Genomic DNA, 144179 nt, shown 5'->3' on the forward strand with positions numbered 1-144179 from the left:
CACTACGGAGTTAACTTGTAGGAGGGTGGTTACAATTTTATCAACAGACACTGCCTTTAACAGGCAAATGTCCTTCAGTATTACGTGTACTCAATTTATGCAGCAAGATTTAATCCCAGAACCTTCTGATTCAGGGGCAAACAAGACAATCAACTAAACCAAGCAGATATTCAATAAAAGACACACCATGGGTATTTTCCTATTAAACTAATTGAGCACAACAAAATAATTCTATATATTTCATGTACTCCCAATGAATAATGGCTCAAGAGATAGATGAGCTTGCGTCTACTTGCAAAGTGACATAAACTGCAACTCTGTTGCTCTTGTATCATAGTGCAACAATGCATAATTCCAGGGCCTGATAGTTTAATAACAATATAATTCTGAATTTCTGCTGGCCCAAAAAGTTATTAACAATTGAGGAGTGTAAGATAGGCATGAACAACTATATTTCTTTCTCCACAGATGCTGCCTGATTTGCTGCAATTTTCCAGCATTTTCATTTTTTACATGTCATTTTTATTCACTTCTGGGACATGGTCATTACCGGTTTACCAGCATATATTGCCCGTCTCTAATTGCCCTTGTGAAGGTGTTAGTGCGTTCGCTTCTTAAGCACTGCAGTCCACGTGTGGATGGTTGACCCACAATGCCCTTATGGAGGGAATCCTAGGATTCTGACCATGAAGATAGTGACAGACATTTCCAAATCAGGATGATGAGTGGCTTGAAGGGGAACATGCAAGTGATGGTGTTCCCATGTGACTGCTACCCTTGTCGTTCCAGGTGGAAGTGGTCATGATTTTGGAAGGTGCTGTTTAAGGATCTTTGGTGAATTTTGTAGTGCATCTTGTAGCTAGTACACACTCCTGCTCCTGAATGTCAGTGTGGAGGGAATGGATGCTTCTGGATGTGGTGTCAACCCAGTGGTCTACTTTCTCCTGGATGATGTCAAGTTAATTGATTGTTGATGGAACTGCACCCATCCAGGCAATTGGGTACTGTTTCATTACGCTCCTTGTGCCTTTTAGGTGATAGACAGGCTTTGGGGAGTCAGCAGATGAGTTACTCACCAGAGTATTCCTAGCCTCTGACCTAATATTGCAGTTACTGTGTAATGTGATGAGTCCAGTTAAGTTTCTGGTCAATGGCAAGCCCTCAGGATTTTGATAATGGGGATTCAGTGATGGTTACACAATTGAATTGTGGACTGCAGCTGTTCACGAGGCAGCTCACCACCATCTTCTCAAGGGCATCTAGGGACAGGCAATAAATGGTGGCCCAGCCAGCAATTCCCACATCCCACAAGCAAATAGAATAAATATCAAGTGGGGTTGTTAGAGTGTCTCTTATTGGAGATGGTCATTGCTTGGCATTTCTGTGGTATGAATGTTAATTTCCACTTGTCAACTCAAGCCTGGATTTTGTTCAGCTCTTATTGCATTTGATCGTGTATTTGAAGAGTCATGAATAGTGCAGAATTTTATGCAATCATCAGCAAACATCCCCACTTCTGACCTAATGATGGTGGGAAGTTCATTGATGAAGCAGCTGAAGATGCTTGGATCTTGAACACTACCCGGAGAAAATCCTGCAAAGATGTCCTGGAGCTGAGAAGACTGATCTCCAACAAACACAGCCATCTTCCTATGGGCCAGGTATGATTCCAACCAGCAGAAAGCTTGTCCCCTGATATCCATTTATTCCAGTTTTGCTAGTGCTCGTTGATGCAGCCTTGTTGCCAAGAGCTTCACTCCCACCTCAACTTAACTCTAGAATTCAACTTTTTTGTCCATGTTGGAACCAAAGCTGTAATGAGGTCAAGAGCTGAGTGGCCCTGACAGAAACCAAACTGGATATCAACAAGCAGGTTATTGCTGAGCATGTGCTGCTTGATTACATTGTTGATGAGAACTTCCATTACTATTGGTCATTGAGTAGCTATTTAGTGCTGCCTTTCCTCTTTTGTTAGTAATCTACAGTAATTTAGACACTGGGTAGATATAATCAAATTAAGTTACTCTGAATGCAAAGTGGAATTCACTTAAACCAGTTCCACAAGCATTTCCAATAGTTAAAAAAAATGCAAATATTTTGTTACCTCTTTACTTTATCTTCATTAAGTCAACTATTGAGATTAACTCTGATTTTATGAAGAATCCAACTTTTCATATGCAGATCAATATGTTGTATTTAGTCTGTTCAACTCATTTACAACTGAAAATATCTAAAATATAGCTTTGCTTAATGCATTGGAGGAGCAATTGGCTGAATGACAAAAATGCTTGGCAATGCTTTTTGCAATTGGACTTGACACCCATTAGAATTATTTCTTATCAAATATGATAAGGAAACAAAAAAAATTATTCCCTGTCATGTAAACTAATCCTCCTTTTAATAAAAAGTATTCATAATAGAAATTGTTCCAATCTAAATATTGACGAGATACAATGGAAAAATTGTTGATTACAAAGTTTTGTAATTTGGAGCGTGAGGTAAAAGGTGAGTGATGATTCTAATGGCGAATCATACAGGGTTTTGTGGCTAAGTTGAAGCTCAGCTCAACATTAAACAGGACTCCAAAATTGCTTCCATAAAGCTCAGCCTAAATAAGCTGAGGTCTTGGATTTTGATGGGAGCTAAACAGGATGGTAGAAGGACTTTGTTACTCATCTCGAACTTGAAGTTAGATAAGCAAGAAATAGCATGCAGATAGTTGAAGAGTCAATGATGATGGTAGAAGACTTGATCTGGGTGTTCACAGTATATATTGAAATCTGACTATTTGAACATAAATGATGTCATCCAAAGACAGCTTCTTAATGATTCCTAGTCTGAGATGAGTTAGCTGATCTTGGCCAGTATAAAGATAGAGGGCTTAAGCCCTAAACATGGACACTCGTACTTCCCGGATGCTGCCTGACCTGCTGTGTTTTTCCAGTACCACACTTTTTGATTCTGACTCATCGGCATCTGCAGTTCTCACTTTCTCCCAGTATAGAGATGGAGGCAATTAGTTTAATGTTCAAATTACCACGAACAATGAGTGAAATTTGATGGGAGTCCAATCCTGAACAGCATTGGAAATTTAGGTAGACTTTGTCTTTGTTTATGTCCCATTTGGGCGTGATGCATGTAAAGAAAATCAGAACAATACACTGCTGTGAAGTAATCATTAACTTGATTTCATTCTATATTGACTGAGCACATTATTTGAACCCACAGAATATAATTTGTTCGCTATTAGTATATAACAAAAGGATTCTTTGAAAAATCTTTTAAGCAAATTTAGATTCTTACATTCTCAATTTGTACGATAAAAGCAAGGATAAAATTTCTATTTATTGACAAATGTGTTGGATTATGTGATAGGCATAACATTTCCAGGTCGAATATAAACTTGATAAAATCTTGCATAATTTACATAAATACAGGGAAGTTTTCAAGTATGTTTTGTTATAGTCATTGATGAGAAATAAGAGTTTCTAGCTAGACCAACACTAATTGCCTGGTGAAGTTGGTGATGAGCGACCACTATGTACTGCTGCAGTCCTTCGGGTGAAGAGATGCCCAGAGCGTTGCTAGCAAGTTCTAGAATTTAATCCAGCAACAGTGAAAGAGTAATGATATATTTCCAAGTTCAGAAGTTGTGTAGTTTATAGGGGAGTTTGAAAGTGATGACATTCCCATGTATCTGCTGCCCTTGAGCTTCTGGATGGTGCAAGTTATGGATTTGGAAGTTTCATAAATATTATTGACATTTTGCTTTGACTTCTGTTGAAAAATGCTACAATTTGACTATTTTCCAAAATCAAATTTATCATAGATTGTGAATTAAACTCCTTGATTAATCGGATTGATCCTATTCCTCATATTTCAAGCAGAACATTGACACTGTAGATTTGTCTGAGTCACTATGGAAATGCAAAATGTATTCACTGTATAACCAATATGAATGGTAGCTAGGATTTGAGCATAATGAAATGAGAAATAAAACACCTCAACAATGATCAAAGAAAAGACAATGGATACCGCACTTAGGACTTATTTTAGCATTACAAGGGAAAGCTTATTAACCTGCTGCAGCAATAATAAGACCTCCTCTATGAGGAGCAGTGGTATAGTGGCAATGTTGCTGAACCAATAATCCAAAACACCAGCTAATGTTTTGGTCACATGGGTTTGAATCCTACCATAGCAGATGGTGATGTTTGAATTCAAAACACAACTCTGGAATCAAAAGATAACTTAATGGCAATTATGTACCCACTATTAAAAAAAACTTTCTGTTTCTCTGATGTCCTTTGGGGGAGGAAATCTGCCAATCTTACCTAGTCTGGCCTACATGTGACCACAGACACACAGCAACGTGGTTGACTCTTAACTGACCTGTGTGTAATAGGGATGGCAATGAATGCTGGCTGATGCCCACATTCAGTGAATAATAAAAAAAAGTAACCTTGAAACAGCAATGTGTAAGGTGTAGAATTCCTAAAGTAATAAGTAACACATTGGCCTGACTCACAGTAAAACGCCAGTGTTCCTGATCCCTTATGCTGGGTTTGGAGGGATATGGGCCGGGTGCTGGCAGGTGGGACTAGGTTGGGTTGGGATATCTGGTCGGCATGGACGGGTTAGACCGAAGGGTCTGTTTCCACGCTGTACATCTCTATGACTCTATGACATTGTCTCCAACAGAAACATGAAGTAAAATATATTTGGAAAGGACTATGACAAATTATATAATGTCAAAATAAGCATAACATTCTATTAACCTTTAAAGCATAATGTTGGACTATTTCAGAAATGAATTCACTTTTTTGGGTGGACGCAGAAAGATCCCTTCCATTCACTCAGCAATGCCTTTGTTCTAACAGCTACCCGGGGCCATTTTGTGACCTTAAAGAGTGTGATTTGGATGTTCAGTTTCCACCAATTTATCCTCTACCTATGCGATAAAATCTCAACATTCCTGTTTCAAACTAAAGAAACTTTTTTATCCAATTAGGGCATGGATAGGGTAAATAGGCAAAGTCTTTTCCCTGGGGTCAGGGAGTTCAGAACTAGAGGCCATAGGTTTAGGGTGAGAGGGGAAAGATATAAAAGAGACCTAAGGGGCAACTTTTTCACACAGAGGGTGGTACGGGTATGGAATGAGCTGCCAGAGGAAGTGGTGGAGGCTGGTACAATTGCAACATTTAAGAGGCACTTGGATGGGTATATGAATAGGAAGGGTTTGGAGGGATATGGGCCGGGTGCTGGCAGGTGGGATTAGATTGGGTTGGGATATTTGGTCGGCATGGACGCGTTGGACAGAAGGGTCTGTTTCCATGCTGTACATCTCTTTGACTCTATAACTCTATAATTGAGATCTTCTCCCCTTTGTACTGCGTGTGTGTTTGTGTGTGTCTGCTTAAAACCTGCAGTAATCCTAATATATCATGTGGGAGCACCGTTTTAGCAATCTGTACGGCAGCCGGGCGCCAAATGGTGATGCTTTTTTCCCCTGAAGTCTGTGTTTCTTTATCAAATGAAGCACTGGGACTGGGGACTAATTCCACACATTTGCAAGAAGTATTACATGTCAATTCCTTTGTTTGTCCTGTAAAAGACTTTTCTAAAAGAAAATGTCAAACAGACACAGGCGGGCGCCCTAAATATATAGGTTTTTTTGGGTTTTAATTCTTCCCTCCACCCCAGGGTAAGTGCAAGTACTCTTTAGTAAAAGTAATCCAGGGGATTCACTTTTATTGGGCACCATTTGCAAGAAGATTCTTGCCTCAAAGACGGAAAGTTCTAGCCCTTCCTTGTCAGAAATTTTGAGATGAACATCTTCAAGTGGGGAACGAAAAAAGGGGCTGGGTTCTCCCTCTTCAGTTAACCTCCAGAAGCAAGGTCTAGGACATCTCTCTCTCTGGCTCCCCGCGCTGTTTAAGAAAAAATGTCACGTAGGCGAAGCCCAGACCACGTCAAAGCAGACTTCTCCCAGCATCTGAGCAAAACTGCGTCCTAGTGAGCGGGGAAGGTGGTGCAGCCTGCCCCATTAGACAGGTCCCATCATGGACGAAGACGACGAGAACGAGGAGGATACGCGCAGCAAGAGCATCAGAATGAAAGCGATCCCGTCCCCCCCAGGAGGGGGAGCCGGCCGTGGCTGCCACAACAAGGGGAAGCAGCCGGCGCTGGAATCCAACCCGGGCGAGCAGGAAACGGCGGTCAGCATGAAGTGCAACACCAACGGGGATTGCAGGGTGGCCCAGGGAAGCCAGTCGTCCATCAGCCGGGCGGCTGAGGGCGAGGAGCGGAAGGTCGCGATGGAGGGAGGCGGCTCCACCCGCAGCGAGGACAAGAGGGAGAGCAAGGTGGCTTTCTCGGCGGAGCCGCCCAGCAGAAAATCCTCGCAGTTCCAGCAGCGCGGCAGGAACTCCGTCAGCCTGCTCAAGTCCGAGGGGGCCGAGCAGATCTTCCCCGAGGATGCCGAGCAGAACGGCAGTCAGGCCAGCTTCATGCAGCGCCAGTTCGGGGCGATGCTCCAGCCGGGAGTTAACAAGTTTTCCCTGCGGATGTTCGGCAGCCAGAAGGCTGTGGAAAGGGAGCAGGAGAGAGTCAAATCGGCTGGCGCCTGGATTATCCACCCTTACAGTGATTTTCGGTGAGTACTCCACTAACCCTCCGGTAATAAACAGGGGAGAGAGAGAGAGAGGCACATATCTCTGACTGTAGCACTCAAAAGTGGACACCAATTGAGTCAGCTACAACTTGTAATCTTGAAGGTCGATTAACATTAACCCGCTACTGGTTCTTTGCCCCAATGCGGAAATTCATGAGGGTATTTAGGAAGCCACATTTAAGAAAAAGCACACAATAAAAAATCTGGGCAGACCCATCCATATAGCCAACTGAAGCCCGTCTCTAGGTTTGGAATCGGTGCTGGGTGTTAGAATGAATGTGGTTCTGATCTCGGAGAGACGCAGCAGAGCTGCAGCGAAGGGGATTTGTCCTCTATTCCAAATTACAGCGCTCACCTTCCTGCGGAGTTAACAGACCGTGCAGGTGGTCCCGGGGATAGGAACACTGCTGGGAGAGCTGCTTCTTAGACAGCCCATAATTGGTGCTATAAACCACACGTACACACACAGCGGTGCAGGCAATAATTGTAAACGTATTCCTTTTGCAGAGTGTGCATGATAATGGGTCTGCTTAGTGTGTGTTTTGGGGGGATTAACCTGCTCGGATAGGTGGGACTTGAACCCGGCCCTTTAGGTGAACAATCAAAATCGCGCTGAGCCAATACAGTGTTAGACATTTGGAGAAAGGGTGTTTTCCTTCATTCCTTTGATGTTAAACAGTGCCGGGTACCTTGGGTCACCGCTACAGATGTATCTTTCTATGGGTGTGGATCTGACCATTGGTTCTGTCTAATGTCCTTGGAAGGTGTAGGGCTGTTGAGGTTGTGTTCTCGACTCATTAGAAGGTGAGACCTTTTTGTCGCCACATTCTGGGGATTAGGAATGGGCAAAGCGTGTGTTTGTCGCTTGTTCCAGTGTTTTCTGGTACCACTGTGACCGGTTATTTCAGGAAAATTGCGGCAATCCATGCATCGTTTACCGACTTCCAGTCCAATGGGGACAGGAGACTGTCATCAGTTCCTGCACCAACGCTAGACTGCAACTCAAACCGGGGTGAGGTGACCTCCTGGAAGGTTCTACATCACGCCTCGGCGGTTCCCCAAAAGTATCATCGCGTCAAACAAAACATAAACCGGCCGAGTTGTGCTAGTTTTGGTTGAAATATTATAGGTTAAAAAAATATTTCTCTCAAAAGATAAACACATTTCCACACGTAAAAACTGCTTTTAAGTGTTCCTTCCCTGTGATCTTTACACCCTGGGTATAAACGTCAGACCGATATACCTTCATACCCATCTGAATAAACAGTTTTGTTCATCCCTTGTTGCGATTCTTAGTAGTTTAACATCCACTGATATTCTCATTTATTTGTCTAAGATCTTGTAACTGGAAAACATTGAATTGTTTATGGTTAGTTTCACAATTATTAATCTTTTCAAGCCATGCATCATTACTAACCCTCTCAAATATTTCAATTGCAAACGGTTTGATGATTTACTCTCGAAACACTGAAATTTTCTAAAGGCTAAGTCATTGATTCATGGGTGATACTTAGAAATGAATTGAAACATTTGTACAACCTGAGCCATTCATCTCAGATTTTTTTGTTTCCAAAAAAGCTTTGGAGATTTTCTGTAAACTATCTGTGACCTTTGCTTTCTTTGGGTCCAGTAATACATTTTAGAACATCCTTCCTACACCACTTCTTTCCATCTGTGAGCATTATTAAGATAATTCACACACCTGGAAACATTTGCACTGATGTAGGAATTTATCGGGTTGCATGTTTTCTTCCCTCTAACTCGTGATACTTCATATTAATAAATCATAACTCGTCCAATTTAGAACAAATTGTTCTCTGGGCTGCCATCCATTTTCCTTCTTTCGTTCAGAGAGTTCCCCTAGAGGACATCATGTGCAAATTATACTAACAACAAATACTGTATTCAATGAAGTACAGGTTCCAAACTGGTTATTAAGTTTGCTTTTATTGATTCATTAAACATTATTTTCAATTGTACTTTTGTACATGATTTGCATAGGTTTCAGTTGATCATCATTTTAAAGCTCAGACTTTTCACTGGTCAACCAATACACCTTGTTCTCACTTCAACCTTTCGGCACAAGTTAACAAATCAATCTGTGCATAGAACTGAAGAGGGGTGACTGAGCAACTGGTAATTATTCAGGGTGTGTTCAAGATAGCCTTTTTAAAAGTATGAATTTTAGCATACATTTAGAATATTTAATCTATCTGTTATACTTGTCTTAGTTGCTGCTCTTGGGCATTAGAACAAATTATGATTTGTTTGCTGCCATTTTGGTATCAATGAATGGAAGGAATTTTAAGATGTTGTGGGTTTTGTGCTGTGAAAGAGAGAGGGAGATAGACAGCATTGTTGCATTTTGAATGCAAGTTTAGGCCCTAGTTAAGTCTCAGTTGAGCCAGCATGTTTGAAATATTGCAGTGATGAAAATATTTTACCAAGGCCACTGAAGAGTTGCAGTTGTTAAATGTCCACTGTATGTGATGTGTGACAAATAGCTGTTTGGATGATATACATGGCAAGGTTAACTTATCATGGCTTTGCTTTTCATACATTTGCACTAAAAATCTCTAAGTCAAAATTTAAAGCTAACTGATTCACTCTGGAGTGAATCAGTTGGTGGGACAACTAAGGGTATTATTGAGCAAGAATAAAAATGTTCAATAAATGAATACTGTTAAAATTACATTTGCTCAAAAAAAGACATTGTAGGAACCCTTTGTAATGAAATTATATGTCACATAAAATGATGTTTTGAAATGCAAAGGGAGCCTGTCAGGCATGAAATGGAAATTCTGCATAAGAATCTGATAGAGGTAAACAAGATAACTGAAATAACTTTGAAGATAAGGACCTCAATCTTGATTTTCTTAAAGTCAAACATTTTCAAAGATATATTTAAGTTTGAAATGCACCTTTTGTATTTGGAGAATGCATTATGTTACACAAATGATGAACATTTCAGCATTGTTGTACTGGAATGGAGAGCTAGCAGATGATTAAACAATACAGTGTAACATGCAACCCCTTAATGTTGGAGAAATCACCCTTCATCTTTAACTACAGTTATCAATACACAAATGGCTAGTTATCAATTTAATACTCCCTGCAAATCCAAACAGGTAGCTGAGTTATCTCACTTAAACCATTAATGAGCTAGGTAGGATCTAGATTGGTTAAGGGTTAAACAATGAATATCTTGCATTAACTTTTGAGGGCATTAAATATGTTCCAGATATGATTAATTGGAATTGTTTTATACTATATCTATATTTGATACAGGGAAATTTATCAAAGTATGTAAAGCTTTGCTTAATTAAGAATAATAGTAGCTAACCATGGTAGACATAGATGTTATTCTTTGATATAATAATAAGATTTATTGCTTGAGATGTGGACCCCACACAGTTGAATTTCGAATTACAGGCATTTTGAACATGGAAATAAGTGTAGGAAGGATACTACAGCAAACTGAATGGCATAGGCTAAACATTCTCGGCTGACTAGATTTGTGATTCTCAACACAGCATAAGTAACCAATTACCTGCACAAAGCACAAACCACTGTGAAATTCACCAAAGATCCTCAGACAGCACCTTCCAAACCCATGATCACTTCCATCTAGAAGGACAAGGGCAGCAGATGCATGGGAACACCACAACTGTGAAGTTCTCCTCCAAGCCAATCATGATCCTGACTTGGAAATATATTGCCGTTCCTTCACAGTCACTGGCTCAAAATCCTGGAATTCCATCTCTAATAGCATTGTGTGTCAACACACATCAGATGGACAGATGGTTCAAGAAGGCATATCACCATACCTTCTCAAGAACAACTAGGGATGTGCAATAAATGTTGACCATTTAGCAATATCCACATCCCACAAATGAAGTTTTAAAAATTGAGAACAGTGATGAAACAAACTGATTATTTGTAAAGGTTAAGATGGATTTTCTCTCTACTATGCATGGCAAAGTAGTTACCTTTTTGTTATAAATAACAATATTTTGGTTGTAGTACACAGATGAAATTCACCCCAAATTTCTTAAAGAATTAATGTTCATGGGGCAGGATATTTTGAGATAATTAATGTAAAATATTTTTATACCTTGTCTAATTGTTTGTGCATGTATATAAACTTTCACACTATTCAAAATAAACTTTTAAACCAAATAATTTTACTTATTTATAATCTCTCAGATCATAAACACTCTAAAACCAAAATTACAGCTCAGTACTGTGTGACTGTTATCTTGTACTATGAGGTTAAATCTGATACTTAAAGTATAACAGTACCAAGATAATTTTGGGTACAATGGGCAATGCATAGTAAATATTTATACAAGGGCTTCATTAAATATCAAACTTAACTAGAGAAAAAACATTTTAATGCTTTAAAGTTATCATGTCTTTACATCACTCTGAAAATAACATATTTGGTTGGACAGGATGTGATACAGCTACAGATGTCTTTTGAAAAGCTAATAAAAAAATATTTTATTTTTAAATGACCATAATTTTGCATAGTTATAGTTCTGCAAGCTAATACAGCTAGTATGCAAATTACTCCATGGATATACATATCTTCAAGTCATGTGATCTTTCATCCTTTGTATATATTTGAATACAGATTTGATTTGCAGGATAAATATATCTTCTGTGGAATGAGTTTGAATGGTGTGAATAAAATTTCTGGTTGATATGGCAGTATCAAGTAATCCTGTAGTAAACAGCAATCTTGTAGTGAGAGGTTAAAGTGTAAATGACACAAAAGTGTAAGTAATAATCATGTAGGATCTGCTAACCTAGATTTGGTCCTCGTCTTGAGGGTCATTTTGCATCTAACCTTTTTTTCCTGACTCTGGAATATTTAATGGTGAGGCTTGGTGGCGAAAATTAAAAGTAAAATTGAAATAATCTGCAACAGTAACATTCTTAAACTTGATAAACAAGAAATTCATATATATATATATATATTCATATATAAGTCCACCCAGCTCCTCCCCCATTTTGCTTGTGAGCCTAAGTTTTTTTTGTCAGAGAATGTTCTGCTGAGTTTTATTTCGGAAATAAGTTTTTTTAAAAATCCCTCGTAAATAGTTTCTAACTGATAAAGTGTCTGTGGAAAAATAGGTCGCATGCATATATTTTGAAAGTGCTGCAAATTCAGAGAAATTTGAGATATTATTCGTGCTACTGACATTTTATCATTGTGGGTCATTGGTTTCCCTTTATAGCAGATACAGTGAGTCATGTGGGAATGAATTATAATCTTTCCCTTGTTGTTTTATTTGTTTCCTTTACATACTCTTCTCAGGATTTCCATTGGGAAAAGTCTAACCTAACTAGGGATCTTGGGTCTTTCCAACAGAAATTGACTCGAGCTGTCTTTCCAGTACCCGAGCTGCCAGATGGCGTCTGCTCCAGCACCTGGGAGGTTTGGGAGTCTGCAGCTGCAAGGAGCTGTTTGTGGTGCTGAAATTTGCAATGCCACCCATTGCAAAACTTTCTTTTAAAACTCAGTGGCATTTTCTTCTGCAGCGTTAACACTAACCCACTTAGTCACAAAAGCTACAGATGGGGCCCACAAAAGAGAACAGTTTTGCAAAACTCAATATTTTGACATTGAATTATTCTTTCCAGATATTTCCATTGCCTATTATGTACTTGCCTGACTTTTAAAGGTAGTTGCAACGCCAATAAGTAACCGGTGCAAAAATCGCAGAAAACCAATGGTGCAAATTTTAATGTCAGTCTCGCAGTTGACGCCGTGACTGTACTGTGAATGGATGTCCCCAATAATGTGGAAAATAATCGAACCCATGTTGTTCATCTTTTATTTTCTATTGCTCTGTGAACAGTGATTATTGCTCAAGCCTCTGACAATTTAATCAGTGATATTTTGTTTTGACGATTGGGCATCACGAGCAGAGGACATTCATCATGTAAGATTCAGCATCACTGCCTTGAAATGACAGCCTCTCATTCAAGGACCAGACTTATCATCTTTTACAGCTAATTCACACAGCGCCGTACACCACACGTGATACATTACCTCCTTCTGCCGCTAGTTAATTGTATTTTATATTCGGATAAAGCCCGCAGATGTCCTACCATTCTAACCCTTTGTGTGAGCTTTTCCCGCAGTCAGGCTCTCCTTGTGGCGACCTTGCGGACAAGGAGACACTGTCACCTGATTCACGTACAGGCTGAATGCATTGGTGACCTTTTATCGATGGTGTCTACCACGACCTTTTTAGACATTAATTGCTGTGCTAACGCTGTCGGAAACGGCAGCTCCTCTGTCATGCAGCGTCCGTTTCCTCAATGTGTGTGTCTTGTTATCATCATTAAGGTTATTTCCTTTGGAGTCTCATTACTGCGTTTCTGATTGTGGCTGATTTTAAAGGGCCCGAGAACTCTCTTAGTGGGTGTTATTGCAACTACTGTTTTTTTCACGAAATAATCGATTCATTCACCTATTTTTTCTTAACATCTTCCCCCTCCCTTTTGATCATTTACCTTTCATTTTATTCAGCTCCCTCCTGGCTTGTGTACTGATAACTAAAAAGTTGAATCATGCAACAAACTGAACTAAAAATATAAGTAACATTGGACAGTCAGAATGTGGAATCAAAGAAAAAGGATTATCAAATAATCTGAAATAATGGACTTTGAGTTAGGATGAACAACCATATATTTCATATTTTATCTTTTTACTATGCCTATCTCATTTCTTGTCCTTTTCACACTGATTAATTCTCACCAGCTATTTTCTATTTCCATGAGTCTCTTTTAATCTTTTTCCATTTCATTTTTATGCATAATTTATCTGTCATTTTCAATGTATTGACTTTTTCCCCCCATCATCACAACATTTTGTATCATAAAGTATTTTTGATTTTACACTAAGACTTAATGCACACCGTTCTGGACACAAAAATAATCCAGTCACCTTCCAGTGAAAAACTCACCAGACTTCAAACTGGTTGCGGTCTGACTGTACTGATAAAAAGCAAAGTATTAAAAATTCTCTGGCCCACACTTAAAATTAGTTTGGATTTTTTTTAATATCACCCAGAGTTTTCACAAAATAGTTGAGTTCTTGTCATATAAATCTAACCATCACTTGAAATTAATAGAATTGTGCATGATATTCAAACAGTGCTATGCAATGGACTCCCTTTTTTTGAGCCAAAGAGTTACCATGGGGCCATTAGTATATGTCTGGATTTCTTGTCTAACATTGGTATGGTAGCCTTAATGTAACCTTTCTAATTTTTGGATCCCTGAGCTTGACTTAAGAATTTGCCGGGCCTTTATTCATTTTTTTTTCTGAGCTGAAGCCCATAATATATAATAATCTTAGTTCAATGATTTATTCCTGTTCATTGTATTCTGCTACAGTTAAGGTCTTTCTGCCCATGTGTATTATTTTTCTTTCTTTGCTCCTTAGTTCCCTGTTCTGTTCACCAAACCCCCTACGACCCCATATTCTCCTCACTGTGTGTTTGTCTACACATAGTATAGACAATGTCTACATGCAGCACCTTTGTTCCTTCCAGAATAATATACTTAGTATAACTTTTGCATTAGGTTTTTACTTTTTTGTTCTGAGTGCCCTGCATTAATTCAGCAAACAGTCCCAGATGGTGCTGACACTATTGGAATGCATTGTTCTCTTCTAATGTGCATTGCACTGGTTCTCCATATTACTGTTAAAATCAAATGGCACTATCTCTCCTGTTGAAGTCATTTATTTAGCCAACTGAAACTCACTATTTACTTCCATCAGTCTTTAATCCTACTAGTAGTAACAAGATAAAAGTATAAAGTTGTAAGTAATGTTATTTCATATTTCTTATGCAGGATAACATTTTGCACTGTATTCAAAGCCAGTAATGCTTTTGTTATGTTTAACTTGTTAAATTTGCTTTCTCGGATTATGTTGTCATATTAAGGCTTTAGTTGCTGCTTTATTCTGCAGATAGTGTATATTATGTTTGTGGTAGATGTGTTCATATTTTGAATAAATTATTTTACATTTACTAGTTTGTATAGTTTAAACATGCATTTTAGTCTTCTACAAATTTATTGGAGATGCTAAATTGTTAGCAATGATTTGTCTAATATGCCATATAACTTTTATATGATATAACATTTTAAAGAAGTTTTAAATACACAAGTTGTGAAACATAATGATACACAACCCATGGGACAGAAACTGCTGGGTCTTCCATATCTTCTTTTGTTCTTCAAAAGAACTCTTGTTCTTGAAGAACAGCACCAGCATACCAAGTGGATGTGAAGCACATGAGGATTTGTATTAATTTATTATATTAATATTATGTCTATTCTCAACTTTGTTTTTTATTCATTGTGTTGTAAAGAACTTGCATGTATTTGAAACAAATGTCTAATGGCAAATTGACTACTTTCCATGGAAAACATTTCATGTTAAAATAAAATTATTGTAAATTGGTTGAAGAGTTTAAGAAGTATTCTCTATTTCATTAAGTTGATTTGACAACAATAACTATCCTTCAAGAAATGAACAATTAACAGGCTGAGAGCTGTGAGTGTTGACAATGCAAGAAAATTATCCAGATTAGGTGCACTTAGCAGAAGTAGTATTCCATAGAAGTCTGTGAATTTTAGTTTTCTATAAAATCATTAAAAGTGTTAACATTAAAGAGTGAATATTATTTAGAACTTTGTTTAAAATCAATCCACAGCCAAGCCATGAGTATATGATTTCTTTGAGAGTCTGGTGTGAATGTAATAATATGTATCATTGCAGATAATAATTCATTGACTGCATTGACTATTGAAGAGATTTGAAAATTGATAATTTGAGCAAAATATGTGTCATGAGAAAGGTTCTCTCTGCTACTCAGTGCATTTTTATTGAGCCAATAATGAACATCCTAAAACAGCAATATGTTTGGTTTCAAACTTAATATATAAATGTCTTACTGTACCAAACCTGAAGTTTTGTTCTGGTTTCATGCACAATGGTGAATGCAGAAATGTATTGAATCATACCATAAATCTAAACTTAATAACCTTTTTACTAACTGGTGTTCCTCAGTCTTCTTTGTCACCATGATTTAGAATTGCTGATGATTGTGATTATTGGCAGCCCTTATTCTTCATATCACAAACGCAATTTCTTTATCTCTGTGAGGATTTCTAAGCAAAATGGCTACCACCAGGAAACCTGTAAACAGCACTTCTAAAGTATAAGAGTAGACAACAGGGCGCCTGAGAGGTCCCAGTGGGGATACAGATCTCTTTTATTTAGGAGAATACTTAAATCAAAGACAATGATTATACTAGTTGTTTTTCATTTACATAAATTACTGGAATGCATTATCCTGTTGTGAACTTATTAAGTTTGTACTAAGACTGGAGGATGCCTCGATGATTTTGTGGAAAGTATTGCCCAATTGAGATATGAATAGGAAGTAAGGTTTAATATTAATAAGTGCAAAGAAGGACAAGCATCATATGGAGGTGGATATGAGCATAAGACCATAGTTAGCCATTCAGCCCATCAAGTTTGCTCCACCATTAAATCATGGCTGATAAGTTTCTCAATCCCATTCTTCCGCCTTCTACCTCTAACCCTTGATCCCCTTAGTACTGAAGCATCTATCTATCTCCATCTTAAATATACTCAATAATCTGGCCCCCACAACCTTCTATAGCAATGAATTCTATAGGTTCACCACTCTCTGGCTGAACAAGTTTCTCCTTATCTCCATTCTAAAAGGTTGTCCTTTTACTCTAACACTGTGCCCTAGTCTCTTCTACCAATGGAAACATCTTCCCAACATCTACATTATCCAGGCCATTTAGTATTTTGTAGGTTTTGTTTGTTTCAAGGTGATAAAGGTTTGAAATGATCTACCAGATAGGTCCATGGAATTAAAATGAAGATCAAAATGCAAATTAAAGCTAGGCTAAGTTTGAAATATTGAAGAAATGAGTCTGATTGATCAAATAGTTTTATTATATTAGTCTTTGTTAATATTTTAATGGATTAACTGTACACTAAGAAATCATTGCTAGTTATGTGGTGTGAAGTAATAATTTTGTTTAACTTGAAGTATTTCAATCTGTTTCAATGACTCTGAAAGGAATGCCAAAGACTTTTCATTCTTGGCACTCAAATATTGAAAGAATTTTTGAGGCTTATTAATTAATTATTATCTTTCTTTACAGGTTTTATTGGGATTTCACAATGTTGTTGTTTATGGTTGGAAATCTCATCATTATCCCAGTAGGAATCACCTTCTTCAAGGAAGAAACCACCACTCCATGGATTATCTTTAATGTTGTGTCCGACACTTTCTTCCTCATGGATTTAGTCCTAAACTTCAGAACTGGAATTGTTATAGAAGATAACACTGAGATCATACTGGATCCACAGAAAATTAAGAAGACATATTTAAAAAGCTGGTTTATTGTAGACTTTGTCTCCTCAATCCCCGTGGATTATATATTTTTGATAGTAGAAAAAGGAATCGATTCAGAAGTTTATAAAACTGCTAGAGCACTACGAATAGTGCGGTTTACAAAAATTCTCAGTCTTTTACGATTATTGAGACTCTCCAGGTTGATAAGGTACATTCATCAATGGGAGGAGGTAAGGCTATTTTTAAACACATTTCCTTTACACACATTTGATATAAATGTTATAGTCTTAGTAGTTTAAACATGAGACACTGTAAATTTTACAATATTGCATCAATTTTATGGTGTTCAATAGTTACAGCAACTTTCGTGTAGCGGTGAGAACGTCTTGTCTGTAATGAAACGTGACAGGACATTTTGTTAGGCAACAGCAACCAGAGATGAGTGCAGGCCTGTGGTGTGAACCCATTCACAGCATTGGTAATCAGTAACTGTAAATATTTGGTGTCTATGAATTAATCAGAATAGAATTTTCAATATATTTCTCTAATTATAAAATCCTGGTGCTGTTGGGACAACACGATCATTTTATCTAAGTCATGGGATGAGGGCATCACTTAGAGGACAGCATTTATTGCTCATTCCTAATTTGTCCAGAGGGCAGTTAAGAGTCAACCACATTGCTGTGGGTCTGGAGTCACATGTAGGCCAGACCAAATAAGGATGGCAGTTTCCTACTCTGAAGGACATTAATGAACCAGATGGGCTTTCCTGACAATTGACAGTGGTATCATGGTTATCATTTCACTCTTAAATCCATACTTTCATTGAAATCAATGTCCACCATCTGCTGTAGTGGGATTCGAACCTAAGTCCCCAGAACTTTACCTGAGTCTCTAGATTAACAGTCCAGCAACAATACAGTTGGATCATCGACTCCTCTCTAATGTTAATACCTTTAATATCTAGAAGAACTAAGGAATATGGAGAGTGTGGGAAAAGAGTATTGTAATGAAGATCAGCTAACTGAATGGGGGAGGAATGATGAGGGGCCAAATGAATTACTCCTCCTTTATTCCTTAAGGTTCCCTGGCTTTTGTTGAGGGATAGCAATGTTAGAAAAGAAATTTGGAATTAATAGAGTTATGATGTTCAGTAAATGGATGATTCTAAATTGAATGTAATCAAATTGAGATTAAACCATTATTGCATGACATGGAAGAGAGAACACGAAGCTCAAAACTGGCAGTAAAGAAAGAACTGGCATACATGATTCTGTGACCTTGGGATGTTGCAAAGTGGGTTATAGCCAAAGAAATATTTTTGTGTTGTAATGTAGAGAAACACAGCAGCCAATTGGCACAAAGCAAGGTCCCATAGGTATGAATGTGATAATGGCCATATTTTCTGTTTTAGTACTGTTAATGAATGGATAGCTATTTGAAAGGATAAAAATAGAAGCAATTCCTCTTTGAATAGTGACAGAAGGTGACAGGATTTTCAATGTTAGAAAGAGTCTGTGAGCCTTTATAAAGGGTTACTGGGACGCAGATGCAAAAGTGATTTTTTTTGCCAGCAGAGGGAAGGGAATGAGCTATGATTTCTTCAGGCCATATCTGACCTCATAGACGCCATTTGAACTTATGTCTGTTTGAACTCTGAACTAATTTATTTTGGCTATACTAACGGTGCTGCAATATGGGAGTCACAAATTCATGGAGTATCTGTAGACATTCTTGAATGTCTGTGTAAGTATCATGGTCTGAAAGTTTTTGAATATCCTGATCATTACGTGTGAAAATAATAACTGAGCAAAGCTGTCAGTGATAGTCCTTTTGTTTTGAAAAAGTCCGCTGGTCTGCTTTAATTGACAGACCACCTGGTGTAGATTAGAACAAAACATGTTCTATAATTTCAAAGGGGTGAATCTTTTGTCTGTTCCCATGGTGAGTGTAGGGATTGGGATTTGATCAGGTGGAAGGGTAGCAGGTGAGATGTCCAAATCTTCATCCACTGAGCCTAATTAAGACCTCAACATGAATGTCCATGGATTACCATTCTGGCCCTCCCCTTACTTGAGTGCCTGAGTAATATGAAATAAGCTGGGCTTTCTTGAAAAGAGGTGATAGAGAGGTCAAGGCCCACATTGACTCCACTGAATTGCATGCAGTAGATTCCTTTATTGATATTACATAAGTACAGTTGCTTTTTCAGTGTGAATTCCTATCTAACTTTCAAATACTACAGCTATCTTAGTTCACTTCAACAGTTTAAAGTGACTTTTAAAGGAATATCTGACTTTGATACAGATTATATATTAATGACATGATATTTAAAAGCTTTGAATAAGTTTCATGAATCATTTTCACTATAAACATGTGTGTGAGAGCTGTTTGAGTATTATCCTTTTCATCTCCACATGAGTCCCCTTGACTGCTCATTGTGAATTTTAGGTATGTGACTATGGTGATGATATGAGGAGTGTTGAAGTTCTAAATGTTTTAAATATCAATCCTGAAGAAGGGTCACTGGGCTCAGTGTTGACTCTGCTTTCATATGACACAGATGCTGCCAGACCTGCTGTGTTTCTCCAGCAATTTCTGTTTTTATCTTTGTTTAATGCCTCATCCAAAAATTAACTTCTTGAAAATGGTACCTTTTCCAGTCAGGCTGTCCAGTCAGATGCATTGAACAGTGTGAAGTTCCTGTACTTGCATAATTGACACAAAGCATACTGGTGAAAGAAAGTTAAGTCAAGCCATTTCAAATCATTGTATCCTTTTAGCAGCATGTTAAGTACTAATTTCTGCCAGTCAACCTCTCCGGGACTGAACATTAACTGTTGCACATGTGGAGTCACATTGTTTCTATTTTTAGTTATTGCAGATCTAAAAACAAATAAATGTAAAAGTTGTATTTTTCACTTTGTAACTCTTATTTCTCTGTTATTCCAATTTTAAAAAATTTATCTTTTCATCCACCTGACATGGAAATCATCCACTCTAATTTACACATAGTTTTTTAATCCTTGTTGCACATTTTATCAATCCAGCAATTTAATTGGCTAAGGAGATACATAATGGCTTGCATTATTCATTCTGATCCTAGGTTTCCTGTAGAGGGTACCATGCTATTTTAATTTAAGACCTTGAGCATGCTGCTGCTCAGAATATCATCAACATTAAACAAAGCTAATTGATACACAATTTTGAGCTGAAAGGCAATCTTTAAAGGTTAGATGTTTATATTCAGTTTTATTTCCTCAAGTGTAGATATCTGTGAGAATGTGAAAAGGGCTAGGTTTTCACAATTAAGAGGTAACATAGCTTAAATGGCATTCTGATCTTGCTGTGAAATTTGAAATCCTGCGATTTAGTGTTTTGTTTTATGTTATTAGGTTCATAGCTTGCTGTTAGTTGCTGAATTGTTACTGCAAGAGGACTGGAAAATTTTAAAGAGCAGAGACTAATTTAGTCTGTCATTAGAGGTCAAATGCTGGTGGGTGTTACAGTGGAGACTAGAATCTTAAACCATGAATGCACATCTAAATATCATTCACATAAATACTGGACATTCCTGACCATTTTTTAAAAATATTCTTCTACATTCAGAGATTGTATTAGAGTAGGCATATTAGTTCTGTTACAGTGGTGCATATTGTCAGAAATTGATATCTAATATTGTCCTGCTGAAGAGGGATCTGAGGAAGGAAAAAAAATCAGTCTGGTGAGCACAGAGTTGGCTAGGACTGGGTGTTTATGCTTGGAGTTGAAATCTTGAATAGTATTTGAGGATAGTGATGAGTAGGAATACTGATCGTAAGTTACAGTCTTTATCTTGAAAGTGCTTGGATCCAAGTGAGCCTATGCTATTGATGAAAGGGTTTCAAGCTGTTGAGTTTAGGGATGTGATCATGTAGAACTCAACAGGGTAGCCATCAGGTCGAAGATTTATCCTCGAGGTTAGTACGATAACAGACAAAAACTTCGCCAGGGAATTCTACTAATCTTCTTCTATATTGTTCATATCAAGATATGTCCCTTGGCTATAATCTTCCAAGGATCCTATACATTCTAGTTTTCAATAATAAATATTAATATCTCATCTAGACGGACACAGTCAATTAAAGTTAGATAGAATCCAGTACTGAATTTCTAAGAAGTTCTCTTTCTGCAAATGAACAGTATTCCAGAAAGAAAGCCACATCATTATTTCCCTGAAATATTGTGGCTCAATAAATAAAACATCATAATTCCTTGTCTGTCAAGAAATAAACAATGAAAATATGACACAGAACAATAATACTACTGCAATATAAATCATTTGTCACTGTCATCTTCTTTCTTCCCACACTTAGTGACAGATAGACAAGGTACATGCTTTATTTCTGTGTGTAGTTTTCTTTATCTTCAGGAGCTTGAGCAGTGTCACTTTACATTAAGGATGGCTGACCAACTGGTTTACCTGCACCTACTGTCTGCCATAGGTATAATTGTAGGATGTACAGCTTGAAAATCAACCTGTTTGCATGTTATTCATCCATCGCCATCAAGTCCTGGAGTGGATCTCAGTCCCAGAGCTTCTGACTCAAAGGCAAGGATGCTACCCAATGCCACATGATCTACCAATTGAATCTACTCAAGATTAAATCAGGCACAACAGATGATCATGAAGTAACAATCTATGTGTATCTTGCTGTCAAAGAAATGGAGATTTTATATTGTTTATTCAAATAAGTCTATATTCAATGAAATATTATTGTTCCATGCTAGAAGCTAGATAACTGGCATTTGTAACTGACAGCACCTTTTCAATAATGGATGTCTGATTTAATTTCATGTATTTTTTCACCCAAGGATAAATAAGTGATATAGCATTAACTTTAATTAGGAACAGGTAAAGGAACAACTGGAAGTTTATAAGGTATAGTTCATGACCTTGGGATACACTAAAGGACCTTTCAGCCAGTGAATTACTTTTAAATTGGAATCACAGTTGTTGTTTAGCCAACTTGCACACAAGAGAGAGTCTCAACTAGTCATGAGATGGACAATCAGTAAATCTATTTCTGATTCAGGGATAAATACTTGCGAGGAAGCCAGGTTTGGAATGTGCTGTCAAAGGTGCTGTGGAGCGTTACTGTAGTACACCTGTACATGATTCACGCTGATGGAGGGGGTGAATGTTTCTGGATGCATTGCTAATTTGGCCCACTATTTTGACTTGTGTGGTGTCGAGCTGCATTCATCCAGACAAAAGTAGAGTATTCCATCAGATTCCAACTTGAGTCTTGTAGATAGTAGCCAGTCTTTGTGAAGTTAGGAGGACAGTTACTCATATCAGTGTTCCTAGCTTGTGACTCACTCTTCCGGCCACTGTATTTATATAGCAAACCCATATAACCCCCTGGATATTGGTAGTAAAGTATTCAATGACATTATTGCCATTAAATGTCAAGAGGTGGTAGTTGGATTGTCTCTTATTGGACATGGTCATTGCCTGGGATTTATGGGAAGCAAATGTTATTATATGGTATCAAGCGTGAGTTTTGTAGGAGCTGCATTCATCCAGGCAAATGAAGAATATTCCATCATACTCCTGATTTGTGCCTTGTAGATGGTGGACAGGCTTTGAGGAGCCTCTGCTCTGCTCATATCCACAATAATATATGGCTATTCCAGTTCAGTTTCTGGTCAATGATAACCACCAGTATGCTGATAGTGGGCAATTCAGGGATGGTAATGCCATTGACTATCAAGGGACAATGTTTATAACTTCTGTTGTTGGAAATAGTCGTTGTATTTGTGTGGTTTAACTGTTACCTGTTTAGTTAACATCTAGCTTGTTTGGTGAGTTTGTTAAGATAGAAAGCTGAATATATAAAATCATGAGGGGCATAGATAGGGTAAATAGATATGGTCTTTTCCCTCAGTTGGAGGACTTCAGAACTAGAGAGCATAGGTTTAGGGTGAGAAGAGAAAGATTTAAAAGGGACCTAAGGGACAATTTTTTCACAGAGGGTGGTGCGAGTATGGAATGAGCTTCCAGAGGAAGTGGTGGAGGCCGGTACAATTACAAGATTTAAAATGCATCTGGATGGGTCCATGAATAGGAAGGGTTTGGAGTGATAAGGGCCAAGTGCTGGCAAATGGACTAGATTTATTTAGGATTTCTAGTTGGCATGTACAAGTTGGGCTGAAGGGTCTATTTCTGTGCTGTACACTTCTGTAACTTTATTAATGGATCAAAAATAACCCCTAGCATGTTTTCAGTGGGGAATTTTGTGATGGTATAACCATTGAATGCCAAAGGGGGGGTTGTTGATTCTCCCCTGTTGGCGATGGCTGTTCCCTGACACTGCATAATATGAATGTTAATTAACAGCCCAAGCCTGGATATGACCCAGGTCTTGCTTCATAAGGGTATGGCAGTACTAGAGGCATGAATGATGTTGAACATTATGCAATTGTCAGTGAACGTTACCCTTTGTGACCTAACGAAAAGTAATTGTTAAGGCAGCTGAAGATAGTTGAGGAACCTGGGTTCTTTTGACACAGTGATAATGTCCCTACAGCCTGGGTCAGAAGATCTGGGTTCTTAACCCACTTGCTCCACAGGTGTGTGATAACATCTCTGAACAGGTTCATTAAGAATAGCTAACATGAGGAATTGCTGTATTGATGGCCTAGGCTGAGATGACTGATGTCCAGCAACATTTTCCTTCTTGATGGGTATGACTGCAATCAAGAGAGCTTTTCCTTTGATTCCCAATTGACTCTAGTTGCGCCAGATTGTGTCAAATTCTGCTTTGATATCAAGCGCAATCACCCATGCCTCAACTCTGTTTTGACCATCTTTGTACCAAGGCTGTAATGAGGTCAGGAGTCAATTTGGGTTGATGGATCCAAAATTATGCAGCATTCAGGTTGCTCCTTTGCTGATTCTTCTGGGTAGCACAGTCGGCAATCCCTTCACTTACTTTGCTACTGATTGAAAATAGTCTGATAGGGCAGTGAATGAACAAGCTTTTTGTTCACTCTGCTCTCGACAATGCTTCACATTGCTGGGTTAATGCATGTATTGTAGCTGTACTGGAATAGCTTGGCTGGGGTGGGAGTTGCTGTGGTACTGTTTTAATGCAGGTGTGCAAGTCTTCAGTACTGTTGTCAGAACATTCTCCAGGTCCATAGCTTTTGCAATATCCAGTGCATCCAGCCATTTCTTGAAATCAAGTGGGGTGAATCAAATTGGCTGAAGTCTGGCATCTGTGATGCTGGGGACCTCAGAAGCAGGCCAAGATGGATTATTCACTCAGCACTTATAGCTGCCATTCAATGCAAATGCTTTACCCTTGCCTATGCACTCATGCACTAGACCCCACCATTATTAAGGTTGGAACTATTTGTGGAACCTATACTTCCATTAGTTTTTTAATTGCTCACCACCAAACATAATTGGATATAGCGGGACTACAGATCTTTGATCTGGTCTGTTGGTTGTCTGTCAGCCCTGTCAATTGTACGTTATTTCCACAAATAGTCCTGTGTTGTAGCTTAACCAGATTGAAACCTGGTGCTGCTCTTGGCATGCACTCTTCATTGAACAAAGATTGATGTCTCAACTTGATTTGGATGTGAACATAAGAGGTATAATTACATAAGAGGTACAGGAGGTACATAGGAGGTTTGCAGATTACACCAAAATTGCAGGTATAGTGAACAAGAAAGAACATCACTTCAGAGTACAACAGGATCTTGATCAGATGGGCCAATGGGCTAAGAAGTGGCAGATGAAGTTTAATTTAGATAAATGTGAGGTGCTGCATTTTGGAAAGGCAAATCAGAGCAGGAATTATACACTTAATGGTAAGGTCCTGGGGAGTGTTGGTGAACAAAGAGACCTTGGAGTGCGGGTTCATAGTTCCTTGAAAGTTGAGTGTCAGGTAGATAGGATAGTGAAGAAGGTGTTTGATATGCTTTCCTTTATTGGACCGAGCATTGAGTATAGGAGTTGTGAGGTCATGTTGTAGCTGTACAAGGCATTGGTTAGGCTACTTTTAGAATATTGTTCGCAATTCTGGTCTCCCTCCTATTGGAAGGATATTGTGAAACTTGAAAGGGTTCAGATAAGATTTACAAGAATGTTGCCAGAGTTGGATGATTTAAGCTATAGGGAGAGGTTGAATAAGCCGGGGCTGTTTTCCTTGGAGTGGAGGCTGAGGGGCGACCTTACAGAGGTTTATAAGATCATGAGAGGCATGGTCTTTTAATAGACAATGTCTTTTCCCTGTGGTGTGGGAGTTCAGAACTAGAGGGCATAGGTTTAGGGTGAGAGGGAAAAATTTAAAAGGGACCTAAGGGGCAACTCATTCTCACAGGGGGTGGTACATGTATGGAATGAGCTGTCAGAGGAAGTGGTGGAGGCTGGTACAATTACATTTAAAAGACACCTGGATGGGTATATAATAGGAAGGGTTTAGAGGGATATGGGCCAAGTACTGGCAAATAAGACGAGTTTAAGTTAGAATATTGGTTGGCATGGACGGGTTGGACCAAAGTGTTTCTGTGCTGTACATATCTATGACTCCATGACTTAACTTGATGATAATTCTGAAGTGGTGGATATGCTGAGCTGTGCAATTACAGATTGTGGTATAATATAATTCTGCTGTTAATGGCCTGTAGCATCTCATGGATGCACAATTTGAGTTCTCAGATACTTGACGTCTGCTCCATTTAATGCATTGATAGTACCATACGTGTTGGAGGGTATCCTCAATGTGAGCAGTATGTAAACCAATAGATTTCATTATGGTCCTCATCTTTTGCCATTCTGCACTATGTTCTTTATTTACCAGGACTTTGCTGCCGTAAATCCTGCCATCAAAGCCCAATGTGGTTGGCATTCACCCAGGTGGGCTGTGGGCCTGTGGCTGCAATCCCACTAAGGGGCCTCCACTGAGGTATGTCAGATAACAGGCTGCACCTCCATGTCGTCAGTCCAGTTGGACCAGTCTATAGCTTCAGCAGTGCCACCATTACAAGTGACTAGTAAGCACAGGAAAAGAGAAGGCATCTCCATATCAAGGTTTTCTTGCAGGCAAGCACCAAAAAAATAAATTTGCTGCTGAACCCCAGTAATAGGCTACCCAAATCACAATGTCTTCTTTTTTATATTTTCCCTTCAGCAACATTGTGGTTGATGGAGTGGACTTTGTTCCAATGCCCTTCCGATCCAAATATTTTGGGGCATGAAGCCTGAGGAAACCTTACCCCAGCAAGTCACAGAGAGGTGACTTTTCAATGTGACTGATGAGCCCTCCTAGTGGTGGAGATGGGGTGCAGCAGGCTCTTTGGCCAGCAAACCTAGAAGATTGCTTTCAATGGGTGTTTTTAACTATTCTTTGACAGCCCATTTCTATTCAACGCGCTACCAAGCCACTATTCTTGTCCCTGCTGTGACTATGATCTTTGGCTTGAACACAATGGGCTTCCCTCTTGCACTTTTAATTCCCATGTTCCTGCCCTTCATGTCTCCAGAACCCTATTCAAATCCCAGCCATTAACTCCATTTTGCTTCCCTCTTGAACAAAAATGTTTTGGAGTCAGATTTATTTGTATATTGCTGAGCAGAACATTTGTGAGATATCCAGATATTAAAAATAGTGTCAGCCGTATGGAACAAGGTCAGACTCCAATAGCCCAGGCCCACTTCATGGAAATTGATGTCTATTCAGAAACCATGAAAAAGTGACATTGGCAACTATCCTCCTGGAGCAATGCAGACTAAGCAAGATAAAAATGCTGTTATATAAAACACAACTGAGTAAAACAGTATTGAAAAAAAGGAGAAAGAAAGAACAAATGGATGAATACCTGAACCACAAACAAAATCAGTGTGGGAAGATTGGATTTTTTTTCTTTCATGGCATGTGGGCATTGTAAATGAGGCCAGCATTTTTTGCCTATCTTTAATTGCTCTGGAATTGTGTTGACTGTTTTAACATTTTGGAGAGCTGTTAAGAGTCACCCACGTTGCCATGGACTCTGGATTCATGTCTAAGCCAGGCTAGGCAAAGATCGCAGATTTCCTTCTGTAAAAAATAGATTTGTGAATCAGATAAGTTTTTTCAAACAGTCAATGATAATTTCAAGGCCGCCATTTTAGTGACTAACTTTATAATTCCCAGGTGTTACGTTATAATACATTATAAAGAATAAAGGATTAAGAATAAGATTGTCTAGAAAAAGGGGGTGGAAGTAATCTAAGTTTGCAATGTCAGTAGGCTCATGTCAACCTGGCAACTAATTTTTCACATCACTTTTTAAGTTTGCATTGAATTTGAAAGCATAGCAAGATTTTAACTTGTAAACCAAGTCAGAGTAACAATGAGAATAGGAAATGAGTCAGCCAAAGAAAAACTTTACACCGACATTCTGTTGAGGATTCTGGGTAATCCAAGATGGAGGATGGGAAAAATTTCTGGTTGTAACAGCTGCTCCTTTTTTGAGGTATTTTAGGTGCTGAAGGTGATTTCCTTGAATTCCAGGAGCAGCAAATACTGTTTCATGTGCTGTTGGATTGTTTTGGAACCTTAGGAAAAAAAGTCAAAACAACAGCAGGTGAGAGGGAGAGAGCGAGCGAGAGAGAGACTGTCTTTGCTGTTTGAATTCATGTATCATTGGACATTGGAGTGCATCTGGGAAAATTAACAAACAGTGAAATTCACAACTGATCTTGGAGAAACTATTGGGTAAAGTTCACACCACATAATCAGATAAGTTCAATGTTGTTTTAGGTGTGTCCTACAGATAATCTGCAGTAGTGAGTAAAGTGGGTTCTTTCTTGATTAAGTTTTTGGAGATAAGTCTCTTGATTAAACTTAAAATATAAGCCACAACTATTAATTTAACCTTGGTGTTATTTTCTGAGTCTGTAGATTGTGAAGAAGCAAAAATGGCTCTTGTCAGATGTGGGAGTTTAAAGAGAGGTTAAGGGTTACTGTGGGTTATATCTGCCATAAATGCTGTTGTCTGAGAATCTTATCAGATTGAATGGATCTGTTGGAGAGACAGTTAGAAGCAATGAGGAATTTGCAACAGCAACTGTATGTGATGGATGGCAGTTATAGAAGGGGGAAAAGTCTCAGATACAGTCTCATAGATGGGTTAACTCCAGGAAAGGTAAGAGAGGTAGGCACCTAGGGCAGGAGTCTTTTGTGGATATACCCATTTCAAACAGGTATGCTGTTTTGAAAAATGTAGAGGGGGATGGATTCTCAGGGAAACATAGCACGAACAGCAATGTTTCTGGTATTGGGACTAGCTCTAATGTAATGAAGGGTGCGTCGGGTTCCAAGAGATCAATTGTGTTAGGGGATTCTCTAGTCCAAGGTACAAACAGACGTTTCTGTGGCCAGCAGCGAAAAAGCAGAATGATGTGTTGCTTCCCAGGTGCCAGGATCAAGGATGTCTCAGAGAGGGTGCAGAATGTTCTCATGGGGGAGAGGGGTCAGCAAAAGGTCATTGTCCACATTGGAACAAATGACATGGAAAGGGTAAAAGGTTGAGATTCTGAAGGAAGATTACAGAGAGTTAGGCAGAAATTTAAAAAGGAGGCCCTTGAGAGTAGTAATATCTGGATTACTCCCAGTGCTACGAGCTAGTGAGGGCAGGAATAGGAGGATAGAACAGATGAATGCATGGTGGAGGAGCTGGTGTATGGGAGAAGGATTCACATTTTTGGATCATTGGAATCTCTTTTGGAGTAGAAGGATGGATTGCATCTAAATTGGAAGGGGACTAATATTTGCTAGAGCTGCTCAGGAGGATTTAAACTAATAAGCTGGGGGGAGTGGGACCGAGGTAGGTAGTGAGGAAGGAGATCAATCTGAGACTGGTCCAGATGAAAACAAAAGCAAGTCAAACAGTCAGGGCAGGCAGGGACAAGGGAGGACTAATAAATTAAATAGCATTTATTTCAATGCAAAGGGCCAAACAGGGAAGGCAGAAGAACTCAGGGCATGGTTAGGAACATGGGACTGGGATATCATAGCAATTACAGAAACATCGCTCAGCAATGGGCAGGACTGGTAGCTTAATGTTCCAGGATACAAATGCTACATGAAAGATAGAGAGGGAGGCAAGAGAGAAGGGGGGCGGGGGTGGCATTTTTGATAAGGGATAGCAATACAACTGTGCAGAGGGAGGATATTCCCAGAAATACATCCAGGGAAGTTATTTGGGTGGAACTAAGAAATAAGAAAGGGATGATCACCTTATTGGGATTGTATTATAGACCCCCTAATAGTCAGAGGGAAACTGAGAAATAAACTAGTAAGGAGATGGCAGCTATCTGTAAGAATAATGGGATAGTTATGGTAGGGGATTTTAATTTTCCAAACATAGACTGGGACTGCCATAGTGTTAAGGGTTTAGATGGAGAGGAATTTGTTAAGTGTGTACAAGACAATTTTCTGATTCTGTATGTGGATGTACCTGTTAGAGAAGCTGCAAAACTTGACCTACTCTTGGGAAATAAGGCAGGGCAGGTGACTGAGGTGTCAGTGGGGGAGCACTTTGGGGCCAGTGACCATACTTCTATTAGATATAAAATAATGATGGAAAAGGATAGACCAGATCTAAAAGTTGAAGTTCTAAATTAGAGAAAGGCCAATTTTGATGGTATTAGGCAAGAACTTTCGAAAGCTGATTGGGGGCATATGTTCACAGGTAAAGGGACGGCTGGAAAATGGGAAGCCTTCAGAAATGAGATAATGAGAATCCAGAGAAAGTATATTCCTGTCAGGGTGAAAGGAAAGGCTGGTAGGTATAAGGAATGCTGGATGACTAAAGAAATTGAGGGTTTGGTTAAGAAAAAGAAGGAAGCATATGTAAGGTATAGACAGGATAGATCAAGTGAATCCTTAGGAGAGTATAAAGTAAGTGGGTGTATACTTAAGAGGCAAATCAGGATGGCGAAAAGGGGACATGAGATAGCTTTGGCAAATAGAGTTAGTGAAAATCCAAAGGGTTTTTACAAATACATTAAAGACAAAAGGATAACTAGGGAGAGAATAGGACCCTTCAAAGGTCAACAAGGCAGCCTTTGTGTGGAGCCGCAGAAACTGGGAGAGATACTAAATGAGTATTTTGCATCAGTATTTACTATGGAAAAGGATATGGAAGATATAGAATGCAGAGAAATAGATGGTGACATCTTGCAAAATGTCCAGATTACAGAGGAGGAAGTGCTCGGTGTCTTGAAACGGGTAAAGGTGGATAAATCCCCAGGACCTGATCTCGGGTGTACCCAAGAACTCTGTGGGAAGCTAGAGAAGTGATTGCTGGGCCTCTTGCCTAGCATCGATAGTCACAGGTGAGGTGCCGGAAGACTGTAGGTTGGCTAATGTGGGGTGCCACTGTTTAAGAAGGGTGGTAAGGACAAGCCAGGGAACTATAGACCAGTGAGCCTGACATTGGTGGTGGGCAAGATGTTGGAGGGAATCCTGAGGGACAGGATGTACCTGTATTTGGAAAGGTAAGGACTGATTAGGGATAGTCACCATGGCTTTGTGTGTGGGAAATCATGTCTCACAAACTTGGTTGAGTTTTTTGAGGAAGTAACAAAGAGAATTGATGAGGGCAGAGTGGTAGATGTGATCTATATGGACTTCAGTAAGGTGTTTGACAAGGTTCCCCATGGGAGACTGATTAGCAAGGTTAGATCTCGTGGAATACAGGGAGAAGTAGCCATTTGGATACAGAACTGGCTCAAAGGTAGAAGACGGAGGGTGGTGGTGGAGGGCTGTTTTTCAGACTGGAGGCCTGTGACCAGTGGAGTGCCACAAAGATCTGTGCTGGTTACTCTACCTTTTGTCGTTTACATAAATGATTTGGATGCGCACATAAGAGGTACAGTTAGCAGATATCACCAAAATTGGAGGTGTAGTGGACAATGAAGAGGGTTACCTCAGATTACAACAGGATCTTGACCAGATGGGCTAATGGGTTGAGACGTGGCAGATGGAGTTTAATTCAGATATACGTGAGGTGCTGCATTTTGGGAAAGCAAATCTTAGTAGGTCTTATACATTAGTGGTAAGGGCCTAGGGAGTGTTGCTGAACAAAGAGACCTTGGAGTGCAGGTTCATAGCTCCTTAAAAGTGGATCGCAGGTAGATAGGATAGTGAAGAAGGCATTTGATATGCTTTCCTTTATTGGTCAGAGTATTGAGTACAGGAGTTGGGAGGTCATGTTGCGGCTGCACGAGACATTGGCTAGGCCACTGTTGGAATATTATGTGCAGTTCTGGTCTCCTTCCTGTCGGAAAAATGTTGTGAAACTTGAAAGGGTTCAGAAAAGATTTACAAGGATGTTGCCAGGGTTGGAGAATTTGAGCTATAGGGAGAGGCTAAACAGGCTGGGGCTGTTTTCCCTGGAGCATCGGAGGCTGAGGGGTGACCTTATGGAGGTTTACAAAATTATGAGGGGCATGGATAGGATAAATAGGCAAAGTCTTTTCCCTGGATTCAGGGAGTCCAGAACTAAAGGGCATAGGTTTAGGGTGAGAGGGAAAAGATATAAAAGAAACTTACGGGGCAACTTTTTCACACAGAGAGTGGTACGTCTATGGAATGAGCTGCCAGAGGAAGTGGTGGAGGCTGGTACAATTGCAACATTTCAGATGGGTATATGAATAGGAAGGGTTTGGAGGGATATGGGCCAGGTGCTGACAGATGGGACTAGATTGGGTTGGGATATCTGGTCGGCATGGACGGGTTGGACCGAAGGGTCTGTTTCCATGCTATATATCTCTGTGACTCTATTACATTGCTGGAAAAGAAACATAGGAGTTGTGATAAAGTAACTGAAGTAACTAAAGTAACAAGTCCATTTCATTTTCCTGGCATAGGTCAACTTCACCACCATAGTTATTGCACATTAAGTAAATTTTGTGAAGTGAACAATATTACTGATATGCCTTTGAAGATAGTTTATTTTGCAATCAGTGGCATATGCCATTTTGTGCATGTAAGTTGATATGTCCCTTCTATACATTTCTTTCATCATAATGCAGAGATTGACAAATTATTGCCGTGATTAGGTTGGTATGAAACCGTCAGAAACTACATTTCATAGATCTGAGACGATCTCTGAATCGAGACATGAGAGATCTATTTGTTACATAATGTATTTCTGTTTAAAACTTAAAACTGCCCATAAGCAATTGTTTTTCTGGTTCATCCTAAAATTATTTTCCCATCTGCAAAATCCTTTTGACCAAAGCAAGAAGCTTTCCTTTGTGTCATGGACCAATATTGTTAATTTGTTCTTTATAAAAGGATTTACAAACTCATTCAAAGTGGCTCACTGAGGAACTCTTCCTCTCATCTGTCTAATTTTGAATAACATTGATTGAAAATCACAGATACCAAAATATCCCACTGAGGTGTGTTCTGGTTGGATATGGAAAAAAAAATCTAACCTTTTCAGCATATACATTAGCCCTGATTTTGTGATTCTGAGTCAAAGAACCATGCTTTCCATTTTGCACACAGTGAATTTTCATGTTCCAGAGCAAATTTCTTATTCCAATACTAATGTGAGTTTGGAAATATCGGTGGAATAAATGAAAACAAGAGGCATGTTGGTCAGTAATTTTAATTTAAGAAATCTCATAGCCAGCAAAGCTGGAAGTAAAAGTCATATTTACGCAACAAGAATTAATGATTTTATAGAAAGAAAATTTATAGTGTCATGTCTTTCAGTTTTTATTGTGAAATGTTGTACTTAGTGTTATTCAGCTAGGGTTGAGTTAGAGTCAGAAGATTTTACAATATCCAAGACTTGAGTGCAAAGATTAAGGCTAAATTAGGTGCAATGTGGGTGTGTGTTGCACTTTTGGAGGTGCTACCTTTTCAGATGGATGTAAAAAATCCCATTATTGTTCTTCAAAATGGTGTAATCCTTGATATCCTGGACAATATTTCTTCACGTTACTCAAAAAAACAAATTATTTTGTCATCAATACATTGCTATTTTGTAGGAGCTCATTGGGCATAAGTTGGCTGCGACATTTCTGACTTTACGGTGGCGATTAAACTTCAAAGACATTTTGTTTGCTTTGAAGGGGTATATGACATTGGATTTGTAAAAGGTCTTAAATAAATGTTTTATTTTATTTATATTGTTGCAAAGAACTGTGGATGCTGGAATTCGGAAACAAACAAAAACACAGTGTTGGAGAAGCTCAGAAACACAGTGAAGGACAGACAGTATGTGTGGAGAGAAAACAGTTAACATTTCAATTTGGATGTTATTTCTTATGAATTTTTCTGAAGAATGGTCACTAAATGAATGCAAGTCTTCTTCAGTTTAACATTTTTACAATCACTTTCTTCACGCTAGCATAAGTAATGCTAGTATCCTCATGTTATGTTTTGTATTTCTAAGGTGCACACTTTTAAAATTGTTTCAGTTGAAGTGGAAACTGTGATGTGATGGGACAGGAGGATGTTGCATTGAGCACTGATGTTTCTTAGCTGTACAATCTCATCAAACCCACCAGAAATGTTCCTGTGTGTTCCTAAGACCTGGGAAGCTGGCCTTGAGCTGTGCTCACCCATAATTCATAGAGCATCATTCTTCAACCCACCTACAGTTTAGCAGCTGTATCAATTTAGATGCTGAAGAAACTTGTGAGAGATAATTGGAAGGCGTGTGCTGATTGGAAGTCCATTGAGCCATTTAGATAAACCAACCAACGTAGAAGCTATTGTGAGCTGTATAATTGTATTGCTGCATTCAGTGTATTCAACACTTCTTGTAATCTATGTCTCACATTGACATCAACTCTGTTTCCCATTAATGATTTGTAGGCAGCCATAATTAAGTCCAACCAAAGTTATCCAAGTTAGTAATTCACATGCATGGTGATCTTTGAGAATGAAGCAAATGATCTGAGGCAGCTGACTGCAGAGCTGATTTACAGCCAGGATGGTTTTGCCAAAACCGTCCATGTCTGCAGACAAAGCCTAAACTCAAGTTGTCCAAGGGTAACCTGCTTCACTGCTTATAGTACTAGGAAGCAATTGCAGAAATCTATCTGCTTTTACCAAAGTGCAGACAAGTCCCATTACAGGGCCAACTCTAACATTCATACATTAAACAATTGACAGTTGTCTTGTCTGCTAGGATAAACATTTTCTTAGCTATTTTCCACATTGAAAGCTGGCAACCACACAAGAAATTAAAGTAATGGTGAAGGGTCACTGGACCCAATATGTTGATTCTGCTTTCTGTCCACAGATGCTGCCAGACGTGCTGAGTTTCTACAACAATTTCTGTTTTTGTGAAACAAGTCACTACATGTTTCCTTGAATTGCAGGCAGCTATTCATGGTTACATATCTAGCCCATTCTTGAATATTGTGTTGTACATGTGTGTTCATAGATTCTTATAGGAGAAAGTGAGGACTGCAGATGCTGGAGATCAGAGCTGAAAATTTGTTGCTGAAAGAACGCAGCAGGTCAGGCAGCATCCAAGGAGCAGGCGAATCGACTTTTCAGGCATGAGCCCTTCTTCAGGATTCCTGAAGAAGGGCTCATGCCCGAAACGTCGATTCTCCTGCTCCTTGGATGATGCCTGACCTGCTGCGCTTTTCCAGCAACACATTTTCAGCGCTGTTCAGAGATTCTTACCCTATGCTTGACCATTGCCATGTTATGAGTATCCAGAAGTTACTTTTCCATTTGTATCCATGACCTATGATCTCTGAGGGCGCAGTGACTTCCACACTCTCATTTCCAGTGAACTTTGATCTAAGTGTGAAAGGGCTCAACTTTTCTTCTGCAGCATGTGCTGAAGTAGCCCATACTGCTGATGATGCTTGGAACTATACAATCACCTTTACTTTCATTCAATAGTCTTCAGCACTTGTTGTGGTTTCACGTTGCATCCTGTGCAACAACCAATTTGTGCTGGGATAATGTATAAATGAATGGAATGAGTGAAACTTATTATATAGCATGATATTGGCCATGATTTCCATCAATCATGCTTATAATGTGCAATTCTTCTAACCAATACTATGATGAACACACACACCTATGACAGTCAAGATTTATTGTGTGAAGATGTTTTGCATGTTGCTATTGTTCAGAATTTGTTCTCATCATAGCCCGGATTTACTGATGACCAGATAGTCATTTTTGCAGCATAGTTGGGAGTCGCACATCGGAATCCTTCAGACGCTATGGGAATTGCCTGAGGAATTGAAGATTCTGATTAGCAATTGCTGTGTGCCTCAAACTCCCTGAAAGTGTCAATGGAAAATAGACAATAGGTGCTGGAGTAGGCCATTCTGCCCTTCATGGCTGATCATCCTCAATCGGTATCCTGTTCCTGCCTTATCCCCATAACCCTTGATTCCACTATCTTTAAGAGCTCTATCCAACTCTTTCTTGAAAGTATCCAGAGCCTCCACACCCTTCTGGGGCAGAGCATTCCATACACCCAGCATTCTCTGGGTGAAGAAGTTTCTCCTCAACTCTGTTCTAAGTGGCCTACCCCTTATTTTTAAACTGTGTCCTTTGGTTCAGGACTCACCCATCAGCAGAAACATACTTCCTGCCTCCAGAGTGTCCAATCCTTTAATAATCTTATATATCTCAATCAAATCCCCTCTCAGCCTTCTAAACACAAGCATTTACAAGCCCAGTCGCTCCAATCTTTCAGCGTAAGATAGTCCCGCCATTCCGGGAATTGACTGCGTGAACCTACGCTGTACTCCCTCAATAGCCTGAATGTCTTTCCTCAAATTTGAAGACCAAACCTGCGCACAATATTCCAGGTGCTGTCTCACCAGGGCCCTGTACAGCTGCAGAAGGACCTCTTTGCTTCTATACTCAATTCCTCTTGATATGAAGGCCAGCATGCTATTAGCTTTCTTCACTGCCTGCTGTAACTGCATGCTTGTTTTCATTGACTGATGTTCAAGAACACTTAGATTTCATTGTACTGCCCCTTTACCTAACTTGACTCGATTTAGGTAGTAATCTGCCTTTCTGTTCTTGCCACCAAAGTGGATAACCACACATTTATCCACATTAAACTGCATCTGCCATGCATCCATCCACTCACCTAGCCTGTCCAGCCTGTATTCTCCTAACATCCTCCTCACATTTCACCCTGTCACCCAGCTTTGTGTCATCAGCAAATTTGCTAATATTATTTTTAATACCTTCATCTACATCATTAATGTACATTGTAAAAAGCTGCAGTCCCAGCACGGATCCCTGCGGCACACCACTGGCCACCGCCTGCCATTCCGAAATGGAGCCGTTTATCACTTCTCTTTGTTTCCTGTCAGCCAACCAATTTTCAATCCATGTCAGTATTTTGCCCCTAATACCATGTGCCCTAATGTTTGCTCACTAACCTCCTATGTGGGACTTTATCAAAGGCTTTCTGAAAGTCCAGGTATACTACATACACTGGATCTCCCTTGTCCACCTTCAGAGTTACATCCTCAAAAAATTCCAGAAGATTAGAAAGCATGATTTCCCCTTCATAAATCCATGCTGACTCTGACCTATCCTGTTACTGCTATCCAGATTTGTCATAATTTTGTCCTTTATAATTGACTCCAGCACTTTTCCCACCACTGAGGTCAGACTAACTGGTCTATAATTCTCTGTTTTCTCTCTCCCTCCTTTCTTAAAAAGTGGGACAACATTAGCCACCCTCCAATCCACAGGAACTAATCCTGAATCTATAGAACATTGGAAAATGATCACCAAGGCATCCATGATTCCTTCAATACCCACTCTCCAACACCGTTTTCTGCCTAATATAAATTCCCTTCAGTTCAGGTCCTTCAGACACTATTACATCTGGGAGATTACTAATGTATTCCCCAGTGAGGAGAGATCTAAAGTACCAATTCAACTCTTCTGCCATTTCTTTGTTTCCCATAATAAATTCACCCGTTTCTGTCTTCAAGGACCCAATTTTAGTCTTAACCATTTTTTTTCTTTTCACATACCTAAAAAAGCCTTTACTATCCTCCTTTATATTTTTGGCCAGTTTACCTTCGTACGTTATTTTTTCTTTGCGTATTTCCTTTGTAGTTATCCACTGTTGTTCTTTAAAAGCTTCCCAACCCTCTGATTTCCCACTCATCCTAGTTATGTTATACTTTTTCCCTTTTGTCTTTATATGGTTTTTGACTTCCCTTGTCAGCCATTTATATTTGAAAATTCAGAGAATTCTGCTGCAATTAATAATATCTAGAAATGGTAGACAATTTAACCTAGTTTAACTCCTGGGGTAACTATACTAAACTGAACTCCAAACTCATGATTGCACCTACTCTTCATCCTTATGGAATAGACCCCTATCCTCATCTTCCAGGATCTGACATTTCTCCGTCTCTCTCCCTGGCTTTTCCATCTCAACCACCCCCATCTCCACTACCTCAAAACTGGGACCCAATAACAGTCCCATCTCTTCTCCGACCACCATTCTTTCTCAACACTAGACCTAGTGCCCCATCCATTCTGGGACATTTCAAGTGTACAAAACTTTAGTTAAGTCACATTTGGAATATTGCGTGCAGTTTGGGGGCGGCACAGTGGCTCAGTGGTTAGCACTGCTCCCTCATAGCACCAGGGTCCCAGGTTCAATTCCAGCCTCGGGCGACTGTGGGGTTTGCACATTCTCCCCATGTCTGTGTGGGTTTCCTCTGGGTGCTCTGGTTTCCTCCCACAGTCCAAAGATGTGCAAGTCAGGTGAATTGGCCATGTTAAATTGCAGATAATGTTAGGTGCATCATTCAGAAGGAAATGGGTCTGGGTGGGTTACTGTTCGGGGGCTCGGTGCAGACTTGTTGGGCCGAAGGGCCTGTTTCCACACTGTAGGGATTCTAATCTAATCTTCTGGTTGCCACACTACCAGAAGGTTGTGGAGCTTTAAAGACTGTGCACAAATGGTTTACCAGATGTTGCCTGGTTTGCAGGGTATTAGCTATGAGGAGAGATTGGACAAACCTGGTTTGTTTTTCACTTGAACTCTGAAGGATGTGGGGGGTGACCTGATAGAAGTTTACAAAATTGGATGAAATGGAAATTCAGAAACTTTTTTTTCCCAAGGTAGAAATGTCACTTACCCCCTTTTACATTAAATCTATGTCCTTTGGTAAGTTTAAAGGAGATGAGAGGCAGGTTTTCTACACAGAGCAGGTGGTGGAGGTGGATACAGTAGCAACATTTAAGATTTATGAGTGGGCAGGGAATAGTGAGACATAGACAGTGTAGAGGAAAATAAATTTTAGTTTAGAAGGGTGTCAGTGTAGTCAAAATGGGCTGAGGTTCTTGTTCTCTACTGTTCTTTATGACCTTGCTGGACATGACACCCACAAGCCCAGGCATACCCTATACACTCATTCATTTACTTGGCACCCTTTCTTCCCACCTCACCCACTTGTCCTTTCACAGGTGTTGTCTGCATTCCTGGAATGCGCTATTTATTATGAAAACGGAGGCATGGTTTTATTTTTGCAGGAACAGTGATTAGCTCCATATTTCTGGCTGGAGATTCTTTTACTTAATGTTAAAAAAGTAGGAGCAGACAGTAAATCTGGTGATGTTTGCAACTCCTTGGAAAATCTGGCCTAATATTCTAAAACGTTGCAATATTTGAAATGTAGTATTGAGAAAATATCACACGGATGATATTTGTCTAACATAGGCAGCTATCATTTGTTCAATTAACTTTCTGATTTTCTCAATTCCGATTTGGCACCAGCCAAGTAGGAAAACATTCTATTACCAGCTTCTGTCACTCTACAAACATGCCTTGTTGGGCCGAAGGGCCTGTTTACACACAGTAGGGATTCTACGATTCTCCTTCAGTTACATAGAAACATAAAACTCAAGAGCTGGAGCTGGCCATTGAGTCCATTCTTTCATTTAACATGATCATGGCTGAACCTCTATTTCAACATTAAAACCTATGCCCTTCCCATAATGCATGAAACCGTCAGCCTCTAGAAATCTATTTCCTTCTTATATTCTATTCAGTGTCTTGGCCTCCACTGCCTTCTCTGGTAGAGAATATCACAAGCTAACCATCCTCTAAGTGAAAATATCTAACCTCATCTCAGTCTGAAATAACCTACCACATATCCTGAGAACATGACGTCTTGTTTTGGACAGCAGCCAAGAGAAGACATCATCCCTGCAGCAGGTCTGTCTAGCCTTATCCTTGATGGCTGCCATTGGTTGCAGCAGGAATGTTGTCAGGGTGCAGGAGGGATTGTATGCATGACCACAACAGTTCATACATTTTGTCAATTCCAAAACACTGTTAGCTTCTATCTATTTCACAGCTCAAGCTACGTTCCTGATGTTAGACTGTGATGTGCTCTGACTCACAATTTGCAGGAGTTTCATCACCAAGTTCAATTTTTTATTTATTCACGTGATGAGGGCATTACTGGCTAGGTAGCATTTATTGCCCATCGTAATTGCCCAGAGGGCAGTTAAGAGCCAACCTCGTTGTCATGGGTCACATGTAGGCCAAACCAGATAAGGATAGCAGTTTCCTTTCCTAAAGGGCATTAATGACCAGATGCGTTTTTCCTGACAATTGATTCATGGTCATCAATTAATTCTTAATTCCAGATATTTTATTGAGTTTAAATTCACCATCTGCCATGGTAGAGATTTGAACCTGGGTCCCCAGAAAGTTGTCTGGGTCTCTGAACTAACAGTCCAGCAATAATACCACTAGGCCATCGTCTCTCCCAGGGGGCTAGTGACTAATTGAGGGACTAATGAGTCCCCTGCATATTGTTTACTCATTTGGTGAAAATACCTTCTTATACTTAAAATCTATGTGGCCAATCACAGATTTGAGTCTAATAGGATAACAAATAGGTAGCAGAACCGGACATTGTCTTGGACACATTGCTTTGAGCCATTTTGATTTAAAAGTTAAAAACATAAATGTCATATTTAAACTAGTTGTCCTAGGAGGACAATTAATACTACAGCATTTACATTTAAAGCATCCCATCATAGGCTCCAATTTGCATTGAACACGTCAAATAGCCATGATATTGTAGTACAACATTCATTCATTCACGTCAATATAACTGGAATAGTAGCACCATTTTGATTGGCACAGTTTAAATACAGCTTTGGTATGAGAGCAGTGCTTAATTTCTATCTATAACATGTGACTGGAAACGAGCAGAATCCAACTCTATACCTGACAGCTGGATATCATACAAGGTATTTGGTGGGACAAATGCAGCACATTTTGGACTATTGCCAGACAAAGGAGAAGAATAGATATATTTTCTCCTGTCATTAGAATGAAATTGCTTGGGTTCTGTATCCATTTATAACAGTTAATAACTGTCAGCGAGAAGTGACCTTCTTCTTAGCCAGTGTATTGGATTTATAGTAGTAGTGTAGAAATTCCAGTCAGTCAAGAAGTATTTAATAGAGTCATAGAGATCAACAGCATGGAAACTGACCCTTTGGTCCAACTCATCCATGCCAATCAGATATCCTAAATTAATCTAGTCCCATTTTCCAGCATTTGGCCCATATCCTTTTAAACCCTTCCTAATCATATACCCATCCAGATGCCTTTTAAAAATTGTAATTATAATTGTACCTGCTTCCACCACCTCCTCTAGTGGCTCATTCCATACGTGCACCATCCTTTGGGTGAAAATGTTGACCCTTAGATCCTTTTAAATCTTTCCCCTCTCACTTTAAACTTATGCCATCTAGGTCTGGACTCATCTACCCCGGGGAAAAGACCTTGATTATTTGCCCTATCCATGCCCATCATGATTTTATAAACTTCTGTATGGTTATCCCACAGTTTCCAACGCTGCAGGGAAAATATCCCCAGCCTATTCAGCTTCTCTCCCTGTAGCTCAAATCCTCCAATCCTGGCAACATCCTTATAAATCTTTCCTTTCAAGTTTCACAATATCTTTCCTATAGCAGCAGGGAGGTGTGTGTGTGTGTGTTCATGCATTTGTCAATACCAAACTGCTATTAGTTTCCCATCTACCTCACACCTCAGGCTATCTTCCTGATGTTACCCTGTCATATCCTCTGACACACACAATGTGCAAGCATTTCATTACCAAACTAAATGAGGCAAATAATGGGTCCTCACAATTCCTGTTTACTTGCCTTGTGCTCTTGTTAAAGGCGAACAAGCAAGGTTAATAACTGTTGCGATGGAGTATTTCACAGCTGCAATGCTAACTTACTTCATCATTGAGAAGCTGGCTCAATCTGGATCATTAGCCAAATGTTTATTCACACCTGCAAATTAGCAAAGGAAGGTAATATGTAAAAATGCTTCCTTCAAGATACCCCATTAATCCTGTTTGCATGTGATATGTGATGGATTTGGGCTTGAGCTCATATCCCTTTCTTATAAAGAGAAATTCTTGAACTTGCATCCATTTTGTATATAAGACTAATGAGGCTCTGATGGAAGTATATAAGTTATTATGTAAATGTAAAGATACTGTTGTCCCAGAGGGCCATAAGGTTGCATTCCCATTAAAGAGAGATGACTCCTGGTGGTTTAGCCTGAGGGCCATCACTCCTCAGGCCTGGGGCAAGGTTGAGAAGGCAGGACTTTCATGGGAACCTCCGCCAGTGTGGGAATTGACATTAGTTAGGCCGCAGCTAGAATACTGTGTGCAGATATCATGGCCACTCTATAGGAAGGATGTCCTGTAGCTCCAGAAAGTATGTAGAGGAGATTCGCTGGAATGTTGCCTTGGCCAGAGCAATTCAACCATGAAGAGAGATTAGATATGCTGGGCTGTTTTTCCTTAAAGCAGACAAGGCTAAGAGGGGATCAAATTGAGGTGTACCAAATTATGAGGGGCATACATAGGAAGAAACCATTCCCTTTAATAGAGGGATCAGTAACATGGGTACATTGACTTAAGGTAAAGGACAATAGATTTAGAGCGGATTTAAGTTTTCTTTTCCTCCAAAAGGTGGTGAGTATCTGGAACTCACTGACTGAAAGGACCATAGAGGCAGGAGCATCATGACAGTTTAGTAGAATTTACTGTTCTTGTATTAATCAAAGATCAGAAAATTGCATTTCCAATTTCACAGGCCTCAAACCTGCTATTTATGACGGTTAATGGGTTGTTAATTGGCACTGCGAGGATTGGTCGATTCCTCTACCCATCACAGGGTTAGCAAAATTCCACATTGTCCCAGAGGTGTTGGAACTCTGAAACTAAATTTGGGTGCCTATCTTGTGGGCCAATTGCAAATCTGGCCTAGTCAGACTTTTCAACATGTTGTGTTTTTTTCATATTAAAAGCTATTTTAGGCAACTGTCAACTTAGAAAATGTAATATCATTTCCATCCATTCTGAAGCTGCCATCATTATATCAAGTGTTTAGAAAAAGTGTTTTTTAAAAGAAAATTATAGCAATTTAAAATTACCTTTCAACAAAGCATAATACATCATTTCAGATAAATAAGTTGGTGAGACAGAAACCAAAGTGCCTTTCTTTGTGGATAGAGTTTTTATTAACTCTATTTTCCTGTAACTATGTTCATCCCCAGGTCAATGTTTAGAATTTATTTTCTGGCCTTCGCCATCATTACCTCATTTTAGTGATCCGTGAATCTTGACTCCTATCCTTCACCTTACCTATTTAGCCAATATTTGCTTTCTTCTGGCATTTTCTGCTCTCCCTATAATGGTTGCATTCTTCCATAAACTGGCTGTTTCTGACATTTATGTTATTTTGGTGCCAACCTTTGGTTGTCCTGTGGGGCAAATCGCCTTGTTTCTCATTCTTGAACCACACTATCTATAATTCATTCATCCCTTTGTCCATCAATCCAATGCTCATAATTGTCCAATATATGTATAAGCATGACGTATGGTGGCTTATTACTTTCTAGGATGTGTTGGGATTCAATAAATGTGTAAATTGTGCCAATTATGCTTGAGGAATGCACCCTGCATTGTTATTATGCTGAATAATTACTGTTTTCTATCATTAACCTTACTCAGATTTTTCCACTCTTTCTGAACTTGTCTTTTGCAATATACAACGTCTCCGGGAATAAAATTTATTTCTGATGAGCTGCACAACATCCAGAGAATTTTCTCTGGAATTTCAGTTTGAATAATCAATGCCCATCTTCCTGCTTTTAAGAATTTAAGAATTCAGAAAAAAGTGCAGCTAATTTTAGTCCCTTCCTAAGTTGAGTGATGATCATTTATTACTGAAAGAATTCCTAGATTTCTTCCAAATGACAATTGATATGAATTGTAGTCTCCAGCCATTTACAATGAGTCCTTCACATGCACTGTCTATGCTAAGGCAGATGTTAATTTACAATTTTAATTTCTTAGGATTTTATAAAGCAGCTGTATTATCAGGTGATTTATTTCACACAGTCCATTGCTAAAGGCACTTGCTGCTCCCATTTTCATGACTACAATATTAATACTTTCATCACTTGCCAATTTTCTATCCCCTACCTCGTGTCAGTTGTGAATTTGGCCAGTGTGGCCTGTACAGTCCCTGTCCATTTCTCCAGTATCTTGTCCACTATTGCTCTCTTTTTCTCTTTACCATATTGACAACTGAATTGATCTAGTTGCCATACTTATGAATTGCAAGGTGACTTTTTTCCCTCTCTCCCATCCATTTACTTTCAGTTACTAGTGGTGTACCGCAAAGATTTGTTTTAGGTCCACTGCTGTTTGTCATTTTTGTAAATGACCTGGGTGAGGGCGTAGAAGGATGGGTTAGTAAATTTGCAGAAAACACTAAGGTCAGTACAATTGTGGATAATGCCAAAAGATGTTGTAGATCACAGAGGAACATAGATAAGCTGCAGAGCTGTGAGGTGGCAAATGGAGTTTATTGCAGAAAAGTGTGAGGTGATTTACTTTGGAAGGAGTAACAGGAATGCAGAGTACTGGACGAATGGTAAGATTCTTGGTAGTGTAGATGAGCAGAGAGATCTCAAGTGTCCATGTACATAAATCCCTCAAAGTTGCCACCTAGGTTGCTAGGGCTGTAAGAAGGCATACGGTATGTAGAGGGATCGGGTTTTGAAACCGTGAGATCATGTTGTAGCTGAACAAAACTCTGGTGGGGCCTGAATATTGTGTGTAGTTCTGGTCACCGCATTATAGGAAGGACGTGGAAACTTTGGAAAGGAGATTTTCTAGGATGTTGCCTGATATGGAGGGAAGGTCTTATGCGGAAAGGTTGAGGGACTTGAGGCTGTTTTTTTTTAGAGAAGAAGATTGAGAGGTGACTTAATTGAGACATATAAGATAATGAGAGGGCTAGATCGGGTGAACAGTGAGAGCCGTTTTTCTGAGGATGGTGATGGATAGCACAAGGGGGGCTTAGCTTTAAATTAAGGGGTGATAGATATAGGACTGATGTCAGTTGTGGGAGCGTGGAACGCACTGCCTGCAACAGTTGTAGACTCACCAACTTCACAGGCATTTAAATGGTTATTGGATAGGCATATGGATGCGAATGGAATAGTGTAGGTTAGATGGGCTTCAGATTGGTTCCACAAGGCGGCGAAACATCGAGGGCCGAAAGGGCTGTACTGCACTATGTTTTATGTTCTGTTGAAGTCTATTGTTACAACACTGCTCCAGTCTCCTTTTTAATAGGAGACATGTTACATTTCACACCAAGTTATTTTAAACGTTTAGTGTGTGCATTGTCCCTTATTTCTGAATCCCTTAGTAGGATTTTTAACCTGTGAGAAGGTGGTAGATAAACTGATGATATAGTTTTAAGATAATTGGCACCTTTTCCCTCAAACGTTTGTTTCCTGATGTCAGCAACACCCTAAAATTTTCAGTAGAGTAATTAGGTCTTAATACAATCATGTATGGATTATGCAAATTCTAGAGCCACTGACTTCCTGAAAATAAGTTGTCTTGTCATGTTCCCTATTCAGTTTCATTTGAGTCTTTTTAATAGACAGCTCAACAGATGATAGATTTTGCTTAACACTGCCTGTCTGTGGTGATCAATTAGTTAACTCCAGGTATCTTCCAGGGTATTGCCACTTTTTTTTTGTTTTAGTGATTGCAGCACATTGTCATCACAAAACCTGAAGCAGGTAGAAATTTCAAATTCATTAACTTTACTTCCTTTTGTTCACTAGATTCTCTAAATAATATTCAACTAATCCAAATCATACATTGGCCATGCATCAACTATCCAACTCAGCACAATTGAATGACTCTCTGACTAAAACATTCATTACTAGGCTGAAGCTTCTTGTAAGTAATAGAATTCCCCCTGCCTGATCAATATCAGATTAGATTAAATTCCCTACAGTGTGGAAACAGGCCCTTTGGCCCAATCAGTCCATACCGACCATCTGAAGAGTAACCCACCCAGACCCATTTCCCTCTGACTAATGCACCTAACACTATGGGCAATTTAGCATGGCCAATTCACCTGACCTGCACATCGTTGGACTATGGGAGGAAACCCACATGGACACTGGGAAAATGTGCAAACTCCACACAGGCAGTCACCCGATGCTGGAATGGAACCTGGTACCGTGAGACAGCAGTGCTAACCACTGAGCCACCGTGTCACCCCATGCCAGAATCTCCTTTTGAACCTTTTATCTCCTGCATAATTTTCATTTCATTGTTATTTCATTTTGGACTATCCATTGCAAAGTATTTGCCATTTTCTTTGTAGTGGCTCCTCGTGGCTCCATATTGACCTTTAATCATATTCCTGTTGATGGTGCTTATTAGAGTTTGAATGTCCTAACTCCTGTATTTGGTGTCCAGTTGAAAATCATTCAGCAAGTAGCCATATGATTGATACAAATCAAGGTGAGACTTTACTTTTAAAACTATTGTGTTCTGCATACATTTGACCTCCTGTAATTTGGCAAAGGCCCAGTTCTGTAACATGCCCATCACCAATTGCTTGCTAAACTATGAGTAACTATATGACTTGGGATAGAGGCAGGCCATTCAGCCCATTGAGTTTGCCCCGCCATTCAGTGAGATCAAGACTGATCTGATAATCTTCAACTCCACTTTCCTGTCTTTTCTGCATACCTTTTGATTGATTCCCTTATTGAGTAAACATCTGCCAATCTGCTATTTGCTATATTAACATAATAGGCTGATATCTCAGAGCCAGTGCTAAATTATAGAAAAAGTAATTACATTTCTTAAGTTGCACTTAGAAATGTTATTTATTGACGGAATAATGTATTTTCACTCTATTGCTTCTAATATGATCAGCAAACTATACACAGCATCTTGAGATTTGATCTTTTGTATAACATAAGGACATATGACTTTAGACTTAGTAAATGTTGATGATTGTTTTAAAGAATAATGGAGTTTAGAGTACCCATTAATTAAAAATAGGAACACAATTGTTGGCCTCCATTAATAACAATTAGATAATGTTAGTTATCCTATTGTTACAAATTGCATAATTTTTTACACTTGTATTGTATGTTCTGATTATCCATATTTATTTAAATTGTTTGAAACATGAAAGCAAAGTCTAATTATAATCACATTTTATTCCCTCCTACCAAAAGATCTTTCATATGACCTATGACCTTGCCAGTGCAGTGATGCGAATATTTAACCTTATTGGAATGATGCTTCTCTTATGCCACTGGGATGGATGCCTACAATTTCTTGTGCCATTGCTTCAAGATTTTCCAAATGATTGCTGGGTTTCTTTAAATAATATGGTGGTAAGTACTGAATTCTATAGTATGAGGCATTATTTCTTAATCATTGTAATTAAACATTTTTGTTTCTCTTATTTCTTTCATATAATGCAATTTCCAGCATGACAATGTGAAATAATTTGTCTTGGGTGATATAAGCAAAGAAACAGAGGTCTTGTGGTGCATTGGATGAGTTAAAGTCACATCTCAAGACTTAATAGCCATGGAAGATGCGTTCAACACATACAGGTGATAGTAATGGGAATAATTCCTAGTCAGCCATGTTGCAAAGAAATTGGCTTCTATACCATCACTACCCATAGCTCTAGGCTACAATATGTACAAGTGCATGCTGCCAAAGCAACTGGGATTTCCCAAGTGATCTGTACACACCGTGCAATGTGAAGTCATATAAAATCTTAGCTAAAACATTTCCATTCCTGAAGGATTTTAGCATGATCCTCATCAATTAAAGTTCCCAAGTACACAAATGCCAATTCAACCATTGTCTGAAATGATGACATTGTGCTGCATTAGAATACCCTGATAAAAGAATAATTTGAAGTTGGTATTTAATACTTCTACAAGTGCTAACATGTTGGTGTTCTCTACATCATGGAATGATCTGTACCTGCATCAAAATGATAAGTTATGTTTTAACTTCCATATTAATTATTGAGAATAATTTTTTCATTCAAATTTAGTACAAGTAATTTCTTTAAAACAATGTGCATTAGGTGTTTCCATGGTCACTACGCGTGACATCTCCCTGACCACTCCAAGCACGCAACTGGGCTCATAAACCTACCAATGTCAGAATATCAGCATGAATGTTTATGTGTAGGCTAAGATGACAGTTTTTCTGATAGTAATTAAAAAAAGCATTCTTTCCTCAATGACCTAGTTCAGAAATTGGACAGGGTTTCTCTATTACTGTACTGTCTATTGGTCACTGACCTACACTGGTCAGTGCCCACCTTCTTTTATCTTATCACTTATAGCTGAGTAGAGAGACATGTTCTATGAATGTACCTAGTCTCCATTAATCCTCAGGGGTGCCAGAGACCAAAAGAGTGTGTTCTTTTCATTGGCCATGTATACTCTTCAGTGATGTGTTCACTGGATTGTGTCTTGAGTCTGTTCTGATGAATGTACCTCCAAGGTGTGCATTTGGAGGGTATATGTGAATACATTGCTGGTGCATCCAATGAGGGTTCTCCTCAGAGGTGGTGTTGTCACAGAGAAGATCGGACTGTAGCCTTTTCCCTATTGAGCATTCCTGAGTACGGTAGAACCTGTAGAAGAACAGGGAGAGATTTAGTTGGTGAAGTTGGGATCTCATAGAAACCTATAAAATTCTAACAGGACTAGACAGAGTAAATGCAGGAAAGATGTTCCTGATAACTAGGGAGTCTATAATCAGGGGTCACAATCTATCTCATTTAGGACTGAGTGGTGAGCCTGTAGAAAATGATTGAGGCCAAAATTTGAATATTTTCAAAAAGGAGTTAGTTATGGTCCTTAGGGCTATAGGGATCAAAGGATATGGGCAGTAGGCAGAAACCGGTTATTGAGATGGATGGTGGAGCAGGATCGAAATGCCAAATGGTCTACTCCGTTCCTATCTTTGTGTTTCTGAATTGGAGAGAAATGTATGCAGGGCAATGTGTTAGCGTTTGTGCTCGTTTGAAAAGAGCACAACACAACATTGCTCACTGGGTTGCTGATCTGTTGGCATTGCTTTGTCATCACAAGAATAATCCTGGTCTTCTCTGGACAGTGCAATGGCCCTTTCCTCAAAGGAACTTGATGTCACCACATCACTGGCCAGTCTTGGCCTGGTTATGGGCCAGTTTTATTCCTGCAGTGAGTTGAGGGAGGAATTGAGTTTAATGGGAATGGGTGCAACAGCAGTTTATGAGCAAACAGTAGCACTGCCAGGTGGTGAGATATCCCCAGCAAATGCACAGGAAGTACAGAGACCAAGCAGAGCTCGTAGCTTGAGAGGATGAAGTGGTTGGGAGCCATTGAGTGGACAGTATGTGATGCTGAGGCATGCAGACTTTAACTGTTTTTGGGATGTCTGTGCAGTGGCAGAGTGAGACAGAGATGGTCCTGTGAGTGTGAGGTAGCAGAAAGAAGATGATACCACTTCTAGATCAAGTGATAATTGACTTGATTTTCAGCACTATTTGTTTTCCCTTTTCAACAACACTTACCTGTGTTGCCATCTGTGCCCAGGGTGGACAGGTCTGATGCCAAGAATTAGTGGGCGGCACGGTGGCACAGTGATTAGCACTGCTGCCTCACAGCGCCTGAAGACCCGGGTTCAATTCCCGACTCAGGCGACTGACTGTGTGGAGTTTGCACGTTCTCCCCGTGTCTGCGTGGGTTTCCTCCGGGTGCTCCGGTTTCCTCCCACAGTCCAAAGATGTGCGGGTCAGGTGAATTAGCCATGCTAAATTGCCCGTAGTGTTAGGTAAGGGGTAATGTAGGGGTATGGGTGGGTTTCGCTTCGGCGGGTCGGTGTGGACTTGTTGGGCCGAAGGGCCTGTTTCCACACTGTAAGTCTAATCTAATCTAATCTTTATTCTGCTGGCTGGAAAGAGGATAATCCCATTTTTCTCTGATCCTGACCAACATGCACAAGGCATGTTCTGTGCAGTGGGAAGCAACTATTGTTTTTTCTTTGTTGGAGTATCTTGTAGAAGTTACCAGCAAGGCTATGTGGATGGTCCTGGCTTGCAGAACCTGAAGTGGTGTCCAGTTGGCCAGTAAATATGGCATCACACTTTTTGAACCCAGAAGGTTCAATTTCGTAGGCCGAAGAGCCTGTGCTTTTCTATGTTCTATGTTTTATGACTAATGCCAAGAACTTTGAGTCCTCTTGCCATACAATTCACCAAGTAACTCGAGCGATGTGTCACTTGCATAGATGTGAAACATGTGATCGGGTGTGATTATACACACAGAATTTGGTCGATGGGAGGCCATCCAATGCACTAATACCATACTTGAGTTTCAAAAGGGAAAACTCCACTCATAAAGCCAAGCATGTGTGCTGTCCAGTTCTGTAATCAATGATCAATGAACCATATTTTGTTCTGTGTTAATCTAGTGTGCTTTTTGTGGTACAGTCTCTTTTGGCTATCTCATCACTATATCATGTCTCATTTCTATTGAAATGAGTTCCTTATTCTCAAAATAAAAAATTAATGAGTTGTTCATGTTTCATCATTTTTTCAAGAATAGAAAGTGATGTTAGGAGACAGTTGATGTTTCATATATTACAAATAGCTATAGGAATGTAATAATGTATTTTATAACCACTCTCTGTCCAATACTTCTGTCAAATGTAATTATAGACAAGTGTATTCTTGTTATATTTCTTGCAACAGAAAGCTGTTGGACAATCTTTAGCTTTAATTTCATTGTGTTCCCTTCTATCAGAATACATTCTTTCATCAAATTAAAAGTCAGAATGGTTGTGTGTTGTAACTTAAAATACCTCTATCAGCCAGGCTGAAACTATTTTTAGCATTTTCTTTAGGGTATGTTTTGAAGAGACCAATTTTGTTTTAAAATCCTTCGCCCACACAGAAAATGCTGTGAATTTTGTTAATTCTCCATAATTAAAGTAATTTGAAAATGATCACCTGCAGAGATTGTTCAACCCTACAGCTCAGGTTGTATTTAACATCAGATTATTTTATGAAAAACAAATTTCTTCTGGCATGGTACATAGATTGTAAGGATTCCCCTTCTGCTGTACTTTGACTTCTTAAAGTTAAGTATAACCATAAGAACCTATGAAATAGGAGCAGAATTAGTCATTCCAGCCTTTAAGTCTGCCCCATTATTCAATAAAATGATGGTTAATCTGTCCCAGGTCTCACTCCTCTCTTGTGGCAGTTCCTCCACTCCCCCCAGCATTTCAAAAATCTATCTACCTTCTCTTCAAATACTTGCCCCTGCTGTGGGGATTCCAAATATTTGTTATCCTTTGACAGAAGAAATCACATCACATCTCAGCTTTAAGGGTCTGTTCCCTGTTTCTGTAACAATGTCCTTTGTTTCAAGACCACCCTCCCTGCAACTAGTGGAAACATCATCTCAACATTTATCTTGTCAAGTGCCGTCAGAATTCTGTATGTTTCAGTAAGATAATTTCTCATTCTTCCTAAATTCTAAGGAGTGGATGCCTACCTGTTTAGCTGTGGCATGCATGTCCTCTAGTTTAGGATTATCGACATGGTGTTTAATCAAGAGAAAGTGAAAATAAAAATGACTATTCTGTGAGCACATGATGGATCACCAATTGTGAAATATTTGATCTCTTCTAGATAGATGAATTGATTTAGAAACATATGCCATTTTATCCATTTATTTCTAAATACATATTAATTCTTCTCTTCAACATCTTCCTTATCTCCTATTCATTTCCCTTCCCCTTTGTCCTTCCACTTCATTTCCTATCCTGTTCCCCAACACTCTCAAAACTGAAAATGGTACAGTAATCTTCCAAATTAAATGATCGGTTGTTAATTTTCGAACATTGAAGAGTTCAATTAAAAAGTGAGGTGTGGCAGATAAAAGGATATAATATTTAAGCAATGTTTTTAATTTATTTTTGATTTTCCATTTTCTTTTTCCTTTGTTCAACAGAATGATTCCTGGAGTGAGCTCTATTCTTTTGCACTGTTTAAGGCAATGAGCCACATGCTCTGTATAGGCTATGGCCGCCAAGCTCCAGAAAGCATGTCTGACATCTGGCTAACAATGCTAAGCATGATAGTTGGTGCCACTTGTTATGCCATGTTTATTGGTCATGCGACTGCCCTAATCCAATCTTTGGATTCATCGCGCCGTCAGTACCAAGAAAAGGTAGGATGCTTATATGAACATTTTCAATGTGTAATAACATCACAGTGATTTAACATTGTCCATAAAATGTGCAATTCTCAATGAATCAACATTAACCAGATCACACATTTCATCAAGGCTTCTATGTGAGTAATGTACATAATAAGATCATATCCATGAGCTCATATTGCACATAAGTTGTCTCTGAAACCATTGGCTTTGTGTATATTGGTAAAATAGCGCGCACCTACAAACAGCTACTCAGAATATTACATTTTATAATAGATTAATGATCTACAACCAACATGGATACAGAGGGAAAAGATTCTGAATGACGTTCAGGAAACGGTATCCAAAATAAACATACTACAATGTATCCAGGCTCTGAAAATTGTGGTCAGTTAATGCAAGAAAGCCTTTTACTTGAGATTAAATGGTTTGAGTTTCAGGGTAAATCTTGGGAAATGACATGAGAGTGACTAGAAGGTCAGGTACTTGTGGGTATTATTTTGAAGTATTATATATATATTGGAGGAAATACTGGAAGTATTGATATTATGGTCTTAGTGTTTTTTTTTAAATTATATTAGTGCCTTAACTTTAACTCAATGTAAAATTACAAATTCACAAACAATACTAAACTGCTGGTGGGTAAATAAATTAAGAAGAGGCAAGCAAACTGCAGAACAAGTTAGGTAAGGTGGTAATTGATCAAATGAAATTGAGAGAAGTGTGAAATATTGTTGCCAATTTTTTCCTAAGTGCTTCATGAATTGGATCAGAAGAGATGATGGTGAGCACGAAAGAGTTATAGGGGTAACTATGGTCAGCACATCAGAGAAAAAATATTTAATTATACAATAAAAATATCAGAGAGTGCATCAGAGGGAATTGTTTATTGGTTGTTTCACATTATTGCTTCCAATTCTGGCTATCGAGACTCTAGAAAGACATTCCAAAGTGTAACAAAAAATGAACACATGACTGACCATTCATGTCAGAAGGAACCAAGGCATTTCAAGGAGACAAGTATGGAGACACTTGTTAAAATGTAAAATGACACTTTAACATAACACTATAAGCATAGTTGCCGAATGATTCGTACTGACACCAGAGTTGTAGTGAGAATCTGGAACCTGATCTGACCCTGGAAAGATATCAGTGGGAGCTTATGGAGGGGATGGTCTAACAGCAAAGTTTTTGATATTATGTAAAGTGTATGCAGATTCATTGTAATATGAAGTCAGGTTCCAAATATGCTCAATGATTCCTTTGGAGACTTTTAAAAATAACTGGAATAGTAGCTCGAGAAAAGGTGCATAAAAGTTTCACAGTAATATTTCCAGGGATGGAGAACACCAGTTGGGCAGATAAATTGGAGAAATTAGAGAAGAGAAGATTAGCAGGATATTTGATAGAAATGTTCAAGTTTAGTGGGGTGTTATGGACAGAGCTATGGAGAAATTGTGGAAGGATTGAAACCAGAGGAGACGAGTGAGGATAATTGCCAAAAGAAGCAATAGTAATGCGAAGGAAAACCTTTTTAAGAAATGAGTGGTTGGCATCTTGAACGTACCTGCCTGTGGGTGTATCCAATACAACCCGGGCATTCTGAGTATAAAACAAAAATCTACTAGAGTCGTGAAAAATACTTGAAGTTGTGATGGCTCCAAAGTCTCAGACAAGGCATTAAGTAAAGTTGGCAACGAATGTTTAAGCAGATTTAGGCAAAGCAAACATGGGAATTGGAAATTATTTGTGGATTCATGAAGAAAAGGTAAGTAATGGGACTAAATGAGTTCCTCCTGAAAACCAGCAGAGTCACAGTGGGCTGGACACTTCCTCTGTGTTCTGACCATTTTATGAATGTTCTGTGATAAATAATTTGAATTTTGACATAAAGTTAAAAATCAAAATTAAGTTAAAATTGCTTGTGGGGATCTCTTGCATATTTGTAACCAAACAATTTCACAGGAGATATTTGATGATATTTTATGGTTCAAACCTATTCTGCAGCCACTGGTTTAAGACTGCTCACGTTTTTAACAAAATCGTTCATGGGATGTAGACATCGCTGCCTGGCCAGCATTTATTATCCATCCCTGTTGTCCTTGAGAAGGTGGTGATGAGCGACCTTCTTGAACTGCTGCAATCTGTAAGCTATGCTCAAAATACCACTTCAGATGGAGATTCACAAGTTTGACCCAGTGACACTAAAGGACCAGTGATATATTTTCAAGTCAGGATGATGAGTAGCTTGGAGGAAACTTGGGGCGATGGTGTTCTTATGTATATGCTACTTTCCATCTTTCTAGGTAGTAGTGATCGTGGATTTGGATGGTGCTGTTCAAGGTGTCTTGGTGAATTTCTGCAGTACAACTTGTAGACGTTGCACGTTACTATTGCTGAGCATTGGTGGGGGTGGAGGAAGTGAATGTTTGTGGCTGTGGTGCTAATCAAATGGATTACTTTGTCCTGGATTGTGTCAAGCCTCCTGAGTGTTACTGGAACTGTGTTCACCTAGGCAGTTTTCCATCACACTTGTGGCTTGTGTCTTGTAGATGGTGGACAGGCTTTGGGCAGTCTGGAGATGCCAAGCCTCTCATTTGCTCTTGTGTATATTTTTAATCAACTTGCTCAGGGCAGGTGGTGTTTAAAGCTGGACCTTCTAGTTCAGAGGTAGGGACACTACCACTGCACCACAAGAGCCCTTAAATTATTATGGCTAGTCCTATTTAGTTTCTGAAGGGCTTATGCCTGAAACATCGACCGTCCTGCTCCTCGAATGCTGCATGAACTGTTGTGTTTTCCCAGCACCGCACTCTCGGGTCTGAACACCAGCATCTGCAGTCCTCACTTTCTCCCAGTTTAGCTTCTGGTCAATGTTGATAAATTATGCATTGTATAAATTTGGTTTTCATAGAAGATGTAAATAAGACCATAACAAGAAATAAAAGCAGGACTAGTTCTGATACAGGATCCCATTTACTGTGTTGCTGTCAATGGACAGGTGACATGGTCCACCAAGGACCATTTTGCAAATTTTGTTGAAGCTGCCAATCATTCTGATGACGAGTCATCGGACTCAAAGCATTAACTTTGCTTTCCCCCCACAGAGGCTGCCAGTCCTGCTGTGTTTCTCCAGCACTTCCTATTTTTGCTTCAGATTGAGTTATAGAGTCATAGAGATGTACAGCATGGAAACAAACCCTTCGGTCCAACTCATCCATGCTGACCAGATATCCCAACCCAATCTAGTCCCGCCTGCCAGCACCTGGCCCATATTCCTACCAATCCTTTCCGATTCATATACCCATCCAGATGCCTTTTAAATGTTGCATTTGTACTAGCCTCCACCATTTCCTCTGGCAGCTCATTCCTCTGCAACGAAAAAGTTGCTCCGTAGGTCTCTTTTATATCTTTCCCCTCTCACCCTAAAGCTATGTCCTCTAGTTCTGGACTCCCCGACCCCAGGGAAAAGACTTTACCTATTTGCCCTATCCATGCCCCTCATGATTTTATAAACCTCTATGAGGTCACCTGACAGCCTCCGACACTCCAGGGAAAACAGTCCCAGCCTGTTCAGCCTCTCCCTATAGCTCAAATCCTTCAACCCTGGCAACATCCTTGTAAATCTTTTCTGAATCCTTTCAAGTTTCACAACATCTTTCCGATAGGAAGGAGACCAGAATTGCACGCAATATTCCAACAGTGGCCTAACCAATGTCCTGTACAGCTCACCAGCTTCTGCTGCTCTTTGTTTTATTTTAGTTGCCCCCATAGCCTTGTTGCAATTAACATTGCCCAGTGAGATCATAGACTTAGAAAAATGATACCAAGAGCACAGGCAATATTGGTAGCAAGTGTATCCAGGAGTTGTGCCTTCAGGACAGGAAGGTGATAAACGAAGACAAAGGAAATGAAGAGAAATGCAACTATTATAAACTTTGAAACTGCTGAATCACAGTCGAAAGTGAAACCATTATGTAACATACGTTTTTAGAATTTGCTCAATTGATTCACTGTATATTGTTTTATCTGTCCTTCACTGAAGCCAAAATGAAAGTTCAAATCTCTTACAAGCTTCAGTGATTCAATTGTGCTGTGATGGTATGAATGGCTGCCAAATTGTACAGCAAACAGCTAAACCTAAGTCGTGACCACATTTTGTCAGTCAGTAAATTAAGTCAGTAAACTACACAAGAACTGAACTCTCAAAAATAACTCAATTTCAGTGCCAAGGTTTCTCAATGGAAAATATAACTGATTAAAAATGAAATGGGAAATTGAGAGTCTTTCAAATGGCTGTTTAATATTGATTTTCTTCTCAGCAGAGACTTATTACAGGCTTCTCTAATAGAAAGAAAGAGTATTTACTAATTGTGGAAACAACTCAAGCAGTTTTGTAGCAACCAAATAAAAGCTTTTCTGATTGTAGTCCCTGATATTTTGGAAGTTCTCAAAGATATTTCATTGAAATCCCTGTGGTTATTAAATGGGTGAAATTTTTTTGAGACTAATTGTGAAAGTGGAGGCCCAGTCATTGAGCCCCTTTAAGGCAGAGTTAGCTAGGTTCTTGATCAATAAGGGGATCAAAGGTTATGGGGAGAAGACATGAAAATGGGTTTTAAAAAATCAACTATTATTATATGGCAGAGCAGACTCAATGTGCCAAAAGCCCTAATTCTGCTCCTATATCTGGAAGTGTGAACCTTGAAAGGGTTGAGAAAAGATTTCGAGTAAAAAATGAGGTCTGCAGATGCTGAAGATCACAGCTGAAAATGTGTTGCTGGTCAAAGCACAGCAGGCCAGGCAGCATCTCAGGAATAGGGAATTCGACGTTTCGAGCATAAGCCCTTCATTTACAAGGATGTTGCCAGGTTTGGAGGGTTTGAGCTATAGGGAGAGGCTGAATAGGCTGGGGCTGTTTTCCCTGGGGTGTCGGAGGCTCAGGGGTGACCTTCTAGAGGTTTATTAAATCATGAGGGGCATGGATAGGGTAAATAGGCGAGGTCTTTTTCCCGGAGTGAAGGAGTCCAAAACTAGAGGGCATAGGTTTAAGTTGAGAGAGGAAACATTTAAAAAGGACCTCTGAGGCAAATATTTCATGCAGAGGGTGGTGCGTATATGGAATGAGCTGCCAGAGGAAGTGGTGTAGGCTGGTACAATTACAGTTAGTGTTAAAAGGCATCAAGAGGGGAACATGAATAGGCAGGGTTTAGAGGGGTATGGACCAAATGCTGGCAAATGGGATTAGATTAATTTAGGATATTTGGTCAGCATGGACAAGTTAGACCAAAGGCCCTGTTTCCATGCTGTGCATCTCTATGACTCTAAGTGGGCCAAAAACTGGGAGGTACGACCATTGAAGGTGGGCTGGGTTTCATTGCGCGATTATGTTTTGAGCTCATTGTATTGTCATGCATGAGTGCAACACCAAATTTTATGGGCAAGCATGCAGAGGATTTTGCTCCTGCCTGCAATATCCAGATGCTATATTTAAAATATATTTGGATACCACCATACCTTCTACCACCCAGGAGGACCACTCAACCTCTGTTCATCAAAACTACCCACCCTGAAGATGTCACCCTGATAATTTATTGGTGCCTGCCCATGGTTCAGGAGGCTATCCAGGAGAGAAAGAAGGTGCTTTTCTGTGGGGATGGCAGCAAAAGACTGTTATGACTGATGAAGTCATGATTTGGAGATGCCGGTGTTAGACTGGGGTGTACAAAGTTAAAAATCACACAACACCAGGTTATAGTCCAACAGGTTTAATTGGAAGCACACTAGCTTTTGGAGCGGCCACCTCCACTACCACCTGATGAAGGAACGCCGCTCCGAAAGCTAGTGTGCTTCCAATTAAACTTATGACTGATGAAGACTGGCTGAAAGAAGTGGCAGCAGAGGTTGGCATGTGTGGATGGCTCAAGACTACCTGGCAGTACTGTCATAAGAGGGCAAATTGACCCTGTGCTTTGCCAGGGTATGCACCAATGCAAAATATTCATGTGTACATGCTGATGTTCCTTAATGTGAGGTGGGGGCGGGATACTTGATGTAAATTTCCTCATCTTCTAAGAGTTTACTGAGCTGACAGGAGAGCAAGGGGAATGTGCCTGTTTTGAAGCCGAGATCAGCTATTTCCAGTCATCCAAGCAGTTACTCCCGGTTGCACATCAAGCAGCAAATTCTTCATAAAATCATTGGTAAAGGAGGTACCTTGTTAGGCTAACAAGTCTTACTTTTCCGATGTGGCCTCCATACACCACTCTCAAGCCAAGGCCAAAGAAGAAGAGACTCAGGCCCTAAGGCCCGGTACCTCTCAGCACAGCTCTGAGGAAGGGAAATCATTAACCTCTGTAGATGCACTGTGATTGTATGGGTAGAAAGCTGGAGCAGGATTGAAAGGTCTGATTTTGGACCACACAGGAAGGCATGCAGAGAGATCTCAGGTCATTTGCATTTGTCCTGTGCATCCTCTGAGAGGACTTATTTTGAAAACTGATTTAAAAAAAGATTGCTACAAATGTTTCCTTCACCCTTTACCCTCTCCCTAGAGAATACATTTTCTCTCCATCATTAGAAATGGCCTTCTCCTTGCCTGTGGCATTCATTGTCTTTTTTCAAAATTGCCTCCAGAGGGTTTTCATTTGACTACTTTCCTCAATACTCCTGCTCTTTCATCTGACACCACTCCCAAACAGATTCCTAAAATGACACTGCCCTTATTCAGTTGTTATGCTTATCCCATTGTGTTGCCCATCCTTAATATGCAACTACCACACTCATGATCAAGTAGTTAAGTATATTTATGGCTGAAATAGATTTTTAATCAGTAAGGGAATTGTAGATTAAGGGGAAAAAGCAAGAAAGTGAAGTTGAGATCAGCCATGGTTTTGTTGAATGACCTAAAGTGGTTCCTGTGTTTTATGGTTACCCTTTCTTGTCTTGTTATCCCTCTCCCTTTGATTGTCCCACCATATCCCAGTTTGTTCCCTTCATTCCTCAGGAGGAAGAAGCGTACCTCACCAGTTATGTGCAATATTGCACGCATGAGCATAATTTTAGTGAGTTGAGATTTGATGAGTAATCAGAACTTACTAATGAATGTAAAAGCTGCCCTGTCTGTCAGTTTCTGAGAACATATTAACCTTACTTTAACTTGCTGCCAGGAAAATGAGGTTTTGCCTTCTGCCATCATATGCACTATGTGTACTCCTTTAGAGACAGTGAATAGCAAAGTTAATTAGATGCAACTATAATACATGCCAGACTTGCATTCGTTCTGTTAAAACTATCTACTGGAGAATAAAAAAAATGTAATCCTTTAGATGCCTATCCTGCCTGTGAACAAACAAAAGACATATTAGATTAAATTCCCTATAGTATGGAAACAGGCCCTTCGACCCAACAAGTCCACACTGACCCACTGAAGAGTAACCCACCCACACCCATTCCTCTACACTATATTTGCCTCCAACTAATGCACCTAACACTATGGGCAATTTAGCATGGCCAATTCAACTGACCTGCACATCTTTAGATTGTGGGAGGAAACCAGAGCACCCGGAGGAAACCCACGCAGACTTGGAGAATGTGCAAACTCCACGCATACAGTCACTGAGCCACTCTGCCGCCCCTAATATTCTCGTCTAATAGATTGCCAGAAGTTTCAATTGTTCTTGAATCAGTAGACAGCTTGCTGATCTGAAGCCATTATTACATTTTGAAACCTAGTTAGACATTCATAATGGCTACAGCTATCTTTACACAAGCATCAAGATGTATTTCCTGAAACTGACAGAATAAAGTAGTGTCCCATTTCCTTTTCAAGGGAAACAGGTGCAAAAAACATTAAAAGGCAGATTTCTTTCAATTCAAATCACTGTGCAAAACATAATATCAGGCTAACTAGACATTTCATGATATCATTGATGTATTTTGGCACTTTCTCCAATGGAAAAAAACACGGCAGTCCATGACAAGACTTACACATTGGTGTTGAATTCATGGATCACCCTACCTTGGCCTGATAGATCTGTATAGTTGAATCACTGCATTGACGACACATGTAGATAAATTTCCTGGTCCTGCACAGATATATCCAAGAACACTGCAAGACGCTAGAGAAGAAATTGCGGGGGCCCCAGCTGATATTTTTTGCAGCATCATTAGCCACGGGTGAGGTCCCGGAATACTGGAGGGTGGCAAAGTTGTGCCCTTATTCAAGAAGGGCTGCAAAGAAAAACCTGGAAACTATAGGCCAGTAAGCCTAGCATCTGGGGTAGGTAAGTTATTTGATAAGATTCTGAAAGATAAGGTATATATGCATTTGGAAAGACAGAATTTGAATAGGAATGGTCAGAATGGCTATGTGCGTGGGAGATCATGCCTCACAAATTTGTTAGCGTTCTTTGATGAAGTGACCAGAAAGGTTGAAGAGCGCAGGGCGGTAGACGTAGTCTGTATGGATTTCAGTAAGATCTTTGATAAGATTCCACTTTGTATGCTACTCTGGAAAGTTAGATAGTATGGAATCCAGGGGAGCTGGCAAATTGGATGCACAATTGGCTTGATGGTAGGAAGCAGAGGGTAATAGTGGAAGGATGCTTGTCAGACTGGAGGCCTGTGACAAGTGCAGTGCCTCAGGGGTTGGTGCTGGGCCCATTATTGTTTGTTATCTATATCAATGACTTGGATGAGAATGTATAAGGCATGATTAGTGAGTTTGCAGATGACATTAAAATATGAAATATCATGGACAGTGAGGAAGGTTATCAGAAATTGCAGCAGGACCTTGATCAGCTGGGGAAGTGGACCGAGAAATGGCAAATGGAGTTTAATATAGATAAGTGTGAGGACCTGCATTTTGGAAAATCAAATCAAGGTGGGAATTTCATGGTGAATGGTAGGGCCTTAAGGAGTATAGTGGAACAGAGGGACCTTGGAGTTCAGGTTTCAATGATTCTTTGAAAGTGGAGTCACACATAGACAGGGCAGTGAAGAAAGCTTTTGGCACACTGGCCTTCATCAGTCAGGGCATAAGTAAAGAAGTTGGGAAGTTCTGTTGCAGTTATACAGGATCTTGGTAAGGCCACATTTGGAGTATTGTGTTCAGTTTTGGTCACCTTGCTATTGGAAGGATGTTAATAAACTAGAAGGAGTGCAGAAGAAATTTACAAGAATGTTGCTAGGACTCAATGTTATAGGGAGAGATTGGACAGGCTAAGACTTTTTTCTTTAGAGTGTAGGAGACTGAGTGGGGGAGAGGGGGGATCTTATAGAAGTGTATGAAAAGTCGGGGAATCAAGGACTAGAGGGCATCAGTTTAAAGGTAGAGGGGAAAAAATAAAAGGGAACCTGAGGGGCAACATTTTTACACAGTGGGTGGTATGCACATGGAATGAGCTATTTAAAAGGCATTTGGACCAATACATGAATAGGAAAGGATTAGAAGGATAAGAGCCAAGTGCAGGGAAATGGGGTCAGCGTTGGTGGACATTTTGGTCGGCATGGACCAGTTTGGTCAAAGGGCCTGTCTCCGTGCTGTCGGACTGCATCACTCAATGATATATCACAGTACAGCATCTAGTAGTGATATTTTAAGATGTCCAAATATTTTACACTTCAGCATGTTCATGATTCCCCAGCACATAATCCAATAGTGAGAGTGTTGCACTGTCAAGCTGTCCTCTCAACTGAAAATAAAAAATCCCATTTGAAGAATAGTGGCTCAGTGGTTAGCACTGGTGTCTCACAGCACCAGGGACCTGGGTTCAATTCCAGCCTTTGGTGACTGTCTGAATGGAGTTTGCGCATTCTTCCCATGTCTTTGTGAGTTTCTGCTGGGTGGTTTGGTTTCCTTCTACAGTCTCCTTGTATCTGCGTGGATTTGCTCCAGTTTCCTCCCTCAGTCCAGCAGTGTGCAGGTTAGCTGGGTTGACCATGCTAAATTGCCCATAGTGTCCAGGGATGTGGGGGAAAGGAGTGTTTAGGAACACTGCTATTTGAGAGGTTTGTGCACAAGCAGAATTTATGAACAATTTAGTGTTATACACAAAAGCCCTTAAAAAAATCCACAATATTTCCTGGGCTAGAATCCCTATTTATTCAGTAGTGAGGGGTTAATCCTATTCAGAGAAATGTAAACATTAAGGTTCAGAAAATGTCACTCAGGTTTGCTACATCTTAAGAGAAATTATATGTTTCTATTCATGTGAATTTCCAGTCACGATTGATTAGATTCACAAAAGCCATCCTTTCGTGCCTGGATTACATTAATAATTTTGTGTAATTTTAACAGAACAGCTGTAGAATTATGCTGGCTCTCTGAATAGTGTTTTTTTTTTCCTTTATGAGAGAAATTCAATATGGTAGTAATTGTGCCTTAGAGTTGCATTGTTTTATGTCCTTGATTATGATTTCCGCTCCTTGGAAAATCTAACCCAATATTTCTATTCTATTTGTTTCTTTGTACATGTTATCAGAAAGGGTTCCTGTTCTTTAAAAGGAAAACATAGAGATGTTGTATAATAGCATAATTCTAGATCTGATGCGCCACTCCATTTAAAGATAGTTATATTACATTGCAACATGTATTATTCCAGTACAAAGGCACCTGACTTACCTTCAGCCACTTTGTCTATGTCATCGAATCAGTGTCGTCAATCAGTTAGCTATAATGTACAGGAACATCAGTAAACACAGAACCCAGACTCTGTGTCTAAACTTTTCATATTTTGTCCTTTTCCAATATTGTAAATAAACTTCAAGACATCTCTCTCTCAAAACCCCAACTCTTTGTCATAGACATTATACAGGATACAGGATTAGAGTGATGCTTGAAAAGCACAGCAGGTCAGGCAGAATCTGAAGAGCAGGAAAATCGATGTTTCGGGAAAAAAGCCCTTCATCAAGAATGATGTACTGCACCCTTATTCCTGATGATGGGCTTTTGCCCGAAACGTTGATTTTCCTGCTCCTTGGATGCTGACTGACCTGCTGTGCTTTTCTAGCGCCACTCTGATCTTGACTCAAATCTCCAGCATCTGCAGCACCCTCTTCTGCTTATTATACAGGATACCATATAATAAACTCCAAACTGCATCAATCATGTTCCAAGACATACAATTATGAGGGAACTAAATGAAGTAGATGCTAAGTTTTGGTCATGGGGGAATCAGAAACTAGAAGGTACAGTTTCAGAATAAGAGACCTTGCAATTAAGACAGATGAGAAAGTTCTTCTGTAGGTTCCTAATCCCTGGAATTTTCTACTCTGAGATCAGTGAAGGCTGGGTCATTGAATAACTTCAAGACTGATTTTCACAGAGTTTTGAACGACTCTGTCACGGGTTATGAGGAGCCAGCAGGTAAGTGGAGTTGAGGGCCATGATCCTCTTGAATCACAGAGCCGGCTCGAGAGATTGAATGGCCCATTCTTGCTCCATCTTTTCTTATCTTCTTATGTTCTTAGGTGGAGTAGGCTGTCCATGTACTGTTGGCATCAAAGATTTGGCTGCAATGAGAATTTCAGGTGATATGAAAATTACTTAAATTTGAAGTTCCTGAAAAACAATTTATGTTTGTAATTATTTCTATAAATGGGATTGATAGAATTTATTCAGTATATTATATTAATATGATTAATTTACTGATTTTTATAGAAGCTGAGAATGCAGTTTTTGATTGATAAGAGACAATGGCATGAAAATGGAGATCGAGGATTAATTTGGACTTACATTGTATGGTCTGACTAACGTTGGAGGAGAATGCCAGTCAGTGAAATTTCTGTCAAAAGATGTGTTTGTCTAAATGGCCTGTTTCTGTACAGTAACTTGCATTGGAAAGTAATTCCAATAATGATCTAATCTGACCTCTCCCTTCATCAAAAAGGCCTAGAGTACCAATGTGAAAGTCCCTTAAAGGTAGGGCTGACTCAAAAACATCTAATTGAGTTGGGGGTGGGGTGAGGGCGGGGGGGCGGTGTGGGGTGGCAGGGGGAGAGAGAGAGAGAGAGAGAGAGAAAGAGAAAAAACTGTTCAATACTTGTGTACTGTGTGGTAAACACTAGATCAGTTAAGCAACATAGAATGATCTCTTTATGATATTAAGATGCTTGTTAGGTATTTGATATACAGCAAATAATTCGGCGTTATTTATTCTTCTGATTTTGTCAATTTCAAAGACTAGGCTAATTGACAGTGAACTTTATGCCATCAGGCTATTGTGTAATTAAGTACGCTAAATCAACATTTACAAAACTGTATTAAAAATGACTGATTGTCCCAATGCTTAGCAGTTAGGGGGTCAGATATGTAATTACAGAGTGCAAGCTTATCAAGTGTGCAAAATATGCCGCAGGACAATATATAATGTACAGATTGCAGACATCCAATTAGATGGACCACATGCCATTCGGTTAATCTTCTGTTTTGTCACCTCACAGGACATGTGTGTAAACAAGAAATATAAATATCCATGGGACTAAGTTCCCTGGACTTCAAGGATTAAAATGCCATTGCTGAGAAACCACATCTGGCCTTGAGCTATAGTTTGGATACCTGCTTAACTCAAATCATGCTGGTCATGGAATTACTTTGAAGCTGGAAAGAACTTACAATATTCAATTTCATTAGATAAATGTGAAGTGTTGCATTTTGGTAAGGCAAATCAGGGCAGGACGATTACACTTAATGGTAGGGTCCTGGGAGGTGTTGCCAAACAACGAGTACTTGGAGAACAGGTTCATAGTTCCTTGAAAGTGGGGTCAAAGGTAGTAGGAGAGTGAAGAAGGCATTTGGTACACTTGTCTTTATTGGTCAATGCATTGAGTACAGGAGTTGAGATGTCATGTTGCGGTTGTACGGGATATTGATTTGGCCGCTTTTGGGATACTGCATTCATTCTGATCTCCCTCCTATAGGAAAGATGTTGTTAAACTTGAAAGGGTTCAGAGAAGATTTACAAGCATCTTGCCAGGGTTAGATTAGATTAGATTAGATTAGATTAGACTAACAGTGTGGAAACAGGCCCTTCGGCCCAACAAGTCCACACCGATCCGCCGAAGCGCAACCCACCCGTACCCCTACATTTACCCCTACCTAACACTACGGGTAATTTAGCATGGCCAATTCACCTGACCCGCACATCTTTGGACTGTGGGAGGAAACTGGAGCACCCGGAGGAAACCCACGCAGACACGGGGAGAACGTGCAAACTCCACACAGTCAGTCGCCTGAGTCGGGAATTGAACCCGGGTCTCAGGCGCTGTGAGGCAGCAGTGCTAACCACTGTGCCACCGTGCCGCCCACTGAAGGATTTGAGCTAGAGAGATAGGCTGGATTTATTTTCCCTGAAACTTCAGAGGCTGAGGGGTCACCTTTATAAATGTTTATAAAATCATGAGGGGCATGATAAGGTAAATAGACAAGGTCTTTTTCCCAGGGTAGAAGAGTCCAAAGCTAGAGGGCACAGGTTTAAAGTGAGAGAAGAAAGATGTAAGAGGGACCTAAAGGGCAACTTTTTCCCCAGAGGGTAGTGTGTGTGTGGAACAAGCTGCCAGAGGAAGTGGTAGAGGCTGATATAATTACAACATTTAAAAGGCATCTGGATGAGTACATGAATAGGATGGGTTTAGAGGGATAAAGGCTAAATACTGGAAAATGGAACTAGATGAATTTAGGATATCTGGTTGGCATGGATGAGTTGGACTGAAAGCTCTGTTTCCATGCTCTCTGACTCTGTAACTCACCAGGAACCTAGCACAGTGATGACCCTCAAACTGGCTCTCAAAGAAAAGACAAATTGCTGCTTATTACTTGTCACTCCATTTCTGTTTGTGGCAACAGCCATCACTTTATTTTGCTTTGGTTTCCAAACACAAATCCAATTCAAGTGCAGAAAATAGACATTGAATGTACACAAATCTATGAAATATCATTTCAGTTTAACATGAAGAAACATTATCTATAAAATAAGAAAAATTTAGCACATTCGATTAGTATTTGTTTCAGAATATGTGTTGCATTCAATGGTACCATTACCTCAACTGGAAGGTAGAAATTAACTAATTGGAAGAAGCACAATATAGACTCAATGAAACAAACTTACTTTGAGAATCTTGTCACTCGTAGTTTTAAATAATAAGCATATGCACATTGGCACTCTGCATTTTCAAGGGAACAGGAGTTGGCCAGTGTATTACAGAGCCTGTATTTGATAATCCCTTGCACTGTGCCAAGTGGGGAGCAGAATGAAAATGATCCCTTAGTGCAGTGTACTAAATTAGCCTTGTTGGCTGACATTTAACTGTCATTCTTAAAGGTTGCTTATCTGAAAAGTTCAGTATTCTATTCACAGTGAAGTACATTAACATTGCCTTGAGCTGAATGCTGTAAATCTTGCTGATCCATTGACTTTCAGCCATCACCATGCAGGGCATAATTTAATCTCAGCAATTTGTTTGAGCACACGACATGCTCAGAGTTTGCTTCAATTATGTGGCACACACATCTGTTACAATGTCTGTGTGCAAAGTGGGAGTAGTTTATTCAACCATCAGAACTCTAGAATTGTATCGAAATAATCCTTTTTGGACTGGCATCCTTTGGCATAGTTTAGGTGCAGAAATCCCTGTGAAAAATTGTCAGTTGTTTCATAGTAACATTGGCATAATACCCTTGAGTGAATATCATTGCCTGCCAGTGGTATCATGCTGACACAAAGTGGCAGCACAGCAGAAAAAAAGGTCCAAAGTTATATAAAAAAACGACAGCAGGGCTTATCAAAGATGCCCATCTTCAAAGTGCCACAAATGCCCTTGAAAGTCCAGCAGCTACGACACTGAAACATTTGTGTGGTCATGCTTGTCATGGTACTGTTATACTCAGTAAATGTCATCTAGGGGTATGCAACCCACTTAGTTAATCTCTCTGACATCTGCATTGGGGTATGGCTACAGTCACGTTACCTGAGTCTGTGAAGGTGTCATTATCAATTAAGTGTTACATTTGTGTCTCTTTTCAGATTGCAGTTTGAGGTATCTACAACATACCATAGTTGGTATCTATTGTTGTATAAGGGAGTTCACTGATCAGGACTGTATGCCAAATTCTGAGGCTTAAGAGCTCTTTAAAAAAATGTTGGCCATATCATTTCCAAAGCTATTACATTTGTTCTCTTAAGTTTCATCATTTGAGTCCCTAAGACAAGTGACAATTGAAATCTTTCTTTAAAAAAAGCTTAAAGTGCCTTATTCTAAAGGTAAAATGCAAATCTTTAACTCTCATTCATTCACCCTGTCACACTCACAATCGAGGAACCACTAAGGTCAGTTGGAGATATGGGAACATAAGGCTTAGACAAATACATTTGGAACCAAAGTTAGCATGACCTACAGAGGAAGTAAATCCTAAACGTATCTTGGAGGAAGAAGTTGCTGAAGACCTTTTGATAAAATACCAGTCCTACACCTGCTGATCCTAGGTGTCAATAGCAAGTAAGGACCTGTTTGTTCATGATGTTGTCAAATTCCAGTGGAGACAATACCTGTTCCAGGTCCCAATAATGCAGCCCAAACTGGTGAGTGAACCAGAAATACATGTCCTACCCACAAGACTCTACAATCAGGGAGGGGCAGGGAGTACCTCCATGGGGTTCTAAGCCAGTGTTCTGTGAAAATGGAGTAGGGTTTGGAGAAATACAGTACACAAAGCTTTTAACTGTACTTGTATACACGTGACAACAAGTCACATCAAATCAAATCATATAAATTCAATATCCAGACAGTCCTTTGGTTATTTTTCAGAAGCTTGCCTCTTAAAATCAATGAAAGTGAACTGAAAGAATTTTTCACAGGATGCAGCAATGTGGTAGAGCTGCATATTGACAAGAATTGTGGCTGAAAGGGATTGTGAAACAACCCAAGACAAGAGTCTGAGCTCGCACACCAATGGGAGAAGGAGAGTTGGAAGGGCAGTAAGATCAGGCACCAAGCATTTTACCTCGTAGAATCACTTGTCTTTCTTTGCTCTTTGACACGTTCCTTGCCATTTTCATCTTGAGAACAATCATCCATGTCATACAAAGATTTTTCACAGCTTCTTTGAATTTTGCTATGTCACTGTCAGTGTATTTTAACAACGGCCTCACTCACCATGTGCCCTGGCATACTTCCATATTTTGCTTTTACTATTTCACAATCTCCTCCTGGATTGCTTTATTTTGAAGTTTACCACAGTTTCCTCATAGCTACATCTACAGTACTGAGCTTCCAGAGTGTTCTCTTGCAAGTAGAATATCTGTGGTGGATTCTGAGACAAATTAAATGGTTGAAGGGGTGCTGCCTCATCTTGCACACCAGGGTGATATCCTGAGGTAGTGAAAGATTTGCAGTTGAAGTTCGCCTGGTATACTATCAATCAAGGCTCGAGTTCCTTTTTTTATTCTGTGAGCTCTTTGTGAGACATTCTTGAGGGCAACTTCTTGATTTTTTTTGGATCTTACATCATTCTTATTCTTTTATTTAGTTGATGCAATAATAGGTGACATTACTTTGGATAGATATGATAGAACAAATATCAAAGATTGCGTACAAACATACACATGAAATATTTTAACTTGGAATCTATAAATAGTATGTTTTGTTAATTTATCATATCATGGAAGTATCCATACTGATGCAGCTAATGATGAATGATTCAAATTTTAATATAATGGACTAAGAGTTACCAATTGAAAATCTAACTATGAGTGGAATTCATTCCAAGGATTTGATGGGTTGGTTGGAGAAAAAAACTAGTTTCTCTGGTAAGTTGATAAAAAAAAACAACGGGACATGATTTGAACATTTGCATTAGGTCATTTAGAAGAGAAAGCAGGAAGCATTTTTTGACACAGGATGGTGCGGATCTATAATTCTTTTCCCCATGAGGCTGCAAATGTTAGATCGATTTCAGCTTTTAAGACATAGAGATTTTATATGTATTAAAGGACAGGAAGCTGAGTGATGTAAATGGAGCAGAGGTACAGATCACCAATGGATAAACAAGCTCAAGGTGTTGAATTCTTTACCTCATTTTTCTTTCTGCCTTGCTTACTTCAACATTTCTGTCAATTCATGTCTTTCAGCATAAGTTTCGATTTTGTTATTACTTGCATTGTTTAATTCAATTTTATTAACACAAACACAATGATCAGAAGATTCTCAAGCATCTCAAAATGCTTCACAGTCAATGAATTACCTCTGAATTGGGGTTACTGATGTTACATAGATAAATGCTAAAGGTTTTTTGCACACAGCAAGATCTCACATGTAGCAAACAAAGTAGGTATTACACAATGGATCAGATCCAAACTCTTGTGATCCTGCCATAATCAGAAGTGAATGATGGATAGTTAAACAATTCACTGGAGGAGGTTGCTCCTCAAATATCCCCATGATAGGGAGCCCAGCAGATTAGCACAACAGTCTTCAACCAGAAATGGTAAGTGGATGATTCATCTCAGCCTCCTCAAGAGGTTCACCCAATTCAATTCACTCCATGTAGCACCAGGAAAAAGTAGGAGGCGCTGGATGTTGCAATAGTACTGAAGAATCGTGAATGAGAAATTGATGCACCCCAGCCAAGCTGTTTCAGTACAGCTATAACACTAGCTTCTACGTGACGATGTGGAAAATTGCCCAGGTGGTGTTCTTGACACAAAAGTAGAACAAATCCAGTCAGCCAGTTACTGCCCATCAATCTCCTCTCAATCATCAGTAAAATAATGAAAAGTGTAGTAAACACTGCTATCAAACAGTAATAACCTGCTGTATGACACCCCGTTTGATTCTGCTAGAAGTGCTCCACTTCTGACCTCATTCCATTCCTGGTTCAAACATGGACAAAAATGCCAAATTCCCGAGGTGAAGAGAGAGTGATTGCCTTTGGCATCAAGCCCACAGTTGGCAGAGTGTGGAATCAAGGAGCCCGAACAAAACCAGAAACAACGGGAATCAGGGGGAAACCTCTCTGATAGTTGGAATCATTTCTGGCACATTGGAAGATGCTTGTGGTTGTTGTAGGTCATTCATCTCAGCCCCAGGACTTTCTGCAGGAGTTCTTCAGGGTAGTGTACTAGGCCCAACCATCTTCAATTGCTTCAACAATGGCCTTCCCTCATCAAGAAGTCAGAGTTGGGATGTACACTGCTAATTATGCCTAGTGTTGCACATTTGTGACTCCTCCTGGAAGCAGTACATATCCAAATGCAGTAGACCTGAACAATATCCTGCTTTGATCTGACAAGTGGCATGTATTATTTGTGCCACACAAATGCCAGGCATTGGCCATTTCTAACAAGAGAAAATCGAACAAACTCCTCTTGACATTCAGTGGCATTACCATTTCTGAATCCATCACTGTCAACATCCTGGGGTTACCACTCATCAGAAAGTGAACTGTCTACCCATTAAATACCATGGCTACAAAAATAGGTCAGAGGTTAGGAATACCACAGCAAGTAACTCACCATTCAATCAAGTATCTCAAAAAAGGTTAAGTCATAAGAGAAGAGCCCACAGTGTTGGAGGTAGTATTATTGATATGGATAGAGAACTGGTGCGGAGACAGGAAGCAATGAGTGCAGGTAAGGGATTATTTTTCAGGCTGGTGACCTGTGATTGGTGGGGTTCCTTGAATGGAGGAAGTGAATGTACTATAGCCAATATTGCAGATGACAAAAGTGAATGGATACATACAGTTTACAGACAGATATTGATGGGTCAAATGAGTGAGCAAAACTGCAAATGGCATACAATATAGTTGTTCATGTTGTACGGGAGAACAAAAGGCCACTTTTGGAATATTGCATGCAGTTCTGATCTCCTTCCTATGGAAGGATGTTGTGAAACTTGAAAGGGTTCAGAAAAGATTTACGTGGATGTTGCAGGGTTGGAGGGTTTGAGCTATAGGGAGAGGTTAAATAGGCTAGGGCTGTTTTCCCTGGGGTGTTGGAGGCTGAGGGGTGACCTTCTAGAAGTTTATGAAATCATGAGGGGCATGGACAAGATAAAGAGACAAAGTCTTTTTCCTGGGGTGAGGGAGTCCAGAACTGGAGGGCATAGGTTTAGGGTGAGAGGGGAATAATTTAAAAAGGGACCTAAAGGGCAATTTTTTCACACAGAAGGTGGTACATGTAAGGAATGAGCTGCCAGAGGAAGTGGTGGAGGCTAGTACAATTGTAACATTTAAAAGGCACCTGGATTGGTATATGAATAGGAAGGATTTAGAGGGATATGGGCTGGGTGCTGGCAAGTGGGACTAGATTGGGTTGGGATATCTGGTCAGGATGGAAGAGTTGGAAGGAAGGGTCTGTTTCCGTGCTGTAATCTCTCTGTCTCTATGACTCTATAACCATATTATTTAATTGGAAAAAAATTGCAGAAAGTTGCAATGCAGAGGGATTTGAGGATATTTGTGCACAAAATCCAGGAATCTAGCAGAATGATGCAGCAGGTAATCAGGAAGGCTAACAGAATGTTGGTCCATAGTTCAAGGGGGTTGGAGTATAAGAATAGGGAAGTCTTACTGCAACTGTAGAAGTTTGGACACCTTATTGAAGGAATGATATCATTTCAATATAGGCAGTTCAAAGAAGATTCACTTGGATGATCCTTGGTATGGAGGAATTGTCTCATGAGCAAAAGGCTAATTGGGGTCCTAGCCACTGGAGTATACAGGAATAAAAAGTGATCTTGTTGAGACATATAGGATTTTTAAAAGGCTTGACAAGGTAAATTATGAGAAGATGTTTCCTCTCATGCAAAAGTCTGGGATCAAGTGTAGGAACACTTGAGAATGTAACTTTAAGACAGTTACATATGAAAGGACTGAAACCAAAATGCCCATTCTAAAAGATGAGAGACTTAACAAACAATCCAGATCTGAGTCCTGTGATCTTATACTCCACAACTACCCAATGAAGGAGCAAGGCTCCAAAAGCTAGAGCTTCCAAATAAGCTTGTTGGACTGTAACTTGGTGTTGTGTGATTTTTAACCTTGTTACACCCCAGTCCAACACTGGCACCTTCAAATCATGTCAGAATAAAGGGGTGTCAACTTAAAACTGAAGTAAGGAGCAGTTTCTTCTCTCAGGGTGTTGTGAAGCTTTGGAACTCCTTGCCACAGAAAGCTGTGGGAGCAGAGTCCTTGTGTATATATAAGAAGGTTGAGGTAGATGGACTCTTGATGAGTCAGGTCACGGGGAAAGGGCAAAAAAGCAAGCATGAAGAATGTCGGATCAGCCATGATCTTTATAGTATAGAACGGTGGAGCAGGCCTAAGGGACTGCAGGACCTACTGCTGTTCCTGTTTCCTATGGCCTTGTGTCTTTTTTTTAATCATTTATGGGATGTGGGTGTCAGGGCTAGATCACCATTTATTGGCTATCTCTATTTGCTCAGACAGCAGATAAGAGTCAACCACATTTTGTGGGTCTGGTGTCACATGTAGGCTATGGTTATGCACGAAAGGGAGGCAGTGACATAATTGTTATGTGACTGGACTTGTAATCTATAGCAGCTGGTTGAACATGCTTCCATTTCCATTAATAATAGTGTCAGAATGGTGATTGTGATACTATTATTGATTATTGGGAACCTATCTGGTTCCTTGTTGTTCTGCAGGGGAGGAAATCTGCCATCCCTACGTGGTCATGACCATATGCAACTCCAAACCCACAAAATGTGGTTGATACTGAAATGGCCTTAGCAAGCCACTCATTTCAAGAGCTACCAGGGATGAGCAGTAAATTCTAACCTTGCAATGATGCGCACATTCCATGAAAGAATAAATGAAGGAACACAATCAAGCTGATTACTGATATCATGCCAACATAAATATTGTATGCTGTGGAGTCACCTGATATTTAATTCTGCCACCAGGCAGCTGGGCAGCCCTCCTCTTCCCCCCATTTGTAATAGGAAAGCATACTGATACTTGACCTGATGTTCAGTGCTCCTCTCAAGTTGACAGTTATAAAATAGAGGTGGACCCACCTCTGGTTCACTAGGTGAAAGTGAGGACTGCAGATGCTGGAGATCAGAGTCTAGATTAGAATGGTGCTGGAAAAGCACAGCAGGTCAGACTGCACCTGAGGAGCAGGAAAATTGACGTTTCAGGCAAAAGAAGGACCAATGAAAGGCTTTTGCCCGAAACGTCAATTTTTCTGCTCCTCGGATGCTGCCTGACCTGCTGTGCTTTTCCAGCACCACTCTAACCTAGACTTCTGGTTCACTGCCTTCTGTAGTTTTGTGTACTATACTCTGCTTTCCTGCAAGAAGAGAAAGAAAGAACTTGTGATCGAGTGTAGTGTCATTTGTTGAACAGATGGATGGAGAAAGTTTGTTTGTGGATGACTGATGGAGAGACATAAAAATGCTTGAGGATTAATTGTTTATTGTGAATGAGCAGATGGGGAATGTGAGGAAGTGTAGAGTCAGAGAAATAAGGTGTATTTTCAGTGTACATTGGTGTGAGAAATGAGGAGCTAAAATAAACCTGGCAAGGCAAAACACTTAAGGCGCGGAGCACATCAGGATGTGGGGCAATTTGTAATCGTAATCATGTTTTTGCCCTGCTTAGTTCATTCAAGCTGCTTTCAACATTGAGTCTGTTCTCCTGCTACTCAGCTGGTGAGAAAATGCCAGTCTTCATTATTTCACCCTTCCTCCTATCAATGAGTATCTGCCTGTTGGCGCACACAGCCCCAGAAACACTTCCCAGGAGGTGTCTCAAAAAAATAATGCGCAGCCTTTGAACTTTTTCCATTCTGCCAATTCATTTTATTCTGCCCTCAACAGCAGAATACATTAAATTGCAAGATTGAAATGTTAATGGAGTTGAAATCGCCCTACTCCTGTCAGCCTACTCTCTTTGGTTGTGAGGTCAGTAAATTATTTAGCAGTATAGTGGCTGTCTTTAAAAGGCACTGATGGGCACACATTGCTGAATTATCTAGAGTGCTCCTGAACTCCTCCGCCTGCTTTCTTTTTGGTCGCTATGACTCTGTGCCAAATCACCACCTGTCTTTACTCACTTAGCCATTTGGAAAGCTCGCATTTAAATTAATTTAAGCTGATTTTTCCTTCAGTTTACCTTGGTGTTTATACAGTGCATAGCACATTAATGATGTGTAACATCAAGCATACTGCAAACAGAATTGATTCGTATGTAAGGCACCCAAGGTGAATTTGTTTATATTTGGCTCCAGTGAACTTTAATGCTGGCCAAGGTGCTGTACTGCATTGTCCAAAATGTTCTATGCTTTAAAATAGTTGCAGTATAACTGGAAACAGCATTGTGTGTTAAGTGCACTCGAAATGCACGAACTCTTATGATAGAGATACCAAAAATAGGTGCTGTTCTTGCAGCGTAAGTGCAAATCATCATTTTCCTCAGTATTCCCTAGAACCATATAATTCCTGTGGAAGCAGGCCATTCAGTCCACACCGCCCCTCCGAAGAGCATCCCAATTAGATCAACGCCCTTTATCCTATCTCTATAAACCTGCATTTCCCATGGCCAATTCATCTAATGTGAATGTCTTTGGACTGTGGGAGGAAATCAGAGCACTCAGAGGAAACCCATGCAGACACAGGGAGAAGTACAAACTCTGCACAGACAGTAGTTGGAAGATGGAACTAAATCTGGGTTCCTAGTACTGTGAGGCTAACCACTGAACCACCATGCTGCTCATAAAATAGAATAATTTTTTTAAAAAGCAGGTATTTATCCACTTTTCACTAGAGGTGCTTATGGTGATCCATCATTGTTCAGTAAATCCTTGCTGCATGTGATGCATGTGACATGCGTGTAAAACAGTCGGGTGTGCAATCCTTTTTACTTGTATCATTTGCAAAACACAAATTACAAGTTGATACAACTGTGTTTAACTCTATCTATTTCTGCTCAGATTGGACATTAAATCCAACTGGAACTGAAGGTGTAAAAAGTCTTTTAAAATCTTGTATTCTATTTCTTTGGCATTTTATAGAACGCAAGGTACATTTTTAAGCTGATTTAGTTACAGTCTCAATTGAGGCTGTAAATTTCTTTAATTCAAACCTTCAGTTCATAGCTGAAAGAATGGCATACCAAAATTCAATGCTTCATGACTTATACCATGAACTGTAACAAATGACTAAAGTTTTGTTTTGTTTTTGCAAATATTTTGACGTTAAATTATACAAATCTTACACTTATTACAGATTGCACTCTTTGTGGAACTATGGCCCCAATTGCAAGTAGTTCATTGTTGCTTAGTTTCTACTAGTTTGCATTTCCCCATTTTGCTGAGTAGTGACATAAATTGACCACTGCACACATTTTTTTTGCTTTTGGAGTAAATGTCCTAATTTACTGTCTGTGCAGAGTTTGTACTTCTCCCTGTGTCTGCGTGGGTTTCCTCTGAGTGCTCTGATTTCCTCCCACAGTCCAAAGACATTCACATGAGATGAATTGGCCATGGGAAATGCAGGTTTATAGAGAGAGGATAAAGGGCGTTGATCTAATTGGGATGCTCTTCGGAGGGGCAGTGTGGACTGAATGGCCTGCTTCCCCAGGAATTCTATGGTTCTAGGGAATATTGAGGAAAATGAAGATGTGCACTTACGCTGCAAGAACAGCACCTATTTTTGGTATCTCTATCATAAGAGTTCGTGCATATCGAGTGCACTTAACCCACAATGCTGTTTCCAGTTATTCTGCAACTATTTTAAAGCATAGAACATTTTGGACAATGCAGTACAGCACCTTGTCCACAATAAAAATTGTTTGGATGATTTTTTTCCTGATCATACCAGAGTGAATCTCCTGAATTCTTAGGTAACCATGGAATATGTCTTTTGTACAAGAGAATACCTTCCTCCTGCATTTGGCTATGGTAGTTTACGAAGTTAACCTGCCCTTTTCCCTGTTGAGTACATTTCTGGTTTATCACTGATCATGAATGGGGGTAGGGCATGGATTGCACGTGAGGGGAAGCCTGTCTGTTTGTACTCATTGCTGAATTGAATTAGACCTCACTTTCACTGCAGTGAGAACTTTATCCCAAAATTTAAGAGAAATGATAACTGGCAGGTATTGTCTGAGGAGCTATCAAGCTGTCATTAAAATTTTCTGTGCCTAAACCTTTGAAACACAAAAGTCTGCCTGTCCGAGTTCAAAAGAAAGCTGCTTGGAGTTCCGATACCTGTTTATTCACCAGGATAATATTGTCTTCATAGCATTATTACTACTTGATTGCTTCCACAACCTATTATTATCACAGTGGGTGCTACAACTTCGCAGTTTGGTTAACAGCTCAAATTGATTATCAAAGGATGAACTGTCTTTAACATGGGGTTATGATTACAAATGGATCAACAATTTCATCATTCGGGGTACTATTTCCTATTCAGGTGAGGTGAGCCAGAACATTTTCTGAAAGTGCCCATATATCTCGCGAGTAAAAATCCAGACCTTAAAATTTTCTGTAACAAAATCAAAATACTGCTGATGCTGAATACCTGAAACAAAAACAGAAAGTGTTAGAGAAACTCAGTAAGTCTGGTAGCATCTATATATGGAGAGAAACAGAATTAATATTGTGATTCTAACATGACTCTTCTTCGGAACTCAATCATTTTACTACATTATCCCAGCAACCAGTGTAGACCACCCAAATGCGGTGTCAGAATAAATAACATGATGTCTTCCATCTCACCTTACATCAAACAGTTTCAAAACATCATAGCCTTATAAACCTTGTAATTGTAACAGTATCAACAAAATGATTTGAAAACAGCTTTATTTTTGCATATAGTTTCAGTGCATGAATTAAATCTAGTAACAACAGGTTTTGAATTGTTTGATCATTTTCTCACAGTGTTCTTTCTTCCTCTTCCATTTTATTTGAGGTCACCACAATGCTGTTTGATCACCCATCTCCATCTCTTTCTGTTACCCACCCTATCCTCTTCTAATCCCGGTATATTTAAGTCTCTTGGTCCAACCCCCTTCCATCTGGTTTAATACTTTTTATTACAAACCTATCTGATGTTATTATTGGACAAATCAGATCCCAGACTGAAATCTGGCTTGATAGATCATGTTTGGTTTGTTTAATTTAAACAAGGTGGTCTCCCATTGAAACATTAGTATGCAATGTTGCAGATTCAGTTTTAAAAATTAGATGCAGAAGATTAAAATACAATTAAATAAACCATTTACATAAATACAAGTTTAAGGATTTCAAAATTTATGGTAAATATATAATTCCACTAATCCTAAAAGTCTTGTGCAGTACTCGCACCAGCGATAATTATTATGGGGCTCAAATTAAGTGGTACCTTGAGAATCTGACTGCCTCTTCCTGTAGTCATCATACAACTGGACTTCAACTTTCTCAGTTTCAAATAATCCCTTCAGAGTTTTAACCAAACACTTCAGATCTGGAACTTTTCCCAAACACCTGACATTGAAGTAACTATTTTTCACTTTCCCAGGAGCTACTGCTTTATAGTTACAGTCAAGAACCCTGGCAAAGTCCTCAAATTTAAATTAAGCAAAACTTTTGTTTTAGGAAGATTTGAAATGATTTGCAGCTCGGGTTGAGGCTCTGAATGTAGGTTTGCTTGCTGAGCTGGAAGGTTCATTTCCAGATGTTTTGTCACCCTAATAGGTAACACCTTTAATGGGCCTCTGGGTGAAGCATTGTTTATAATTCCTGCTTTCTATTTATATGTTTGGGATTCTTTGGGTTGGTGATGTCATTTCCTGTGGTGATATCACTTCCTGTTTGTTTTCTCAGGGGGTGGTAAATGACCCTCTCTCACTAGTATCCTTACATGCAGATAAGGAAGGACACCACTTTGACTGGGATAACACATCTATCCTAGGACAAGCCAAACAAAGACATGCACGAGAATTCCTCGAAGCATGGCATTCCAACTGGAACTCTATCAACAAACATATCGAGTTAGACCACATCTACCACCCCTGAGAAAAAGAACAGGAAATGATATCACTGCAGGAAATGACACCACCAACCCAAAGAAACCCAAACATATAAATAGAAAGCAGGCATTATCAACAGTGCTTCGCCCAGAGGCCCACTGAAGATGTTACTTAGGGTGATGAAATGTCTGGAAATGAACCTTTCAGCTACATCCAAAACTCTTGTTTCTTCACCAAAGACGGTTTTTGCTTAATCAGAAGAAAAACAAAATTTGTCTTCTAAACTGGAGTCAAATGCATAACTGTTTACTTTGCTGGTAAAATTCTCCCAATGTAAACAAAAACCCATTATTCTCCAGGAAGTCTTTACCTTACACTGTTTTAAAAGAAATCACCATGGCTACAGAAATGCAAGCTAATTAGCAAATTTGTTCTAATGCACAGAAAACTCATTTGCTATTAGTTCAAAGTGAAACTCCAAACTCAAAAATAAAATGTATTAAAATATATATTGCACATATTTCAAGACAGATCTTCAACTAATTGAGAGTAGTCCCCCGCTAACATTCATCTCACTCCATAATCTTTTTCTCTCTTTCTCTGCAACTCATTAACAAATGACTTCAATTTTGCATCATCCCCTTTTGTCAGTGGCCCCACAATCTTCACTGACTCTGATGTGTTTGTTCCTGATATTGTTCTTTCCTTACTTGATACATCTGTCTCAGCATTTGTATCTCATAACTATCCTCTCTTCCTGTTGTTGTTCCAATTTCTGCCTATCACAAAACTGATCTTTCAAATAACTTGTAGAATCTTCCATTCATTTTCAATATTTTTCCATCATTGAACTGCTGCCCTTCAGATGACTCCACTCAAAGCTAATTAGTTACTGAATTTCCATTCCATGCTTCATCTTCTGCCACTACTGGCAAAGAGATACTTGAAATGCAACACAATGATGCCACAGTATTTAAGTTCATAAATGGAGTCAAATCTAGCGTGTTAACAATGCACTAGCTTTTAATGTACACATTGTTTAAAAAATACAGAAGATTAACAATCCGCAATGAGATAAGATTCTCCAGCACTTCCTGGTTAGTTTATGTGCTTGCCTGTTGCTTTGTATAAAGGGCATCTCCTCCTTTGCTTTCTCATTAGTTGTAAGTACTTGCTGTATTTGCTCATTAAATGTACATTAAATTCATTGCAGAGAGTTAGGTTCATAATTAATGGCACAAGGTACTCTTTTAACAGCATGGTAATTATTAATACAATGCCAATCAATCTCGTGAAAGGAAAGGAAACAACTTAATCCATAGTATCAAGGACCCTTGTGGTACAATGATGCCCCTACTTCTAGGCCAGGAGACCTGGGTTCAAGTCTCACTTGCACCTGGTTTGTAATAACATCTCGGAGAAAAATGATTGTAAAATATTAAACTGGTGGAGTTGTATTGCTGTGTGTAGTAAGTTAATATTAGAATTTTAATAACTTGGATTTGAAAGCTATTTACTTTTTGTCCTTCTCCTCTCTTAATTTCATCCTCTCTTTCCTTCTCTTTTGGTATATGAATTGATTCTATTTCAACAGCCTTCTTTGTCCATCCTGTTTTTTAAATTCATAAAATCATGTCAATTTGGGGCAGCACAGTGTCTCAGTGTTTAGTACTGCTGCCTCACAACACCAAGGACCCAAGTTTGATTCTAGCCTCAGGGGACTGTCTGTGTAGAGTTTGCATATTCTGCTTGTGTTTGCATCAGTTTCCTCCAGGTACTCTAGTTTCCTCCCACGGTCCAAAGATGTGCAAGTTAGATAGATTAGTTATGCTAAATTGTCTGTAGTGTTCAATGATGTGCAGGCTAGGTGGATAAGCCATGGGGAAATGTAGGGTTACGGGGATAGAGTAGTGGGGTGAGTCTGGGTGGGATGTTCTTTGGAGGGTCAGTTGAGCCAAATGGCCTGCTTCCACACAGTTGGGATTCTGTGGTTCTAAGGAGATATATTACTGGTGCCCCCATTTACTAGTCTCTGAAATATGCCATTACCCTCACTATGCTGTTAGTAGGTCACATTTCCAGCAAGTAAAAGTGCAAAATATTTATAACTAGAAGTTCAACTAATAGTATCATGAAATCTCCCACTTGAGCAAACTCTGTCCCTTTGTAAATAGACAAAGTGAAGAAAATACCCTGAATATAACCATTAAATCAGAGTGGATTGAAGAATTAAGTAACCTGATTGACAAGAGTTTTGGATCTTCTAACTTTGTCATAGTGCTGGGAGGCTCCAAAAAATACATGAGTCACTCCAGCCATCTGTATGTCTGTAATTACTAGATATTACTTGGATTTAGTCAACTAAATTGAAATTATTAAAGAACAGACATCGATGTTTTCAAAATATAACTTGTAAACTGTGAGAAATCTTATTTCATAATATTCTTTGTTCCTACCTCTACTTTTTATAATTTATTACTAGTCACAGCATGCGTTTGACGATTAAGAATGGATCTATGTGCATTAAAATAATGTAACAATATAACAAAGGAATAAGACATTGGTATTGATTTAATTCTTTGAAATTTATATTTGTATTTTAAATATCGACTTCAGTGCTGCTGGGCAAGTTCTATCAAAAAACTAATTTATATTTATGTAGTTCATTTTATGACCTCAGGATCCTCCAGCATGCATCTCATCCAATTAACTATTATTTTGTCAGTAAATGCAGCAACTAATTTGTGCAAGGTGAGATTGTATTAACAGCAGCAAAATAAATGACCATGATAATACAAAACAAAGAACTGTGGATGCTGGCAATTTGACACAAAGCCAGAAACTGTTGGAGAAACTCAGCAGGTCTGGCAAAAATCTGTGGGTTCGAAATAGAATGGATGATGAAGAATCACTGATCTCGAAACGTTAACTCTGCTTTCCCCTCTCTGCCTGACAAAGACTCTTTTTTTAAATTGTCTGTAGGATGTAGATGCCACTGGCTAGGCCAGCATTAATCACCCATCCGTAATTGCCTAGCAGGCTGTAAAAAGTGAACCACATTGCTGTGGCTCTGGAGTCGCATGCAGGCCCAATCAGGACAAGATTCCTGTTCCCAAAAGAATGTTATTGAACCAGATGGGATTTTCATGACAAACAACAACAGGTTCATGATTCTTATTGTACACTTCACTCCAGACTTCTATTGGATTCAAATTCCACCCTCTACCATAGTGGGATTTGAACCTGGGTTTCTAGATTATTAGATTAGTACTAATCAATTGGTGATAATCGCCAACTCATAGAATCCCTACTGTGCGGAAAGAGGCCATTCTGCCCATCCAGTCTGCACCGACTCTCTGAAGAGCATCTCACCCTATCCCCGTAACCTTGCATTTCCATGGCTGATCCACCTAGCCTGCACATACCTGGAAAATACAGGGCAATTTACCATGGCCAATCCACCTAACATGCACGTCTTTGGATTGTGAGAGGAAGTCAAACCACCTGGTGGAAACCCACACAGTCACAGGGAGAATATGCAAGTTCCACACAGGCAGTCACACAAGGCTGATATCAAACCTGAGTGCTTGGTTATGTGAGGCAGCAGTGCTAACAATGATCCAAGGTAGTGTCCACACATATTCTTCTATTGTTATTTGAGGAATAATTGTTGTCCAGGTTAAATCTGACAATTGGATCTGATTTTAATATTTGTTTGAAACAGAGGAATTTACAGAACTCTTGGAACAACAGAAGGAAATGGATTAACTCTAGATTACTCTGGGAAAGAGAAGATATGATCCTAATTGACCATTGGGTTCTCGTACTGCAACACTCCATGTTAGTGATTATTTATGTTCAAGAGATTAGGGATGCCACTTGTTTATTTAGTCAATCTGGGCTGGATTCTAAGACAGGCACCACAGATTCCAATAAATAGTACTAACAGTCCATAAAAGAATGGATATTTTACCCTTGATTTAGATGTAAGGCTGGGGTTTGAGTTTCTGTGCCTATTAGTCTGGCACTTCCTGTATTTGAAATAATTTGAAATGACTGCAGCATTGTCGAGAAAATAGCTACCAATTTGTGCATAGCAAGTCCCTACAGCAACAACACAATAATGAGCAGATAATCTATTTTAATGAGGGCACTGTAAAAAGTTCCTTTGCTTTGAACTGTAATTGAGTAGACAATATTTCCTTTCCTCTAGACTGGACAGAATGCTTAGTAATGATACCAACTTCAGACAATTCCTGAACGCACCATGTGATTCAACACCATCTAAGTGACACTTTTAAAATTTTTAATTTTTTAAAATTCACTACTTGAAACAATCAAGACTCAAGATCCCAATCTTGTACATTGTCAGTTTCAGAAGTAGATGACACAACAATATTTACAGATGATAATTTGGAATACCTGATCACTTGGAGCAGGATGTGGCTGCTTTATTACATACAGCAAATTAGCCAAATACTATTAGGGAAACTGTGAAAATATTGATTTGTTTAATTCAATGTATTTATGGAACTTCTACCAACATTCTTTGTTTCTCTTCTGATCATGTCAGCAAAAAGGCCTGTTTTTTTTTCTCTCAGAGGAATAAATAGTTCAAATAACATGTATTTTGTGTGAATCTCATCCTGTAAGTTAATGTTATCACATTTATTCAAATCTAGGGTGGTTATTACTACAGGAAAGCAGGAAAATGGAGCCAGACACGTGATGTGCCAGAAATGAGGCTTCTAAACATGACTGAAATCATTACGCCCAGAAAATATCAAGGAATTGAGTACTTCACTTGTCACTAATTAAAGGGAATTGCAATAAAGAGAGATAAACATGTACATAGAGCCTTTTGCAAACACAAGATTCCTTAAAGCTCTTCACAACTAATGACACACCTTTTGAAGTATAGTCGCTGTTGTAATGTGAAAACATGGCAGCCAGTTTGGACACAGCAAGCTCCCAAGAGCAACAATGTGATAATGACCAGATAGAGAAAAAGACAATATAGAAAATTGAAGGTCATTCAGCCCTTCAAGCCTGGCCCACCATTCATAAGATCATGGCTGATCATTCAATTCAATTATCTGTTTCTACTTATCCCCTGTATCCTTTGTTCCTTTTAGTCCAAATACTATATATAAGTCCTTCTTGGAATCATAGAATGTTTTGGATGCAACTACTTTCTATGTTAGTGAATTCCACAGGCTTGCCACTCTCTGAGTGGAGAAATTTCTCTTCATTGCAGTCCTAAATGGTTTACCCTGTAACTTTATACTGTGACTCCTGGTTCTTGTCTTCCCCATCATCAAGAACATCCTTCCTGCATCTATCATGTCTCATCCTGTTTGCATTTTATGTTTCTTTGAGATTCCTCCTGCCCCTGCCCTCGTTTTTCTGAAGTCCAACATACATGTACCTAATCAATTAGACCTCTCCTCATTTGCCATTCCTGCCATCCCAGGAATCAGTCTTGTCAACCTCTGCTGTATTCCCTCTATAACAAGAACATACTTCCTCAGAGAAGGAGGCCACACTGCGCACAGCAGTGTGATGTTTGTCCCTTAATTAACATTGTACAGAGTGCTAGGATAATTTCCTTGCATTTCAAAGTAGCGTCATAGGATCTTTTATATCCACCTGAAAAAGCAGACAGGGCCTCATCTAAATAATACCCAACAGACAGCACCTTCCTCAGTGCACCATTTTCTCAGTATGACAGTATGAGATTCTTTTGCTCACATTCTTGGAATGGATCCCAGACTTCTTAGCCAGAAGCAGGAGTGCCAACTGAGACATGATAGATACTTTTGCCAAACAAACTGTAATGCCAGTTCAAAGTAATTTCTCATAGAGTTATCAACAAAATAATGAATGCTAAAAAAAAATTATTCACATGAAGTAATCGGGCAATCTATAAAGCTTGTAAAAGATGTTATATGGGAAAAATGACTGATCAAAAAAGGACAGCATGCAGGTATTGATGCAATGACTATATCCATTCAGCATAACTCAGCTGAAGTCCTCTGTGTGATATTCAATACATAGAAGAATAAATAATTGTTTTTCAAGTTTTTCTGAAAGTTGAAAACCTCTTCAGTAAGGAAAAACTTTGAACTCCACAGCTTGTGACGATTATGGAAACAGAGTTACAGTACGAGGGACTGAGTAATGGGTTTGAAAGTGGATCCTGAAGGAATTAATTGTTTGATTAATTATCATTATTTCTTAGTGTATTTAGAAATAGTCAATGCTGTAAAATCATTTATTTGATGTCTTAATGGGGACATGTTATAGCACATCCAACGTGATTACTTAGGCCCATCAATGTCTATTTGGCAGAAAACATTCAAGGGTTAACTTTAAAAAGGGAAATTTTAGCATGAGCTTCCCTCATGCAAGTTAAGATTAAAAAAAAGGTTTGAGTCAGATTTAGGAACAATATAAAAACTTGCATACCAATGTAAGCATGCAAAAATATTGCAAAGAAAGAAAACCATTTGGTTAATTTTAATTTTAGTTATTGACTTTAGGGTGGAAAGTCATGCTGTAGTCTAGTTTTTCTTAGTTGGATTTTCATAAATATATTCCATTTTATTCATGGCGTTAGATTGTATTAGTTTTTGTGCTGCTAAGAGAAGTTTTGTTGAAGCTTTTTGTCTTGTATTCGTCAGAATAAAATGACAAAATATGAAACCTCAGTCAATAATTTGAACTGGAAGTTGACTCAGGATGATCTGTGAATTCACAAGGGAATGCTTTTCAGTTTGCTGAGAACACCCTTATGCATTGCACTTTATTCAACTACAGAAAAGCTGAGGTACAGCCACTCTCTGCTGTATTCCACATGGCAATCCCTTAGCCAATCAAATTCCACTTGCTTGGTTTGAATTTAAATGAAAGCTCCACAGTTAACTGTGTCCCGGTTTATTTTCCACTCCCCAGAGGCTGGTATCCCATCACCAAGTTACCCTTTATTTACATGTGGAGAATCCTTTGTGTCCTGGTTTATTCATCATTGCAGTGTTAGTGACAATCAGTGTTCACTGCTCAACCAATCACACCCTCTTATAATTGTTGTTTGAGATTTGCAATTCTGTCTTGATGAGTGCAAGATGAAACACTTTATTTCAACAATACTCAAGCAAGTATTTGCTTGAGTAAAATACTCATTTTTTTCCAATTATTTGTTACATTTTCGTCTCTCTAAAATACGTTGGAATTATGCACTTAATTTTGGTTGTCATATTTTTGGTTTTGGTGTTTTTTTGGAGATAGGTGGATGGAAAGGGAGCTTTAAATGACCAATATTGTTTTAGCATAATATCTAGTAAATCATCAGAACATTTCCTTTTCCTGTCTGGAATGCAGATAGATTTGCTGTACTCAGGACCATGGAAATGGAAATTAATTTGCTGAGAGCACATTTATGGTCATTGTATTCTTCACAATAATTCACTGTTTATAATAGTGTGTAGAACATTTCTACATAGCCTGCTCACCTCAGCACACTCAGTCTTCAACTTGCTTGATTTGATGCATGCAGCACTGTGCCAAGAATGTGGATTTATTAAATCTATTTATCAAGATATGATATGCCAAGTGGCTCAATATTGATAGTCCCAGTCAGACATGATCTCTTACAAGGATCAAGTGGTTTCACAGATTGTTTGATAAATACTGCTGTTTTATTATTGCTGCTTTTTATTTCACTAGCCTGAATTCTGTGATAAAGGGCCAGGATGAGGTAATGGCATTGTATACAAGTAATCTGCAGGCCCAGACTAATAATCTGGAGACATGGGTTGAAATCCTGTGATGTAGATGGTGAAATGTTACTTCAATAAAATCTACAATTAAAAGCTAATCTAATGGTGACCACGTAATTATTGCCAATTGTCGTAAAATCTCATCTGGTCCACTGATGCCTTTCCTTAAGAAAGAATTTCTCCTGTCCTTACCTGGTCTGGCCTCAATATAACGCCAGACCCGTAGCAATGTGGTTGACTCTTAATTTGCTTCTGAAATCGCCTAGCAAGCTACTCAGATCAAGGGCAATTAGGGATGGGCAACAAATGCCATTGATGCCCATATCTAGTGAAAAAGTATATTCTCTGGAATTTGGAAGAATGGGAGATGATTCCATTGAAACATATGAGATCCTGAATGGGAGAAGATAGCATAGCAAAACCGAAGGTAAACATCTGGATGCAAAATCTAGAACACAAGCACTGTTTAAGAATAAGGGACCAGTCATGTAGGACTGGTTTAGGATAATTATTTAGGAGAACTTTCTTCACTTGGAGGGTTGTAAATTTCTGGAATACTGTATCACAGAGGATTGTGGAAGCTCTGTTGTTGAGGATATTAAAGAGTAAGGTCAACAACTATTTAATCTCTCAAGGGATGTGGGGAATATTTGGGAGAGTGGAATTAAGTCAGAAAAATCGACCAGATTGGTCAAGTTGCCCTACTCCTGTTTCTTATGTTCGCAATGTTATTGTTATATTAGCTTGGCACACATGACCAAAAAATAAATAGTGCCACCTTTATTAATGTCAGCCTGTTTGTTCTGGTTGTACACAGCAGTGTGCCATCTCCCCAGACAGGTACTGAGCAGAGATATTGGGACTGTATTTGTATTCATTGTGCTCCCAGCATTTCACAATGAACACATTTCTAACATGAGAATGCAAAGTAACCAATCTACACACATTAAATGTATTCATGTGCAGCGGTCTGCAGGGTTTAGATCAATGCAACATGCAGTATGAACCCTGAGTCATTCTGTTGCTCTTGCTACTCCATGAAACTGATAACAATGCTCCACGTCCAGGCCAATTGGCTTAATATTATGATGACTCCACAGGCAGAATGAGTGATTGAGTGCTCTCACAAATAATAATGGAAAATCAGGTTTAGCAGTTTCTGTAGAGTGAGAAAAGACAATATTTTAAGTCCAGTATGCCATCATTGCCATTTCAGAATTAGAATCATCACAGAAGTTTTTTTCAGCAAACATGCCACATTTCAAAGTTTCTGAACCAGTTTCTTAGAGGCTATTTCAAGACCAAAATACTGTTACTGATAGAAATGTGAAATAAAGGTAGAGGATGTCGGAGGTATGCAGTAGGTCTAAGTGAAAGTTTCGCAACAATAACCTTTCATCTGCATGACTTGGAGGTGCTGGTGTTGGACAGGGGTGGACAAAGTTAAAAATCACACAACACCAGGTTATAGTTCAACAACTTTATTTGGAAGCACTGGCTTTCTGAGTGATGCTCTTTCATCAGATGGTTGTGGAGAATACGATCATGATCACAGAACTTATAGCCAAAGGAGTCTAGTGTCATGGAGATGTCATATATTAAGCAATTTTTAGATTAAATCTTTCATCCTTTAGAATGGGGTATGCTGGTTTCTGTTCTTTGATATGTAAATCCTAGAAATTCTTTTAAATTACATTCTCAAGATAGCTCAGCTTTTCTAACAGTAGGTGTGAAGTCTAAAAGCTAATGCTTCCAAATAAACCTTTTGGACTGTAACCTGGTGTTGTGATTTTTAACTTTCATCTGCAGTTTCTTTTCAAAAGCTCATGAATCTAAGACAATGGGCTGGGTTTTGCCTCAGGCTTTGAGACCTCAGTGTTAATCAGTTAAAAATCACACAACACCAGGTTATAGTCCAACAGGTTTAATTGGAAGCACACCAGCTTTCGGAGCGACGCTCCTTCATCAGGTGATTGTGGAGGGCTTGATCGTAACACAGAATTTATAGCAAAAATTTGCTATAAATGTGATGTAACTGAAATTATACATTGAAAAATTGATTGTCTGTTAAGCCTTTCATCTGTGATAGTTTCACTGTATTCTAACAGTGTTTGTGTTAATCAGTCCTGAGCCCAACCTTGTCAGCAGCAAGATTTAAATCACCAATTTGTCAGGGGCTCCCTCCCCAAGTTGACTCCCTCCAAGCACCCATCCAACTATAAATGATGGGGGAAGGATAGGGACTAGGGAAGGTGGTGCAGCTGAGGGGGACATGGATCATGACGGCACCCCAATATAGTGGCGTAGAAGTGCATGAATAATTAAAAGGGGCAAAATCCTAGGGCCATCAGAAGGAAGGGTAATACATCCAGCAAGATAGTATGAGCTGGTGGCACAATCTTTCCTGACCATTGCTCCATCATTAGAACATGGAGTGTCCAACTCCAATGAACCCTGCTCCTCCCCCACCTTCCATTGCACCTGCATCATTTGAGTGGTAGAAGCTGTTCCATCGTTGACAAAATGCTGGTGAGTGCACTAAGTTGGGATGTTGACCAGGTTTATTTAGCAACCCATTTCTGTGCATTGGGTGGTAAATCCAGTTCCGTGACCACTCCTGGGAAAGTTCCCTGACTGGGGGAATGCATTGGCACGCTGTTCAGAAGTGGATTCTCACTGCAACACCGAATCTGCTGCCTTGGGGCTAGAAACATTCAGTCTATTCAATCTCTTTCTGTGCAGATGCTGCCTGGCCTTGTTGACTTTTTCCACATTTTGTTTGTTTTATTCCCATGGAGCAAAGCATCTTGAATTCAGACCAGCTTTTTAAAAAGTATTCTGGTGCAGATGATAATTTATAGGTTAATGATATTTCTTTGATGTTGTTTCCTCCGACAGTAATAAGCAATTTGTTAGCTTGGTTAATGTTAGCTCACTTATTGATAAACATTTCGCACGCACTGAATTAAAAAAAGGCTTTGATCTCTAATTGTGGCTAAGGGTAGTGAGTGATATAAAACAGAGATATGCACAAGCAGGGACTGATGCTTTTCAATAAAGGACGCTGATATGACTCTTGGTATCTTAAAGAGAAAGCTCCAAAGACCTTTGCCGAGATGAAGAAGTCAGAAATTACTGGGGACTAGCTAGTGGACATAATGTTTGGCAAATAAGTTTATTTAACAATGTTAGGAAGTCTGGAAAATTGTCTATTTTCTATTATTTTGAAAGTAAGTTAAGCTTTAATGTTTGAATTAAGTGAGTCTGGTTATAGTAGCTGTTCTGCATATTACTGTGAAAGTAAAAATAGTTGTATATTCATATCAAACTGTCTCTTATCAGATGCTTCCTTGATTCATCTTCAGAGATGTTGAAAACACATTTAGCTGGCAGTCACGATTACTCAGGTCAGATCACAAGGTGATGATATTGTTACACCCATGGTTTACACTCTTGTAAAAATAGCTTCAAGGCAGGGAGTCAAGCATAAATGTACGATGCTCATAATATGATATTTTTAAACCCTAAGCAGTACATATGGCAATAGAATTGATAATTAAACTGTTTCTATTACAAGTAACCAATCTACAACAGCAGTTTTGCAGTGGATGGCCCATGTAATATCTATACTGTGATCTGCACTGTTATAGCTCTCATCATGGTGAAGGATTTTAATGTTAGGAATGGATCACTTTCCATTTTAAGCTGCCAGTGCCAGCATTAAACATTCCCCCATGTCAGATATAAACAATTAGATATAAAGGCCCATTTAATCTCCCCTAACTGTGTTCTTCAGCCACATCCTGAGGTGAGCTAACAATGCATGACCGTTGATGTTTATTTTTCCTCCACCTCCCATTGTGGTTGCACCCTATCTCCAAGGATCCAGTTATATATCTTGCTGCTCCTCAAAATTAAACAAAAGTCAGTTACCATACCTGCTGATTTGTAATCTTTTTTCTTCTGGTATATCAGTGGAAGAATATTCCTTCCTATTTTAATACACATAGGATTATTGATAAATACACACATGGTTGTAAAACTGTAATTAGCAATGCTTTGTACTGAAAAAAAAGTAATTTGTGAAAGTTTTGCCTGCTGCAGTTACCTTTGAAGCACGGACAGGATCATGAGTGAGCAACCACTGTTTCTGTGACCTCCCTTAACACTGCAGTCGAAAATTATTTTCTGGTCTCATTGAAATTGCCTCTTTCTCCTGACTGCTTCTGCTGCTTGTCTCACCCTGTTTGCTATTCTCGTGAAAATTGCATTCAGCTGCAAGCTTTCATTATTGTTATCTAAAGTCCAGGTCCCAGTAATTCTGATACAGACACCTTTCAAACCCAAGTTTCAAATGGCAGACAGGCAGGTAACAGAGAAAAATACGTGACAGAGAATAGTCATGTACATGATTACAATGAGGAAAGAAAAGTCTGCAATGTTATAATGCCTTTCGTAAACTTAGGACATCCTAAAGAACTTTACAGCCAATGTTAACTCTGCTTGAAGTATAGTTGCTCTGTAAATGAAACTCAAGGCAGTCAGTTGGTATACAATATGGCCCCACAAGCAGCAATGAAAGTCATAACCAAATTGTGTTAAGCTATTGTCTATCAGGCAAATTCCCCTGCTCTACTTTGAACAGTTTAATAAGATCTTTGTTGTCCAAAATGAGAGCAGATGAGATCTGCTCTCATCCTCATTTACTGAGAATTTAATGTTTGATGGGCAAGTTAGCAACTCTATGACAATCCAGCTTTCTCTCGATACTGCATTGTAATTCCAACCTAGGTTCTGTGCTCACGTTCTCAAGAGGGCTTGAACCCAGAGCCAGCAAATGTAGGAGCAAAGTCTTTCTCTGAGTCATGAGTGACACCATCTGAAATAAATGTTTACCAAACTAAGTCTGAGAGGTTGTCCTCCATTGTACAGGTGAAATTCATCTATCAAAGAAGATTGAACAGCCTCATTGAGAATCTGGGGTGCGGTGGTAATGTTGCTATCTTTGAGCTAAGATACCTGGGTTCAAGTCCCACTTGCTCCAGAGATGTATCTAACATCTCCAAACTGATTGAATGGAAAATATCTGAACATGCCCATTCCTTCATAATTAACAATTGACTAAAAAACTGACAAGTTTGAAAACTGAATGTTCCCATGATTACCTATGCAGTCATTAATTATTGAGGGAAAAAAATCCTCATTTTTGTTACAATTGGAATTTCAACTTTATTAATGTGCTGTATTGAATAGCTATGGAAGAATAGCAATAACATCTAATTTACTGGCTTGATGTTCAGTTCACTGGTGGGATAATGTCAACATCAGTTGGCTAATCATAACTACAACAGAAGGGACACCAGCAATAGAATTGCACAGTAATTACAACATAGAAGAAGACTGTTTGGTCTAGTATTGGCATTTTGTGTGTTTTTGGTGTTCCTTTGTGCCAGGCATGACTCCAACCAGGAGAGGGTTTTCTCCCTGAGTCATATTGACTCCAGTTTTGCTCAGGTTCCTCAATGCCATATGTGGTCAAATGTTTCTTGATGTTACTCTCACCTCATCTCTGGAGTTCAGCTCTTTAGACAACATTTGGACTGAAACTGTAATAAGACCAGGAGACAAATTTCCCTGGCAGAACCCAAACTGAACATTAGTTTTATTCCTTTGCTAGTGCTGCTTGATAGCATTGTTGTTGACCCTTTCCAACACTTTGCTGATGGTTGAGAGTAGACTGATTTGGTGGTAACTGGACAATTTGGATATGTCCTTTTCACACAGAGGACATATCAGGGCAATATTTCACATTTCTGAGAAAGGGTCACTGGATCCAAAATGTTAATTCTGATTTTTCTCTATAGATGCTGCCAGACCTGCTGAGGTTTTCCAGTTATTTCTGCTTTTGTTTCAGCAATTCGCAAAGCAGGGAAGATGTCAATGTTGTGGATGTAGTGGTTTGCCTTGACATGCACTGGATACTGCATGTCTTCAGTACTAATACTGGAATAGTGACAGAGGCCACGGCCTTTACAGTATCCAGTGCCTTGCTTGATGTCATGTGGAGTGAATCAAATTGCCTGAAGATTGGTCAAGATGGATTATTTACTTGCCACACTTCTGGCTGAAGATGAATGGTATTGACAGTGGTGAAACTATTCTCAGCTATTGTGAAATCCCTCCTAGATCACTGTTACCCTTTTAGAGATTGAAAACTGACATCCTTATAAGTCTGGCCTACCTGTGACTCCAGAATCAATTTAGTTGTCTCTTAAAAACCCTTGAAATGGTCTAACAAACTAATCAGTTCAAGGGCAATAAGGGATGGACATGAAACATTGCCTTGCCAGCAATGCCACATCTCATCAAATAATTTTAAAAGTAAATTTCAGTTATCTAAACAATTTAACTATAAATTCTAGATAATGGGACATTTCCAACACATAATGTTGCTGTTTCTTAGATTCAAATTTTATGTTGCACATTTTGTCAGAGAAAAGATGCACAACAGGGAACTCTTGCAAATAACGAGCTTATGATTGGGGTTGGTTAGGTCAGTTGCCTGGACAGCTGGTCTGCAATGCAGAATGATGCCAACAACAAGTGTTCAATTCTCACACTCCCTGAGATTACCACATGGACTCTTCTCAACCTCTCCCCTGGTCTGAAGCATGGTAACCCTTAGTTTAATCACCAGCAGTCATCTCCTTCTCATGGAAGAGTTGGACAATGGCAATTTTACCTTTATCTTGAATTCATGGTGCATGATTCAACACTTTCTTAATTTTACAAGAATTTACTTCATGATTATTCTGAATTTCAGTCTATTTTCAGAGTACCTGCACATAGAGTCATAGAGATGTACAGCACAGAAACAAATCCTTCAGTCCAATGTGTCCACACAGACCAGATATCCCAACCCAATCTAGTCCCACCTGCCAGCACCTGGCCCAAATCCCTCCAAACCCTTCCTATTCATATACCCATCCAAATGCCTCTTAAATGTTGTAATTGTACCACCCTCCACCACATCCTCTGGCAGCTCATTCCATACGCATTCCACCCTCTGTGTGAAAAAGTTGCCCCTTAGGTCTCTTTTATACCTTTCCCCTCTCACCCTAAACCTATGCCCTCTAGTTCTGGACTCCCCGATCCCAGGGAAAAGACTTTGTCTATTTATCCTATCCATGCCCCTTATAATTTTGTAAATCTCTATAAGGTTACCCCTCAGCCTCTGACGCTCCAGGGAAAACCGTTCCAGTCTGTTCAGCCTCTCCCTATAGCTCAAATCCTCCAACCCTGGCAACATCCTTGTAAATCTTTTCTGAACCCTTTCAAGTTTCACAACGTTTTTCAGATAGGAAGGAGACCAGAATTGCATGCAGTATTCCAACAGTGGCCTAACCAATGTTATGTACAGCCGCAACATGACCTCCCAACTCCTGTATCAATACTCTGACCAATAAAGGAAAGCTTACCAAACGCCTTCTTCACTATCTTATCTACCTGCGACTCCACTTTCAAGGAGCTATGAACCTGCAGTCCAAGGTCTCTTTGTTCAGCAACACTCCCTAGGACCTTACCATTAAGTCCTGCTAAGATTTGCTTTCCCAAAATGCAGCACCTCACATTTATCTGAATTAAACTTCATCTGCCACTTCTCATTGGCCCATCTAGTCCAGGTCCTGTTGTAATCTGAGGTAACCATCTTTGTTCTCCACTACACCTCCAATTTTGGTGTCATCTGCAAACTTACTAACTGTACCTCTTATGTTCGCATCCAAATCATTTATGTAAATGACAAAAAGTAGAGTGCCCAGCACCGATCCTTGTGGCACTCCACTGGTCACAGGCCTCCAGTCTGAAAAACAGCCCTCCACCACTACCCTCTGTCTTCTACCTTTCAGCCAGTTCTGTATCCAAATGGGTAGTTCTCCCTTTATTCCATGAGATCTAACCTTGCTAATCAGTCTCCCATGGGAAACCTTGTTGAATGCCTTACTGAAGTCCATATAGATCACATCTACTGCTCTGCCCTCATCAATCTTCTTTGCTACTTCAAAAAACTCAATCAAGTTTTTGAGACATGATTTCAAACGCACAAAGCCATGTTGACTATCCCGAATCAGTCCTTGCCTTTCCGAATACATGTACATCCTGCTCCCTCAAGATTCCCTCCAACATCTTGCCTACCACTGAGGTCAGGCTCACCGGTCTATAGTTCCCTGGCTTGTCTTTACTGCCCTTTTTAAACAGTGGCATCACGTTTGCCAACCTCCAGTCTTCCGGCACCTCACCTGTGACTATCGATGATACAAATATCTTAGCAAAAGGTCCAGCAATCACTTGTCTAGCTTCCCACAGAGTTCTCGGGTACACCAGATCAGGTCCTGGGGATTTATCCACCTTTAACCATTTCAAGACATCCAACACTTCCTCCTCTGTAATCTGGACATTTTGCAAGATGTCACCATCTATTTCCCTACAGTCTATATCTTCCATATCCTTCTCCACAGTCAATACTGACACAAAATATTCATTTAGTACCTCCCTCATTTTCTGTGGCTCTACACAAAGGTCACCTTGCTGATCTTTGAGGGGCCCTATTCTCTCCTTAGTTACCCTTTTGGCTTTAATATATTTGTAAAAACCCTTTGGATTCTCCTTAATTCTATTTGCCAATGCTATCTCATGTCCCCTTTTAGCCCTCCTGATTTCCCTCTTAAGTATACTTCTACTTCCTTTATACTCTTCTAAGGATTCACTCGACCTATCCTGTCTATACCTGACAAATGGTTCCTTCGTTTTCTTAACCAAACGCTCAATTTCTTTTGTCATCCAGCATTCCCTAAAACTACCAGCCCATCCTTTCACCCTGACAGGAATATACTTTCTCTGGACTCTCGTTCTCTTATTTCTGTAGGCTTCCCATTTTCCAGCCATCCTTTTACCTGCGAACATCTGCCTCCAATCAGCTTTTGAAAGCTCTTGCCTAATACCGTCCTAATTGACCTTTCTCCAATTTAGAACTTCAACTTTTAGATTTGGACTATCCTTTTCCATCACGATTTTAAAACGAATTGAATTATGGTCACTGGCCCCAAAGTGCTCCCTAACTGACACCTCAGTCACCTTCCCTGCCTTATTTCCCAAGAGTAGGTCAAGTTTTGCACCTTCTCTAGTAGGTACATCCACATACTGAGTCAGAAAACTGTCTTGTTCGCACTTAAGAAATTCCTCTCCATCTAAACCTTTAACACTATGGCAGTCCCAGTCTATGTTTGGAAAGTTAAAATCCCCTACCATAACTACCCTATTATTCTTACAGATAGCTGAGATCTCCTTACAAGTTTGTTTCTCAATTTCCCTCTGACTATTCGGGGGGGTCTACAATGCAATCCCAATAAGGTGATCATGTCCTTATTCTCCTCTATTTATGAGGGGGCCTAAATCATCAATGCAGCTAGTGCCAATATTCTGACCTGATTATGGGTGAAGGTTGCCTTTTCCAGTTGGAACTCTTACTGGGAAATCATAATTATTTGGGCATTCCTTGTGAGTGAGAACCCTCACTAATGTCATGGAGTTCGTCAAGACACCTTTGTTTTTTATATTTTGTGAGATTATCAGAGGATGATAGCATTATTGTGTTGGCGGTAATCTTGCTTCATTTGGAAAATGCAACATATAGGAAATACTAACATAATCAATTAGATGGAATCATGCCATGGTGAATTTTAGAAGCCTTAAGATTTGATATTGTGCCATATGTATCAGAAATATAGCAATGGACTAAATGTTGACTGCTCTAGTCAATTTTTAAAAATTATTCTTTCACTATAAGTACATCACTGATTAGGCTAGCACTTGTGGTCAATCCCTAATTGTCCTTGAGATGGTGATAATGAGCTGCCTCATTGAACTGTCTGAACCTTTTGAGGTAGATGTATCATGTGCTTAGGAAGCGGCTTCCACAATTTTAGCATAGATATTTTAATTTTTTACAGCTCCTTGGAAAATGAACTTCTGTACACAAATGCAAAATAAATTAGAAGTGAATTATGACGAATGACTCTAAATGCTTAAATATGAATGTTTCACAATCTTCCATTCTGTATGTGCTAACACAATACAGGCAAACGTGCATAAAAGTATCATTGTTTGGTGTTGGTATTGAATTATGACTTCGGCTTATGTTATTCAAGTTATTAACAAATGGGTTGCTTTTGTATACCTGTTGAAGCAAATCATTTCTGTCATAAGACCATCTTTGTTCCTGATTTGATACATGCCTGTCCCCAGTAAGAGTGTTTCATACTCAGTAACTTTACATTGCCAATTAGCACTATTTTCTATTTGACTGAAACTATGCTGTATCCAATGACAGGCTTTCTTTCTGTACAGTACAAGCAAGTGGAGCAGTACATGTCTTTTCACAAGTTACCTGCTGACTTCCGGCAAAAGATTCATGACTATTATGAACATCGTTACCAGGGGAAAATGTTTGATGAGGACAATATCCTGGGAGAGCTAAATGAACCGCTTAGAGAGGTAAGTTGAAATTTATAAGCACCTATACATTGTAAACAATTAAGGGTCACCTTGCTATTGTAATCTGTTAAGACACTTAATTGAGTATTGTAAGATTCACTTTAGAGACCAATCTGTGAATAAGCTGAGAAAGAAACTTGCCTTGACAGTGCCATGTTCTAAATGAGGCAATGCTGCTGTTCATTTCAACTGCTGACAGTCAGGAGTATTCTAAGATAGCTTTTGTCATAATGTAATAAGACCTGTGCTAAATCCCTGGGGTCCCCTGTTCTCTGTAACCTTCCACAATGCAATACTATTCTTATCCATCTTGACTGGGTGAAAAACTGAGTCAACCCTGCCAGATCCTGAGTAGGACTTGTTAGTTCGCAATCCAGTATTGACACAACTGAGCTAGCCAGCACACACTTATAACAAGGAAGGGATAAAATAACATTCTTGGGAAAAAAAAGTAATAACAAATGAGAGGTGAATGCTTGGAATTGCTGGGAACAAGAAAATTGTGGAAATGCAAGCATGGTGATGTGCTTATGAAAAAAACAAGCTGTTGACCTAATTTTCTGTCTCCATAATTATTGAGTTGCTATATATTTTCTTTATTTTCTATTTTCTGTTTAACTAGTAGATATTCAAACTTTAGTATTTGCATGAGCAAACCTCCACTACAGCCCAAAATAATAAGATAGATTTGGTTGCATTAATGAATGAACTAATTAAAAATAACATATTTGGAAAATCAACCTTAATTAATTCCTATTCCTTGGATGCTGCCTGACCTGCTGTGCTTTAACCAGCAACACATTTTCAACTGTCCCCTCCGTACATCCTAGATAGGTTTAAATGCAATGGAGAGGAAGAAAATATGTGGATGCACAATTTGCATGACAATATATGCCATTATTATTCCTAATTATACTTAAGTTTGCTGTGAACATATTCAGATGTTTCAGCAGGTCAAACGCCAAAACAGAAGTGAGTTGAGTGAAGAGTTAGGCTGGTAAGGGTAGGAAGCAATGGATGAAAAAAGATATTGAGACTCTGGTTAAGAATAAGTAGGAGGCATATGTTAGGTATAGACAATTGGGATCAAGTGAATCTCTTGAAGAGTATAAGGGGTATAGAGGCAGACATAAGAGTGAAATCAGGAGGGCAAAAAAGAGGATATGACGTAACCTTGGCAGATAAGATTAAGCACAATCCAAAAAGATTCTGCAAGTGCATGAGGAGCAAAAGACCAACTAGCGAGTGAATAGGGGCCCTTAAAGATCAACAAGGTAATCTATGTGTGGAACTGTAGGATATGTGAAAGAGTCTAACTGAATATTTTATGTCAGTTTTTACTATTGAGAAAGACATGGAGACTAGAACTTGGGGAAATAAATACTGATGTCTTGAAAACAGTCCACATTACAGAAGAGGAGGTGCTGGAGGGCTTAATAACATAAAGGTGGATGAATCTCTGGCACCTGATCAAGTGAATCCCAGGACTTTGTGGGAAATTGTAGGGCCTTAGGAGAGCTATTTGTATCATCTGTAGCCACGGGTGAGGTGCCACAACACTGGAAGGTAGCTAATACTGTGTCTTTATTTAAAAAAGACCGTAAGGAGAAGCCTGGTATCTGTGAATTTGAAATCAATTGTGGGTTAGTTTTTGGAGGGGATTCTGGGAGATTTTCATGTACTTGGAGAGGCAGGGACTGATTAGCGATAGTCAGCATGGCTTTGTGCATGGGAAAATGTGTCTTTCAAACTTGATTGAGTTTATTGAGGACATAACCAAAAAGATTGATGAGGACAGAGCAGTAGATGTTGTCTACATGAACTTTAGTAAAGCCTTTGACAAGGTTTTGCATGGTAGACTGATTAGTAAAGTTCGATTACATGGGATTCAGGGACAGCTTGCCAATTGGATACAAAATTGGGTTGACAGTAGAAGACAGAGGGTGGTAGTGTAGAGTTGTTCTTCAGACTGGAGGCCTAAGACCAACAGTGTTCCATAGAGATCAGTGCTAGGTCCACTTTTGTTTGTCATTTATACAAATGATTTGGACAAGCATTTAGGAGGCATGAATAGTAAATTTGCACATGATACCAAAATGGACAGTGAAGAGGTTTTCTAGGATTACAAAAGAATTTTGTAATCAATTGGACCAATAGGCTGAGGAGTGGCAGATGGAGTTTAAGTTGGGTAAATGCAAGGTATTTCATTTTGGTAAAACAAACAAGGGCAGGACTTAATACAGTTAATGGTAAAACCCTGGGTGGTGTTGCTGAACAGAGAGACCAAGGTGTTCAGGTACATAGCTTTATGAAAGTTGTGTCACTGGTAGACAGGGTGGTTAAGAAGGCATTTAGTACATTGGCCTTCATCGCTCAGACCATTGAGTAAAGGAGTTGGGACATCGTTGTACAGGACATTGGTGAGGCCTTTTTTAGAGTACTGTGTATAGTTCTGGTCGCCCTGCTATAGGAAGGATATTATTAAATTGGAAAGGGTTCAGAAAAGATCTACCAGGATGTTGCCAGGACTGATAGTTTGAGTTTTAAGGAGAGGCTGGGATTTTTTCACTGGAGTGTAGGTAATTGAGGAGTGACCTTAAGAAGTTTGTAAAATCATGAGAGGCATAGATTAGGTGAATAGCAAAGTTCTCATCCCTAGGGTGGGGGAGTTCAAAACTAGGAGGCGAGAGGACAAAGATTTAAAAGGGACCTGAGGGTAACCTTTTCACACAGAGTGGTTCATAAGTGGAATGAACTGCCAGAGGAGTTGGTAGATGCAAGTACAGTTACAACATTTAAAAGACATTTGGATAGGTTAATGAATAGGAAAGGTTTGAAGGGATATGGACCAAATGAAGCTAAGTGGGGCTAGTTTTGTTTGGGAAATTTGCTTGGCATAGACAAGTTGGACTTAAGGGTGTGTTTCTGTGCCGTATGACTCTTAAAAATATTTAGTTGTCAGGTGTTGTGGTTCATGATCAGCCAAATGACCATGCCAAGGCATTGACACAGTGTTGTGCCATCGGTTTTCTGCATGGCAAGTCTCTGATTACCATACCACAACCAGAGTGGAGTCAAAGCATGAATTTTAACTTTGAGATTTTCCTCTGAGTGTGTTCATGAGAAACCTGGCCAGTGTTAATGGAAATCAATTCATGCAGATGCACACATTTTGCAGAGGCAAAACTCTGGAAAAAATATAAAGGATTATATGTGACTGAGTAAAGACTTTGTCATGCATTCAGGAAAACAAATTTACATTGCCCGGTTTAAATGAAAGTGATGGCTGTTTGAAAAATTGGACCATGCATCTGAAAAAAAAGATGTGTCTTAATACTTGTGCGTAAACTTTAATGTGCTAAACTGTGGACCACTGACTATCTCTAAAATAGCATAGGCTAATAAGGATAGTTGCTGGATGTGGAGACCAGTGATGCCTCAGGGAACTGTAACACAAATTAGGTAGAACATCAAGTATGGAATAGATCTTTTACCAGTGGGATAGTTGTCTGTGTTCATGTTATTTCTGTGGTAGAGCAGACACAACATCATTTGATTCAATTGCCACTACTCTTATGATGGGAGCAATAAGGCTCACTTGTACTTTATTTTTACATCTAGGAAATAGTGAATTTTAACTGCAGGAAACTGGTAGCCTCTATGCCACTTTTTGCCAATGCGGACCCAATTTTTGTGACAGCAATGCTGACCAAGCTGAAGTTTGAAGTGTTCCAACCTGGAGATTACATCATCCGAGAGGGGACGATTGGAAAAAAGATGTATTTTATCCAGCATGGAGTGGTTAGTGTCCACACAAAGGGCAACAAGGAAATGAAACTATCAGATGGCTCATACTTTGGAGGTTTGTCACTGAACTTAATTCTTGCATATTGGGGCTACCACATGATTTGCATGCCTTTGGTGTGACAATGCAATGTTTTAGCCCTGGTTACATTCTGATGAGAATTTGTGTTCTACAGGCAATGTTCCACTGTTGCTCAATGACTATACCACATGGTGGCTCTAACTCAATAGCTCATCCATGTTTGTATATAATTTGCCCTGTTGCTTTTTCATCATTTACTGTTAGCGAAATCTTCACTGGGTCACTTGGGAAAAGTGTGGACTTCCTTCACAACGAAAGCACAATAATCATCGTTTAATTCCTTTGGAGTTTTTTGAACAAAATGTTTCCCCATGACATGAACTTACTAGATAACAAAACACCCATGTAGATACTTTTGTTGCTTCTCAACAGCAACAAAAATGGTTTTTGAAAAGCCCTTACTGTGGATTAGATTTTCATTTGAGCAGCCATCGTGCTTCTAGGCAAAGCACAGGATGGAATATCTGACAGAGGTTTGACAGAACCTCTTGGATTTTTATGTGTTTAGCTGGTTGAAGACGTAAATAAAATCTGTTTTTTTTTGTGTTATTGACAAAGACCAAATAGTGACATTTCCATTTTTGATGGATTTTGAATAGATAATCCACTACTTATGCTAAACAACCAAATGCCAAATGATAAAATGCTAATTTAATATATAGACATTAGTCATTTACTCAAACAACCAATGTTGGTATTTGAAGGGGTGAATTCTCCCTTCCCTGGATGTAGAGAGAGGGGTAATAATTGGGTGAATGCTGCTGGAAAGATAATCACATTCTTTTCAGCACCCTGTCAATTAACTGCGAAATGAGAGGCCCAATGTGGGCTTTGATAACTGTGTCTGCAGGTACTTTCAGCAGATTCTGCCTAAAGTGCTTTGAAAATAATTGTTTTGACAACTGAGGGTGTCAGTTAGAATAAAAATATTGCTTAAAATAAACCTAATCTGAGTCCAAAAGAGGTCAAACTCTTTCAAAAGTAATTTAGCACAACACATTCAGCAGTACGTGCAAAAGCATTTGTGAAAAGCATTCACTTTTGGTTATTAAGGTGTTAAGGCATGGGTTTTTGTGTTTCTAAAAATGCCAATGCTTGCTTCAAAACATTAGTTTGACTTTTGTTGGTGTCACAAGCCAGCAATGACAAGTAAATGAATCACATGACTGGGACAATGATGCATACCCAAAATGATTCAGTGCAAAAATGGTTGCTATCCATGTTCTGTCTGCTTGTACTCGATAATCTTTCTCTTTTGACTTGACACTGGTTGCAGCTTGGTTGCAAGTGGTCCCAAGCCGACTAATTGCTCCACTTCCACTGTGTTCATGACTTTGGTGTAGCTGAGGAATACTAATCTATAATTGTGAGCTATTTTCATAAATCTTCTCACAGCTGCCTGATAAATCACATCTTCAAATTCAAAAGATAAATGATTAAATGTTTAGTTTCAACTATTGATGGTTATTGATTATTTGGAGTCATCATCTTGCTGAATTGAGCTTGAGGTCCAACAATACTAAGATTTCATCATCTTTTTGCAAGGTCAAGTTAAAGCTTTACTACACAGAACAGGAATACCACTGTTTCATTGATTTCCACCATTTAAAAAAAGAATATTCTTTAGTATATTCAGGCAAATAATAATTCCTCACCTGTGTGACAAAATATTGACAATAGTGCAACAGCCATTCCACCCACAGGGTTCATGCTAGTATTTGTTCTTCAAACACTTCTCTTCTCGACTCTGTCTAACCCTATCACTCATGTCTGTCTAGCTTTGTCTCAAATGTTAACCTCAGCTCTTCCTGTGGCTGAGATTTCCACATTCTACCCACTCTTCAGTGGAGAAGGTACCCCCCAGATCCTGTACTGAGTTTATTATTGACATCTTGTACTGATGGCACCGGGTTAAGTTCCTTCCAGCAAATGGAAACACTTGCTGTGTTATCAGTTGGACTCTCACTATGGTGCACATGTATACTAGAAGTTACCTTTTTTTTAATGCACGTATAGAAAGAATATGTATATACACTATACCTGTTACAACATAAAGCCAGTGACAAGATTCTCAAGTTCATTTTACACGTCACTACTTTGTCCAATCAGATCAGAAGGGTGGCATGGTGGCACTGGGGTTAGCACTGTTGCCTCACAGATCCAGGGACCTGAGTTTGATCCCGCCCTTGGGCAACTGTGTAGAGTTTGCACATTCTCCCTGAATCTGCGTGGGCTTCCACTGGGTGATCCGGTTTCCTCCCACAGTCCAAAGATGTGCATGTTAGTTGGATTGGCCATACTAAATTGCCCATAATATCCATAATTAGCCATGGGAAATGCAGGGATAGAGTAGGGGAGTGGGTCTGGATGGGATGCTGTTTAGAGGTTCAATGTAGACTTGTTGGGCTGAATGGCCTGTTTCCACACTATAGGGATTTTATTCTATTCAGTGGGTCATTAAAATTAACTATCAATCACCATCTAATTGGTGTATTCTCCATTTCTTCTACCAATCAGAGTCCACTCGCCAACCAATTTGCACACTCCTCTAATACAGATCTATGTTGTTTTCTCCATACATTGGTATTCTGCAAAAATGCTTTGATATGGTTGTCCTTTTTCAGCAGTAACCTTTGAATTTAAAAAAATGTATGTCAACAAACATAATTAGTTACAAACAGTTATATCAACACCCACATGCTATGTCAATCAGTGTATGCATTGGAAACAATTCTTGAAGCGTCATTGGAAATCAAATGTAAGAAACTTTCCTGTCCTTTATCTATCAGTGCTGAAAATAATCCAGCAATTCTTTCACGAGGATAGAGAATCTTGTCAATGTTGAAACATTTACAGACCATTATTTGGCCAATGAATTTTGGGGGCAAAAAATCAGATCTGTCACAATGGTGCCAGAAATAAAATACTTCTGTAGGGTTGTTACTAATGGCTAAAGAGAGATAATTTAGTAAAGAAAACTGTCTACATTTGGTGTAAACCTGCAAGCAACTAGCACATGATGTCAACATTACAAATGCAGAAACTATTCCTTTCAAATTCCTTCTCATTTATCAGAATCAGATGGGCTTTATCTACAGATCAGTGATGGTTACATTGCATGATGGAAAAAGCTCAAGGAGCTACGTGATCCATTCCTGTTCCTGAGATCACACTTCCAGCAGTAATCAAAAGTAGTTGGGTGGCATGGTGGCACAGTGGTTAGCACTACTGCCTCACAGCGCCAGAGACCCAGGTTTAATTCCCACCTCGGAAGGTTGCACATTCTCCACGCGTCTGTGTGGGTTTCCTCCCACAGTCCAAAGATGTGCAGGTTAGGTGAATTGGCCATGCAAAATTGCCCGTAGTGTTAGGTGAAGGGGTAAATGTAGGGGAATGGATCTGGGTGGGTTGCTCTTCGGAGGGTCAGTGTGGGCTTGTTGGGCCGAAGGGCCTGTTTCCACACTGTAAGTAATCTAATTCAAAGACAATGATGCCATTACAAAAAGTAATATATTGTTATACCCTTCTCATAACATAGATTTAAGCAAAGGGTAGGTTATGGTTAAATCTGCAAGCTACAACTGTGATTAGCTTACAATTTTCTATTCTAATTTGCAGAAATCTGTTTATTGACAAGAGGCAGGCGAACTGCCAGTGTGCGTGCTGATACCTACTGTCGTCTGTATTCTCTCTCTGTGGATCATTTTAATGAGGTATTGGAAGAATACCCCATGATGCGAAGAGCCTTTGAGACTGTGGCCATCGACAGACTGGATAGAATAGGTATGTATAGTGTCCTTATAACACTACTAAGCATCTTATCTTCTATTTTCCAAATATAATTCTCCCTGAAAGTGCAGAAATTTATTCCATACTGTAGCAAAAGATTAGTAATTACTCGGTGCAGTTAGATGTGTGTTCGGAGCTATGTGCTTCAAAATTGTATGTATCCTAGCAACAGACAGCCTGTCATAGATAAACTACAATTTGTTACAAAGAAGTAATCCTCTTATACCACATCATTTTTCAATAAACTATTGAATGTATGTACATTATTATGTATTGCATAACATTGAGTATTATTCTGCATGATAGGAGCATGATGTAATTAGTTTGGTACTGAATATTCTGGTAGTTCATGCAATATAAACTGTGAATAAATGTAAAACATTTATTAGTTGAATTATTTTTTCATAGAAATAAAAGAGAGCATGGAAAACTGAATAGTGATATTCACTGATTAGCTGATGAAGTCTTACATAAGGTTTGCTATTTTCCAGACTGTTTTCATTACTAAATGACCCTCTAAATCTTTGTATCTGTTTCTGAGGGTAAAGAATGAATCATTAACTAGACAAGATCAGTAATTTACAATGTAAGGTGAATGTATTTGGCCTGATTACATTAATTTATAAATTTTAATCCCTTCACAAACAAAGGATTATTAACAGGGGTTTTCCAACATATTATTACTGTCTTTTACACCACTCTATTGATTTTCTACTCCTGAAATGAGTTATCATGTAATTGAGAACAATTAAATCAAAGTTTGCAGAACCAATGATTGCTTTTCTTTTATTCTTCATTTGAAAGACCACTTTTGAATTTCACACTAATCTTCAATAATGTATTTTGCCATTATCAAATATGCACACAAATTATGAGCAGTTGTCGGCCGTTCAGTCCCTTGTACCTGCTCCATCATTCAGTGAGATCATGGCTGATTCATTTGACTTTCAAACTCCACAATCCCATTTATCCCTCACAATGTTTGACTCCCTTGCCTAACAATAATTTATGGGCCTCTGTTTAAAATTACTGCAGTGACTCCACTCCTGTCACCTTATAAGGCAGGAAGTTTTAAAATTGCACACCCTCTTGAGAGAAAGCATTTTGCTTCACCTGTGTCCAATGGATAAACATTGCCCCTGAGTTCTGGGCTCAGCCACAATAGGAAATATCCTTTGCATATCCACCTTATCGAGTCCATTGTGTACTATTCAGTCAAGTTACTGCCACACTCTTCAAAAGCCCAGTGCAAACACGCCTATTCTGTCCAAGCTTTCTTCAGAGAACTTGCTAATTTGAGGTATCAATGTATCTTCTGACCTGCTCCAACACATTTGTATTCCCCCTCTCAAAAAGGCTACACATAGTCTTTGAGATGTGGTCTTACAAATGCAATGCATAACAGCAACATAACACCCTCAATTTTATATTCAATTCCTCTCATCATAAAATATATCATTCCATTAGTTGCCTTATCAATTGCTACATTTGCATACTAACATTTTGTGATTGAACTCAAGAACACCTAGATTCAGAACTTTCTGCTTTTTCATTCCTCGAGTCAAAGTGAACTTCACATTTTCCCACATTATACTCCATCTGCTGGACTTTTGCCCACTTACTCAACATTTCTATATCTGTCTGCATCCTCCTTTAGATACCATGTCTTTATTACCTTTGTCTAAATTATTGGTATAGATTATACAATTAACTGAGGCCCCAGCACAGACCTCTGCAGGATTTTATTTATAGCATTCTGTTAATTAGACAAAGACTTACTTCATTATACTTTTGGCTTTCTACCAGCCAGCCAATTGTGTGTCTATGCTAGCATGTTATGCCATAAACTATGAGCTCTTACTTTGAGCAATAACCTTTGATGTGGCACTTTGTCAAAGCCTTCCGGAAATCCAAGTCCAATAGAGCTGCACAGCACATGTTACTCCTTCAAAAAGCTCCAATAAGTTGATGGAACCATTCCCAAATAAGCCAATTTTGGAAAATTTGCATCAATGCATCTACTAACTTATAGGACATGCCTTTTAAGACTCTGGGATGAAGTCTTTCAGGACCTGAGGGCTTGTCAACCTGCAGCTCCATCAGTCTGCACAGTATAGTTCCCTTGTGAAGGTAATTTTGCCCAATTCCTCTCACCCTTTCATCTCCTAATTTATAGAAATTATGGAAATGTTTTTGTAGCCTCTGAAGTGATGACAGAAGCAAAATATTTGTTTACTTTTTCTGCTATTTCTTTATTTAATTCTCCAGACCAACACTTGCTTTTTTCCTTTTGTATACTTTCAGAAACTTTGCTGTCCAGTTTTACATTTCTAGCTAGCTTCCTCTCTTTCTAATTATTTTTCTCCTGATGAATCTTTTCATTATTCTTTGCCATTCTTCTATTCTGAACCATCATCTGACCTACCACTCATCTTTGCCCAGTTGTTCTTTTTTCTTAATTTTGAAGCTCTTTTTAACTCCTTGATCTAACCATGGATGGCGGGGTCTTCCCTTTAGAATTTCTCTTTATTGCAGGAATATATTTTTTTTCTGAGTATTCTGAAATATCCCGTCAGTGTCTTCCACTGCTGCTCTATTGATCTATCCCCTAGTCCAGTATCCAGTTCACATCAGCTAGCTCAACTTTCATGCCAACAAAGCCGCTTGTATTTAAATTTAAAATACTGGTTTTAGACCCTCTGTTCTCAGTTTCAAGCTGAATGTAAAATTCAATCATATTGTGATTGATGTTACCCAGGGATGCCTTTACTCCAAGGCAATGAATTAATCCTGGAATGTTATGTAATGTTATATTTAATGTAACCTGCTTTCTGTTTGGATTGAAGAATGTTTTACTTTAAGAAGCTCTCTTGAAACCATTTAATGAACTCTCCAACCAGTCTACTCTTGCCAATCTGACTTTTTCCAGTTTATATGCAGACTGAAATCCCTGATAATTACTGCCATCCCTTTTATTACAAGCATCTAATGTTTCTTTTCTCATATACCTGGTCCGACTTTGAGGTTGCTGTTAGGAGACATTTAGACTACCCCTACTTATTTCCTGACTTTTTCTCATTTCCACCCAAACTGATTTTATATCTGATCTGAATCAATGTATTTTTTAATTATTATACCAATGTTCTACTTGAATGCCTTACACTGTTCAATACCCAATATTCAGAACCCAATCTTTGCCATCATACATCTCCTAATACCATCAGATCATATTTATTTACATAAATATATACAGAGGAATCTCGATTACCAAAGGATACGGGCAGAGAGCATTTCGTTTGGTTAATCAAATTCCGGCTAATTGAATGCCAGATAATATAGTTTAGCCAAGCATCAGGACCTTGTGATCTTGCTGGATAATCCAATATTCGGATAATCGAATGCTGGATAATCGAGGTTCCTCTGTACTAACAATTATTTTACATTTTTATGAATGCTATGCACATGCAGATGTAGAGCAAAAATGAAACAAAGAACTGTGAATGACAGAGATCTGAAACAAAGATTGAAAGTATTGGAGAAACTCAGTCAGTCTGTAGCACCTGGAAAGAAAACCAGAGTTAACATTTTAAGTCCAATCACCCTCCATCAGAACGCTATCCCTTGATTTGCTCCATTTACCAAGTTTCATCCCTCACTCACATTGTTTCATTTAAGGCCCTGTCTACCTCTCCAGTTTTATGGTTCGCTGTGCTAGTTTCAGCACAGTCCCCACATTCCATGGCACTGATGCCTTGGAACTGGTGAACCAGCTATTCATTTCAATAATCTTAAGTGCCGTCTGTCGATTGGCAAGTGGCTCAGGTAATAATGCAGACATTATCATCCTTGAGATTCTGTATTTTTAATTTTGTCCCTAGCTCCCCACATTGTGAACAGAGCCTCCTTCCTTGTTCTGGCAATGTCATTAGCATCTACATGGAACAGGACCACCCCAAACTCCTGTCCAGCTCTGACCTGACGTCCCAAATGCTGGCAATGGGGTGGGAAAAATAGTTTTCTGCACTCACGCTCTTCACTGAACAGGATTGTCTTTATCCCCCTCGCTATAATGTCTTCTACTACCACACATTCCTGTTTTGAATGGCTTCCTGTGCCATAGTTGATAAAATATGGTGCTAGAAAAGGCATAACAGGTCATGAAGCATCCGAGGAGCAAGAGAGTTAACATTTTGAGAAGGGCACTTCTTCCTGTGCCATGGTGCCTAGCTCATCCACCCTGCAGCCCTCCTGCTTATCCAAGCCAGCAGCAAAAACATCAAACCTGTCAGATCATTCTCAGGGTCCTGTCTTCCTGTCCTCTGTTCCTCCTCTCCTGCTTCATTTGCAGTCACACCCTTCTTTCCCTGACCACCGACTACATCAAAAGTCCCTACCCTGTCGGATGTGATCACGTCCTGGAATAAAGTAATGTACCCCCTCCCAGATTTGTTGCAATGTCTGTTGTTCATAAACTCTGAGCCAAGGTTACTTGAGCAGTAACCATTTACTGCAGAAATGTTGGTCCTGGATTATATTGACATCCTGGAGTTCCCAACTATGACCAGTTCTGCCATCCTTTACGTGTTTCTTTGATTTAATGTATTTGTTCTGCATCTGAATAATTAATCCAATTATTTGTTTCCCTTTTTTTTGTTAACTATGCCACTGGTAGGCTTAATAATCTAATGAAATAATTTGTCAAAATGTATCTGAATCCATTTATCAAATAGAAGCCAGCAAATGTTTTTGAGTATAACACAAACCTCCAGGAGCTTTGTGGGATTTGTCTGATGTAATTCACTTCCTGGCAGTCAATGCTAACCTTAATTTTTTTTTAAATTAATCGTTCCTTTTAAACCATCTGCTGTTCAAAATCTCAAGCTAAACTGTGATTTTATAATCATTGCACCTATTCCCAAATGTATCGCATTTTCCAAAACCTGAATACAATGGACCTACGATTGGAAGTAAAAATAAGTATTGAAATAAGAAATACACAGGGTGATGTTAGATATGGGACAAATACATTTGGAATAAAAAGACCTGCAGCCACATAGCACCTTTCATGATCACAGAAAACTCAAAGTATTTTACAATTAAGTAAGTACTTTTCTGAAGTGTAGTTAACATTGTAATGTCAGAAATGAGCAGCCAATTTGCACACTGCAGGCCTCAAATACTGAGATATGAAGTTGGCCAATAATCTGCTTTGATTTGAGATGTTGATTTGAGGGATAACTATAAGCAGGGATAATAAGGATAATTCTCTTGTTCATCCTCAAAATGGTGCCATGGCATTTTTTTATATCTACTGGAGAGGGCAGTTTAACATCCCATCTAAAAAACATCACCTCCAGCAGTGCAAACACTTTCTCAGTACTGCACTGGAATATCAGCCTCTTTTTTGTTTCTGCTGCTGTACTGGATTGAGACTTAGAACCACACCCCTCTAAGACTGAAGTGTAGTGTTCCAAAGGGAGACATGACTGAAAAAATGATTTAAAAGAATGCAAAATGCAGTTATAGGAAAAAGACAGAGCAATTTAGGTACTTGATATCATGGTGATTTTCTCTATCTTAACATTTTGATTGAAGGGGGAACTTCATGAAATAATGACTCATTACAAGTCATTATTTCACATGGATTTCTAAGTGGGAGACAGAACATAACAGTTTCCAGATCCAGTGATGGATTGGTGGTTAGAGTCATTTCTGATTAGTAATATTAGCCTTGATGTTTGAAATGTCACAAAAATAATCTTGCAATTCAGGGAACACTCATCTCATGCCTTTCATGTAGATTGATGACAAAATGAAATAGTTTGAGTGGATCCTGTTCACTCTAAGCCTACTTTATATTCCTGCTTCATATATCTACTCTATGATGGGCTGCCACAATTGTTCATTTTCCCTGTGATATTTGTCATTATCATCATTTTTTCAATATTTTGGGCAGGTTCTCAAATTAGAACATGCTTTGTAGCAGTCAAGAAAGTTTCAGTGTGGGACTCTCTCTTATTACTGGTGATACTCTGCAAAATATTGATTAATGATAGATGGGGAACCATCGTTACAGGGTATGTTGCATGATATATATTAAGCAAGCAGCAGTTATTTGAAAAGTAATATAAAACTGTTAAAAACTGAGGCCACTTTGACACAAAGTGTCATGATGATGTGTTTCATTTGTTTCCAGGCTATGCCATCAATCCCAGCACGCTAGCCAAATGCAGTGTCACAGAGAGATGTGACATTTCTCCTAAATGCATTTGAAAAGGACATATAAGTTTGGGAAAGGAAGGGAAAGGGCATGGAACAGTTTTAAATAGGGTGCCTTCATATTATCACTGTGGATCTGATACTGTATAGAATAGAGATAAACATCAAACCAAGCCAAGATGGGCAAAAATTCAGATGCTCAGAAAAAGGCAAAAATCGTTAGTTTAGACTCCGATTTTTCTGTGAATTTAATAAGATCAGATAGTATAATTTCATTTGCAACATTTGGAACAAAATTAAGTGTGGACAGGATGAGCATCATTGGAGTGGAACTGTGTGGCAGGGTGATTGGAAACCAGGGCAGAGACTTTTGGCTGCTCCCACCAAATCCCCCTGATGCCAGGTTTCTGAATTGTATGTAGAGTCTGTGATAATGAGAAACCTCCATCACCAAGATGTAGGAAAGCCCCGTGGCTCTTATTGAATCCCTGAGATGCCACTGAACTGTGGGCTCATTAGATGTGGGTTTATTAGAGAGACCAAATGACGTCTTGCTGGAAGTGGCCAGGAATCCTGTATCCCTGTTTCTTACACTGGGAGATTGAGGCAGATCCTTTCCAGTGATTCAATGGACCCAGCCACCATAGCTCTTCTGTTTATTTACTTAGTGAATGTAAATCCACAAATTTTATTTGATAATCTCATTTGCTGAGTTTAAAGTGATTAATCTATCACATAGCCTGTAGAAGGAATACTCCATGATATTGTGCAGGGATTTGGAGTGTGGCCCCAGTGGTGCAGGGTAGGTGGGTAAGGGCCGTGGCTTATTCTATTTAACAAGGACACACTCATTGTGGTAGCTTGAAGGCTGCTTTTTGACAGATCAGGTTTGTCATAACGAATTTGTCTCTTACCTGATCTTCCACTCCTTTATCCAAAGAGTATTTGCTGTTGGATCTTACTCAGCTGGGCTGTTCCACTTCAGGCACTGGAATAGAAGACAGGCATAAAGTTGATGAACTATGTCATTATGGATTGTTTCAACAGTTTGTAGGTTTTTATCAGCCAGCAGATATGAGGGCTAGTTCTGCTTGCAAGGATAAAGCCAGGGGAGGGGTGTTGAATGGAAGGTTCAGATTACAATGTATTTGTTGTAATCCATTGAGTATCTGATATTTGTGTTTGATAAAATGTGCCGTACAATCTGATGTAGAGTATGATTGGACAAGTGCTGTGGCCTGCTGCAAATGTGTTGCTGGTCAAAGCACAGCAGGTTAGGCAGCATCTCAGGAATAGAGAATTCGACGTTTCGAGCATAAGCCCTTCAAAGGGCTTATGCTCGAAACGTCGAATTCTCTATTCCTGAGATGCTGCCTAACCTGCTGTGCTTTGACCAGCAACACATTTGCAGCTGTGATCTCCAGCATCTGCAGACCTCATTTTTTACTCCAAGTGCTGTGGCCTAGAGTGTTGTGGTAACGTGCCCCTTTCAATCCAACAAATTTGGATAATATGCTGTTTCTACATTTGGCCTTTGCTGATGTTTTCTTCAGGTGCTTCTAAAGTCCTGTCCTGAGTCAATCCCAAGAATATTGGATTGAGATCATGCTTTAGCCTCAAGCCATCCATGTAGCAATGCATTTTTTTGGGGGTTGAGGGTTGACTTTGTGAAGGTGGAATACCCTGCATATGGTTTTAGATGGATTCAATGGGAGACACCATGCACTGCAATAGTCTTTCATTGATGATCTGATCCAGGATGCAAACGGATAGAACTTGGGTGGCATAACTTGGTGTGAAAGGCTGCATTAAGTTCTGCCCTTGGATCTTATAGTGTTATTTATAAGCAAAGTATGAAACAGGAAGTGATTGAAGAGGAGGAGTTTCTGTGCTGAGGAGCAAGGAGTTGCAATAATTAAAAAATATAGCCACAGCACTAGTGAGAAGATCATATAGTCATGGAGATCTACAGCACAGCAAAAGGCCCTTCATCCCATTGCGTGTTTGCCAATCATAAACAACCACCTAACTATTCTAAGCCAATTTTTTAAGCACTTGACATTGTTGGAAGTTTACATAGACAATTTCCATTATAGATACGGAAAAATGAATTTATAATGGGAAGAATTGAATGAAAAAAATTGACTGTAGTAAGTTTTAGGAGACTGCATATTTTAATATTTTCTATGTATAATGAGGAGGTCTGTGATGCAAGGGGTAGTGTCCCTGTCTCTAAGCTACAAGCTCTAAGGTTGAGGTCCTCTCTGCCATCTTTGAGTTCCATCTTCCTTGTCCCATTTTTTGAACAAAGAAGGTGCTATCATAATGCATCCAAATATGTTGAGTATCACCTGGCAAATCTTTCCAACTCAGCAATAGCAAGTGGGTGAGAAATGTCTGCATAGTTGTGTGATGTTATGAAAGCTGGGGTATTACCTTCACTAACTACAGCATTCATGTAAAGATGCTTGTTGCCACAGCAACTGTGAGTGCTTATGCGCTGGGATGATTCCTTAGTTGGTTGGATGGCTGATGTGGATTGAATTAGTGCCAATTGACCCCATTCCATCTGCAGCAGGTTTGGGATCTCCTCTTTGTCCCATCGAGGTTATCGCACTGTGCATCACCAGGACTTCTTTCAGGCAGAGAGCTTCAAGGAGAAACACAGATAAAACAATGCACACCATGAATGAAATTTGATTATTATGACGATGACCCCCTCCATCAGCTGGAGAGTGAGGTGCAACCTCAGTGCAGCCTTTCTGACCTTCAACGACTTGACTTTGTGTCCTTCAAGCAGGAATGGTGGAAGGAGGAGTGGGGTTGGGGGGAGATGTGTGGCGGTAGAAGGAGGGAGTGAAGAAGATGATGAAGTCTCCACCCAACTATGCAGCCAATCTACATCCAAATTGCACCCTATGTGACATGCAAGTCCTGGATGAAGCAAAGCAATATATATATTTATGGTGTCTAGAACTATTTACTGTGGTCAGCCAATTCTATCCATCTATAAAATGCATTTATCGCTCTATGACACTCAAAGAGCCATTCACTGAAACACCTATGATTTTTATTAAATATCCTCATTGGCTGCTTAACTTTACAGTTTGTTTTTTGTGCAACTACACGAGAGAATGAAGGTCTCATGTTGAAAATTCCTCTTTTTTTTGTGGGCAGAATTGATATATTCATGTCAGAAAAATTCACTATATGCCTGAAAAATAGAGCCTTGCAGTCTTGCCATTGCTTTCATAACTGTGTAACAGAGAACTATATTTTTAGAGATGCCATTATCATTTTCTGTTAAATCTGCCCTGAATGTGTCCTCTATTTATTTCATTCATTGGATGTGGGCACTGTGAGCACTTCATTGCTTATCTCAAATTGCCTTTATTGCAAATAAGTGTCAACCACGTTATTATGGACCAGGCTAGACCCTCTCAAAATATTTTATGAAGGTAGCCCACACCCACACCCCAACTTTTTCTTATTTTAAAGGCAGATGTGAAGTGGATATTCCAGGAGTGATGCAGCTGGTCAAACCACTCAGCTTTAAGCAAAACATAATTTATTTAAACACTACAGTTACAACATGATCAAAAGGAAACAAAATTTAGAATAACTTAACTATTTGAAAACTCAACTGACTTAATACAGCAACTTAAATGAATTGGCACAGTTCCTTAGCTAACATCCCATAAACACACCCCTTGGCAAAAGGTAAATCCAAACACGGATTCTTACAGGCAGGAGAGATCTCACAGAGAGAAGCCAGTCAAGAATCATCTGCTGAAGCTTGGAAACTTCTCCTGGACTGTAGCAGCTTCTCACTGTTACATTGAAAAGAAACTAGAAAAAAAACTCTGAACTGGGACAACTGACCACTTCTCTGCCATTGTTAAATTAGTCTCCTGCCCACACATTTCGGCAACTCTGCCTTTACAACTTCTCTTTTTAAAAAAAACCCATGGACAAAATAACCTTGTTGAAGAGGTTGAACATCACTTTGGGTCTGCAGTCACACACAGGACAGAAAAGATAAGGAAGTCATTTTTCCTTCCCAAAAAGACATTGCTGGTCTAGATTTTTTAAAATAACAATGGTAATCATTATGCTAACTTTTTAAATTCCTGATTTGAACTGAAACATCACCGTCTACCATGGCCGAATTCAAACCCATGTCCTAGAATATTACCTTGGGGTTCTGGACTACTAATCCAACAGCATTACCACTACCCATCACTGTCCAAATTGTCAATGATGTTCTATAGTACTATTCCTTTGTTTCATTCCTTTAAAGTTATTAACTTAATGCATTGATAGATTAATATAATAATTGAAAATTAAGATACAAGTGGAAGATACTGGAAATACTCAGCAGGTCAGGCAGCATCTTGTAGAAAGAGAACTAAGTTTACAAGGAGAACATTGAAGTAAAGGTCATTGACTTCAAACATTAATTCTTGTTTTTATCTCAAATTCTGCCTGACCTCCTGAGTATCTCTAACATGCTCTGTTATTTCAGATTTGCATCACCGGTTATATTTTGTTGTTATTATTAATAATTGGGGAATTTGTTGATTTTCCATCTCTGCAATCTGAATTTGAATCAACTCAAAATAATAGGATGAAGGTTTGCTCTTCTATGTCTTATGGGAGTTAACATTGCCTTTTATTCTGCCTTGGGACCCTGCAACCACATGGGATAAACTGTTTTCTCATTTCTCCTCCCCCAACTTTATTCCAGCCCAAAGCCTTCAACTTGGCAGTGCCCTCCAGACCTGTCCATCTCTCCCCCCTCTGACCTATCACCTTCTGCCTCACCTTCATCTACCTATCACTTTCTTAGCTACCTTCCCCCAAATGCCACCCCCTCCCATTTTGTCTCAGCCCTGACCCATAAACCTTATTCCTGATGAAGGGCTTATGCCCAAAAGGTCGATTCTCCTGCTCCTCGGATGCTGCCTGACCTGCTGTGCTTTTCCAGCACCACACTCTCGTCATTGGGCTTTTTCCAACCCAATTATTAGTGGGCACAGCAGAAAAGCTCTCATAATTTCATGTTAATTTATATAAAATTGGTAATTCTATCAAAAGAGTCTAAGCGATGCTGAAATAAAATAGAGTTAGTGTACAAGCCCGCAATGATTTGAATATTGGAAGAGGCTCAAAGGATTGAATTGTGTCCTCAATTCCCGATGCATAGAAAATGGAGAAATGTCACACTGATCCATCAGAGATGTTGTTCATCATTTGCAGCCAAATAGTTGTTTCACAAACTGAATTTATTATTGATGATCTGGGAGTGTGTGATGATGGTGTTCCATTTCCCAACACTAACACCTTCCATCTTTCTATAAGCTCATTAAAAAAAAGAGAAACAACTGTAAAATTGGACACTTTATTAGCTATGGTGTTCCCCACATGGTAAGACAGAAAGCATAACTCTCATGTTCTGTCTTGGCAAAAATCAAATGGATGATTTTCAAATTTCTATCCACCCCTTTTCTCAGGCACTCAAAGCCAACTTTTCCAGTTCTCAGGCAGATCTTCAAATGGATGTAGAAAATGGTTGCCTGCTTAGATAAGCTTGTCAGAATCCTGCACCAGTTGCGGGAGCCATTTGCAACTTTCATGACTGCATGGTGTTCATTTTTGCAAGATGTTGGACTGTCTGATCATGATGCTTCTATCTTAATGAGCCTGCTGGCAGCTCCTCCTGACAGCACTCTTCACTATTTTTGAATTGAGTGAATATTTGTGAAGCTAGGAGAATTCAGAATGTGCCTCATGGCCCTGCATATAATGTGGTTTCTGATCCACTGACACACGCTCTTCTGATTTTATTAATCAGAGATTATTCAGCTCAATCATGGAGCTGTTGGAAACCCTGCTTCACTGCATCCCCTGACTGTTCCCTACCAGTATACAGTGGTAGTCGCTATTGAAGGTGGCCTGCCAAACTCATGACAATGGTGACCACATTTGAAAACGGTTCTGCTTCCAAGCCCTGGCATTAAGCAGACATGTGCCAACTCTGCCAAAGTTAAGATCAGTGATCTGTCCCTCCATTATTTTCCCAGAAGTTGACACAGTTCTGTTTGGCTTCGGGAATGTTGCTCAGTTTAATTAATTTAAAAGAGAACTTTGCACACAAATGATACCATCAAACTGTTTTGAACTCTAATTTGTTGTTTCTCTATAGGAAAGAAAAACTCTATTTTGCTGCACAAAGTCCAGCATGATTTAAACTCGGGTGTCTTCAACAACCGTGAGAATGAGATTATCCAGGAGATTGTGAAGTATGATCGAGAGATGGTTCAACAAGTGGAACTTCAAAGGCCTCTTGCCATGTCCCACACACCTCCATTTCATGGAGGCTCCATGTTCAATTCCCAAGGCCAACTTGCTAACAATTCGGCAATTGCTACTCTCCAGCAGGCTGTAGCTATGAGCTTCTGTCCTCCATCTACAGGCCTTTTTATTGGGTCTGTAGGTGTGCAATCACCTAGGACAGTCAGGCGGTTACAGCCTGTTCAGAGTGCAGCAAGCCCACTTTCAGTGTCTCCTGGTCAACAATCGCAGACACAACAACAAGTGGCTTCAGTTTCGCCATATCCTTCTGCTGTCTCCAGTCCTCCAAACCAAAGCCCTCTAACAAACCGAACTTTCCAATATGGATCACAGGCTCAATCAGGCTCGCAGCTGTCACTAACACAGCAAAAAGCACCCAGCCCTCCCCAGCGTCCTGCAGCTCATAAGAGCACACAGGCACTGCATACGAGCAGCTTATCCCAAGAGGCAAGACCACTGTCTGCTTCCCAACCCTCATTGCCTCATAATATTTCCCAGACAGTAACCTCAAGTCCACCACAATCAACCAGAGAATCAACATCATCAATAGGAGGTCAGATGTCTGTGCAACCAAGTACAGGAGCTCTCCAAGGATCGATTCGAGGACCTGTCCCACCAAGGATGACCCTGACACATCAAATGTCCACAGGTGCAATGTTTCAAGTGTCACCAATGGCCGGTGCACAACAGGACTCAAGTGTTCCCAAGAAAGATTCTGTTGTATGTGTTACAGAAAAGGACACAGGCAAATCAAGGCTTTCCTCCAACTTGTGATGTATGGGTCACCGTAATCTTTTGTGGTAAATAAGAAGCTTAAGTTTGAGAACAGTTAATAGTTGGTTGTGTGATTGAAAAAGAAATGCTGCTGGTTACTGCACATTCAAAACGAACTGCACATTCTGCCCTTAATTGCCATCTTACAGAAATTCTACATTTGTGCAAGAGTTCAAAAATCAAATGTCTGACAAATGGAGATGTGCATAATTATATCAAAGGATGCTGAGCTTATCAGCTTTTATTTCTTTTATCAATTTGTCTGTAATAGATGCATTATAAGTATTTAAACGCAATATGTGATTTTCTTCAGAAAAAGATCTTATTGTGGTATTTAGTGTGATGATGTTGTCTTATGTATTGTTGTATAGTTAGATGTAAATGGTTACCCCAATGCAAATAATTTTAATGTCTTAAGAAATTGCTGCTACACCATAATACAGCAAAACAACCAGCTTTTAACCTCCATTCTTTTTTCAGGGTGTTTATGCTAGGAAACATTTTTATTTTAATACTAAAAATGAGGAATGTTTCCAATATGGTTTTCCTTGTGTGATGTAACAGAACTATTCAGTAATGCAGTCTGATTTACCCCAGACTATAGGAAACAAAATCAACTCTTAATTTTCTGTTGAATATTTTTGAATACATTTAGTATCTCGATAATGAATGGATTTCTAGTTAATTAAAAACATTGTCCAGTGTTACTGTAAATGTAAATGATTAATTACTGAATCTGGACACTGAAACAGAGATTATGTACATACCATTAGGACCAAAAGTAGTTTAACGTGAAACTACATAGACAATTGCAATGGTGGAATTCAATATTTTCCTCATTGAATGAGTGCATGATGTAAGAACATCATCCAACAGTCCATACAGGGCATTGGCATTGCTATAAGGGAGACATAGTGATCATCAAGTATTAATGATAAACTGATGTCTTCTCATACTTTAATGCACAATACAACAACTGAATCAATTAGCTGAATCATCCCTTTTTTATATGTTAGTTGAACTGAACACATCACTGCAATAAAAACTTTGATTGACTTCACTGATACTTCCCACGAGGCTTGTGACTGGCATCACAAAGTTTGTAAGACATTGTCATTTTATATTGAGCTTTAGTCAAATGCAAGCACAACTGTACTTTTGGGTTTGGTATTATCACTTCCAATGCCCAGAGTATGGAGTAATTAGAAAATAGGTAAGTGCTTTAGTTGTCCAGTGCAGTTCTGTAAGATCATTTCTCATGAGATTTGATCAGTTCATTTTGTTTTGACAAGATCAGCATCATTGTAGTTAACTTATTGAAGACTGCAATTACTCCAAATTACATCAATTACTATTTTGTGATGTATTTATTAATCAAAAACATATGTATTAAGAAATTTCAATGTTTCTCTAATTGTGTTCTATTACATTCGTATAGATATTGCAAAAGGGAGTGAGCGTAGTTAAAATACTGAAAAAATCTTTCAATGTTTCATAAGTGTTTATGAAATCTAGAATCAATTGCTTCTCTGAAAGGAAAATAAAATAATTTATTTGCAATAGAAATGAAATGAAACCAACCTGGGAAGCATTTAGATATTTTTTGTTTCTGAGGAAAGATTTAACACACTGATAAAATTGCAGCTTATCACCTTGCTGAGCTATCATGGCCTTTATTGAGAACGTAGCTGAATGTAGATGATTGTGTTAGGTTATAGCTCATAACTAACCAGACTGTAGTCATTGCAGCCATATCTTTAGTATAGGAAGAAGTAACCACTAGGTACTTTTTTTGAATGTATAAATGTAAATGGGCAAAGATTGTTCAATCCCTAAAATAGAAAATGCTTCAACCATCTTCCCTTCCTTAGAATGACATATTATTAGAAATGCTCCATCCTACAATGATTTTTCACAACCTTTATGCAATAAATGTTTCAAGCTTTGTTTTCTGGTGCTTCCATTAAGTACTGGAAATGTGCTATCTTTCATAAATTGTATAAAGCCATAATATGTTGCCATCTGCCTTGTTCTTCAATCTAAGCTGTATTATATGATCATTCATTCACAGTGGGATCTGGCCTGGGAAAAACCCTTTAAAAAAAGTTAAAACAATAGGCAGCTATGGGTGACATGGAAGAATGCATGATTATGGCTGGAGGTGATGAAAGAATCCTTATTTAGAGGGTTTAAGCTGTATACATTACTGTAATTATTCATACTGTGTTTTAAACAGCTCAGTTAATGGGGGAGTCACTTTGAGTGAAACTAATGATGTAAATTCTTGTCTCAAAGAAATTCAGAATGAAATAACTCTCCATTATTACTGAATTCACAGTTTCTGAAATTTCTGAATTAGTCACCATTTGCACTAGTAGTAAGCCATACACATTGAGCCGTCATTTCGATTTTTATTTCTCTCACTATAGCATTCTTGTTGTCTGAGGGTTGCTAATTATACTTTAGCTTATCCAATAATCATATTATGAATATTTAATAGTTTTCAAGACAAATTAAATGGCTTGTTTAATTTGTAAAATAATTGGAGTTGTTTGTTGACCAGCTTGTCTCATTTTAAAAAGGAAAACTGTTTGGGAAGGGAAAACCAATATGCCATCACCACTCCGATCCACGCTTACAATGCCAGCTACTGAATAACTTTTAATTTGGATCCATAATACTTAATTCTTGATTGTATATGTGCATGGTCACAACTGAAGGGTAATCATGGCTTAATTTTTTTTTCATACTCTCCACATTGCATTTTCCTCATGGCTGCAGCCCACAACACCTTTGTTGTGGCTGAACATGTATATTTATTTATATAACACAAGTTCCGCTTTAATTTCAGTGATTAACTGCTTTGAGGTGCAAACAGCCACAACTGGTAACTTCTTCTTAATGTTGTTGTTGAAATTCTGATCTTAATTGTTTTGCAATCAAATCTATTTATATGCAACTAATTCAAAACAACTTCCTCACCTAAATAAATAGCAAGTACATGTTAATCTTACATTAGTTGTTTCATGAAGACAGACACTTCACCACCTATAGCAACTCCTTAGCCTTATACTGCTAAACCATGTATTGCACCATGTATGCACTTCAGGTACATAAGAGGGTAGAGATTTTCTTAAATGCTTAAATTGGCAATCTTTTCTTGCAGCCTTTTTTATTCATTTTTGCAGACTTTGTATCTGATATTGTGCTTTTTCAGTGTGCTCTGTGATTAACTAATATGTAATTGTGTAATATTTAATGCCTGCTCAGGAGTTGCATTGACATCCAGTAAATTTAATAAATTCAGTCTCGTGTAGAGAGATGCAAGTCTGCACACTGAGACAATTGTAGAATCTTTATTGAACATTCGTATTGAATAGAATGTCTTTTCTTGCACTCATTTTGTCAGCCATACAGGCATTCAATATTATGTACACTATCTCAAGTAGTTAACTGTCTGTAATATAAAATGTAAGAAGGTTTGAAAGAGTCATCTTATCCTTTTAGAGTCTGCCTAAAATGTAATAATGCAACAATATTTCTTGAATGTTGTATGTTTGGACTGTAAAATAATGTATAGACTAAATGTATTGTCCTTTAGTTCCAACAAATGACACCTTTTATGCATAGTTTTCTAGCCTATGGAAGAAAAGGAAAAAATAAGCAATGTGGAGTGTTTATATTCCCAAATGCAGGTAATTTCTCACTGCACTTGCAAAATTTCAAGTGTTCATGTTGCTTTTGAATGTCAATGAAGTTTTTCTATTATTTTCGTGGATTTAGTAGACTTAAGCTAGTGCCTGGCAAAATCAGAATATTATCAATGAGATAAACGTATCAATGGGTGAATGTATATTGCAGCAACATTATTTTTTCTTTTAATGTGTTTTATTTTTCTTTCAAAGAGATCTTAACTGAAGTCTTGATTTAGCAGAAGTCCACCTTGGCTGCATTCCACATTGGCAGCTGTTTAACTAGATAAAACTTGTTTGCCACCTTAGAACTTGGTCCAATACTTGTATGCATGTTACATTCCTTTGTATTTTTCTAAATAGATAGGGCAACATTTTGCTAAAGTGTACAATCTTCTATTATTTCCAACTATGTTTAACAGATTTATGCTTTAATGTCCGAGAAAGAGAAAATTGTAGAGTAAATTCATAACGGTAATGTTTCTATCCCTGAGTTAGACTGTCACAGTGAGCGGGAGTTGCAGTATCAGTTGCAAGTAATGGACTAATGTCCTGCAGAGGTTCTTGTACCTGATGGCTGCATGTGACTTTCTTTATTTAAAGTAGGTGGCACTGTTAAGTTGGTTGGTTGGCACCCACCAAGGAAAGAGAAACAGACTTGTGTTTGTACAATACCTTTCCTGACCTCAAGAACCCAATAAACAGCAGTTACATACCTTTGAAGTATAATGTTGGTTCCAGTGCTGGAGATATGCAAAGTTAAAATTCAAAATTTCAGTTACAGTAACCTAGTGGTACTAGATTCTCATGTGAGACTTGAATTAATTTTACCAACAACAAAGACTTATACAGTATTTGCATAGATAATTAGTGAAATGTTCCAAGGCATTTTTCAGGAGCATGATCAAACCAAGCCATATAAGTAGGTATTGGGATAGATTGGTCAAAGAAGAGTAAGAAGCGATAGAGAGGAAGTTCCATACTAGTTCTCAGCTACTGTTGGAAGGTGTGGCTACCAATGATGAAAATCAGGGAATGCAGAAGAGGAAACCATTGGATGATTGCAAATATTTTCAAAAGGTTATAAGGCTGAGGAGGGTCAAGACAAACAGAGCAGCAGAGCCATAAAAGGATTTGATAACCAGGATGAAAATGATCGTCAGGATGTTGCCTGATTGGGTGCCAATGTGAACAACATTATTTCTAATTTCTTTATATTGTGCATGGCTACTCATTTCAGTGTGCAGAAACTTTACATTTTTTGAATGCTCCCTCAAAAGGGCCATTTTGTAGTTACCTTGGTCTAGGAACACAAAAGAGTTGCTGCACAACCGTATTGTCACAAAGCTTGGAGGGTCATTAGTAATAGAAGCGTGAGATTTGGTGTGAATTATGATACAGGCAGAACATGCCAGACAAGTATAGTACATTCTTTGAGTTTGTTTTACACTTTATGGGAATAAACAATTTAATGGATATTTTATTGGATTGTGAAGCAAGTTCTCAGTTGTATCATCAGACTTAATACACAATTTGTCAATGTAGTTCATTATTTAAAGTAGCATTCACACTTAATGACCTATATTAAAAGCAATTGCATATTGCACTTCACAATCATTGCATTTGAGAGCTACTACTGTAGTGGTCTCATATTTAAATGGAATACATTTACTTTTACCTTTTGCTATTCAAATTTTAAGTATATTTGTGTGATGTAAATGCAGAATAAATGATTAATTCTATCCCATTTTGGCATTAAATTAAACTTGTTCCTTGTGAATCATCAGAGTAACTTGTTTCAATAAAGTAAACCACACCTGCACCCTTCATTAAATATCTTCTATTTAGTATGAACAAGTAAAATATAGGGCCATATGAAAATTTTAGTTCAGTGGAGATGTTAATACATAAACTAACACTCCAATTAAGAGTGCAGAGAAAAACTTGAAACAAACCTATTTGGTGTTTTAATATGTTTATCCAACGGCACAAATTCAGGGTTTAGATCAACAGAAAACTTTGCTGAGACTTTGCTTTTGTTGTCTTAAATAGAATTAATCAAAAAAGTAATACTTTCCATATCCAAATGGAAGCAATCAGCTGAAACTGCATACTTTAGCAAAGAATGCCTTGGTTTTTAGTTTTATAGTTTCAAAGGAATTGTTTTATTTGATTTTTGTTCATTGATAGGATGAGGGTATTGCTAGCTAGATCAGTAATTGTTGTCCATCCCAGTTCCTCTTGAGAAGTGGTAGTGAGCTGTCTCCTTGAACTGCTGCAATCTTTGGGGTCCGGGAACACCCATTGTGCTCTTAGGAAGGGAGTTCTAGGATTTTGACCCAACAACAGTGAAGGAATGGGGATGTAGCTCCCAAAACAGTATGGAAGGGATCTTCTAAGTGGTGGCTGAATTTCAAATCAAAAATGCAGTCTTGCTCATGGAAATGGTGTCAACATTTGCTCAGCTAATACGTTTCATGAGTTTTAAAAATCAAGAAAATTTGTAAATAGATTACCAAGCAATAACTGTACAATAATACTGAATTCAAAACAAATCTTAGGTGGACTTCAATAACATCCATCTCATTATAATAACTGCAACCCAGTCATAAAATTGTGCATGTCATGGGGTTTATTGACTCTATTGTTAAAATAACAAAGTTACTAATGAGAATCACTCCACTAACAGCCTGTGAGATCGCAAATCCAATCCAACATTAAAACATTCACTGACAGTTATATTTCAATCATGTTTACATTTCTGCTGGCTTTGGGAGTTTCATTGTGATAATAATGAAATTGTATCAAATATTACATCTTGCATTTGGAGTGGACTGCACTGTTTTTATTTATTTTTATAAAGTGCAAACTTTCAGTCATCTTTTAGAACATGATAAATGTGAGCAATTATAAAAATCAGTCAATATTATTGAGTGCTAATTTAATGAGCTGAAATTATTTAACATTGGGGTTGAAGGAAATGTATATGTGCCACCTCTTTGTAAGTGCCTCCTTATTTGTCCCACTTCCTTGTACTTCCCCACAGCAGTTAAGGAAACAAGGTAACATAGAGGTCAGTCAGCCCTTCAAACTTGTTCTGTCACTCAATGTGATCATAGCTGATCTGCATCTTAACCTATCCATTCACCTTGGTTCCAAAAGACTTAAAATGATCATATAACAAAATCTATCAATCTCAGTTTTGACAATCTTAATTGATCTACACTCAAATTATATTGGGCATATTGAGATTCACCCTTCTAATACCGTTTGAATGAAGGAGTGATTTCTGATATTATCACCGAATGAGTTAGATTGACATTTAAGGCTGTGTCCCCATGTTCCCCTCACCAGAGCAAATAGTTCACTATCTATCTTACAAATTTGTTCAGTCGTCTTAAATTCAATTCACTTTGACCATTCCCAATAGGTCCAATCAGTTCTCCTGAATTCTGCTACTAGCCTTGTCATTTGTTCACCACATTTCCAAATTGCCATTACTCCATTATCTCATCAGTCATCAAAACTAATGGTCCACACTTCGCTCATTTCAGACTTTTACATTAAAACGAAAACAAAAGCAGGTATTCTCAAAAAATATTGCTGGTAGAATTCTGGATGAAAAGGACCCAGCAACCAGACCTTCTCATTTATACAGACCTTTCATAACTAAGCTGTGTTGTTTATGGAAGATGCAATCAAAGTCGCTGCTACTTGTAGGAGCTATGGTTTAAAATAAGAAAGTGATACTTATTTGAAACTGGAAGAAAAACCTTTTAAAAGATGTCATAGTTTTAATAATAGAATGTTTAACTCTAATTCCTGCAGTGTCTGAAATCTTCCCTTAAACATGAAGTATATCTGCTTATTGGTTAATTTAGCTTATTTCTGACTGCACTGCTAATTGGGCAGCTCTGTATGACAGCAAACATCACAAACAGAGAACTAATAAGGCTACTCTGTATTCTACAAATCCACATTACCTGCTGACCGTAGGGTTGACAGCAAACCTAGTAAGTCTTCTGCTCAGTAAATCTGTCTTCCTATCTGAAGGAGCTAATGTAGTATGGATATTTCAATGGGAGAGAAAAATATAACCGTATTAAGTCATAATAGAAATAAATTTGATGCAGTTTGCAATTGACTATATCTCTGAAGACCAGTCACATCATATAACTGATTTTTGAAGATAATCCATCTTCTTTGAATAAAATGTCTTGCTTTGTATTTCTCAATTTTTGATTGGAATACAATGGGTCCTTTAGCAATATTTAAATATACTGGGAAATAACAATGTAGGAAGTAGGGCAGGAGTTGGTAGGCCATTTGACTCTGTGAGACTACTCTACAATTATAGTTGATTTTTTGCCTCAACTTTGCTTTTCCATATCCTTTGCACATCTCTTCCATAAAAGAGATCAAGAATTTGTCTATCTCAGCCTTAAATCTACTCACAAATGGAGAATCGATAGCCCTCAGGGGTAGACAATTCAAAAGATTCGTAGCCGTCTAAATAAATAAATTATTCCTCATTTCAGTCCTGAATGTTCTCATCGTCCCTTATCCCAAGACTGTATGCCTATGTGTTCCCAGCAAGAAAAACATCCTCTCAATTTCTACTTCTTAAGCCCATCTTGTATGCATCAACAGGATCATCCCTTATTTTTCTAACCCTAGACAACATAGGACTAATGTATTTCTCATCAAAGGAACCACTGTCTCATTACATAGGAACTAGGTGCAGGAGTATGCCGTCCAGTGCTTTGAGTCTGCTCTACAATTCAAAATGGCCCTGGCTGATCCTCTGTCTGAATGACATATTTTCATTTTCTCCCCATGCCCCTGGATGCCTTTAGAACTAAAAATATATCTATCTCTTTCTGAATTTATTCTGTGACCTGACCTCCACAGCCTTGTGTGATAGAGGATTTCATAGGTTCATTGCTCTTTGAAGATATTTTTCATCATCTTGGTTCTAAGTAAGTCAACCCCAAATCCTGAGACTAGGTCACCTCTCCCTAATCAGGGAAAGCATCCTCCCTCCTCCAGGTCTGTCCAGCCCTGTTAGATTTCATATATTTCTATCAGATCCTCTCTATCCTTCTGAACTCTAGTGAAGACAGACCCAGTTGAACCACCTCTACTCATTGGAGAATCCTACCATCCTGGTAGCAGCTTATTGAACTTCTGCTACACTCTCACTATACCAACAAAATCCTCTCTTAGATAGAGACTACCCAGGATCCAATCTAGAGAATGTTTGTTGTACCATGCTAAGGAAGTGTGGCCTTCCTTAGATATGGAGTCCAAAGCACACAATAGTCCAGATGTGGGTTCACCAGTACTCTATTCTTATACTCTAATCCCCTTCCAACGAAGGACACCATACATTTCAACTTTTTAGCTATAGCACCTGCAAGTGTATTTAAACATCACCATTTAGATTAGATTACTTACAGTATGGAAACAGGTCCTTCGGCTCAACAAGTTCATACCGACCCGCTGAAGCGCAACCCCAACATTTTACCCCTTCACCTAACACTACGGGCAACTTAGCATGGCCAATTCACCTAACCTGCACATTTTTCGACTGTGGGAGGAAACCGGAGCACCCGGAGGAAACCCACGCAGACATGGGGAGAATATGCAAACTCCACACAATCAGTCGCCTGAGGCCGGAGTTGAACCCGGGTCAGTGCTAACCACTGTGCCATATCTTTTCAAACAAAAAAATTTGTTTTTCTCATATTATCAGTAATTAACCTCATACATTCCCACATTATTTTTCATCTGCCACCTTGCTGCCTAATGCTTAACATCTTATAAGCCTCTTTTTTGCCTCCTGACAACTTCACATGCGTATTTGTATAGCACCTTTTTGACCGCAGGACATCCTAAAGTGATTTACAGCCAATTAAGTACTTTTGAAGTATAGTCACTGTATAATGTAGGGAATATGGCAGCCATTTTGCACACAATAAAGTTCCACTGCCAGCAATGTGATAGTAATCAGATAAACTGCTTCAGATACAAAAGAAATTTCAACTGCATAATTTTCCCTCCACTCACCCTCCTTTCCTGTTTCCCTAGGGAAAAAAAACAATGAAAATATAACTGCCTACTATGAAATATGCATACAACTTTGGGCCAAAGTTCAGCTCCTGAATTGTTTAATCATTATAAATCATACTGTGATTTCTCCTTAATTTATCATTTACCTCTTCACAGAGTTTGAGTTCATAAAGAAGTGAATATTTTCTATTGTTTACTTATTTTCCAACTGTTGTTTGAATCAACAAGATACCATCTCCCTCCGTAATACAATGCTTGCCTTTTATGTGTTGGTGCAGAATACTGCTGCTGTTAGATTTGTGCCTGAGGTATGTCGATGGTGTTACAGATATAATAGTAATGAATTAAACCAGTCATTAAAAGCCTGTTGAGAATTCCAAAGAAAAATAAAGTGTAACAATGTGCACAATGTATGTATTCTTAGTATTGTTCAATTTTTCCAAGCCAAACATTAAATTGCAATTTCATTCCTTCAATTAATGTCTACTATGACAAACTAATGGGGCAAACTGACAGTGATACCAGCTTGCAAGCAGTTTAAAATAAATGAGTATGCTAACTTCAAATAATATGATTTCATTTTGTAAGGAGTGAGCAAGCAAATGTCTTACACAGAATATGACAATTTAACCCAGGAGAATAAGTAAGAACTTAGTAATTTTGTTTTAATCAAAGCAGTTATGATCAAGATTCCACGTGACTGGGTGTTTCTTATATTCATCAAAAATGGTTCACCCCCTTCCAAATTTATTTTATTCTCCTTAAAAGTGATGGCTCATGCCGGGCAAAGTTTCACAGGCAGCAGCAGCCTGTCAACTTTTCACATGCCAGTCTTTGGGCAGACTATTCAAAAAACAGTCAGCATCACAGCTCAGAACACAACCCTACTGTTACTCAATATCCACATAGGCTCTTTCTGGATAAGATTTCCAAATAGCAATCATCACTCTGGGTGACCTTGTGCATCAGCAAAGATACATTTGAGAAACTTCCGTTATGTGGAGAGATTAGAGGAATTGGATAGTTAAACGTTGGAAGTATTCAAAATTAAGAGCAATCTCAGTAGGGTAAAAAACAATATTTTTTTACTGACAGGAGGGTTGGTTAACTAGAGGAGACACAGATATTTCCAAATCAACCTATTCAAAAATGTTCAGATGCACCTCTGGAGCCGGTGGACCTCCAAGCTCGGGTTAGGACAATATCACTGCACCACAAGAGTCCTAACTAGATGACACATATTGTAATAGTTGGTGAAAGACCTAGACTGGAGATGAATCAATCTTTTTTCATGCGGCAAGATCTGATCTGGAATGAACTATCTGCAAGGTTGGTAGAAAAAGGATTTAATAGTAGCTTTCAAACATGAATTAGAGAAATATTTGAAGGAGAAAAGTTGCAGGGCTTTACAGCAAAGGCAGGAGAGTGGGGCTAAATGGGTAACTCTTTCAAAGAAGCAGCACAAGAACAAAACATCTCCTTCAATGTAGAACAATTCATGATTTATACTTATAACGTGCAAATACACCAAATGGGTGTGGATTTATGGATCAGAAATTGACCTGAATAATGACATTCAAGCTGCTGTACATGATTTTAAAGTCTTCTTACACTTTTTCATTTATATTATCAATTCGCAGTTTTCAATCACCATTTTCAGTGATGACAGATGTGAAGAGCTAACTAATGAAGATACATTGTATACTTGACACTTAGATTCTCCATCTAACTGAGGGGCCATCGCATTGAGGTTTTAACATATTAACAGTGTTTAATTGTGTTGATGTAGAAAAATTGTTTTCTCGAGAACAAGAGGCATAAAGTTAAGCCATTCCGAACCAATACAGTAAAGATCTGGAATCCTCAAAGAATGTAAATACTGGGCTAATTGAAATTTCCAAGCTTTAAACTGATTACATTTTTGTTATCTAAGGATTTAAGTAAAACAGAATAAATGCAGTAGAGGTGCAAATTGGTCATAAACCAAGAAAATAGTAAAACTTGATTGTAGGGCTGAATGGCTTCTCTTTTTGTATAGTCAACTAGGGGATAAACTTCTCAAGATGCAGAGAGATACCATGATGCCATAATGAACAAATCGGGAATATTTTGATGGATGATGCATTGCATTCTCATTTCAACTTGCATTAAAGCTTTATGGTTTCCCCTTACCTAAGGTTCAGGAGATTTTAAAAAATCACTATTCAAACTATCTTACACGCCCTGTTTATTTAAAGACACATCCTTAGTGTTTTTCGTGACAAGAACGTAGAGTCAGAAAGATGTACAGCACGGAAACAGATCCTACGGTTCAACTCATCCATGCTGACCAGATATCCCAACTAAATTTAGTCCAAATTGCCAGCACTTAGCCCATATTCTTCTAACCCTTCCTATTCATATACCCATCCAGATGCCTGTTAAATGTTGCAATTGCACCAGCCTCCACCACTTACTCTGGCAGCTCATTCCATACACACACCACCCTTTGCGTGAAAAAGTTAGCTTTTATATCTTCCCCTCTCACCTTAAACCTATGCCTACTAGTTCTCCTGTCCCCACCCCAGGGAATACCTTTGTCTGTTTACCCTGTCCATGCCCTACATGATTTAATAAACCTCTATAAGGTCACCCCTCAGCCTCCGCCGCTCCAGGGAAAACAGCCCCAGCCTATTCAGCCTCACCCTATAGCTCAAATCCTCCAATCCTGGCAACATCCTTGTAAATCTTTTCTGAACCGTCTCAAGTTTCACAACATCCTTCCGATAGGAAGGAGACCAGAATTGCATGCAATATATCAAAAGTGGCCTAACCGATGTCCTGTACAGCCGCAACATGACCTCCCAACTGCTATACTCAATGCTCTGATCAATAAAGGAAAGCATACCAAACGCATTCTTCACTATGCTATCGACAATGCACCACAATGCAAAGATCAGCAAAATAGCTTGCTTTCACACTGTGGTGTGAATCTCTAATTGGTATTGGTGTGAGTGTTACAAAAGTAAGGGCAAACAAGAATATTTCTCATTGATTTAAACGTTCGAAACATTTTGAAATAAGGGATACAGGACTGAAATGGGTAATAGTAACTTTACTCAGGTTTTGAAATGGCAACATTGATTGAGAAGTTGCTGGTAAGTACAAATATAAACATGCCAATTATTTGTCAATTATTATATATCAAAGACTAAAGTACTTTAAGAATATATTCACAGTCTTTGTAGAACCTTGTCCTGGAGAATACTTCCTAAAATCACTGAGAAGCATAAACGCAACAGGCATCAGTTTCAATTTCCTTCAAGAAAGCTGTTCATCAAGAGGTTAGGCCTGCCCCTAAAATGTTTCCTTAACTCTTTCCATCTGCAGTCTATTTAAGCAGAAGGACAGATTAAAGCAATTTTTAGAATAAAATTCATATACGTTTGAAGATAGGACGGATTTGCCTTTATTGTCCTGTGATGATTGGACATGAAATTGGGGACTGGTGGTATATTTGGGAATGTAAATGACTGGGCAACAGTGCCATAACTACCCTAGTGCCAGAGGTTTGAAATTCCCACATAGGTCAGGACGTCAGGACTTCTGCAAGGTCCCAATGTGCATCTGTGGTTGTATGTATGGTCTCCAATATTTGATAGACTGAAAGGTTTGGCCTGTTGATTCAAAAGTAAGCAGCAGATGAGAGAATTGTCCACCACGTGTATATTTTGTGATCCTGGTTGAGGAAGGGTACCAGGAAGTATTTCCAGTTCGTCACACGTGAGATATTGGGGTACTTCTACATTTAATCTACCAACTGACCTTGGTGTAATGTCTCATCGAATATGTGGGAACTCTAAAAAAATATCACCCCACTGTCAACACAGCCAAACTGTGTGCTCTGGGACTTAAACCCACAGCCATATCTAATAGTAGAGACTGATGCCAGTAAATCAGCGCGGCAGTCACATTATTTACTGGCATGAAAAGTTCCCCAACACAAATATTTTTGAAAGAAAAGTCCTTTCTTATTATATGTTTTCGTCTTGTTTAAAAGCAGATATCCATTAAAGTCTCAGTTGGCAAATGAGCTATGACTGTGGTATTGAGGCAACATATCAAAGGCCAAGGAATGATTCTCCATCAGTATTCATTTAGCTGCTCTCATTCACAGTCACATCCACAATAGGCTTCAACACAGCTAAGCTAGTGAGGGAGAACTGCTTCCTCAATTGTTTCCCAATGTCTCATGTTGGAAATGATGCATTGGTCGTGATGCTCCACCAGTCAAATAGTCTGCTGACATCAGTTGTGTTTACAAGAGTGAGAAAGTGCGAAACAGCATTCAACAATTGTCCAACTGCACATCTCCAGAACAGAGGAAAGAAGAGACACATTGGAAAGTAAATCCTAATGTTAAAATTATTGAAAAATGAACTTGCAATAAATTCTTAGTATATTGATTTCATACATTATGTTTCAATGTTCGTTATCACAAACTATAAGCAACACCCTAATCATGTATAATTAGACACAAATGTTACTAACAATGGCCAAAGATAATGGAATTTAACAAGACTATTGCCATTAAAAAAACTTAATTATTTTACAGTGAATTCATTTGATCATCTCTTAATTATTTAGCACTTTAAGAACGCCATCATCCTTCATGTCAGATCCTATTTTATTTTTCCAAGCAAACTATGAGATAATTGGAATACTTTTCAGCTTGACTGTCTTTTGCATTGAATTGCCTGCCTGTTGTAGAATACATCTTTTTTTGTCTGATTGTAATAAATAGGATTAAAATCCAGATGGATTCTACAATAGACAGATGCTTTGCCCCCACCGCAACTCCCCTAACCATAGCACCCACCCTTCACCAGAAGTCAACAGTGAAAAACACCCAGTGTTTCTATTTAATTAATTGAATTTAAAAATTGCTATTCCATAATTGTCAACATATTCTTCATATCATTTTCAGGTGAGAAACAGTTTTGTTTTTATTAATATTGGGAATAACCTAGAATTGATGCAGGCCTTTTAAGTAAGGAAACAGTGTAACTGTTGATTAAAATGTGTTTTTTTTGTAGTCAACTGTAGTTCTTGTCATTCCCAATCCCAAAAAAGCTACTTTTAAATATCCTTTTCAGTCATGTTATGATACACCTCCAGCATAGGTGAGACTTGAAATTAGACCTTCTAGTTCAGAGAAAGGGGCAATGCTACTGCAATGCAAGATCTCCTAATACCAAGTAGATGATGAGTCAGCGAGGTTAACCATTCCAGCAATGAAAATGTTCCTAATCACACTCCAATTGAGTCATTCCATGAGTCAGCATCCTCTGATACATCAAAAAGAGGCTGAGAATAAATCCCCAAGGTTGCTAAAATTTCTTTATACATAACATACAGTATCAGGAATGTGTGCACAGAGAGTTACTTAATGACAGGCTCCTAAATCCATTTAGATGTTTTACAAGACAAGCTGTGAATTAAGAATTAAATTATTGTGAGATTTATTATCTCTAAATTCCATAACTACTCCTCAGACTCAAAGGATGAGGCAGTGCAGAAAGGGGTTGATTGATCCATTGAGTCTATGCTGGCTTTGCAAAGAGCAATACAGCGAATCCCACTCTTTCCATAATCCTGCAATTATTTTTCTCCTTCAAGTACTTATCCAATTCCATTTTAAAGACCATATACCATTCTTTCATGAAGTATATTCCAAATCCTCATCATTAATTGTGTAAAAAGGCTTTTCCTTATTTGCATCTGATTTCTTTGTCATTCACCTTAAACCTGCCCTTTGGTTATTTACCCTTTGGCCACTGGAAACCCTTTCTCCTATTTACTCTGTGGCACCCTGCTTGGTTTTCAACATCCCTGCCAAATCTCTTCGGAGATTCTTTATTCACTGCTTGAAGAAGAACAATTCCACTTTCTCAAGTCTATCCACCCAATTGTAACTCCTCATCCCTTGAACAGTTTTGGTATATCTTTCCTGTACGCTCCCCAAAGTGCTCACACCCTCTCTAAAATATGTCTGTGAGAATTGGACGTACTGCTCCAAAAGTGACTATAATTCTGCATACATTTAGCATAACTCCTGGGTTTTTGTTTTGCTGTGCCTCTACTTAAAGAGCCCATATTGTGAACTGCTTTGTTAATCTGTTCGAACCACCTTCAAAGATCCAGCCAGGATAACAGACATGGATCGAGTGGCCCATCTAGGGTAGGATGAGCTGCAGACATCAGGAACCACACTGTGACATGAATGCAGGGACAACAATGATTGGTGAGTAGGATCGGTGAATATTTCCATTCTTTAAGTCAAAAGTGACATTTTCAATTTTTGTTTGGAGCGCTAGTCTTTTTCTTTTTTCTTCTTTAGGAATAGCTGGTCAGAAATACGATAGGTGTTTTGAAAGATTATTACAGTAAAGTATTAAAGGGCAGAGATGCTAGTGTAACAATTAATGCATTAAATAAAATACCATAACAACGGCAGGACAAATGATGTGTTGCTGCTACAGCATGCCGAAGCTGCTGGACATCAAAATGGTTGCAGCTCGAGAAATTTCAGATCCATAATTAGAAGCTGGGGTCTGAGCTCTTGTTATTGAGCCACATCAGGAAGGGGACAAGTTGCCCTGGACACCTTGCTCCAAGAGGAGCTCATATCCCTCAGATAAGGTAATTCAAATTCAAATTTGCTCTTTGATCAGGGATGACTGCAGGGGAGGCAAGTATAGGACCTAGGGTCAGCATTTGAGGAAAAGGCTCTTAAGGCACAGTATTAGTGTCCTAACCTTGGAGAGCTGGTTTCAAGATCCAGCTGCTTCTGAGATGTAAAATAACACCCCTGAACAAGTTGATTAGAAAATATCTAGCATTTGAGGAGCCTGAGCCTCTGCAATTGTCCAAAGTTTTTGTGAGCTGTGTGGACCAATAAGGAATAAGGATGAGTGAACTGACAACAGTGCACTGGCACAGGGAACCATTCAAGTGGGAGGAAGAAAAAGGAATATAACTGCAGTATAGGACAATACAATCAGAAGGATAGATGCAGTGTAAGTCAGACTCCCAACGATTATGTTGCCTGCCCAGTGCCAGGGTTAGGGACCTCTCCTTAGGCTGGAAAGGAACTTGGAGTGGGAGAGGACAGATCCAGTTGGCATTATTTACATCCAGAGAAGGAGTTAAAAATGGGTAACTATAAGCCTGTTGGCTTAACATCTGCCATTGGGAATATTTATTTTAATAGTATTTGCTTTTTGAAGATTTCTGAAACAACCCTACTATTCAACACCGGGTTATAGTCCAACAGGTTTATTTGAAATGGCAAATTTTCAGAGCCCCTGCTCCTTCCTCAGAACAAATAAACCCGTTGCACTATAACCTGGTGCCATGTGATAATTGACTTTGTCCACCCTAGTTCAACATTGGCACCTTAACATCAATCCTACTACTGCAATCAATCTTCCATTTAGCTTCTAACAACTAGTTTTGGTATGTACAGTCACGTTATAATGGAAGCAAATCAATTTCTTCGTATCATTTTTTGATTCTAGCCTTTCTTCTTTTTCACTTTGACACCCTAAAACTAGTGCCAGATTATTTGAGTGGCAAATGTTATTCCTGTGTTCAAGAAAGGGAATAGGTATAATCCTGGGAATTACAGACCAATCAGTTTTATGCCTATGGTGGGCAAAGTCTTCGAGATGGCTCTGAGTGACAGGACTTATGATTACTTGGAAAACCGTTGTTTGTTTAAAGATAATCAGCATGGCTTTGTAAGGGTAAAAAATGAGGTCTGCAGATTCTGGAGATCACAGTTGAAAATGTGTTGCTGGTTAAAGCACAGCAGGTCAGGCAGCATCCAAGGAATAGGAAATTCGACGTTTCGGGCATAAGCCCTTCATCAGGAAGGGCTTATGCCCGAAACGTCGAATTTCCTATTCCTTGGATGCTGCCTGACCTGCTGTGCTTTAACCAGCAACACATTTTCAACCATGGCTTTGTAAGGGACAGGTCATGCCTCACAAACCTTATTGAATTCTTCGAGGATGTGACAGAATGCATTGAAGAAGGTAGAGCAGTGGATGTGGTGTACATGGATTTTTGCAAGGCATTTGATAAGGTTCCCCATGGTAGGCTCTGTCAGAAAGTAAGGAGATATGGGATACAGGGTAACTTTGTCTGTCTGGATATAGAATTGGCTGGCCCATAGAAGACAGAGAGTAGTAGTTGATGGAAAGTGATCAGCCTGGAGCTCGATGAGCTGTGGTGTTCCACAGGTGTCTGTTCTGGGACCTCTGATCTTTGTGATTTTCATCAATGACTTGGATGAGGAAGTGGAAAGATGGGTTAGTAAGCTTGTTGATGACATGAAGGTTCGTGGGATTGTGGATAATGTGGATAGCTCTTGTAGGTTGCAAGGGAACATTGATAGGATGCAGAATTTAGCAGATAAGTGGCAGATGGAGTTCAACCTGGAAAAGTGTAAAATGATTCACTTTGGAAAGTCGAATTTGAATGCAGAGTACAGGGTTAAAGGCAGGATTCTTGGCAGCGTGGAGTAACAGAGGGATCTTGGGGCCCATGTCCATGGATCTCTCACAAGATCATCAAAGAAGGGTCTGCTGGAAGGCTGGGGGAGTACCTGAACTGTATGGCAAAAATTGAGAAAGTGGTGGAATACTTTCAGGACAACAATCCAGACAGCCCTGAACTAAATCAGGTGGTAGGTTGAAGAGGCAATTGGGTGTGAAATAAGTTGGGGGGGAGGTTTAGCTTTTATTTTTCTTAGCAAAAGTAGGATAAGCCACTGAGAGCCTGAATCTCAGACATTTGAAAGAGCTGACAGTTTGGATCATAGGAGAAGCAGATTGTGTTGGCTGGTTACTTTTAAAGGAATATTTTAAAAACTACAACCAGCAAGACTGGTGCACCATGAGTGAGAAGTGGTTCCAAAAAAAGAGTCTTGAGGAATGAAAAAACTTGAAGGGGTTCAGAAACAAATTACAAGGACGTTGCCAGGGTTGGAGGATTTGAGCTATAGGGAGAGGCTGAATAGGCCAGGGCTGATTTCCCTGTAGTGTCAGAGGCTGAGGCGTGACCTTATAGAGGTTTATAAAATCATGAGGAGCATGGATAGGATAAATAGACAAGGTCTTTCCCCTGGGGTGGGGGAGTCCAGAACTAGAGGGCATAGGTTTAGTTTGAGAGGGGAAAGATATAAAAGAGACTTCAGGGGCAACTTTTTCACGCAGAAGATGGTGCACGTATGGAATGAGCTGCCAGAGGAAGTGGTGGAGGCTAGTACAATTGCAGCATTTAAAAGGTGTCTGGATGGATATATGAATAGAAAGGGTTTACAGGGATTTGGCCAAATGCTGACAAATGGGGCCAGATTGGGTTAGGATATCTGGTCAGCATGGATAAGTTGGACCGAAGGGTCTGTTTCCGTGCTGTACACCTCTGTGACTCTGAATTGCCACCCAAGTTGATAGGGTTTTTAAGAAGGCGTATGGTGTGTTGGCTTTCATTAGCAAGGGATTGAGTTTTAGAGCCATGAGGTTATGTTGCAGCTCTATAGAGGCCTGGTTAGACTACACTTGGAATATTGTGTTCGGTTCTGGTAGACTCATAATAGGAAATATGTGGAAGCTTTAGAGAAGGTGCAGAGAAGATTTACCATAATGCTGCTTGGACTGGAGGACATGTCTTATGAGGAAAGGTCGAAGGAGCTAGGGCTTTTCTTATTGGAGTGAAGAAGGATGAGAGGTGACTTATTGGAGGTGTACACAATGATAAGAGGCACAGATAGAGTGGATAGCAAAAGACTTTTTCCCATGGCAGAAATGTCTATCACAAGGGGGCATGATTTTAAGGTGATTGGAGGAAGGTTATAGCGGAGATGTCGGAGGTAGGTTCTTTACACAAAGAATGATGGGTGCATGGAATGCACTGCCAGCAGTGGTAGTAGACTCAGATAGATTAGGGACATTTAAGCGACTCTTGGATAGGCATATGGAAGATAGTATGTAGTTTAGTCTGATCTTAGAGTAGGATAAAATGGTGGCACAATATCGAGGGCCGAAGGGCCTGTATGGTGCTGTACTGTTCTATATTCTAAGTAGTATGTTCTAGTGCCTCTTCCACTCACAGATTTTCTATTCCACCATTTTCCTTGTGGATTTCCACATGATCATTTTGATTTCTTTAATTATTCACAGGATAAGGGCTTCATTGGCCAATATTTATCGCCTAACTCTAAATTAAGAGTCAACCACATTGCAGTGTGTCTGGAGCCACATACAGGCCAGGTGAAGTAAGGATGGCAGATTTTCCTCCCTAAAGGACATCAGTGAACCAGATGGGTTTTTCCTGACAATCAGTAATGGTTTCATGGTCATCAATAGAGTCTTAATTCCAGATTTTTATTGTATTCAAAAATTCCACCATCTGCCATGGTAGGTTTCAAACTTGGATCCTGAGAACGTTACCTGGGTCTAGATTAACAGTCCAGCAATAATACCACTAGGCCTGTCTCTTCATTTACCGCGTGTAATTGTCTATGTGAAGTATTGTGGATGTCTGCCAGAAATGCTGTTTCTTATCTTTTAACACTTGATGCTTATCCAAATGAGCTTTTAAGTTTGCAGCAATTCTATTTCTGTATGCTTCGATATTCATAATTTTCCTTACATTTTCAACATTTTTCTGAAGATTATAATGCAGCCAGTGGTGTTGCAATTCTCCTTTCCACGGAGGCATGGACATGTATATTAATGCATGTCCAAGATATATAATGGCTGTATTCAGCAATTCAGAAGTAAGTGCATCCATATTCATTGCCTCTATGAATGTTATTTCCTTATGTCAACTGTATAGTGTGTTCAGAAGCCCCAAGAAATACCCAACCTCATCTCTGGAGGAGATTATTACATAACCAGCCACAATATTATATATTACTTCCATGGTTCCCTGAACCACTGTACCATGGTCAGTTCACTCACCCTTCCTGCATTCCTGTCTCTGATCCACAAAGCTTGCAAAATTCTTGTAAGTGTTGGGCAATTGCAGAGGGTCAGGCTCCTTAAATGGCACCATAATATTATTAGCACAAATGCTCTAGCAACATAATTTTAAATATTGAGTATGGAAATAATTCGCAGAATCATAAATACTACATATTAGAACCAACCTGTGGCAAGAGATGATTAAAAATCATGAAATCACTGTGTTTTAAAAAGACATTAAAACTGATTTCCAACAGAAACCATTAATTGCCTTCAAAAGGCTTACTTGAGCACAGCAGTTTTAATGTTTCAGAAGAATATTGATCACAGTCATTGTTATCACATGGAAATCAATGGCCTAATCAAATCATCCTTTCTACCTCTGTATTTGCAACGCTATAAAATTAAAACCTTCAAAGATCCTCAAAATTGGCCCCAATAGTTCCTAACCAGACCAATAACCAATCCCAGACTTTGTGAATTAACAATTCTAGACACTGGCTTGTACATGAATAAAAGAGTTGGCAATTTATTAACAATGTAATAACGTTAATAGAGCAAAAGTAAACAACAAAGTAATCTAACTGAGCTATGCTACAATCTCAAAAAACCTATGTTTTCAGTCTCATTCACACAAAAGACGGACAGACACACAAACAAACACCGTTAAAGGATAAATAAAATAGCAAAACTGGCCAGATTACTTAAGTGGTTTCCATGGTGTATTGTTCCACAGGCATAGATGATGGTTTCTTGGGTTGATCTTCTGAAGATGCTGATCAGTTATCTTTACAGTTCACTCAAATAAAGACTGTAATAAGTCTAACTTAGTTTTCCTTTTTCAACTTCCATGAGTTGCTCATGGGAGGTAAGACAGGGACCTTTCAAATTTTTATGCTGTAGATTGAACAACCATATTCCTTTCCTCACAGAAACCACAAACCAAAATCCAATTCAAACTCTGACCACTCCCTGACAGACTGACTGACTGTCTGCCTGTCTCTCTCGCTCTCTCTCTCCATGAGGTCCCATTTACCATTCAGCATATGCCATCTGTTCCAGCCCTGGGTGACTGTGTGGAGTTTGCACATTCTCCCATGTCTGCATGGGTTTCCTCCAGATGCTCCAGTTTCCTTCCAAAGTTCAAAGGTGTGCAGGTCAGGTGGATTGGCCATGTTAAATTGTCCATAGTGTTAAGGGATGGGTAGGCGAGGTAAGTTAGCCACGGTGAGTGTGAGGTCATAGGGATAAGGTGGGAGGCTGGGTCTGGATGGGATGCTATTTGGAGGGTGAGTATAGCCCCGATGGGCTGAATGGCCTCTTCCCACACTGTAGGGATTCTATGATTCTATCTGCTTGAGCATAAGGTATTTTTCAGACTTCTGGAACCAATTCCTAGGTACTGACCTGGTTAATGGTTAACTTTTGCTATCTATTTAAACAAAATGCTCTTCCCTGGTGATGAAACAATGGCAGCTACAGTAATACGTTAACTTCAGCTGGAATCATAACAATATGTGTATATTTGTGTATACATATCTGGAACAGTATAGAATGGCATGGATCCTGAGTACTAAGAGATCTAACAAAACTCTCTACTTGGAGTATACCATTGATGGATTTGCACATGCAAGTTCAAAAGTACAACCCCAGGTTGCCACCAGATTTTATTAATAATATTCCAGCTGAGCATTCAAATAGGTTTCATAATCTTTCAAATAACAAATAACAAACTGATGATTCCTTAGAGGTGATCAACATACTTCTATTCATCACGTTCATTGAGATGGAAAATGCATTGTAGAGAAATCACAAGAAATTTCATTTTTTCAAACCACTTGGCAGTTTAAGCAGCAGAATCTGCAGCACTAATGAGTTTCAAATGCTATATCCAAATTGTCCATCTAATAGCCTTAGCCACTGGGAAAAGATAGCCCGATGGAAACTTTTATCTGAGTCCTAAGGCAGTACAATTATTGTCTGTTTGAAAAGCCCCGAAAAAAGAACCATTGATACTATCAACTTGTCTTTTAAGGCAAATAGCATGTAATCTGCACTTCATGTAGCAATAGTTAAGAGGTTATTCTAAGGCCACACAGCCCCTAATTCAACTCAGCATTACTAGCGACAATGTGTGCACACAGCCGTCTGGCATTCATTTGCAGTTAAGTTGTATAGCTGTGCTCTCATCAGGCATAGGCAGGCGAAGGAACCAAAAAGGTCATACAGAAAATTTGAATGCAGCTTCAGACAGAATCAGAATGATAATTTAGCATCCATTTTTTTTAGGTATTCTTTGAACATGGAGTATAGAATAAATGGTATGTTTTGCTCTAGGTATTCCTAAAGGGCTGCTAGAAAAGTCTATAAGCACAACCTTTATAAAAAAAATGGTTGTAATGTTTGTTGGAATCATTGAATACATTTCTTTTTCCTTGTTTCTCGTTTGCTTTTCCTCTTCTCTAATTCATTACTTTCTCTTTTCATGAGTTAACAATTACAATGTCCAGTTTTTTTTGCCTGAATTGCCAATCACATTCTATCAGTGTTTCACTATCCATTACTGAGTAATGTGATAAGCCAACAACATACGTAATAATTAATCAAGATGGTAACACTGAACAATGCAATACTTTACCAGAGCTGTTCTTGTCAGAAATTTCATTATCATTGTTCATTAGATTTCAGGCTTTGTGTGTAGCTCCACTCTGATTCTAAAGTGAAATTATCATTACTTAAATGTTTCTGATGTGTTAATTTGTACAATACTTGATATTTCTATTAATGGAGCCATATTATTTTAAGGATGCATGTTTGTTTTGTGCAAAACTTAGATTATCATTGGAGAATTACACAGTTAAGGCCCTGGCAATGCAGGCAGATGTCAACTTGCATTCTGCTTATTATGACAGCTCCAAACTACAAAACAATTCTCTAAATTTTCCAAAACACAGTTCTGATTCCTTTTCCTCCGCGATAATTTTCTTTTCCCATCTTTTGTCTCTTTTCACAAAGGCTATCATAGTGTTTTGCTGACCCTTGTCCTCCATTATCTTTCTTGATGGTCATTCCCCTTTTAAATGCACACCAGGATCGAAAATGGGATTGCCTGAATCCATTCGTTACTCAACGGCCAACATACATATACAACTTCAAAGCATTTGAAAGCAAGTTGTGCATTCAGAGCTAATGTAGGGTTGATTAGCTGCTACCCTTTCATCTTAGAAAAACACAGTCTTGTATATGGGTCAGCTGCACTGACAAATCTTTTCAGGATGAGCAATCTCATAGCTGGATGGACTGTAAAAATGAATTTTTGAAATAAAGCTTAAGAAAAACAGAAAGAGGAAAATGATCGGGGAAATTGAGCCTTCTCTTGTAACTGAAAGCTGGTCTTCTTTCAGGAATCAGACTCATGACTAATATTCACATATTATTTACAGCTTTGGCAGTGCAATGAAAATGGCATGGACAGAGTAGAGCCACCTCTATGACCAATCTTGACATGCACTATGGAAAATCTCCACCCACTTTCTGTACACTTAAATATGATTGAAGTGGACTAGACCCTAACAAAGGGCTTTCTGAGATCCTCAATTATTTCAGGTTGCAGGACTTTTATTACATTTTGACCAGATAATACAACTGTCCACTTAGTAAAGGAAATGCAAATTCTGATTTTTCCAGTACATGTTGCTATGTAAAATGGACAGAATGATAAATTAGAGTGAAGTATCTATCTAAGCTGTCTGTGCAGAAGACTCCAGTGAAATCTTTGCTAAGGAAGGAGTATAGATAATGGTAAAGGTCAACATTTTGCAGATTGAACATGGACCAAAGGAAAGTGCATGCTAGAGGCACTCCCTAAAGTCACATCTTTATTATTATTCACCTTAAGGAAGTAGATCATTCACCTTGGCTAACTCGATTGAATGAATTCATGTGGCAGTAGGAAAGGTTGGTGAAGGTAGTGCAGTGAATATATCACATGTACATTTTGGAAGGCAGGTGTCAAATTGTGGCAGAAGTGGTTTATTTAGAAGATTGACACCCATGGAATTCAATCGGAACTGGCAGTATAGATGTGAAAATTGCTTAATGACTGGTAGAAAACTGAGGTGATAGATGGATTATTTTTCCCTGACTGGGAGGTTGCACAGATATAGTCTAAGGGCCAATACTGGGTCCATTTCTCCTTGCAATTTTTGTAAACACCACATAGTTAGTTATAAGGAGCAACATTGCAAAGCTTGCAGCTCATACAAAGTAGCAAAGCAGCAAATCAGCATGAAAATAGTTAACAACATCAGGATAAGTAGACAGGACAGTGAAGTTGACCAAAGCATTATAGAGTTTAGCATGGAGAAGTGTGAAGTGATGCATGTTCAGAATACTAGTATGGAAAGGTAGTATATTATAATTGGAACAATTTGAAAAATGTAAATGAACAGAAAGATCTTCATGCACATTTGCACAAATCCTTAGAAGGGGCAAGTGAAATTGATAAAATGGTTATTTGTGTTACTTGATTTCTAAAGGAATAAAATATAAAGGCAAAGAAATCATGTTTGAAGTTTGTAAATCTCTGATTAGGCTTCAGCTGGAATATTACATACAACTCTGGTTACCTCACTTCAGCATAGACATAAAGTCACTAGAAAAGTGTCAAATGGGTGTTACCAGAGATGAAGGATTTCAGTGTAAGAAGTTGGAAAAGTTAGGACATTTCTCCTAATAACAGGGAAGGTTAAAAGGTTGCTGAAAGGGGGATTTCAAGAGAGTGAGAGGTCTTCTGAGTAAATAGGAACATAAACTTCTCCTGCTGGTGAATGAGCCAATTACTAGAGGCCATGGATTTAAAATAATTGAAAGAAATCTGGAGGGAAGATGAGAACTTCTTGTCCTCCAGAAGTTGTCAAGATCTGGAATGCTTTATCTGAAAAGCAGTGGAAACTGATTCCATATAGAAAGTTAAATATAACAATAGAAATTTTGAACAATATTCTGCAAAGCATTGAACAAATACTTGAGGATGAGAAAATGTCAGCAATAGGAACAAAAGTGGAGGTGTGTGACTAGGCACAACTCTCAATTCAAGGAACCAATACAGACAAGACAAGGCAAATGGCTCCCTTCTGTGCTGTACATTTCTCACATCCTCTCTCCAAATCAGAAACTGACATTACTTAAATTTCAGGTTGCCAGGGAAGTGTGCATGTCTAGATGACAAATGATTCATTTCTATACTTCACATGCATTAAGTTGACATATGAAAAACATGTTGTGAAGAGAAATTGTTCAGAGAGGCATTACGCTTAATGGTTTGAAATACATGCAGAGAAGTATCAATATTCCCACTGATTTTCCAAATTGAAATAGTCTTAAACAGGAAAACAAATGCATTTTTATTGATGGGAAGTGGTTTTGTGTATTGGAACACAGTGGCAATCTTTGCACAAGTAATAACGTTTAAAATGGTTGCATTCACTGATAAGAATCAACGCATTGAAAAAAAACACTAGGCTAATTATAGACTTTTGAACAGTTTCAATTCAGGTTTAGTGTCACTCTCCAATCAGCAAGTAGATCTCACCTTCTCTGTGTGTCTGCAAAAACTAATCTCCTTCACACAGCTGAGAGAAAAACCATAGGGACATTTAACAAAAGATTGAGTTCATTTTCATTTTCTTCAACTATTTTTGTTTACTAATAATAATTTAAAAAGGAGGTGGAGATTAAAGGTTAAACAGGGTGTTGGAGGCAAATAATTATGTTTTGAAATGTCATGCTACAATATTACTGAATACCACACAATTCAATTTGGTCATTTGTCACATCTGCATATACAGGCACGAACAGGAGTAAATAGAAGACCTCTAAAGTGTTTATGTGAAAAATATAGATTGGTTTTTGAGGAGGACTTGGATATAGTTCTTAGTGCTAAAGGGAATAAAGGGAATGGGGAGAAAGCAGGAACAGGTACTGAATTGGATGATCAGTCATGATCATCTTGAATGGCAGACTAGGCTTGAGGCACTGAACGGTTTACTCCTGCACCTATTTCTACGTTTCTATATTAATTGGGAAAACTGATATTAGCATGTGACAAGGGAGCAAGACACAATGGGAAAAATAAAAAGAGGCATTCACGAGACTCACAAAACATGTTGGCAGTTAAAGAGCTAGGTGATTGACAAATATGCAACATGTGGAAAATTATTGAATTGAAATAAATTATAGTGGCAAAAGAATAAAAGCTGGTCAAAACCATAGGCACACCATCGGTATCTATTCTTCTTGGACAGCAGAAGGCTGAGAGGA

At 39.0% G+C, this 144179-nt stretch overlaps 1 protein-coding gene across 1 annotated transcript; it reads left to right on the forward strand.

Annotated features, from left to right (window-relative positions):
* Nucleotides 1-6062: 6062 nt before the first annotated feature.
* On the forward strand, nucleotides 6063-117082 carry hcn2b (hyperpolarization activated cyclic nucleotide-gated potassium channel 2b). The gene is made up of 8 exons (XM_060846061.1): nucleotides 6063-6655; nucleotides 16907-17330; nucleotides 46747-46908; nucleotides 51550-51768; nucleotides 95914-96060; nucleotides 99682-99922; nucleotides 103565-103729; nucleotides 116160-117082. The coding sequence occupies exons 1-8, from the start codon at nucleotides 6063-6065 to the stop codon at nucleotides 117080-117082; spliced, it is 2874 nt and encodes a 957-aa protein (XP_060702044.1).
* The last annotated feature ends 27097 nt before the right edge of the window (nucleotides 117083-144179 follow it).

This window comes from Hemiscyllium ocellatum, chromosome 28, assembly GCF_020745735.1.
Source record: "Hemiscyllium ocellatum isolate sHemOce1 chromosome 28, sHemOce1.pat.X.cur, whole genome shotgun sequence".
In the NCBI taxonomy this organism is placed as follows: domain Eukaryota; kingdom Metazoa; phylum Chordata; class Chondrichthyes; order Orectolobiformes; family Hemiscylliidae; genus Hemiscyllium; species Hemiscyllium ocellatum.

Bases quoted from the DNA above. Each gene is read 5' to 3' on its own strand.
- hcn2b (XM_060846061.1), top strand. From the start codon at position 6,063: ATGGACGAAGACGACGAGAACGAGGAGGATACGCGCAGCAAGAGCATC. The intron at 96,061-99,681 runs GTAAGTTGAAAT...TTTTACATCTAG, and splicing joins TAAATGAACCGCTTAGAGAG to GAAATAGTGAATTTTAACTG. The intron at 99,923-103,564 runs GTTTGTCACTGA...TCTAATTTGCAG, and splicing joins AGATGGCTCATACTTTGGAG to AAATCTGTTTATTGACAAGA.